The 139,564-nt window shown below is 39.0% G+C and overlaps 7 protein-coding genes across 15 annotated transcripts; 3 read left to right on the forward strand and 4 right to left on the reverse strand.

Moving 5' to 3' along the window:
- Positions 1-10,822: 10,822 nt before the first annotated feature.
- On the reverse strand, positions 10,823-13,445 carry LOC116737264 (uncharacterized). The gene is made up of 6 exons (XM_032590310.1): positions 13,184-13,445; positions 12,962-13,056; positions 12,507-12,633; positions 11,991-12,108; positions 11,244-11,320; positions 10,823-11,067 (listed from the first exon to the last, which is right to left on the reverse strand). The coding sequence occupies exons 1-6, from the start codon at positions 13,262-13,264 to the stop codon at positions 10,957-10,959; spliced, it is 609 nt and encodes a 202-aa protein (XP_032446201.1). The 5' UTR covers positions 13,265-13,445; the 3' UTR covers positions 10,823-10,956.
- A 6,980-nt stretch (positions 13,446-20,425) lies between these two features.
- pax3b (paired box 3b) lies at positions 20,426-49,353 on the reverse strand. 6 transcript variants are annotated; one of them, XM_032545813.1, is made up of 9 exons: positions 48,871-49,353; positions 48,221-48,456; positions 48,016-48,073; positions 47,481-47,624; positions 32,461-32,660; positions 31,742-31,907; positions 30,646-30,860; positions 27,846-28,130; positions 20,426-23,715 (listed from the first exon to the last, which is right to left on the reverse strand). In XM_032545813.1, exons 1-9 carry the CDS (start codon positions 48,953-48,955, stop codon positions 23,698-23,700), a joined length of 1,407 nt encoding a protein of 468 aa, XP_032401704.1. In that variant the 5' UTR covers positions 48,956-49,353; the 3' UTR covers positions 20,426-23,697. The 6 variants fall into 6 exon arrangements, with proteins under 6 accessions (XP_032401704.1, XP_032401699.1, XP_032401701.1 ...); XM_032545808.1 differs by having other exon boundaries at positions 27,851-28,130; positions 47,944-48,073; XM_032545810.1 differs by having other exon boundaries at positions 47,944-48,073.
- Positions 49,354-54,629: 5,276 nt separating this feature from the next.
- rnf228 (ring finger protein 228) lies at positions 54,630-60,564 on the reverse strand. The gene has a single exon (XM_032590503.1). The coding sequence runs from the start codon at positions 59,026-59,028 to the stop codon at positions 58,258-58,260; it is 771 nt and encodes a 256-aa protein (XP_032446394.1). The 5' UTR covers positions 59,029-60,564; the 3' UTR covers positions 54,630-58,257.
- A 462-nt stretch (positions 60,565-61,026) lies between these two features.
- Positions 61,027-73,745, forward strand: sgpp2 (sphingosine-1-phosphate phosphatase 2). Of its 3 annotated transcripts, none has more exons than XM_032590499.1 (5): positions 61,027-61,985; positions 63,844-64,005; positions 68,044-68,223; positions 72,144-72,233; positions 72,967-73,745. In XM_032590499.1, the coding sequence occupies exons 1-5, from the start codon at positions 61,779-61,781 to the stop codon at positions 73,510-73,512; spliced, it is 1,185 nt and encodes a 394-aa protein (XP_032446390.1). In that variant the 5' UTR covers positions 61,027-61,778; the 3' UTR covers positions 73,513-73,745. The 3 variants fall into 3 exon arrangements, with proteins under 3 accessions (XP_032446390.1, XP_032446392.1, XP_032446393.1); XM_032590501.1 differs by having other exon boundaries at positions 61,667-61,985; positions 63,844-63,867; XM_032590502.1 differs by having other exon boundaries at positions 61,667-61,985; positions 63,844-63,867; positions 68,065-68,223.
- Positions 73,746-74,663: 918 nt separating this feature from the next.
- On the reverse strand, positions 74,664-87,578 carry farsb (phenylalanyl-tRNA synthetase subunit beta). The gene is made up of 18 exons (XM_032590498.1): positions 87,445-87,578; positions 86,977-87,032; positions 86,600-86,754; positions 86,355-86,427; positions 86,141-86,256; positions 85,148-85,298; positions 84,947-85,055; positions 84,770-84,840; positions 84,618-84,679; positions 83,651-83,702; positions 83,496-83,557; positions 83,029-83,236; positions 82,859-82,939; positions 82,674-82,766; positions 81,686-81,803; positions 81,357-81,509; positions 75,945-76,092; positions 74,664-75,601 (listed from the first exon to the last, which is right to left on the reverse strand). The coding sequence occupies exons 1-18, from the start codon at positions 87,500-87,502 to the stop codon at positions 74,824-74,826; spliced, it is 2,544 nt and encodes an 847-aa protein (XP_032446389.1). The 5' UTR covers positions 87,503-87,578; the 3' UTR covers positions 74,664-74,823.
- A 936-nt stretch (positions 87,579-88,514) lies between these two features.
- On the forward strand, positions 88,515-118,317 carry acsl3a (acyl-CoA synthetase long chain family member 3a). 2 transcript variants are annotated; one of them, XM_032546013.1, is made up of 15 exons: positions 88,519-88,750; positions 95,074-95,586; positions 98,957-99,134; positions 102,799-102,908; positions 103,332-103,470; positions 105,338-105,488; positions 106,896-107,019; positions 108,016-108,087; positions 112,007-112,146; positions 112,250-112,422; positions 113,606-113,680; positions 114,075-114,266; positions 114,507-114,621; positions 115,390-115,547; positions 115,630-118,317. In XM_032546013.1, exons 2-15 carry the CDS (start codon positions 95,212-95,214, stop codon positions 115,785-115,787), a joined length of 2,160 nt encoding a protein of 719 aa, XP_032401904.1. In that variant the 5' UTR covers positions 88,519-88,750; positions 95,074-95,211; the 3' UTR covers positions 115,788-118,317. The 2 variants fall into 2 exon arrangements, with proteins under 2 accessions (XP_032401905.1, XP_032401904.1); XM_032546014.1 differs by lacking the exon at positions 115,390-115,547 and having other exon boundaries at positions 88,515-88,750; positions 114,507-114,543; positions 117,956-118,317.
- Positions 118,318-119,569: 1,252 nt separating this feature from the next.
- Positions 119,570-121,595, forward strand: kcne4 (potassium voltage-gated channel, Isk-related family, member 4). The gene is made up of 2 exons (XM_032590231.1): positions 119,570-119,690; positions 120,162-121,595. Exons 1-2 carry the CDS (start codon positions 119,585-119,587, stop codon positions 120,740-120,742), a joined length of 687 nt encoding a protein of 228 aa, XP_032446122.1. The 5' UTR covers positions 119,570-119,584; the 3' UTR covers positions 120,743-121,595.
- Positions 121,596-139,564: the final 17,969 nt, after the last annotated feature.

Raw genomic sequence — 139,564 nt, forward strand, 5'->3', positions numbered from 1 at the left:
ATTGTTGCACTGCTCCTTTATTCTCTAATCCTACTGAAATACAAGTGAGCCACTGCTGCGCATATGGCTCCCACCTGATGTGTTAACTGCATGTGAAGTGAGACCCCAACATGACACACATATGCTGCCGCCGCTTCCCTCGGAACGGCGCTCTACGAGCATATGGACGCAGGGGGATACAGGAGCTGAGGCAGGGAGATGTGAAACGTGAGCAGCAGGGACGAAGGCAGCCAGAGTGGGAGTGACACAACTGAAAATGACAACCCGTGGGGGTTAAACACACCGAGTAACATGGAGATGAGGAGAGAGATGATGAATATTTGAACTCGCGGAGAGGGCGGGGGCCCATCTCAGAAGTCCTTGTGATGAGCGATGCTGTAAAAATATTTACCTTAAACATAGCACTATGGGACGTGAGCAGCGGGGAGAAGAGGAGAGATGTGAAGTCTCTCCATCCTCCCCCAGTCGCTGCTTCCTTCATCCTCGCTTGCCTTTAGTTAAAGTGGGTCAGCGTTACACATCAGTAAAACACGCTGGAGGGGAGGGCTGCAGCTGAGACAGACAGATGGGGGGTGATGAGCGGAGCTGCAAGAGGGTGTAAAAGTAAAGGAATGCTTGCAAAGAAACAGTGATTTTGCAGGAGACTGTGAGAAGAAGCAGACAAGGAGGAATAAAGGGGTGCATGGATGCGCACAGTGGATGATTAATTTATCTTCGTGTTTCTGTGGACCACTTGCACACCGCGTTGTTCTGATGCGGGGCCCTTAGAGGCTCCGCATGATGGAGGAGCAGCCATTACTGCGCTTAAAGAGCTGAATCCCAACACTCCTCATCGTCCTCCTGTCTTCTTGTTTAAAACTTACAGTTCATGAAGGTCTGGCTAAAACTAGGAAATGATGAAGCCATGAATCTGAGGGAGAGGGAGGCTTTTAACGAGAGATGGATGAAGAGTTTAGAAGAGGGATTAGCTCAGCAGTGAGTCAGCCTGCTCCTGCTGATCCAGTCTTTCTGAACACGTTTATTCCACTTACTGAAAACCAAAGGCATCAGCCGACATGTCCTGCAGGTTAGGACGGATTATAACAGGCAGTTATAATGTAGAGTGACATTGTTCACACAACGCAAGGAATAGTGCACAAAAGCATTGTGAGGGACAACCAACCACAAAGCATAAAACAGAAAAGCAGCCAAGAGGCTGATGGTTACTCTGGAGGAGTTGTGGAGCTACAGCTCGGGTGGGAGGATTTGCTAACAGGACAATGATTAGTCATACACTCTGCAAATCTGGATGTTATGGAACAGTGACAAGAAGAAAACTATTATGAAGAAAAACCGGAATAAGTCATAATTCTCTTCCTCCATGTTCTTTCGCCGTGGAGGAAGAGGTTCTGGTCAGATAGAACCTCATTTTTTTTGTCTCCATGTGGAGCACTATGCCTTACACTGTAAGGTTTACAGAAAAGGCTTTCCCATCCTTCACGGTCAAGGAGAGAGTGCCACAACTTTCTGCTGGCACCCTCCTCCATGGACAACAACTTTGGAATTTTCATCCTGGAGTTTATTTAACAATCCTTGTGGGTATTTTGTTGATAACTCCTCACCACATCTGATAATCGTTCTTCAAGAGTATTCATCTCACTTGCGGATACAAAAACAGAATAGTGGAAGTGGACCAGTTGAAGAGAAATATCAACATTGCTGTCATTTCCACATACAACAACAAGCTTCTGGTCAATCGCACAACACATCACAAAGAGATCTGTCTGATTGATATGGATCAATACATGTGTAAGTGTTAGAGTTGTTCAGTAAAAGTTTATACAGAAATGCAACTGGAATACTCGGCAAAGCCTAAAATTGTATAGTCCAAAAAGCTCTCCATTCAATCCTGCAGAGTTTGAGCCATTTTGTAGGAAATATTGGGTAAAACATTTCAGCGTCAAGGCTTAGGGTTATATTCCACTGGGTGTCTTTTGATAAACCGGCCAGGTCTCATTCAATTATAATTCACTCTTTGTGTTGGTTATCCATATTAGCTCTCTAGACAACACCCAGGCAGGGTTTTGAGATGCTGATTTTGCTTGGCAGGAAGAAATTCTGCATATTCAACCAACCAAGTTTTGGCTCTCTGTTTGTCACCAGTTCAGAAAAGTCTTCCATTTTCTGTCGAAGCATCTGCCAGGACAAATCAGCCATGTCTCAGGATGCTCAGATTTCTCTCACCTACGAGAACATCCCTCGCTTCATGCCATCCCAACCCTGCCAGGCTAGTAGATAAAAACTTACATTTTGCTCATATTTCTTTTTTAAAAACCTCAAAGCAAAAAGGTCTTTCTGCTTTGCAGTTCTCTGATGCAGTCCCTGACATCAGAGGGTTTGCAGACCAGCTGGGGCAGATGGCTGAACTCAGATTAATCAGGTGAAGGTGAGGCATTAGCAGTCTGGACACCCACCAGACAGAGGCAACGCACACATCTATGCATCGCAAAGCAGAAAGCAGGTGAGAGTCTATGCATACTTTAAGGAGGGAGATTGGGCAAAGCAAACCATCTTGGAATCTGAGTATGCAATATTCACAAAAATACAGACATCCACACACATCCATGACCATTGCGCATGTCAGTCTGGCAGCTCAGCATGTCAGGCTTGAAACAGCATAGGCTAGGCTCATATTTCCGTTGCAGCGCTGAGAGGCTGAGGATTTTTGCAACTTGGGGGCTGCGGCGTGGGGGAACAAATGGGTTAACGGGTTCATCGGCCCAGATCAACTCCATGTTAGTACTGCCATCTGGTGGACGTATTGGGGAAAAAACTGTGATGGATGATGAAGCAAGGTATTTTGTAGATACTTAGCGTGAGGAATATCCAGGGAATCAAAGTCTCTTTAGAAATAGAGATGCGTTAAAAATGTAATCAAATCAAAGCATGGGGGATTTCTTCAACCTCATAGATGATGATGATAGAATGGGATTGTGTTGTTGCAAAATGCATTTAAAACGTATCTGGAACAATTGATGATATCCTGGAGGTAAAGCATCATTTTTTCCTCTAATGGGAGAAAGCAGACGGAACAGAGGATGTCTGTTTATAGAAATGTTGATGCGGTGCCGACTGCGCTAATTTGTGTATGTTTTATTTGTTATTTACACTAGAGGGCGCTGTCACCACGGTGCAATTCAGCTGAGAAACGTACAACGTGGCTATTTATTTACTTTCATGAATTTATTACAATTATTTTTAATAAATGTATCTTTTTATATAATTTTTTTCCTTACCTTTTCTTGCAACACTTACAACAAATTTTAAAGTGTTACATTACCTTTCTTTCTGGGGAGAAGTCAACTAAAATTCCTCTTCTTAGACTCCATATTTTCTTATACATAAAAAAAATTACACCATTTATCCAGCAGAGGGCAGTGTTGAGTAGTCAAGTCAAGAATGTGCACACGGCACATTTCAGCAACAAGGCAATTCTAAGGGCTTTACATGAACGAAAAATCATAACAAAACCAACAAATAAAAAAAATAAAACAATTACATTATAGGGACACAATAAAGAAAAACAATAAAATGCTGTAATCCAGGGATTAATTAATCTAAGTTCCAATTATTGTTAATCAGAGGAAATGCTAAACAAATGAGTTTTTAGCTTTGATTTAAAAAAAAAAAAAATTATGATTCAGCAGCTTTTTAGTTTTTGAAAATTTGTTCCGGATTAGAGGAGCATAAAAACTGAATGATGCCTCTCCAGGTTTGTTTTTTACTCTGGGGTTGTAGGTAATTTGAGAGCTTAATGGTGTAACAACACATTCATGAGAAAAGTTTATTAACAATAAGAAATAATTCAATATATTCAACAGAGAAGCATGTCAAGCATGATTTTATCTTAGAATTCTTAGCAAATAAAATTGTTATAGCTGATATTGTTTGTCTTTTTTTATTTCAAATATAAATCAGGATCCTTTATTAGTCCCTGAGGAAAAATGAATAAAGCCATTTATTTAACTTATTTTGTGAAAATAGTGGATATGAACCCCCCAGAAAAAGCAAGACAAATTAAATGACACCAAATGCCTCATCAGAAGAGAGATGCTAAACTCTGCAATTATATTACTCCAGGCAGATTATAGTCATATTATAACTTATTTATGTAGGTTTAATCCATAAACCTACATAAATAAGTTAATTGAGGCTTAAAAGACTTAATTGGGGTTAGATCTAGGTTTTGAGACAGATTTTATGAATATTTGGAAAAACTGAGCATTAGTTAGGAACATGAATTTGTTTCCTTCTGCAAGAGTGTTGGAGGCCATCGAAACCAAACCTGCCACATTTAGATCGTCATTTATCTGAATCAGTTAGAAAATTGTTTTTGGTGTGTCTTCTATTGGAAGACATTATTGTTTCATCAAGGAACTGCCACTTCAACACTTCATGTGTTTTTAAAATCATTAAATAAAACTCATTTTAAATTGTGTTAAAACATAGAAAAAAAGGTAATTAAATAAAATTGCTGCCACCATAAATTCATGTATTTTTCGTCATTTCAAGCTCAAAATTGTATGAATTTTGAAATTCCTGCAATGCCCATTTAAGCTAAAGTCTATATGTAGATCGACATGTGTGTTAAAAAAAAAGTTTTTAACTTTTTATATTTTTATGTATATATTTTTATATTTTAATCTGGTACATGTATCAAGGCATTAATATATATGGGTTATGTTATGCCTTAGGATAACATAGACCACTAAGATTTAAAAATAAAAGCGTTGTAAGACTGCAGTTCATTCGTGTCAACCCTTTTCTGTTTTCTCAGCTCTCTGTTCTCTCTTGCATGGCCACTGGATCTCATTACACTCAAATTCTCAATAAAATCAATTAATCTGTGGACGCTGTCAAGATATTTCCAGCCTGCTGCTCAGCCCTGATAATATCTTGGTTTTGTGGCCACAACTGCCATCTGTCAAAATCACCAGCCGCATCAGTAAAACACAATGACTGAGCAATGAATTTGGCTGTTTGCTCGCATAATGATCAATTAAGAAAGCTAGATGCAACTCAATGTGTGTGTGCGTGTGCATGTGTGTGTGTGTTTCCTTGATTAAATGGAAGTAGGATGAATCCTAAACCTGTGCTGTTTGAAAGAGTTGATGCTGCATTGGCTGTTTATTCTCATTCCAACTAAACCACATAAAGGTGACTGGTTAAAAAAAGACCTACAAATATTTTTACTTATCAGTGATGTATAACTACAAGTCAGGTAAAGGAGCAAGGCTGATGGAACTCACTCCCACTAGAGAAAATGAGAGTTATTCTTACATTTTATATCTTATCTTATCTTATAATACATTGGTGCATGATGAAGATTAAGCTATTTGCAGATGATGCAATCGTTATTCTGGATAATTTTGCATTTTCCAGATGACAAAAAAGATTAATAACTAGTAAAATAATAAATAATCTTAAGAAAAGCTTTCATGAGTAAATCCTGGCTCTCAAAGTATCAAGAGAAGATGCAACAAAGTTATTTTTTTCTCACTCTTAAATCTGAAAAAAAAAAAATTCCAGTATTCACAACAATGTCATATAACATTTTTGAGCTATATTATTTTAAAAGCAGTTTCTGCCGATTTAATCTTTCCCTCTACACATTGAAACAATAGACTAAGCATCGTACAAAAGTAGCAGCTCTAAACATTTGCTAGGGGTTGTAACTTTGTTGAATTCTCATTGCTGTTGAAAACTGCAGTCAAAGAGTTTTCAGAGACAAATGAAATGTTTCAAATTCTAGAACTCCAGACATAAAAGTTTGGTTGTGAAAGGCGAAACGGAAATTCTACAACTTAAAAGATCGAACAGAGATCTTTAAAAACTGATCATAAGTCCATCTATAGTGCTTTATAGGAGCATTTTCAACTGAGCATAAAAGCTGAAAAATACAAAAATCCAGAGCATTTTGGTGAAACATGGAGCACAAAATCTAAATCTTATTAATTATTAAATCATTTTTAGTTTTCACACATATTATTTAGGCCTCGTATTTATTTCTGCTGCATTCCTTTTGGTTGTGTATCGTACACCTAATAAAAGTATTCGATAGGAGTCTTTTTGTATGCTTTTGCCTGTTTTTCTGTGCAAAACTTAAGAGCCCATTGTTTCCATCTTGTTTGTGTGTGTGTAGAGTTTCAGCCTAAGCTGGGTCAAGCCAGGGGCCCATCTGGCTCCTGTAAGAGCCTCCGCTTCACGGTACCTCATCCTGATTCATTGCTCGATGGACAGCTTCAGCTGCTATCCCACTTCCAGAGTTTTACATCCCATACTTGTCCAGAAAAACACTCGGCATACCTCCCAGCTCTCTCCGCTCTCCCACAGCTCGACGAACTCTGCAGAGACACAATATTTCTCTAAGTGGGCAAAATCCTAAAGAAAAAAAATGTTGGCCGCTGTTTACATCTGTCTCTGTCAATTTGTTCTCCATCTTGGGGTTTTCTCTTCCCTCCACCCCCTCTCCCCCTTTCTCTCAGGGATTACCAATTTACCCCTGCATGCTGTAAATACCCCTCTGTGACGTAGTGGCGCACACAACCACCTTCCCTCTGTGTGTTGTTTTGCCTTTCTCTCCTTCCTAATTCGCCCCGCATCTTCATTACTCATTTTCTATCCCTGTCTTTTCTGCTTTCACACTCATCACCGTGATGTTACCACAATCGCAGCGCTGCAATGTTATTCTCATGCTGCTGGCCAAGCCTCACAATGCTGGCTGTGTGGAGTTTGGGCGACTCCGTTGCACGATCTGGAGCCATGAGGCGCTCGTGAAGTTCAACATATCCACTCATTGGAGCGCTGCTGTCAGTCACACAGCAATGCCACAAAGCTCATGAAAAGACAAAAGGAAATAAGTTACATAAATTGTGAACAGATATCGACTGGATTCATTTTCTCTCTTGATGTGGTGGTGTAATCACTCAATGACCTGTAAACTTCATTACCTCTACTTGCTCCAGGAAGTGTTGGTTCTTCCATGAATCCCACCCAGGGTGCTAATGTCTTTTTACACACCACATATAAGCAAACACGCACACACACAATCACCCCCACACACCATCCCATAAGGAACGCCACTCCACAAACAACAGTCTCTTTTTTTATAACATCAAGAACTAAAACGGATTTGATCCGGGCAAAGCAAGTCTTGTGTTTTCCTAAAAGAAATGTACAGATGACACACAAAGGAATCATTATAAATGCTCTTTAAAAGATTAAGAGATCCAGTTTAAGTTTGACCCGGTTAGGTATTTTAAAGTTTTGAATTTGAGATAATAAAAACAAACAGTGGAATAATCGTTTATGGTATCTTCAAATCACACACCAACTTCATCATTTCCAGCATAATTTCCAAGCAATTGTTTTCAGCCATTTTGTCTCACAGTGCAAATGTTGGAAGCGGGGACCCTTTACTGATTGAACAACAAATAAAAATGTCATTTTGGTTCCAACTGACGAGCTTTTTTTATGCTAATGGACCCTCCAGGCACCATGCCACTCTGGACAGAGAGCCACATTATTTGTCCCCATTATAAAGGCAAAATACATTTTATGGAACATTATGATTTCTTGATTGGAACCAGTTAAACTCCTCCAAGATAATATTCTTTATATCAGTATCCTTTATCTTTTTTTTTTTGCAAGATTTTAAATCAATGTTTTTAAAGTAAAACCTGCGTTTGTGGCATCAAATCTTGTGTAACTTTAAAATGTAAGTCTTGTTTTTGTAGCTTCTTTTGCACTGTGAAAATCGGAAATTAAATCAAGCGCGCTTTTTTTGGAAACAAATTTAATTGATTTATCAGCCTTTCATTGGGTGAAGCGTTATGTCACAAGGTTGTGGTTGTTAATTATACATTTCTTCTCCACTGAACTGCTTTCTATTTCTGCTAATGAAACCTTCAAGTCAACTTTTAGATGAAGATTTATACATTTATATTGTAAAGATCGGATATCTTAGAAGAGTCACAGTGGTTGGAATAGCTGAAGTGTATCCACTCTACGAAACACACTCTGTATAAGAACTGTTGCAGTCCCGAATGTTGCTGCCAAGGAGCGCAACCATTGGAAAATTGTAACAGGAAAACCTTATCTATCTTGACAGCTGGAAAAGGTTAAGTGGCTCAGCATGAGACATACATGAGGCTGTGTTGCTGAACAAGTGGTTTGTGAATTTATTATTTGATGTCAAAGCAGTGATGTAGTAATATTACTTCTAATGGTTGTTATTTTGCTGTTAATAACAGGAGGCAAGTTATGTAACTTTTTTCTGTAAAGAAAATTTCTGAAGGGATAATTGATGGTGGAGGCAGCAAGTCTGTTGACTCTGGGGGGAAAATGCTGTACTATTGCTATTTTTTCACCCCCATTTTGTTGAGTATTTATTTTATTCCACTTTTATGATTTAAACGTTTCTATTACCCAATTGGCTTATCTGTGTAAGGTATGTATGTTTTACATAAATATTTTCTATTGAGCTGTTTTTGCTGCTGCCACAGCTGGTTTCATCATCAAAAGTGAACAAAATTTATGGTGATTTTTTTTCTAAAAAAAAAAAAAAAAAAAAAAAGCAGGGGAAATAATATAATTTCCAATGTTTGCTTAAGCTGAGTAAAAGTCTGAAATGAGAAAGTCCACATGAGCCGGGGCCGACAGATGCCTCCATGTTGGTCTAGATGACTGTCAGGAGGCATTAGACATGAATTCAAGGCCTGTTGAAACTTTTCAGTGCTGTAATTTCCAGGCCTGTAGGCAAAACTCTGTTTGCCTTGTGGCGTGTTATTGTTTTACGATAATAACACTGAAAGTTGGAGGATGTTGCATTAAAGAGGCTGGAGCTCTTGATGACGTTTCATCTGAGAGGGCCCAAAGCTGTTCGTTTCGGACCTGAAGCGCGACTCTGTGTTTGTGTCCATCGAGTCACGTGGCTCTTGCTTTGCTAACCAGAATCTTCTTGTCTTTATGAGCTGACTTCATTCCTCCAGCTCTTCCTCTCGATATGCGTCACCATCCCCAAATTGCCTCCTTCCTTTGCAGAGAAACACGTGCCAGTTGCATTTGAGCTTCCGCTGAGACAGTTACAAAACACTGTGCATATTGTCCACAAACCTCTTCTCCTGTTTTCTCAATGACTCACAGCATCATGTGAGGCCATAAAAAATGAATCAAGGCAGTCTTCCTTTCACAAAACAAGGAGAGGTCAATTATTGAGTATCAATATTCACTATGCCTATTGATACTTAACATTCACCAGCTGTTGGTGTTTCAGGAATAAGGTCAGAAAGTATTGGAGTGTGACAGCAAAACTTGGACCTGGACCAGTTACTTCCTGGCATAAATGTTGGATGACAACTTCAGTGTATCAAGGGCGGTATGTGTGAAAGAATCTGTGCTCCAGTTAAGGTTTGCGAACATAATGCATCATTTGTATAATGTGTCAACCCATTCTCACTCCCGACTCGTCATATATTGACGCTTTTGCAACCGCAGTGAAGTTAGTTTCAAGTTGGATATTCGATATTCGAGCTCCGCGGAGTAAGCGGCGTTTAGCTCAAGGTTGATCCGATTTATGAACGCTACTGTCGGCCAGCGGTTCTCCACCGCTCCCGGCCGCAGCGCCCGAAGGTTCACTTAGGGACTATCAACAAATTACCGAACCAAACATTCCTGTCAAAGAAATGTTAATAAATGCCTTGAATTGTAACCAACTAACTAATTGTCAGTGCTAATTCATGCTTTTACATGAGCCAAAATAGCATCTATAAAATTTTAAAGTCATATACAATATTTTCAATAATTTTAATATTAAATAATATAATGTTTTCTTCAATAGCTTCCAGGTCATTTGACCTATTGACTCAAAATCACTTTGAAATAATTATACTAGTCTCTTTAGATGAGGCACAGTCATTTGTTTTCCATTTTAAATCATTTTCCATTTTTTAGGAATTTTTTTCTTCAAAATTGAGTGTTTTTCTTCAATAGCTTCCAGGTCATGTGACCTATTGACTCAAAATCACTTTGAAATAATTATACTAGTCTCTTTAGATGAGGCACAGTCATTTGTTTTCCATTTTAAATCATTTTCAATTTTTAAAGAATTTATTTCATCAAAATTGAGAGTTTTTCTTCAATAGCTTCCAGGTCATGTGACCTATTGACTCAAAATCACTTTGAAATAATTCTAATAGTCTCTTTAGATGAGGCACAGTCATTTGTTTTCCATTTTAAATCATTTTCAATTTTTAATTAATTTATTTCATCAAAATTAAGTGTTTTTCTTCAATAGCTTCCAGGTCATGTGACCTATTGACTCAAAATCACTTTGAAATAATTCTAATAGTCTCTTTAGATGAGGCACAGTCATTTGTTTTCCATTTTTAGCCATTTTCCATTTTTTAGGAATTTTTTTCTTCAAAATTGAGGGTTTTTCTTCAATAGCTTCCAGGTCATGTGACCTATTGACTCAAAATCACTTTGGAATAATTCTAATAGTCTCTTTAGATGAGGCACAGTCATTTGTTTTCCATTTTAAATCATTTTCAATTTTTAATTAATTTTTTTCATCAAAATTGAGAGTTTTTCTTCAATAGCTTCCAGGTCATGTGACCTATTGACTCAAAATCACTTTGGAATAATTATACTAGTCCCTATAGATGAGGCACAGACATTTATTTATGTTTTATGTTTTTATTTTATAATTTTTAGGAATCTTTTCCTTAAAGTTTAAGATTGTTGCTCAATAGCTTTCAGATAACGTCATAAAATTACTTATCAATTTGAAATGATTCCAGTACACTTTATACATCACACATAGCATCAATGCCACACAAACATATTACATTTTCATTTTCCACAGATATTTTCAAAACGTATTTCGAACAATAATGAACACAGTTTCTAGTTTTCAGATTAACTACACAATACACATTTCCAACTGCCTGTTTTTTTCTTTTGAAATTCTGTGCTCTTCATATTTATGCACAGGGCATGGTACCATCGGTCACAGTTGTCACACTGGATCTGTTCACAAATACAAGAAAATATACATGTTTAGCAGTATTGAACTTACTCATCTCCTGTCACACAGTTTGGTGTTTAATTGCTTGTCATTTATTATATAAAACATTTCATGGCTCCCAAGAGTCATTTCCTGTGTCTAATTCTGAATTTTACATTGAGAACTCTTGATTTCTCACCCAGTCTGTCATTCCAGGGCCAGACCCCGGGGCTTTGTATGCAGCGCACATCGCACACCAACAGTGGTCATCAAATACTGTAATCAAGAAGAATATACAGCATATTCAAACAAGATAGATTGATAGATCGATATATATATATATATAACAAAATAGCTAATTATTTCAGAAAATTAATTTAAAATTATTAATACTTGGAGATTATATAAAATACATTTGTAAACTAAAGTAAATTTTCTAAATTATCAATGTTGCATATCGTTTAGATATCTTTGTCTGTTTGGATTGGCACTGTTGGTGGTTTATATTTTGTGAAATGGAATTTGCATTTTGTAATTTTTTTTTTTTTTTTATTGACCTCACGGGCTGCAGGAGCTAATGAGGGCAGACTCTATATAAGTTGAAAGAGTCATTGAAACAGTGAATTAATTGAACTGTCAAGATGTGCTTGTCACAAAGAAATCAAAACTTAGTGTTCCCCAGCGAAAGCAGCGAGGTCTGTTTAGTTTTGTTATCTTTATTGGTTAAGTTCATGTTTTGTATTACAATGTTTGTATATGTTTTAGTTTTCACATTTATTGAGGTTATTGTGGTGACTTTGATGATGGTGGTTGATCTTAATCAAATAAAATAAAAAACCTTAAATTCACCAGTCAAGACTGGTTCAGTAATGTAAGAGCTGGGGAGATTCTGCAATATATATGTGTGTATGTTTATGTATTGTAAGTCGAAATGCACATGGTATACCTGATGCATCAAGGATTTGAAGAGCGAGAGTTCTTCTTTCACTTTTCATTGCCTTTTTTGTTGTGTCAAAATCTACATCTGGCATCAGAGGGAAGGCTTCCATCAGTGCTTTTGCCATCTAAAGAAAAAAAAAGTTTTTAAAGACTTTTTTTATGGCATTATAATGCATCAGACTTAAAACATTCATGTGGACATATATAGTGTACCCACATATACTAAAACAGGTATGTTTGTTAGTACAGATACCTGTAGTGAAACATCTAAATGTTTCAACATTTAGAAGATGATGAAAGAACTGTAATTACAAATACTGTGTGGCATGTTGCACTGACCCCAGTTATGGGCTACTGTTGGGGGAGTCTGTATTCCTCCAAGTGAATACACACTCTTTCCACAATTCCGAAAGCCCATTTTAACTAACCAGAGAGACTGTATTTGATGATAGACAACTTTTCTCTATAATAATTACACAGTATCCACACTTGTATAACAAAAAACATGAACTCATTAATTTACTTTGACTACAATAACTCCACAGCTGCTTCCGTCTTGTTGAATAGGGTGGCGCATTGTCCCCCCTTTCCATTGGATCCCAACCCAGTCTGTTTTTCCATGGCATGTCCTTCTCATTTTGAAGTATTCTCTGGATAACAAACAAAATGATTTGTGTAAGAGCAATTGTATTCTGTAATTCCACTCATAAGACAACTCACGCTTTCCTCTTATCAGTTTCTGTTAACAACAACAATGTTAAGTTTATTGAAATTAATATTTACATAAACATTTAAATTAATAGAAATATTTTTTACATAATATATTTTGAAAAAATGTTATGGATAATATATTTCAATAATATATTCAGAAATCTGAATGTCACATACATTCAGATTTTTAACTCAATCTCTATGTGGTCACTTTGCAAATTTATTAATTTTTAATACATTTTAAAAATTTATTAGAGCTTTATTTACTGTATTCTTTTAGCTGCCTTTTGGGAGTCCACAAGCTCAGATGATACTTGTGCAGGATCTATTAGGAATACAGTTCTGGCTTCTGCATTGATGTACTAAAACAGATCAACAAAGTAAAGGGGCATAACAAAGAAAAATTTCATTAAAACTAATGTGAATATGTCATGCTCTATCCAAACCATAAAATGAAAAAATATTGATTATAGACAAAAAATCACAAACCAGCAACTTCCAGTGATTGTTGTTCACAAGGACAAATGACAGAACTGCTTCATAGTTGTCAAAGTTTACCTGAAATGGCATTAAAAATGTTCAAAAATTAAATGTTAACATAAAGACAAACTTTAAGCACATGTCTCGCAATTAATCTTTTCCCACATGTCAGTATTTACTTTTACTGACAATTTTGCTTTTCAATGAGAAGGTGTTTTAAAATTTATAATTAATTTAGATCGCAAACAAATGTCTGTGCCTCATCTAAAGAGACTATTAGAATTATTTCAAAGTGATTTTGACTCAATAGGTCACATGACCTGGAAGCTATTGAATAAAAACCCTCAATTTTGAAGAAAAAAATTCCTAAAAAATGGAAAATGGCTAAAAATGGAAAACAAATGACTGTGCCTCATCTATACAGACTGGTAGAACAAGTTCAAAGTGATTTTGAATCAATAGGTCACATGACCTTGAAGCTATTGAAGAAAAACCCTCAATTTTGAAGAAAAAAATTCCTAAAAAATGGAAAATGATTTAAAATGGAAAACAAATGTCTGTGCCTCAATTAAAGGGACTATTAGAATTATTTCAAAGTGATTTTGAGTCAATAGGTCACATGACCTGGAAGCTATTGAATAAAAACCCTCAATTTTGATGAAAAAAATTAATTAAAAATTGAAAATGATTTAAAATGGAAAACAAATGTCTGTGCCTCAATTAAAGGGACTATTAGAATTATTCCAAAGTGATTTTGAGTCAATAGGTCACATGACCTGGAAGCTATTGAAGAAAAACACTCAATTTTGATGAAATAAATTAATTAAAAATTGAAAATGATTTAAAATGGAAAACAAATGACTGTGCCTCATCTAAAGAGACTATTAGAATTATTCCAAAGTGATTTTGAGTCAATAGGTCACATGACCTGGAAGCTATTGAATAAAAACCCTCAATTTTGAAGAAAAAAATTCCTAAAAAATGGAAAATGGCTAAAAATGGAAAACAAATGACTGTGCCTCATCTATACAGACTGGTAGAACAATTTCAAAGTGATTTTGACTCAATAGGTCACATGACCTGGAAGCTATTGAAGAAAAACACTCAATTTTGAAGAAAAAAATTCCTAAAAAATGGAAAATGGCTAAAAATGGAAAACAAATGTCTGTGCCTCAATTAAAGGGACTATTAGAATTATTTCAAAGTGATTTTGAGTCAATAGGTCACATGACCTGGAAGCTATTGAAGAAAAACACTCAATTTTGATGAAAAAAATTAATTAAAAATTGAAAATGATTTAAAATGGAAAACAAATGACTGTGCCTCATCTAAAGAGACTAGTATAATTATTCCAAAGTGATTTTGAGTCAATAGGTCACATGACCTGGAAGCTATTGAAGAACACATTATATTTCTTTGACAGGAATGTTAGGTTCAGTAATTTGTTGATAGTCCCTAAGTGAACCTTCGGGCGCTGCGGCCGGGAGCGGTGGAGAACCGCTGGCCGAGAGTAGCGTTCCGAAATCGGATCAACTTTCAGCTAAACGTCGGTTACTCCGCGGAGCTCGGGCCGGGAGCGGTGGAGAACCGCTGGCCGACAGTAGCGTTCATAAATCGGATCAACCTTGAGCTAAACGCCGCTTACTCCGCGGAGCTCGAATATCGAATATCCAACTTGAAACTAACTTCACTGCGGTGCTTTACCGGGTTCCCTCACCGTCACATGTTGACGCGTCGGGTACCCCCTTCGCGTCAATAATTGACGCGAGGGGGTGAACCCTAAGCCTAACCGTAACCCTAACCAGATCGTCGGTTTTGGACGCTTATTGAGCGGTACGGCGTTCAATGAGAGAACCCTTCTCGTCAATTATTGACGCAAAGGGGGGTAACCGACGCGCCAACATGTGACGCTGAGGGAAGCTTCCCAAATCGTCACTATATGACGAGTCGGGAGTGAGAATGTGTTGCAACGTGTAGGAAAACATGCCTGATATCTTATACCTGGCAGCTTAGTGCACCAGGTTCCTATGCCATGTTAAATGAGGAACATTATCATCGTTCAAGTCTGGATAAGCATTGAATATTGAGCATGGAAAATGTTTGACTTGTCAGACTTTATATACAGTATATATACTGTCTATATATATATATAGGCCTATACATCCACTGTGTGACTTAAATCTGGGGAATGAATTTGGAGAGAAAATAAAGGAAAAAAGTCAAAAAGAGGAAGAAGTCCTTTGAGGTTTAGCAGGTTGTAAATCCAGAAACCAGCCATAAACAAGCTGATATGGAACCACTTTACTTTTGGACTGGGTCGTAAATGAGAGAATCTGCAGGTTCATCAGGTCCAGATTGGATTCAAGCGCGTTATTTAGCAAACTGCATGGTTGCTTCTGTAATGCCGGTGGCACAGATGTGTCGCATAACACATTGAGCGTTTTATGAAAAAAAGAATAAAGAATAAATAGTGGATTTGTTGTTGTTTTTTGTCTCATGCAGAAAAGGAGACTGGCCCAGTCTGAATTAATTTCCTCTGTGTGATGTTGTTTGGTGACCTGTTGAAAATGCCAAAAAAAAAAAAAAGTGTGTGATCGCTTTTCATCAGAAGAGTCAGAAAGTTAAACAAGGACTTTTACAGCTGCAGGTCATCGTGGGCACTCAAAGGCACAGTGTAAAAGTGCAAATAATTCCACTCTCTCAGCTTTGGTCATCCCTGTAAAAAAGCTATCTTAGTTTTTCTTTTGACATATTTCATGCTGAAGCTTTGCTAAAGCCCAGAGGGAAAACACCAGCACTAAATATTTTATGAATTCCTGGTAAAAAGGGATAATGAGACTTTCTCCTCGAATCTAATCAGAACTGTGAAGCTAAGTGGTGCTTTGAGATAATCATATAAAGGATGGAGGTTAAAACACTAATTTCTATCTTCCATGCAAGTCAGTGAACTTTTAGTGAAAATCTGTAGTGGAGAAATAGTTTTAGTACTTTTAGTATTTCTAAAGTAGGAAGAGATCATAAGTAGATCATGAAATTTGACATTATTCTGGTAGAATAGAATAGAATAGAATAGAATAGAATAGAATAGAAACAGCAGCAACAGATGTAAAGGTTCATACCAGAAGCTGCCAGTTTAAAAGGATTCACTAGTTTCAATATGAAACCAATGAATAAAACTGAATTGTTTCTTTTAAGCCATAAACATCAGACTTTTAAAGAGTTGGTACAAACATTACTGTTGTTAGTGTTAAGCATTTCCATAAATGGAGGGCCGGTGCTCCTATTCAGCAGTCATTGGATGAGAGGAGGGTTACACTGTGGTCAGCTTTCACTTTCTGATGTTTCAGTTCTGATTTTAGTTGAAACAACCTGATTTAACGCCAGCATCCTCACAGTATCAATTATTTTTTTCATCTTTATGTTTAATGAAATGACGAGTTTCAACAAAAGAGAGAGCTACACAAACATGTGATGACGTAACCTACCAGCTGATATTCCTGCTCCTCACTATGAACTAAGTCAATTTCTCTAAAGTTCTCCAGATAATGATGGGTGAATTTCAGCTACAGCAACCTCTGCTGTACTCATTTTATTGCAGTTAGCTGCGATTCTTCTGGATTGCTGCTGTTAGTTTTCTTCATTTCTGATAGTTTTTGGCCAAAGCTTGACTTCCTGACTAATTTCCAGCCCGTTCTTCCATCTACTAGGGAAAGAAAGCATTAGATGGCACAGGGTTTTGTTGTAAAATATGAGAAGAAAACTCATCCTTTTCTACCTTTATTCAGTGAGGGGCAAAACGTCTACGTTTCTAAAAGTAATTATTCATAATTTCCCCATTCCTAAACTTATTATCACTTATTGTGCAATTCTCTTTCTTTCTACTCCTTTGACAATGCTTTTACAAAATTACAAAAACTACAAAACATCTTTGACCAGTTACAGAAAATACAAGTTAGAAACATTCAATATTTTTGGCTGGTACATTTGTATGTGAGGAGTTTGGACAACAGATGTTGAGATTTTCTACTGATGCATAAAATGAAATCAGATGATAACATGGATACCAGTACTCAGCCTCTGCTCAAGCATCTCTTTCTCTGCCTGATCCCCTCTCCTCCTCCTCCTCATCCTCCTCCTCCTGCCCTGTCCTCTGTCAATCTGTTTTTCTGTCTGGAGGTCCAGAGGTTAAGTTGTCCCCAGCATGTGTTAGTGCTCAGGTCAACAGCAGCCGGGACCTGCGATGACAGAGTGTGTGAATGCAGGGGGGCTGTCAGGGGTTAAGTGTGTGTACAGGGGTAAAGCTGGAGGACGTGTCCCTGTACTTCCTTCCACCTGGTGCAGACGCAGAACAGGAATGAGGATTCAACGGGGTTGAGGAGAACAATTAAATAAAGACAGGAAGAGGTGCGTTAAGCTAATGTTCATTTAGATATAACAAAACCAGAAAATGAAGATAAATTGATTCTGAATGTTTTTAATTCATCTTAATCATATTGCTACTTTAAGAGGAGGGTGCATGATGCTGATTTTCCCATGTAAATTTGAGAGGTGCTATCAGATGTTTACTGTGCCCAGGAAGGAGACCAGAACATCTGGGCTAAATCCACACAAGCAGAGAGAGAAACCGTCCAAGCAGCAGCTGGTCAGAAACGTATGGAGAAACCTGGGCCATCAGAACCAGTCCTCACACACATCCAACATGGTGGGAATGACAGAGGCAGCTGCTAGCCTCATTTGGAGGTCATGTCGGATCACAACACTGAGAGAAAAACAAATTCCTTAACCCGGGGGCCTGTCTGCTGCGATGTGAAACATTGGATCACTTGGTGCGACGTGGCTGTGAGAGCTTCACTGACTATCTGGCTGGCTGAGAACAAAAGCTAGAGTGTGTTAGGCTTTTCATATCAAATATTTTGCTTCTCTGATTTCTGCAGAGGGTTCTACAGATTCAAATCTGTCTTCTTGTTGTAGCAACACTATGAGTGCAATAACAAAGTGTCAAAAAAACTGATCTAAATATTTTGAATATTGGTGGAACTCGATTTAAATTTTTAATCAAGTGGATTGCATCGTCAGTAATTCAATTGCAACTTAATTGAAAACCGTAGATCTACAAAGTAAGCAACATTTTCAATTCAAAAACCCCTTATGCAGCTAAATTATTAGATATACAGGCACATGAACATGAGAACAAAGATGTTTATTGTTGAGATGGTATTCTAGTCTTGAAGGGCTTTACTAATAGGCTAACTCCTTTTACTACATAACAGTGGTCTTTTCCAGCGTCTCATCAGTTTTTTCAAGTAAAAATGAACCCCAAGAAGGCCCAGAGAAGTTTGTCACGTTTCTGTTACACAAATGTAAACGTGGAGTTTGCTAAACTGCTGGGCTCTTAACTGGAACTGTCTTCTTTGGTCAGATAAAAATAAGATTAAGCTTTAAGCAACAAATGCTCCTGTTGAGTTTGGTTTCAACCAAAGGACTTTTGGAAAATCGCTGTTGAGCGTGGTGGAGGAGCCACGGGAAGACAGAGAGAGTGTGTGTGAGCGCTTTCAAATACCTGGTGATTTCAAATATTCCAGGAAAATGAAAATGTATTTTCCTCTGGGTCTTTCAACAGGATAATGACCCAAAACACCATGCCAACACTCTTCCCCTGGCCATAGAAAAGCTGCTGGGTGAGCTGAAGAGAGGAGAGGAAAAAGGCAGGACTCAGGATCTACAGAGATTGTCTGCAGATCCCTCTGTATGCCTTAATACCAAAACAAAAGTGCAGAAGGGGTACCAACAAGTGTGCCTGCAGCAAAACAAGGATTATTTTCTCAACCTGGGTATGTTTCCTAACTGAATGAAATGAACTCAAACAAAAATATTTATTTTTCAGCATTTTTTTTCAATCTGAGATTATGGCACTGGAATACAATGAACTGAGAAGATATTTACACATAGTTAGAAGGGGTGCCAACACATCCGTCTGTTTGTTTATGCCTCAGACATACTGAACTCAGACTGTGATAAATCAGTCAAGCAAACAGTAAATAGCTCATAGAGTTTGCCAACTACAATTTTTTTTTTCTTTTTGGAATTTCCTAAAAAAAAAATAAAAATACACACAAATGTATGAAACAGCCGTTGGGACAGAGCATGTGTTGTTTCACAATATTGATATTAAGATCTAATGAAAGGGGAAATTTAGTTTGTTTGATTTGGATTTCTGTCTAAAATATTTATCATTATGTGGCGGTTTGAGACGTCATTAAAATACGTCTCAAACCGCCCGGGGGTGCATTAATGAAATAATGGGCTTCTCAGTGCAGGAAAGTGTTCATTAATTAAAATAATGTCTCAATTTAGGAACCCAACAGGTGTGATTTGTCTTCATCTTTAATGGTATGGACTGATTAAGAAAGCAAACAGTGTGTGTGTGTGCGTGGCCGTGTGTGTGTCTACTGGGAGATCTGAGCATTGCTGCTTGTGCTTTTCCAGTGTGGGTGTGTGTGTGTGTGGGGGTGTGTGCGTGCGTGTGTGTCTCAAGTGTTCTCACATTAGCTGAATTACTCAGGCTCAGCAAACAGAGCTGACAAGACTATGAGTGATCCTCGGCGTTGTTATTGACTCAGACTTTATTTATAGAGTGTGTGGTCCTGCTGCACAAGCTGCGCGCGGCGGCGCCGCCCCTCCGAGGCCGGCCGGCCGGCGAGCAGACGCGATTAATCAGAAGAATGTTATAATTAGGCTCAACACCCTTGGGCTGCATGAACACATGGGCTCACAGAAACAACACTATAAGTGAATAGAAAGTATGAATGCATGTGGAGCACAAACACACACAGAGGGGGCCTTGTGGATGTGAGCACGGTGCATGGGGTTTTTGGGGGTTTCGGAGGGTGCTGGCGGTTTGTACAATATGCTTTAAGGCTCGCTCTCTGCATCGAGAGGCTGCTAAACAAAAGTTAGTTTGTTACAGTAAGTATGGGGAGAGGAGTATTAATAAACACCATTGCAGATGTCTGCATCCGTGAGAAAGCCTGCTGTGTCTAGTGGCAACTCTAATGTCTGCTGATCCCAGGCCTATTTCGGTTTGAAAGCTTCACATGAGCCGCCTTCAAAAGTACACATTTATTTCTGAGTGCACTTTCATTCGTCCTTACAGGGGAATCTCATTCGCTCGCCTTTCTTCTTCCTCTGCTGCAGCAGGAAACGAAAATAGCACAAAGAGTCCATTTAGCAAAAAAAGATCAAAACATCAGCTATTTTCAGGGGTTTTCTTTTATTATAAATAGAAATTATAATGCGCTTGTACACATGACATGACGTCACATCGCTTTGTCAAGTAATACAAAAAATATATATCATGGGAATGAAAGGGCTGTGTCAGTCTGTGCAGACCGAAGGACAAAAACAAAAGCTCTTCTGGAAGTTTTATAGGTGAAGTACTTTTGAAGCCGCCACTTTGTTGGACAGCGGTGAACAGTTTTCCATAACACTGCTGTCACACACCACATAATAACAACAGATATGTACAGCTCTGCTCAAAAATGTGCACCCACTTATCAGGACATGAATACCATTTTAGTTTGGGGTTTTTTCATGATGCAGCCCAATCGTTCTTTTTCAGGGAAGGGATATTTCTCTAAATGACACCAAGATACAGAGAAACCAAACACTTTTTATACCCACCAACATACTCCCCTCTTACATGAGGTTGAATATTTGGCCACTCTTCTTAATTTTATAGCACAATCAAGTCACTATGCTACCTTCAGTTGTTATGAAAATGGAGTATAGAAATTTGACTTTGTGTTATAACTGAATCTGACGCCTTAAAATGGGCCTCCGTCTCTTTAAGATACTCCAACTCTTTCCGATACTGCTTTCAGTACGTCATCACTGCAATTCTTCTCTATGATGTTGTTCACAACCAGTCTTAGCTCAGCAGATGTGCCGTTACACCAGGTGTTTGCTAATTGCTGCTGCCGCTAGTCTGAAGGAGTGGGAGAGATTTTGTGTGAGAGGTGTTTAGACTTTCCCAAATGGCTGCCATGGGAGAATCAATGATTTGTTAAAAATGCATAACAGAATCAAAGCAATTTTTTTGGGAGGTATGTTGATTTTACATAAGAGACCCCCCTTATATTCAAACACTCAATGAAAGTTGGACACATGAAATTAAACAAACATTCCATTGGCTTCTGAATAAAGGCAGCAAATACTAGGCTTGTGTGATGGTGCCGCCCTAAGCCTAGAGAAAGTATGAACTACGCTGAAAAGCCGAGTCTGCGCCAATTTAAATGACCATTATCATTAGGGGAGTGGTCAAGTTCCCAGTCTGTGTTGTAGCTGGAAGTAGAGGATATTTCTCTGGTTTCTCTGCAACCTGTTGTGGGACTATGACCAAATATTAGGTTGGATGTACAACTGGGGCCTTGATGTATATTTTTGACCCAGTTTGGACTGAAGAAAATTTGCAATAAATTCAAAGTAGTGCACCCAGTTCTTGTGAACAGTTCAGTTTCCCAAAATGAATCAGACATTCATATCCACAACAAGTGCATACGTAAAGCTACAGTAGGCAACTTTACTAAAAATATATTTACTTATACTTATTTTGTTAAAACTGTCATTATGTATCGATAGTAAAATATGAGTTAAGACAATCTGAGAAAAATATTGATCTAATCTGCATCCTCGATGTGGTCCGACTGCCATCTGAAAATAATACACCGCTCGGTAAGAAACAACCAATCAGAGTCAGGTGAAGGATCTTAGCGCTGTCAATCATGCTCTTCTATGCACTGCTCACACCCTCCCTCTTGCTCTCTGCTAGGCTACAGCTCCTTCTCCACAGTGGGGCCTGCCATGTATACACAGGCTAGTTAGCATGGCCTCCAATGACGGCAAATAAACATAATGTTAGATTGTTTTGCCGCCAGTAGTGCAGCTGCATACACTAGCATGATTGACATTATTAAGATCCTCCTCTTGGCTCTAACTGGTTGTTTCTGACCAAGATGTGTATTTCTGCAGATGGCAGTCGAACCACAGGGAGGAGGCAGAGGAGCTTCATTTTTTCCCACAGATCATCTGTCTCATAGTCATGACAAAATGACTGTTTTAACAAATGCATGAAGAATACCTTTTTATAAAAGTTATATACTGCAGCTTTAAGACCAGGACTTTATGCATCAGAAATCGAATCAGCATTTATTTCCTTTGCAAACTGCAAGAAAACAAATAAGTCAGAAGCAACACAAAGTGATAAACTGAAGAATTTTGGCTTTGTGTTTCTTCCATTTTACCCCTTAGTCCTTTTTGAAACGTTGCCCTTCAGTGTTAGAAGTGTTGCCTATTTGTTTTGGACCCAAAAGCTTTTAAGGCACACATGTTCAAAATTTGATCCAAGGTATGAATCCAAAGTGTTTCTTAAGACTCCCAGACATGTATCTTATGCATGTATTTGTCTTCAAACAGCTTTTAATGGGAGGGTGGTCTCTAAGATATGTGATATTGCACTTTTGGTCAGCTGGGCAAACGGCTGCCTTCAGTCTTTAACTCTTTCTGTTTCTCAAATGTCCCTCAGTCGTGACTTGTGACCCGTTTGCTTTCTCTGAGCAAGACGGGACCTTTAAAGGTTTTCTTTTACGCTGTGATCGATCTTGCTTGTCCCCTCCACCCCTCCCTACTCTTCTTTAAAGCTACTTCTTTTGCTGCCCTCCACTGCCAGCTCTCTCATCTGTCACTCTCGCCTAAGTCACCCTTTGACCTCCTCTGAGTTGCTCTGAAAAACTACAAAAGGCCGGGACTTTCGCCTTGGCGTCCAAAAACATCAGCAAGACAGAGGGACGAATGGAAGCGGAGACAGGGAGAGACGGGGGACTTGAGGGGGCAGGGGGGACGCTTGACCGAACTCTGCCTGTTGTACAGCTGGAGTGTACATTAGGGCGTCTGATACTGTAGAAGAAGAAAAAAATCCCCAGATTCATTAGCTTGTGTTTGTTTTCATTCTCTCTGGAATTTCTCTCCATGTGTGGGGTGTGGACATCTCAAATGAGTGAATGTAACAAAAATCAACTGAGCCCCTTCCTTTTCCTGCTACGACTGGGAGGGATTGATTTGAAGATGATATGTGGAATTTTACAAGTGATGATGCAACGTTCAGGTATGTAAACAGTTCCCATTAAGGTAGGCTGCCATACCGAGTCGGGTTTGGGGTCTTTCCAAAGATGCCACAAGCAGAGACACTTTGTGATCTTTGCTAATGTCAGTGGAAAGTGCCTCTCTGCGGCAGATGCAGGAATGTCTACTATCAGTGTGCAGTCTTTGCTCTAATATTTTATCTTATGATCCCTTCTTTTACGTTTTTAAAATAGTCTGTCGCTCCACAGAGAAGATCCTGCAGCAGGGAATGTGTCCTAATAAACGAAAGCAGTTTTTGGTCCAAACGTTAAGGCTTTTCAGTCGCTGTACACAGACACCCGTGGACGTGTCCCTCTGTGAAGGGGCTGATCAGGTGATCTCAGGCCTCAAATAAGGAAGGGCACCTGTGAAAGAGAATGGAGAAAGCAAGTGTTAAAGTATTCCCTGTGCAAAGGAAATATTAGGCGGAAAGATGATAAAAGAGATATATGGCTGCCATAAATTCTGGGCATGTGTTTTAGTTCCGCTGACATGTGGCTGTTGTTAGCATAGCATCTGACAAATGTGATTTGGAGAGGAAGGTCAGAGCAGGGTGATGGAAGAGTTGTGAGGAAGAGGGAAAAATAGACAGCACAGCACCTTACATAAAGTATTCACACCCATGTTTTGCTAAATTACAACCTGAAGCTTCAATGTATTTTATTTGGGTTTTATGTGACACACCAACACAAAGCAGTTCAAAAAGTGGAGCTAAAACAACACAAAGGACTAAATACAAACACAAGCCTCACTTTTCAGTTCTATATTTGTACAAATTTTTGGAAACCATGTAACCTTTTTCTTCCACTTCATAAATTTGAGCTGTTTTTGCCTATCATAAAATTTGTGTTTAGAATTAAAGTTTGTGGTTATAATTAAAGCATCAACTATGAGGAACTTCAAGCGGTGTGAATACTTTTTCAGAGCACTGTGGAACTGATGAAGTTTGGGTTCGTTTTATGTGGAATAGACGAGTTAAATATTAAATTTAATGCATCATCATTTATTAATCCTGACGCATGTATTTAAATTCTACTAGTAGAATACAGTAATTAGGTTATTCAGTAAAGGCTGTACATTTATGTATTCTACGTCAAGCAATAGTGACGTCCAATAGTACCAGACCTCAGATACATGACTGGAACGTCATTGATTTAATCTGTATTCCAATTGTTCATTATTTTTCCATATTATGCAATAGAATGCTATGTTTTCTCTGATGTTTCCATCTTGTAAAGCACTTTGAAGTTTGTATAGCTGAAATGTGCTCTACAAACTAGCTATACAAACTAGCTAAAAAGGCTCCTGCTGTGCCTTTTCAGGAGAAGTGAACTGTTTCTCTACAAAACATTGGAAATGATGGTGGGAAGATTTTTATAAATCTAAAAAGCTGCAAAATGTTTACAGTTTTTTATGTTGTTCAATTATACTTCACCATTTTGAGAAGATAACTGGTGTAAGTCATTATCTTATGAGGATCATGTTAGCCCACTGATGAATATGACTAAATGTTTTTTGGAAATGCTGATCTGTACATTCAGAATATTTGATACTATGTTCAATTCTACAGTTTGTATGAATGCATAGAAAACCGTCTGCTAATTTGTTCAGGTCCAGGTTTTGTTTTAATAACTTTATTAGAACAGAAAGCCGACTGATTTATTTAAAGTAATAAAATATACATAAACCTCATGAGTTGTAGAAGAAATGTCTCAAATGATTGGTGCGAAAATCTTGTTTGATAATTTGGGTAATTGCTTTATGAAAATTGCACAACTTCACAAATTAAGCATAGACAAAATATCTAATGGCTGCCCTAACAGGAAGGTAACCTTTGCAAAAGACTCACTGTAGAGGAAAAAAAAGACATCTCCTTGGCAACAGTGACATTGCCTGACTAAAAACAAACAAGTGTTTCATGGATTGCCGCTGTGTTTTCCATGAGGCAGCCCAGTGAGAGCTCAGTTATGGTCCAGTTTCTGATGGAGTATTGGAACCTGGAGAGGCGCTGCTTCCCCAGCTGACCTCAGTCCGACCACCTGTTTCCAATAGTCGACCTGCCAGAGGCTGTTAGGATCTGTCCACCCCCAGAAAAGACCTTTTCCTACGCAGCTCCAAGAGCCGCGCACCAGCTATCCAGTCGCACTGATTAATCACATCAAGATGGACCGCTCAGCCATGCAACGCTGCGGAGAAGTGTGCGAGTGTGTGTGCTGTCCTTTATGCACACACGGCCACACTCTCATTCTCTTTCTTCTGTCCACATTAAGATATCTGACCGAGATATTTCATTAGACATTTGCTGCTCTCGGATATTAAGTTAGTTATTCATTTGATACCTGCAGCCACATGGAGGCAGGCGGAGGCGAGCTCCCCACTCTCTTTGAAGGTCCCGGTTTTGTTGAGGTTGCTATGGGGTCAGTGGATGAACCTGATTGGCCAACCCCCTGCGGACCACAATTGGAAACGCCGGCCGTTGTAATCATGCTGTGACGGAGAGTGACGTTGTCCTCCGAAGTTAGACGGAGGCTTGTTTGAAGTTGATTTGAGTCCTTTAGCATGTGAGTAATGTGATGTGAGGGAGCCTCTGGCTGCAGGGATTCTCTGGGGGAAAATGCTCTAAGGGGGGCCAGCAGACAGAGCTGCAGCCTCGCTTCACCCTGATGGGAGCTGACTCTGCCGTGTAACCGAGCGTGGAGCTCACTAACAGCGCCGGGACGTTTACAGCTTATATTGAATCAGCTCTGCACAATTAACTCCAACACTTGAGAGCACATGACAGGGTGGAGGAAGAGGGACAGGCAACGCGGTGGACGCAGACGATAGAACTGAGGCACATGATCACACTTTCCCCCGGCTGGTTTGCTTCAAATATTTTATTTTCAAGATCTGCAGATTTCAGCAGAAAGCTGGACCACAGTGTCATAAAAAACAGAAAAAATTGGCTCAATATTGATGTTGTTACATAATCTCTGAGGACTGAGAAAAGTACTTTGTTGATTTATGTTGGTGGAAGCACAATTATTAATTAATCAGAACTACAATCTGACTTCAAGACATCAAAATGCACCATTCACTGCGGTCACTGGTCTACAAAAAAATAAATCTGATTAAAAATGAAACAGCAGATCTTATTATGGCACTGCATACATTTTGTCTTTGGCTCTGCTTTCTCCATGTAAATTTAAATAAAATTAGGCTACAATTTATATACAGATTCAACATGACTGGAAAGAACTAAACGCAGCAGTCGTTTCAACCTAATTTAATTTAGCTGTTAAATTAGCATTTTTACTTGAAATAAATGTACGGGTTTGGCATACAATTTTACTCAGCATTGTTTTACTTTAATATTTCTAAAAGTTACATTTTAGTTTTTTTGTAGGAAAAAAAGAAGAAATAATCTAATCATCAAACCAAGAGTGATTGAAACGGTTCAGGTTGAAGAAGCCGTGATTTCCTCCAATAAACTAGGCTACAGGAGGAAAATGAAAATTCTGCTTTTATCAGTTTACAATTTGCAGATTCACCATGGAACAAAGCGATTCAGGCATTGGGCTAAACAAAGAACTCAACATGTTTAATTTTTACTTTTAACTCACTTTTGAAGGAATTAAGCTTCTTTTTCTCATCAGAAAGAATTTAAGGTTTGCAGAGTTTTCTGTTCCTCCTCAAAGGAACATCAGTTAACGTCTGCCACTGAAACTGATATCTTACAAATGTGTCCTGATATTTAGTTTTTATAGACTTCCTTTACGTTCATGCTTAGTTTGATTTGGAACAACTAAAGGGATGATTCGGAAGAATATTGTTTTTAACGTTATTTGAGCAACATAAAAATGCATTAATCCTGAAAATTTTAAGGCATTTATTTTAAGAAAGAAGCAGTCCTGTAGCAGTCCTTACATTGCATTATGAAAGATGGATTTGTGATTGTTTTATGTATTTCCACAAACTTATAAGGAACAAGAACTGCATGATATCAGGGAATCTTGTAATTGTGAATTTATTGCTGAATATTGCAATGGAGAAACTGATTATAATTAGCCCACATTTTCTTGACACATATTGTTATTGAAATAACAAATGCTAACTTTAAAATTGCATAGCACTGTATGAAAATATAAGTTTTTAATACAACCAAATTAGTCAATTAATATTCATTATATACTAATGATTCACCTAAATAGTAAATAAATAATTTCTCGTTATTTTTAAATCCATGTTTCATTTTTCTTCTGCTTCACAAGAATCAATTACTTTGTGTTAGTTTATCACATAAATTTCCAATAAAATACGTCACAATTCAGGATTCTTACATCCATACTTTAACGAGAAATTTGCTCGCATCTTTTTACCTCCTTGATTTTTTAATTTTTTTTACACATCAATGAATGTACAAGAAAATCTTCTTATATGTTGATTATGTATTTATTTGAATTTGCCAATGCAGATGTCCAGGTATGTAGAGTTAAAAAAGGGGACGTTTATTGACCTTACTTTGCCCGTACTGGCTGTACTGGTAGGACGCGACGTGGTCCACTGTGTAGCCTGGTGAGCTGTAGGATGGGGTGCAGTAAGACTGGGAGCTGGGCAGGGAGGGCAGTGCTGACATGGAGGGAACACTGGAGAGACCCTCCAGACCCTTGATGTGGTCCATGCGTTGGCTGCAGCTGGCGGCCATGCCACTGGGGGGCTCCAGGCCGCCTGTCAGGGGGGAGATGGCGTAGTCGCTTTGGGGCTGGTGTGGCACGCCGCCTGGGTTCAGCAAACCCATCACCTGATTTTCAGAGAAAACAATATTATGAGATGTAAAAAAAACCAACTTTTTTTTTGCTGGTTTTGATGGTTCTGATACACTTAATATATTTATTTGTAAATATACAAGCACAGAAGTGAGTGTATGTATCACAAGCACTTGGATACACAAAGGAAACCCCCCGCCGAGGACATCAAAAGACTCCCAGTGAGTCAGTTCCAGACAGAGATCGCACCAGAGAGGAGGAATTAAACAATTTGTCTCTGATCCATGGCTCCACTTATTCTAACATTCCTTTTTGACGCTGCTCCAAAAAGCCGTGGCACAAGATAGAGACTTATCTCTGAGAGAGATACGCTAGGAGAGATAAGACAAAAGCAAAGATCTGTGTGAGCTGGGCTTTGTTAACCAAAGAATAGATTTGCAGTTTGGAGAAATCCTTTAGCTCTTGACCTGGTCTTTATTAGCGAGCAGATAATCAAATTTAAGGAAACAGTCTTGGCCCGCAAAGGACGGAAAATAGCCGTGGGTCAAAGCATTACAGCTGCTTCAAAACAGACCTGAAAAACCACCAATGACCCAGTGTCACTTATCAAATCTACCTGTACTTCATTAAGGCGCTCTGTGTACCATTATTAAGGAAGTGAGACCAACTCTGTCTTATTTAAAGCTGAATCTTCTACCTTCAAATGTAAAATATCCCACCTTTTTCTAGCAAAGCAAAGGCCTCCAGGCTGACCTAATGAGAAGCAGGTACGCTGCTCTTTGCGTCCTCTCAGCCCCTCTAAGTGACATATTATTCAACATCCACACACACACATGGTCCTGCTTAAATCATTTCCCTAGTAGGGGAGGTGAGTGGAGCAGTCCATGTTGATTTTGAGAGCAGAGTTGTGTTTCCTCCCATGCCTGCTAACATTTTCCTTAAAAATTACCAAAATTTTGAGGGGTTTGTTTAAGCAAAAAAGCCAGCAGGAAAAACTGCTACTTAAAATGATGGGTGCTTGTATGCTGCCTCTCGTTTTATCTCTCTCTAGCTAACCCCTTACCCATCATGCCTCTCTACCTGTGAGCCTCTCTCTTTCTCTCCCAACATTCAGGGTGTTTCGTTTTGGAACGATGCCGTTGCCAGCGGCCTAAATCGACACAGCTTAGCAGGGAAGAATGTTGGTATGGAGGGGGGAAAATATCTGAGACAGGATATTCCTTCTTTGCTGTATGAAACATATACAAATAAATTAGAACTTTCTGCTTTCACGAGGAAAAATGCTGAGGCAAAAATTCTAAGAATGCCATCAGGAGAACTTTCCCTTGAGGCTGCAGAAAATGTTCAGCTGTTTGTCCATTCACAACATGGCCTTCAAGCTCTTACAGTGCCTTGAATGTTTTATACTTACGGTTGTCAGATTACACACCGCAACATCATGCTCTGATGTATTTTCTTGAGATTTTGTGTCATTAATACCAACAAAACAGTATTTAATTGTGAAGTGGGAGGAAAATGATGCATAGTGTGTTGTGCATTTAGAGTATTTTTTTTGCCTCCTACAGCTCCTTTGTAGAATTGTCTTTGCTCATGTTTTCACTGCTTCCAAAAGTTTTTCCTTTAAAGCACTGAAAATGCTGAAAAAGCATTACTGAACAAGCAGAAGTACATGGAAACAAATGACTTTTTAAACTAATCTATTCATGAATGATTGGTTTTATTTGTAAAACATTTGAAAGCCTTGTTTTGATACCTCTTAACAATTATGCACTACCTTTTTGTGATCGAAAAACCAGCAAAAAATGTTGAAGCTTGTGGGAAAATGTAAAAAAGATCAACAGATGTAGATACTTTTCCAATGAAGAGGAGAATGTTTTAGAAGTATGCAGGAACACTCGCATAATCAAATCTTTGAACAAAGTTTGCTTGGCTTGTTGGCATGCTAGAAAGAAAAAAAACAGTTGCTGAAAAGTAGTCTCAGTCGTGGCGCTCAACCATGTCGTGTAATATTTGTGTTAGAGATGTTGCGAAACCCTTAACTGATCCTGTGAATGTTATGGAGATGATCAATTATCCCCAGAATGTGGATGTTTGTCCCTGTAACTATGCCAATCTGCATGAGTGTGTCGCTGTCCTCAAACTCTGTGGAGTCAGACCGCGCCGAACTGAAATCTCATTTTCTGCCTGTTAGGGTCCCAACCTCTCTGCCTCCTCTGCTGCACCCGTTGTCTAGGTGCCGAGACCTTGGGACTTCATGCCTGGATAATTGACTGTAATTGTCTTTTCACTTCTCATTTGTCACACAGTGATTTGTCCTCTGTCCTATAAGAGTCATCGCACTTTTCTCCTCCACAGGGGAAGTGCTAATCAGTCAGTGAGTTCAGGACTTATTCTGCTAACTTGTTGTGTGACACAATCACAAGTCTGGAAAAACACCCAACATAATTCTATGTGCTTCCAACCTCAGATTATACTTTAAAACTGTTGAGCATGACATTTTTCGTTTTATGACATGAAGCAGCTCATACATATTTGTACCTGGTGTCTCACCTGTGGAGAGAGGCCGTTTCCTAATGCGGAGTTCATGGGATTTGTCGGCCCTCCTGGGCTCACAAAGCTGTCCGAGTAGCCTGAGAAGGAGTGACGTCCGGAGGCGAGGCAGTAAGCAGAGCCGCCGTCTGCCTGCACTCCGCCAGCGGAGGCCTGATGGCCGGAGGAAGGAGGCAGGGGCTGGGGACGGTGCACCGTGCTGGGAGGCTCCGACACTACAATCAGAGATTAACTGTAAGGATTTTGGAAAAACATGCACTTTCTTGTCTATCTTGCCAATTAAAACAGTGCAGATAAAAAATATATAACATAGCTTCTAAATTAAATAAAGATGCAATGACGCTGCAGCAGCTCTTCAGAATAGTTTTCAGTTGTCCAGACTGCCACAGGATCTGCGAGATTAGTCAGGTGTCTACAGGGAGCCTAAAGGATATTAAAAAGGAAAAGTTTTCCCCAGCTGCAGTCTGGTCACTGTGCTGGCATCCCATAACACCACACAGCAGACATATCAGAGGCTACGTGAACAAAACAGGCAAATTCAACCCAAATACGCTTTTTTTGTCCGACTTTGAACGGCAATCTGAACAGCCCAATTCTGATCTTTTCACACACAAAAAAAATCTGATTTCAGCCACTTCCATATGTTGTACTAAATTGAATACGTATATAGTTCTCAAGGCGTCTGCAGTCTCAACGGTCATGTCATATTTTATCCGACTTTTATGTTATTGATATGAGACATGAATCATAATTCTGCTCCAGAAGAAGCCAGATGCAGCGAATCTGGAAGTTAACACTGGCTGAAAATTATAATAATGAAAATTTGAAACTTATTAAAGAACTCTGTCACTCAAGTAAATCACATCACAAACAGACATCTCAACATAAGTTTGCAGTCAATACTAGGCCTGCCAAGATAACAAATTTTACTGGATGAGAAATTGTTCCTGACATTCTTGCAATAAACGATAATATTGTTTTGAGACCATTTTCAAATGTGTTGGTTTATCAGAATCACAAATTATGAAAAAATTAAAGAAGTGTGAAACTTTCCACAAAAATCAAAAGCCAGTGATTGTTAACAGTTGTCTCGTACCCTGTGCTATAGATGATGGGGAGTAGGTGCTGTCAGAGAGCTGGTACGGTGGGATGCTGGACATGGCTGTGGGGGGGAATCCACCCGGGATCAGGTGGTTGAATGCCATCAGCTGATTGGCTCCAGCTTGCTTCCTCCACCTCGCTCGCCTGTTGCTGAACCACACCTGGAAAGGACGGGCAGTTATTTCACTTATATTTGAGTTTTATTTGCTGTTGAGTGTGTAATGCTTTCATACTTCTCAGAGAGTGAGAAGCTGAAAGAGAAAGTGTTAGACTGTGTGAGAGAGAAAGTGTGTATCATGGCTGGCTGCACTGACTGACATGCTGAGCCCATATGGGTGTAGCTCCTGCTGGGCCTGTTTATGTTTCCCATATGGAGCCTGTGGAGGAGAATTTTCTGGACCCTAGATCATAAATAGGAAGGTCCAGATTGGGCCCCTGAGACATCAGGACCAGAACCTGACTGTGATTTAATGTGATGGAGCACATAGAGCCCAGCAGGTTGTCCTTAAACGCTGACAGAGTAAATAAAGCCACATTGCTTATGTCTGAATGTGTGTGATAGCGATGCCTGCCATCAACAAGTGTGTGTTGGTGTTAAAAGCTGGAGATATGTTTGCAATCTTTCGGTTTATACTAGAATTATTCATATAAATTTAATTACTTCTGAGTTTAGATGTGTCTTATTGTCCCAGAAATAGTTAGAAAAGTTCGTACCTGTACCCTGGCTTCAGTGAGCTTGGCCCTCTGAGCCAGCTCCTCCCTGGTGTAGATGTCTGGGTAGTGGGTTCTCTCGAAGGCCCTCTCCAGCTCCTCCAGCTGCTCGGCTGTGAAGGTGGTCCGACTGCGCCGCTGTTTCCTCTTCAGTGGCAGATCGGGCTCCGACTCCACGTCGGAGCCTTCGTCTGAGTGACTTGCTGTTCAGGAGAGAGGAAAACGGATTATTTCTCAAATATCAGATGTTTAATGAGCAGAAGGTGACTGCTTCTGAACTGGTACCACATTTAGTGCTCCTCACTTTAAAAGAAAAAAAATGAGTTTAAAATTTCAGTGTGCATTTACTCTGTCCCTTTTGGTAGTTGGGAGTTAAAACTAATCTAATCCAATAAAAAATAAATTTGTTCTGTGTTACACACATGCCCAAACACCTAATAAAAATACTGTATATTCCCACCTTAATCCCATTGACCTAAATAATGTCAGCACAACAGGTGGATTAAAAACCTTACAGAAAGACAAATTATTTTGATCCTGTAGCTATACAGGAATAAAATTGTGACTTCAATATTTAGGGGTTTATGATCTAAAGCACACAGACTAAATCCAATTTGCATCTCATATTAAAGATAATCTGTCCAAATCTTACAGGTTTGTAGATTTCTCGTCATTTAATATTGAGGCAACAGTTTTCACTTACTATAATTTAATAATTCAGGTATGAAGTTCGGATTAGGATGAAATCTACCCTCTGATTAATGACTACACTGCAAAAACACAAAATATTTTTTACGTATTTTTGGTCTAGTTTCTAATGCAAATATATTAGCACACTTGAAATTGGATAAAACTAATGTACAAGTAACTTTTCAGAAAGATATAGGCTCTTGTTTTAAAGAAATAATTCCTTAATATTGATGCAAAAGTAATGGTTCTACTGGCAGATTATTTGACGTAAGTAACATATCTTATATTCTATGTCCTATGTTAATCTTGTCTTATTTCAAGTGCACTAAGATATAGGCACCAGAAACTAGACAAAAATTAAGATTTAGTGTTTTGGAAGTGTACATTTACACTGTATGTTACTAGGGTTAAGTTAAAGCATGGCCTCTAACCCATTGTAAGATTCACGCACTGGGTATGTATTGTGCGTCTTATTTCAGTATCTCTAGTACTTTGATCAGCCTTGGTTGCTGGTTTAAAGTGCTTTACATATAAAGTGTTGTGTTATGAGATGGATGGATAACAAAGCACACAGATGGACCACAGGACTGGAATTTTAGAGATATTTCTCCATAATTATGATCATTTCATCTCTACAAGAAATTTTCTATCCAGACTTTTCCAGATTGTGTAAGACCGCTGCTACATTTTTTTTTTACCAAAACAAAAACTTTATACCAATTTTAAAATAAAAGATTGTCACTGAACAAAACTTCTAATTTATGGTTGATAAAAAAAAATTATCAGATGCAATATAACTTGAGGCTTGGTGATGTAATGTGCCTTAGCAGCTTTTGTGTTTTATTTCTTTTCATTTCTGACTCAGATCTGTGTTAACACTATTGTGAGATCTTCTCTGTAATCCAGCAGTTTGGTTTTTAACTACTTCAAACACTCCATTGGCTTCCTTCTCAGCTCACCGTGGCCAAAGTGCCCACTTTTTGTGCTACACTTAATTAATTCCCCCTCAGCACAGGGGAAGTTTTGTGTGCAACACTGTATTAGTTCCCCCCTTGGAAGCAACAATAAAATACAAGAGAATCCAAATAGCTCGGGGCCCCTCATGTGAAACTGATCCTCTCTTCCCCTTTGGCGATTTTCTCCTCACAACACCAAAAGCTGTGGGAGTCAACTTAACTTGTATTAGGAGCAAATTGGTAAAGAAACTTTCAAGCATGAGCGGCCAATACGTAAAATATTTTTGAGGTGGGAGGGGGGACAAAATTGAGACATTGGCTTAAGCCTCCTGCAGGATGTTTTTGTTGTGGTTTTAGCTGCGTTATGCTCCCTGAACATGTCGGCATTTTAACAGGAAGGACAAATGAGCAGAGTCTCCAACAGGTGCAAAGAAAAGACAATTTGAAATCACCGCAGCGGTTTATGGTTTCGTCTCTACGCTATCAGCTGTTTCTGGATCTGTTTCAGATGTGGTCATCACAGAGCGCCTGTAAAACCTCTGATGTGTGGGGGGCCAAATTTTTCCTCGACTTCTGAATGACTAGGCTTTGTGCTTTAGATGGTGAGGAAGGAATTCGGGGTGTGGAGTTTTGGACAGGACGACCGAAAAACAAGAGATGAGGCCTTTTGTAGGCTCCCCCTCCAGTGCCTGCATAGAGGAAGGTCGCAAGGAATGTCCACCCTGTCCTACTCCTCCTCCTCCCCCAATCCCACCCCAGCATGCACGTTCCTCAGCATTTCACAGGGATTTGGGCCTTGGGAAAGCCGAGGCAGCCCAGGAAAATCCTTAATCGCTTTGGAATTACCCATTCGGTTATGACAGCTACCGGGGTTTCTAGAACTTTTCAAAAGAAGCGACAGAGTGGCACCTCTCAAGTCTTGGGAGACTAGCAGTGATAAAGTGCTTTAGGGAGAACCAAAGCGGGCTCATTAGTTTCATTTCACTTGACTTTGGATTGCTGCATCATGTGATGTCAAGAGGCAGCATTTATACAAGAGGCTGAGCTGAAAGGAAAACAATCTGTGGCAGGAAGCCGAGCACCAGACACAACAAATACTGCAAAACGAACAGAAAAGGAATCGGAGCAGTATCGCATTCACCGGACAAACACTTTATGTGCTTTGGCGCACAACCCTCCTTAAACAAGCACCACCTTCTCCTCTCTTATTCTCCCCCCTCCTTGTCACCCTGTCTTTGTCCCCCCCCAATCTCCCTCTTTTCCACCCATATTTCTCTCTCCGACTCTCGGGCTCTTTGTTGCTCCACAGAGCTGAGGTCTTTGCCGTCGATTTCCACGCTCCATCTGTGGAATCCGTCATGGCTCCCTCAGCCCTTCACAGTGGAGGCCTGTCACCTGCCCCATGGGGGAGCTTGGGAGGTGTTGGAGGGGGCTCGGGGGGAGAAACATAAAGAGGCTTCGCAAAGAGGGTTAGGGTGGGGTAGATGGGGGCATAGCCTGGGGCATTGAAACCCCTGCCTTACTGCCCCCCACCCCACCCAAAAGAGAAAATTCTCTGCTAGCAGAGGGAACTGTAAGAGCACCTGAGGGGGGGAGTTGTGGAGGAAGAGGGGGTTTTGTTATGGTTGTAAATGTACCCATGAGGATAGACTGTCAGGGCATCTGTGTTGGTTTTAGTTGAGCATTTAGACACTAAACAGGGAGAAGCTATACTTTGTGTATTTTCTTTAAAACTTCCAAATATTTATCTTTCAGTATTTAAAGAAAACATTGGAACATGTTAGCTTAAATGTGCATTAATACCCCTTGAGCCTTTCCTAATTGTTGTCACATTACACCAACTAACTCCCAAGCTTTTTATTGAAATTTTGCGATAATATTTATGTGAGAAAATTAAAGAGTGACATTTCTATTTAGCTCCATTCAGTTAATTTTTTTTAGGAGCAATTTTGGCTGCAATTGCTACTTTAACTCTTTAGGGTCACTAAGACAGAAAAAATTAGCTCTTAAACATTGCTCCAGAAATAAACATAAAATCAAATTAAAAAAATTTTTTGAATTTTTTCATGAGAACCAAAAACACTTAAGCCCACATATAACAAATAATTCTAAATTTTCAGAATTTTTAACACCCTAAATGCCAAACAAAATATGCATAAAATACTTTTTGCATCATAAAAGATAATGACAAATACATAAAATAACAGCAACTGCATTTGAATGGGAGTCAAAAACTACATAAAATACTGCACGGCCAAAGGTCGACATTACTTCAAATGGCCCACGAAATTAAGAAAAAACACCACGAACACACATCCTTCACAGAGTTTGTGCAATTTCAATAAACACAGTGAAAGTAAAACTAAAATGTAATTTGACAAACTCTAGTTTATAAAATAGCTGAAGCTCAGTAAGATTGGATTGAGAACATCCGTGAACACCTTCAAAGCAGTCTAGTCACTGATTTACAAATGGGATGGAATTAGATCTGGTAGTTGACTGATCCAGTCTGACACGTGGAAATGCATTTATAAATCTTTCCATTACAACTTTGGATGCATGACAGGAGCATGGAATTGGTTCTCTGCCCCAGTTTCAGGTCTTTTACAGCCACCAGCAGGATTTTTCCCCAGGATTGCTCTATATTTCCTCTATCTACTATATTCCCATCAACTCTGAACAGATTCTCCATTCCTACTGAAGGAGAGCATCAATACAGCATGATGCTGCCACCGTCATGCTTCACTGAAGGGACCATGTATTCAGTGTGATATGAATGATTGGCTTTAAACCACACATTGTGATGAATATTATGATTAGCTATAAAGGCCAACAAAATGCCGAAGCCACAACCAAAGATAGAATGGAAATTTATGCTAAAACAAAATTAACGCTAAAAAGGAGTGTGTGTTAAAACAGAATTTAAAATATATATATATATATACTGTTAAATATTGTTATAAGCTTTATGGAATTCATACTAAAACAGAGAATGTATGCTAAACCTCTATTTATGCTAAACGAATTTTGATAAAATGGAATTTATGCTAAAATGGAATTCATGTCAAACACAATTCCTGAAAAATTGAATTTATGCTAAACAGAGGTTATGACAAATGTTATTTTTATCAAAAGGAATTGATATTAAAATGGAATTTCTGCTAAAAAGGAGCTTATGCAAAAACGGTAGTTATGATAAACTTGCAAGCATGATTTCTGCAAACCTTCTGTTGTGGCTTTAGTTCTTGTCATGCGGCTTTTACATTTTGTTGACTCTTTTAGGCCATTGTGAATTACAAACAGCACATTTTAAATTATAATTTGTAAAATAATTGTGACTTCGCAATTATTCATCACTTGATGTTAGTTTATCACTATGAAAAGTTTGGTTGTACCTTAAGAAAACCATATGAATTCCTTAAAGTACAGCAAATGTTAAAGCTGGTTGTGACAAGGAAGCAACCTAATCAACCCAAAAGCTTGAAGTTCTCTACAACTTGCTTAAACGGGTAAAAGACACAAGGAGTGCAATACTCCACATCTATTACGCAACACGGCATGCAACAGTTTTCCCCTCATCCTGCATGCACTTTAGGGCTATGATAATCATGTCAGCCCTGAGGCGTCTACTATCAATTAAGTCTCTCCCTTTTGAACACATCTTTACCCTTATTGATAATGGAGTGTGATGTTGAATCAGCAGCAGTACATTAGCCTGCTTACTCCAACATGGAGGGGATGAAGTTTAGCTAAAGATATAGTGGTGAAAGCTTTTCTAACTTCTGGTTTCACAGAGGCCTGTATGCCATCATCGTCTCACTATCCCTGAGATCTGACTGTATCACTTTGGCACCGCCACATAGCCACGGCCAATCAAATTATCCACTCTATAGTTTATATCACTTCCTGCATGTATATACACCCTAAATCTTAAAATGCTGTATTTACACAGCTATATATATATATTTCTTCTCCAGGAAAGAGCATATGATCCTCTTGTCAGTTCATCCAAATATGAGAAAATATGGGCCTTAAAAGAGTCAAATGATCTGAGTACGAAAGGGCCTGGAGAGACGGCCCGGGTGAGCTGCGGAGCATTAAGCTGCAAATAAAAAAGGAGCGGTGGAAGGGAGGTTGCTGTTGGGGGTTGGAGGAGAAAAGAAAACTGTTTAATTTAACCAAACTGAGGACCTGAGAGGCACACAGCACGAGGGGCTCTGAGCCAAAACAACCTCTCCTGAGCCAAGGAAGCCCAAAATGGCTCCCACCATGCTACCCCATCCCGAAGGAGAGGAAAACAAGGAGAAGTAAGAGGCGAGGATTTAGCTGCAACAGTCTATTGGAAAGACTTTCAGCATTGACAAATTTCTGAGAGGCAGAGTGGGGGGGTCGAACGGGGACACAAAGGCTTAAATATGTCCACTGAGACACGGGACAGTACAGACCGAGCATAAATGCATGTGTGCGTGATTGTGGGGCCGCTGGGAATTGGCCGACCATATGCGTGTTATTTACACCACAGTTTGGACGTACGGCTAACTCATCAGAGGCAAAGGTTGGAGGTGGTGGTGGTGGGTGGGGGGGTATCTTGGTTAATAGTGAGGGTAAATCAAGCTTCTGACACATCTCCCCCTTCTCTCCACCTACTCCTCTCAAAAAACACAGAAAACAAAAGGCAGAGGAGACAAACGCAGCATTTATTTGGGCGGAGACGACCATGCTGCCTCCATTCAGGAGCTGTGGGACTAAGTGACTGGTCGACTGCATTAAACAGTACATAGAAGTCAAGGCAGGCAGATGCTGGCCTGGATAATGGCTTTGCTGACAGCTTACGGACCCATCTGTGACGCTTTCTGCTGGGTTAAGAAAAACATGGTGCGTGTGGGTCTACATGAATTGTTGTGTGTGAGTGGGTGTGTGGGAGGAGGAGTGGTGGGATGGTAAACTCACTTGACTTGCTAAGAAGTTGCTACATTGACAGCTGCGCTGAAAATGAGGGAATATGTGTCCTGCATGGAAGATGAATATGCAGAAAACAGTTTTCATAACTTCGAGGCATTTTCACGCACGTATCTCACTTTACAACCAGAAACCTCTGAGTATTTTGTTAAGATTTTATGTGACAGACCAATACAGAAGATAACTGTGAAGTAGAAGAAAACCAACTAATGATTTTCTAAATGTTTCAGATAAATCAGAAAAGTGTGACATGCATTTGTATTTCACTCCCTTTAGTTTGATACTTCCAAACAAACTTCTGTCCCATCAACTGTGTTCATAATAACAGTCCACCTATGTGTGAATTCACCTTATAAATATAAATGCAGCTGTGCTGTGAAGGCCTCAAAAGCTTAGTAGAGAACATTAGTGAACAAACAACAGCATAAAGGATATAAAAATCCTTTCTCTCCTCCAGGTCAGAGAGGAAGTGATGGGGAAGTTGAAATCAGGGCTATGTTGTAAAACCATATCCCAAGCTTTGAACAGAGAGGGCTCTGTTCAATCTACCCATCTGAAAATGAAAGTAGGACGGCACAACAACAAATCGACCAAGATCAAATACCTTGCCTGGTGAAAAACAAACAGTGCACATCAACTTGAACCAGGGCTGCACCTAATGTCATGTGAAAGCTTCATGTTGAGGGGCTGGGATGTTGGATGGATGAATACAACTATGGCCACACTTTTCAGATTTTCCTCTGTAAAAATGATCAAAAGTAATGAATAATTTCCATCTTTTTCAGAGTTATGCACTACTTTGTGTTGATTTAAAATTAAAAAAAATGTTTGTGGTTGTTATGTGAAAAAATTTGGAAAAGTTCATGTAGTACAAATGCTTGGAAAATGCGCTGCACATGTCCTCACACACACAAAGGCAAACTCTCATCAATCAAAGCCTTGTTATGCTCAGAGTCATAACATGACGACAGTCTTAAAGAGTCTGCTGCTGTTAGCGGGGACTTCAGGGCGCGTGCTTGAGGATGTTGAAGGGTATGAGGAGGTGGTTACCTGTCATTTGTAGCTAAATGTGTTTCTAACCCTGTTTCCTGTGCAGCGCTGGGGGAGAGTGACCTTACCGGGACCCAATGACCCCAAAGACTTCTTCTGTCTAAACTACAAAAAAAAACCATCCCAGCAGCAGACAGAGGGGGACATGTCACAAATCCAGTTTGCTATCACTGCCATTTTTATTTGTTGACAGATATAAAGGATGTTTGACTTTTTCTCCCTTTATTCCAGAGCCTATAGGCGATCTTTTTTATGCAGCAGAGTTATCTCCCACAGGCATTTGCTTGAACAGCAACATACTTAAAACAGAGCAATGTGCTGCAAAGTGGTGCGTTCATTTCATGTGGGTGAGGGGAATTCTGATTTTCCTATTTTTTTCTACCTCAGGTCTCAGATGGTAAATATTACCAAGGAACTCCTGGTTTGGCAACAAATGTTGGAACAAGAAAGTTCCTGTAATCAAGTTTCAGAGAGTGGTGAAACTCTAGATTCAACTGATTTAATTCTTCTTCACAGTATTTTGTACCTAGGTTTATAAACAAATAATGGCATAAATATGACTGTTTGAGAGTACACCTATGGGTTATCGGAGAAGATATTCCCACATGGGATGACTACTACATAAACATGCTTTTTAACCACCGTTCTCCCACACCCTCAGAAGGCTTTAGGCTAATTAGTTAACAAAGCTCTGAAAGAAAGTCAGGCTTCATCAGTCAGATGATTGACAGCTGCCTGTCCCCCCATCAGCTACGTGGATGCTGCGTTTACTGCCCCCTCGTTGGCCTCTGCCATCTCTTGACACTCAACCCTGACCCCGGTAAGCTCACTTGCACGTATGCACACGTTAGAAACAATTGAGCTCACAAACAAGCAAACGGATACATGCAAGAGAGATTCTGCCTTACTTTTTCAGAAACACACACTCACCCAGATTTAAAAACAACCTCTCTCCCCCATCCACCCCCCCAACTGAACTGTTGGGCCTATGGTGCATACTTGCAGCAGATAAAGAGGGGCCTTATTCGAAAGCCAGCCATTCTACTTGACCTTCGCCGAGCCTTTTCACTCTTTCACTCCCTTCAAACCATCTTTGGGGCGCGCTCGCCGCTCAATGTGGCTCAGTCCGTCGCGGGTGAAGACTGGGGGCACTACTGCAAATTTATTTGGGAGGGGGTGCCCCCAAATACTCCCTCAAACACGCACATGCGCCTAAACACACGCAACCTCTCTGGGCCCCGCCCTTTCAGAAAATCGTCCTGACTTCAAAGTTGGTGTGCATTCATTAATTGCCCTTTGAATTGATATCAGAAGGTCACAATAAGAGTGTGAAAGCAAAAAGAGGCTTTAATGAAGCATAGAGCAGCCATTCATTTGCAGATAACTATGTTTTCATGCTTGGATAGTCATCATGCAAGGCCTTATTAGAAGAGAGGGAGGGGTGCAGAGGGCTAGGGAGACGGAGAGAGCCCCAGGGTAGAGGAGAGTGATTTGGTGCTCGCCACTTGGCCCCTGTGCCCCCCTTGCCCTTGTGCCCAGGGACTCTCTGAGTGACACATTCATCCGCTCCTTGGACAGACAGAGCCCTCTTCACAACACATTTGGCGGAGTCCAGTAATAGCCAATAGCTATTATAGGACTCATCAAGATCTTCTTTTTTCCTGTCTTTGTCAAATTTTGTTGGGACAAAAACAGCAACACTAAAAATACCAGGGCCATCAGTTTTAATATAAGTTAATTTGCTGACAGCTGTCCCAATTACACAAATGATTGGTCTGAAAAGTGCTTCGAAATGTCAAATAAACTTTCTGTGTAACATTGGACTCTTGTCTGAAACCCAAACATATCTGTTTCAAAAAAAGCTTCACGGTAAAAAAGCTAAAAGCAGAAAACTGCAAACATGTTTTCAGACTGACAAATTCCACATTAAACAGTTTAAAAAGTTTTTTTTTTTTCTTATTCCAAACTTGGAATGCAGTTCCACTGACCTACAGCGTTTGATGCAGAACAAATGTTCAAAAACTAAAGGATTATTATATGTTCAGAACTCCAGAATAGCTGCATATGTTTGTCATTTCAAACCCGGTGGCATGACAATGTAATATGTATACCATTATCATATTTTTCTATTTCCAAAAACCTCCACTGTGCACATTTTTCTTTCCAATTTGTAACATTAAATTATCATATTTCTATACCCTAAAACTTTTTTGATGATATGAAAGATAACGTGTAGAAGGGAACTGATTTTTGTGGCTGTGTAGAGAAATGACTAATGCCGTGATTCCCCTCCTCCACCTGTTGCTGAGTATTGCTGTTTAAATAGCTGCAGACAGGTTGCTTCATTTTTTCTTGCTTAAAGGGAAGGCAAATTCATATAGATTCGTACAAATATTGTAGGTTGCAAAAAGTGATGCGGAAACTAAAGAGAGCCATCCATCAGTATTAACAAGAAAGAATTATTTTAAAACTGCAGAGAGGATAGCCTAAAAGCTGATATGAAGTTAGACTTGTGTTACAGTATAAAGACCAGAAAATATATATGTAGTAATAAGTACTTGAAAAGTACAACACCGTTTTTTTATTCTAAAGTTTCTGTATCAGAATCAAAGTAAAATGTTATAGTTAGCCTTATAATCACTGTAATGCTCTGCTTGGTATTTTACTATTGCAACAGCAGTAAAAATGTATTGCTTTACTATTTTAAATTAAATCAATTAAATCAGTGTGTTTTAAATCATTGTGTAAAAAACTGCTATACCCTATGCAGTTGGAAATTTAGATTTTGACTTAGTTGTTTGCTGTATAACGGCTACAAATTAGTCTACAAATGCATCCATTATACTGTATATGTTCTTGGGTGGCTGGGTTTATGATTCTTAATGTTTTCTATATAGATCATTTCTGTGTCAAAAGCTATGGAAAAAATGCTCCCAGAAAACAACCATTCATTAGCAATATCATCAATCAAAATTGAGGTTTAAATGTCTCCTGTAAACTTTTTCATCACTAAAATAAATCTCCTCACTTAGCTCTAAACCTAATCTTTGCCTCCTTGTCTGCTCCTTCCTCCTCTAGTTCTGAAGGTTCTTCATATTATTTCATCTCCTCTGCTGTGGCACCAATGTGGGCTGTGCCCCCTCGTACCATTTGCAGCTCAAGGTCCCACACCCCAAGTGGCAGAGGAACCTAAGTTTCTCATTCAGTTGCATTATTTACACAAACAAAGTCCCGCTCTGTTTCTGTGACAAAGCTGGCTAAATCTTTATAGCTCTTTCATGCATTGTCTGTGCACGGTTCCCTTTTGTCCCTGAGCTACTGGCCTGGGGTTGTGGACACAATGAGGCCGGCAGAATGGAGGCAGATTGAAGGAATGTGCCTCAATAAACCTAATTATGACATGATGACTGCGCTCACCATGGTAGGGGTTTTTCAAAGATCCTGGGCTTATTCAATTAGCCCTTTCCAGGATCCTCTTTCACCAAAATAAAGTTATCCCTTTGACTGTTTGCATTGCAGAGTGGAATGTGTGGACATGTGTGTGCATACAAACGGCCGGGGTAAATGTAAGTGTATTGGCCCTCGACAAGGCTCCTCTGTATTATCGGGCTAATTTCACCTAAGTAAGTTCGGACTCTCAAAGATACACTGTGAATATGTAAGGCAGGAGGAGGGTGGAGAAGGGTGGAGGCGGGTACACCATGTCTGTTTTAATCATTAACTTTGTCTTCAGGGTTAATTACCATGATGTTAACAGTTTGCCAGGGCCCTAAAAATGGGCCTGGAGGGCCAAAACTGTTGTCAAATAAATCTAAAAATGAAGCGGGGTATATAGCTTTTTGAGAACTAAAGTCTTCCTGTTTAACGCTTAAAGAATTTGTAAGATGTTACTGTCAAATACATTTATATTATTTAAGTTTAAAAGCAAACTTTGTATTATTTAGATATTTTTTTACTTAACATAAAAAAATTATTTGTAAAAAAGTATTGTTTCTAATAAAAAAAAAATCAACAAGTGACTTTCAGACCATGATGTTTACACATTCTGATGACTATTTAGGCCACTGTGTATCTCTTTAATTATGTACAGCTGGTATTTCCATTGCCTAAAGGAGAGAATATGGTAGTTATCATCTGAGAAGATAATAGGCTCCTTGTTCCAAAGTAAACAGTTTGAGCTCTCGATGTAAAATCAGTCCCAGTGAAACAAAACATATGCATAATTAACCCGCAAATTGACAATACACGCCCTAATAAGGTTCCTTTACAAACTAGATTGACTTTGCTTTGTGCGCCGTGGAGGATGCAGCGCAAATATAACCCGAGCTGTGCGCCGCAGGCTCCGAGAGACACACGGAGAGCGAAAGAAACAGAGGGAGAGGGGCGGTGTCGCTCTCCAGATGAAAGTGCGATGAAATAAAAGAGTCGATTTAATCTGCTTGAAGAGATTTAGGAGAGCAAGTGGGGGTAGAGGGGAAAAGGAGCGGCTGGGAGGAGAGGGGAGGGCAAGCGGCTGAGTTTTCGGAGCTGTGCGCATGCAGCGCAGAGGACGGGCTGCCCGGGGCCCCCATTGTCAAGCTGTGCTACGGGCCAGACTGGGGTTCTCCCCGGGAGAACATTGGTCCCTATTCACCGAAAACACTCGGTAATGCCCCCACCCCCCTCGGTCATTAAAACGAGACATGGCACAATATCGACATCATTTAGAGGACATTATTAATGTTTGAGAGGCCAAGGCCAGGGCACCATCAAAGGATCAATGATAGCTCACGAGTTACATCAGGCTGGAGAAGTTCTCTTTGTTTTGTGGACCAGTTGAGAATGGTTAACTCTGCAATTATAGTGTTTATTAAAAGCCACGAGGGCAATAATGACTTTTTTCTTCTGCAATTACTTTATTTTATCGAATTTTATTGGTGTCTCACAATGAATTATATACACTCTAAATAAGTTCGTGTTGGCTGGCGAAACAGCCTTCTTGTTAAAGCTTTGTGGCCAATTTCACCAGCTGGGATTTTCATGCGCGCCACTGTTTTAGGGGGTGAGCGCGCATCTTCGGGCTGTAGGTGGCTTTCACAAGTCTGAATTGCCTAACTGAATGGCAGAGGGCTTCTTAAGGCGATCCCTAAAAGAAAACATTTTGTAGATGAAAATAGCCGGTGAACGGGTCCTCCGAGCCGTGCCGGGGCAGCCGGAGCGCTTCCTGAATAATTCATCCTTCATTGCGGCCTCATAATGTCTTGCGTCGGGTTTTTTCTCTCCCTCTTTCTGTGAAACTCTCCTTTTCCTTTCTATTCCTCTGGCTGAATATTAAGCAGGTCGCCTTCTTCTCCTTCTACTTTAGCGGCGGCCAAAGCTGTTTCCAAGCTGGCCTTTTGTCCGCGCGCAGCCCAAGCGTGAGCCTCAAATGGACTCGCGAGCCTTTGTCTCCCAAGTTCATCCGCGAGCGTCCCGTTGTGCGCGCGAGGCGTGTCTTTGTGAGGAGATGGAGACCGTTGAACAAATGTTTGATCAACTCATCTGGGGGACATTTTGTCTCTTCGAACCAAGGACCTTTATCTCTCCTCCCCTACTGACGCAGGAGCAAGCGGCAGCAAATGCTGACATTTGGCGCCTTAAACATATTTGACCAACAGATCAATATTTTGGGAACAATATAGTCTTCACTTTGTTGCTGACAGGGGGATCTGCTTGCACCATAAGCTTATTAAGCTACGTGTTAAAAGTTTGTTTTCTAAGCTACTAGTCATACACTTAAAAATCAGAGTGTTACAGTTAAACCAACAAAATTGTGGACAATTTGCATGTATTTTATTTGAGAATGATGTACATCAATATTTCAGAATGGAAAAAAGAGGAAATGTGATTCTTAGCAAAAACTAGTAAACGTTTGACAAATTCTAATTATCAAGGTAATTGTGTTAATTTATCTTGTTGAAAACAGACAGAATGAATATTTGATGTGAAACTGACAATTTCACCAAGTTGTGAAACTGTCAGTGAAATAGGGCTAAACTATTTAAACGTATTCTAAAATGTAAACTTTAAAGCTAGGAAGCACGATATGCTAGCAAGCTTGACATTAGCACTGCGGCTTACTAAACTGACAGATTCATATAAATATAAAAGCCTTACTGTTCTATACACAACATTTGATAAATTACATTTAACTTGAGTGAAATTCAAAAGATTTAAGTAGGACCTGTTATCAAAATAACGACGTTAATACTGGTGAAAACTAAATAATTATTTAACAAAACATTTATAAACTAATATTTAAATTGTGTCATAATCTTGCTTAAATTTCCCAGAGCTGATTTTTTTCCCCCAGCTGGATATAAACCAAATTAAATTATTTTAAGCTAGCAAACTCTGACAGACTCATTACCCTAACAGTTTTTCCCTCTGTCAGTCACAGCAAGGTGTACATGTTAAAAGATGTATGTTTGTAGAACTGTAATATAATATGGAAATTACAGAATGCCACCATGCAACACAAATTTCCACTCTAGTGGTGCAAGCCAAGCATAAAAAAAACAACGTTTTTGACATTCAAAAACAATCTAATTTGCCCTAATGCAGCAAAGTTTGATGAAATGAGTGAAAAATGTCAAACTATCCCACAAATCTGGAATAACTATACTTGTATTCAGCAAAAGGTTCAATCTGCAATTTCTGATGGTTTTCTCTGGCATTTTACTTGTTAATTTTTTACTCCTCATAAAAACTTACTACTTAGAGTCACTAGCATTAGCAAATATTTTCTTTCATGAAAACAGTTCTGCCTTTAAAACTTTTTCCACTGCTTGTAACAGTTTGCAGCCCTAATAAAAATTGATCTGGTCTTCAATATGGATTTCAAACTATATAAGCACAGCAATAAAGAGCAGTGTGATTAGTTTTAATAATGAATGAAGAAATTAAATGGTTGATGGGTTTATAATGCCACACTAAAACATTACAGAATATATGCTGAAAGGCTATACGGACTTACTGTAAAGGCCATTCATTTACTGCTTTTAAACCACTGCTCAACACACTCACACAGACAATCACACACATGCATTCTCCTCCTTCCCGCACAGAGCCATCGCCTGCTGTTTGATTTACGGTATAGGGCCTCATGGGAAAAGCATTAGTGAAGAGAAATGATCGATAAAGAATTCCTCACAAAGGTTGACCCATACTCTTTACCAACATCCAGCAACTTTAAGCCACAGCTAGTGAAATATTACTAGTCAAATATTCTTCTTCAAACTGCTTTGCTAAATGTGGTGAAATTTCACAGAAGCCTCTCCAATAATTAAATTGCAAAACAAACGTGAACATTTCGCCAAGCCAAAATATACACTCAAGAAGTAAACTCACATCTGTCTCCCAAGATGCCTTCAATGCTGTGTTTGGCTCTCCGTTCACTGTCCTCCAGCTCCTTCTTCTCGATCTCGTCTTCCTCTTCTTCTTCCTCACCTTTCCCCCCAAACTTAGTCCTCATGATGCGACTGATGGAGCTCACTGCAAAAGTGGAGGTTTCAAACAAATTCATGATGTCACCATGAAAATAAAGATTAGGTGAAAATATATGTAAAAGTTAAGAATTGTGCTGACAATTGGATTTACACTGATGAAAAATTATCTAAAATGTGCATATATTTATGTAAAAACGATCCTTTCAATACTTTACAGTTTTATTTGTATTATTATTTTTTGAAACAAACAAATTTAAAAAAGTAAAATAAAAACAGGTACTTAAATTATGAAAAAAAAATAGGCTACATAACTTTAAAAATTCTGCCAAAAATTACGTGAAATTCTTCTCTTTTTCCCTTTTTACCTGAAGGAACGTTGTTGCGGTCACATATCCCATCCTTCAGTAATTTATCCCGAATCTCCCAGCTAAACATACCCGGGTTTTCCCGCTTGTATTCCTCTATTCTCCTCTCGACGTCCGGCGTTGTTCCCTGCTTTAAACACAAGAGTTGTTTTATTTGCTGACCAAACAAGTAAGCCGTTTTACAAAATCAACAGGTTATTATGACGCATCAACACGTAAGTGAATGCATAAGTTTTACTTTGATGGACTGGACGTAAGAAAATATGAATGAAATTACCTTGGGTTTGCTGCCTCCGATGGCTCCGGGTCTGATCGAGCCCGTCTCCTGGTACCTGCACAGAATTTTGGACACGCAGCCGTGGGAGACCCGGAGCTGTCGGGAGATGACGCACGGCCTGATCCCGTGGTGGGCCATCTCCACGATCTTGTGTCGGATGTGGTTGGGCAGAGGTCTGCCGTTGATGAAAACCCCTCCGAGCTGGTTGACTCGGCCTTGACCCAGCGGGGTAGACACTGTAAATTTAAATATTAAAAATATGAGGGGAACTTCTCAGGATAGAGCCCGGTCTCTTCGGGATCTCTAATAAAAAGCTATTTATTTTGGAATAGGAAACTACTTGTGGCACTTGGAGTAATAGATGTTTCATCAGTCTGTAAAAATGTAGCTTATCTAAAATCTCAGCAAAGCAAACTGTAAAACAAGGTGGACAGAACTGGCACGAAGTTTCCACAGTTATACCAATCTGAAAAAGTGTTTTTAAGAAATAAAGAATCGACTTAACCGACACGTTTTAGTTCACTTAAGTCCTTCTTTTAGTCTTTATATAACCATTTAGGCACAGAGTCCATGACTGACTTTTCAATAGAAAGTTTTTAAAAGTCTATTTTTTTCCGACGTCACTAAATCGACATTTTGACGTGCTTTACCTTCCAGTGGGAAGCCGCTGCGGGGGTAGTTCTGAGCCAGCGTGGGTCGCATCATCCTGGGTACTGACCCCGCCAACGCAGTCATACCTCCACCACCCCCACCGTCTGCACCGACCTCCTCTTTTCCCGGGGAGGGCTCTCTCCTGCGGCGAACAGCAGCAGGAGTCGGTCGGTAAATGGAAAAATCTCCGTCCTTGTGAGAAGTTAGCACCGGCTAGCCTCGGTAGGGCTTAGCTGAGCTCCGGGCTACAGCTAAGCACCGGAGTATCCCGGGACAGCAACAGCCCCCGAAGGAGTCAAAAACTGACGTCAAAAAGATGAAATTTGGTTTTAAGGGACTTGAAGGGCTTGTGTTTTTCAGCTTAACGGGTTCTGTTTTTAAAGACCACGGCAACCAGGGCGTCGTTTCTATGGCGAGGATGTTGTTGTTGTTTGTTGACACCGGTTCGAAGTGAGAGTGGGCAATCAAAAGTAGTGGAGGTTCTCCCCTGCTTGTCCAGCGCTCACGGTTGTGATTGGCTGAGAGACTTACGAACGTTACGCAGGGGAATGCTAGGATTGGCTGAGGCATAAAACTTTTTTGTCCTATCAGAAACGCAGTCATAGTTGCGCTGGACAGGACAGGGGCGGCAATTCACAGAGCGCAGATCTGTACATAAAGTTCACTTTTCAGGGCACTGGGATACTAGAAAAAAAGATATTAGGCTTGTGCTGTGTAAAATGCTACAGCACAAGAGATGATAAATCAATTAAATGTTTGTTTAAATAACTAAAATAATGTCTCAAGTGTCGTGGAGTATTTTTTTTACTCAGTTTAGATGTTGTGAATTGATCTTTTTTTATGTAATTGCTTTATGGTGAAAAGCAATAATCATTAAAAACAATTTTTTTTGTTGATTTACAAAGAATGGTAGAATACATGTCTTCTTTTGTGAATTTTGTCTCTAACTCTCCGATACTACACATATGGGTCATGTATGGAATTTCTACCAACTAAAAATTGGAACAGATCAACGTTTTAAAGTCCAACAAAATTAATGATTTAGTCCCAGACTTAACATTTAGACCAATAATTACTGCTCCAAATTATTTATATACATTAACATGAGCGCAAATTGCAATATTTTCCTCATTGAACACCACGTCGCTTTGTGAACTGATTTATGAAGGCAAAAAAGGAGAAAACAACAGAAATCAATTAGAATTCCATGCCGCCAATCTGTGCGTAATATCATCTCCGAAGTGTTTACGCGTGCTATTGCCCGCGACCTCTAATTTGTTTCCTCCCCGTGGCCTCACATATATGACACAAATGGCGACAAAGAGCGTGCACTTCAAGGAATTTATTGTGGTTCTTCAGAGTGCAGCACCAACCAGCGAGGAACAGTCTGATGGGGGCCATGCGCCTCAGCAGGGTATGACGCCAGGGCGGCCGTAAAGCCTGTCTGGCGCAGTGCCACTTTGGAAAGGAGGATTTATTTTTACGCCCTTACAACTTGCCCCCGAAAGATGTCTAATAATCAATATCGTCACAAACAAAGAAGTTGTCTTGCGTTTGCTGGGGTCACGGGTCACAGCATCCCGTATCTTTCGCGGGATCTGACTGATGCAGTGGAGTGCTCTCCTACATGCTATGAACTGGCACAAAGGCTTGCTTTAATTCACAAAAAGGCAACTTTATGAACAGCAATAAAAAATAAATAAATAAAGTAAGGTTCAAGCTTACTTACCAACAAGCTTATTAACCAACATTTGAAAAATGTTTGTTTTGACAGAGCCTGACTGAGCCGGTCCAAAGCTGTCTGGGAAATTAATCAGAATTTTATTTCAGCGCCCGTCAGTAACTCCGCACCGTATTGTATTTTATTCGATTCATGTTCGGATTTTCCTACATAATTTAGTTTATAACCAAAAAAGTAACATCAGCCACACAATTCATATATATAGCCCAGAGCCAGGACTTTAAAAGTTGCATGTTATCAAGGTAGTATGTGACATTATAAATAAATACGAAAATAAATGAAATAAGCAATATTCCAAATCAATGAAACATGCGTTCACTGAGACTGAGGCGATTGCCCCCCGGACCCTTTCGATGAAGCCACCGATGTGTTGAGACGTCTGCACCCTGTAGAAAACTGGAGATTAAATGCATCTATTACCCCTTTCAGTGCCATCATCTTATACACTGAAGCATATCTTAAACAATCGATGACAAGTTTTGACTTTTGCATTATTGCCACTGACTTGTTCAGTGGCAATCTTCCCTGAATAGTCATAGTTATGCACATTGTGTCGTGAGTTCCTGCAAAACCCGAACACCTGATCGAGTCTCTCCGCTCACCTGTGGAGAGTCTACAAAGGCCTCTGTCATTCACCTTCATTTACCTAGAGGAGGTAGTGTCCCCCAGACTCAGTGGGTTTCAGTCAACACAGCCCCGGTTTGTTGGATCTGGGTAGAGAGCAACTTTTAACATGTTATGTTCGCTGTCAAAAACCTGCGCGGATAATGGAAGGTGACTTAAAACTATATAGGACTAGGCGCTCTTCATCTGCTAAACGGAATCTCATCGCGTTTTATTTTCACGGGTGGAGTGCTTTATCGTGTGCGCTTGTTTTTAATTTCACATTTTGTTTGATAATGTTACGGTGCTTGAGCGTCATTTCACTTTAACCTTTTGAACGAACGATAAACGCAACATTTAAAAGCTAAATGGTAAGAATGGTTTATAAAAAAAAAATCAAAGAGAAATTTTCTAAATTATCTTAATATTACAAAAAGAGGGAACCGTGACTGTGTAGGCTGACGAATGTGGCTATCTGAGAGGGATTTGACTGAAACTAGATATTGTACGAACTGAAAAACACGCACATGCAAAGGGGGCAAATAGAAAACAGAGATAGAGGCTTGATGCTCTTTTAAAAAACGACACTGAATCTCCGTGTCCAATCCATTACCGGGGGACGAAACTCAAAGTCAGAAATCTCTGCTGATGAGAAATAAATGAGTTGCATCACATGCTCCGCGGAGGAGGACATTCAAAGAATGCTGATTGAATAAATCAATTTCTTTTACACATGCTAATAATAATTCACAAAAAAGGCAGGAAGCGGACGTCGTAAAACTGCAACTTCTCAAAGTTTACCTAAAAATATTTTTTCTCTCTCTCTTAGAGGTCGATATTTGTGGTCTTCTAATTTTTTAGCCTGTTAATACTGACCATAATGCGTTTACTTTTTTAAGAGTAAGAAACGAACATGGGTGTATATCAAAGGAGAACACCAGATATTGGTCTAAAAACTACACTATAACAAAGTTAGAGGTGGAGGATGTAGGAGTATAAGGAAACAAGTTAATTTCAATTTCATATAGGGATTACATGTTGAGACTTGCAAGTGAATGTGAACAGTAGGTAAGCTAGTAAATATATTATTTCATATATTTTCTAGTACTGACGTAGATACGACTTTCAGTTCAACTCATGTAACGAGCATATAAAAACTTTGCCAATGTAACAATTTCACTACTTATTATTATTGTAACGTTATGCTTTTTTAAGTCTGAATCCTAGAAAAATGTACTTTGCTGCTTTAGTCACATCTGCTTCAGCACGTTTTAGTATTTGGATCATGAGAACCCCATTATGAAAAAATAGGATTGGTTCTTTGATCTTATTATTATTATTATTATTATTAATAAAAGAAATCTATCAAATAGTTTTATATTTTGAGACCAAGACAGATAAGTAGAATGCAATTTAATTCTAATTTAATTTTAAAATAATTAAGACATTTTAAAAAACTGCAAGGAGAAACAATTAGCATTCTTTTCACATCCCAATTACATTTTACTGTGACTGTAGAAGGCGCTGTTTCAACCATACAGATCAGGTTTGTTGTCCCATTTACTTTTGACAAAAGAAAACAAATGAACAAGAAAATATTAAATAAACACATAAGTAAAATATTGAGTTGGAAGAGAATAAATATTTGCTTTTTAAAATGTATCATAGTTGATATACTTACTACTCGTGGGAGGTGTCAGAATAGTTGGAGATGGACACACTTAATTTGCTTCTGGAGGTGATTATATATTTTTATTAAACACATTTTTTTTTTTAAAGTTTTGTTGACTATTCTGCAGGAAAGCTAATTTCATATGTTTGAATGAATTTTAGCTAGCTATCTATGTTTTTAGATAGATAGGAAGATGTAATTAACATGATAGATAGATAGATAGATAGATAGATAGATAGATAGATAGATAGATAGATAGATAGATAGATAGATAGATAGATAGATAGATAGATAGATAGATAGATAGATAGATAGATAGATAGATAGATAGATAGATAGATAGATAGATAGATAGATAGATGGATGGATGGATGGATGGATGGATGGATGGATGGATGGATGGATGGATGGATGGATGGATGGATGGATGGATGGATGGATGGATGGATGGATGGATGGATGGATGGATGGATGGATGGATGGATGGACAGAAGTTAATGGTTTTACATGCCAGAGGTTCAAAATGACAGAATAAAAACTTGGGGGACTCCACAGGAAAAAAGGCAATGCTTTAAACCCTACATTTCCAACATGTGTATTAAGCATAAATAATCACTGACATTTTATTGAGAATTACTTTTAATAATTTAACACTGTCCTAGAGTTCATTCATTTGGTTTACCTCACAGACTTTCACATGGTTCCTTTCATTTATCTTTTTACAGATAGTTTGTAACCTACGCAGTAAAACAGTGGTTCTCAAACTTTTTAGAGCAAGTATTACGTCATCGTCTGATATGTTTTTCAAAGTATGACCATGTTGTCAAGAAATTCCATTTGTTCTAAATTCACCGTAGTTGGCTTCATTTTCTTCAGAGAGTTCTCGAAAGATCTTCCAAAACACTCCCTTCTATTTGTATCTTTTTGTAGCAAAGATTGATGTGCTTGAACAACTCATCTTTTATTTTTTTGAACATCAAGTCCAAATAATTATTAACTTGCTTGCTATTTATTTTCTTAATAGCCTTCAACAACATTTTATTTTGCGTATCTCAAAAATGGCCGCCTTACTTGCACCACAGTTTGAGAACCTGATCACACACTATTTTCTTGCAAACATACCTGGATACAACAGCCCCCACTTCCAGTAAATACAGACTTGTTTATACACGGTTGATATATCATGAATGTGGCATCTTTAATAAATGCGTCATGCTGGTTTTGGAACTTTTCGGTTAAGCCCGTGATGTGACGCATGCATGCATCCGCAGTTAGCTGCTGAATAGTCCACCCAGGCTTTTATCTGTCCTGCTCATGAAAAGCTTGTTTTATTTCAGCCAACAGGGAGGCCTTGTATGAACAAGTATGACTAATCTAAGAGATATTAATGGAAAATTAGCATTTAGCTCACTCTGAAAAAAAATCTGTTTGCACTTCATCAAGCTTGTACCACCAGAAGTTTACTCTGCATGAAAAATGCAACCACCCTGTTCCAGCCTGACACTAGAAAGGGATTTTACTTTTTTTTGGTTTTTTTGTTTACTAGCATGTAACATCCTTAGTCATCCAGTAGGGGGCACATTTGATGCACAGCAGGGAGCTTAATGTGTCAAGTTGGATCATACTCAGTTTATTGTGAACCACATTATGTAAGAGCTAACATGAGAGAAAAAACTGCCTAAGTAGCAGGCCTCTCCAACAGCTGTTGTTTTCATTCTGTGGAGAGACAAATGAAACCAATGTGACTGGTATGCATGTTTCCTTTATTACTGAAATGTGTTTATGCATGTAAATCAGCACATAAAGAACATTTCTCTGTGCAAATACAATTGGAACTTGAACGACATCCACAGACTCTCATAAAAACTGACAACGTTTTCTAGGTCCTCAGAAATAAATACATTATGCTTACATTGGTCAAAGGTTTTTACCCCATTACTTGTGTAAAATAAGAGGGTGAAAGTGCATCGTACTTGTTGGGGAAAGGTCGAGCAGGCTGATTGAAGCAATAGGATTGGCAGGGCTCTAGCTCAATAACCATCAATAACCATGGGAAACTGGCTTTGCTGGTTCCCCCCTCCACTGCAGCCAGGAATACTTTCAAACAGAAAGGCTCAGAGAAAAACATGTTAGTCTCACAATTTCTCAGTTTTACATTAAAACAGTTCATGTTGACATTTTGTTTTAGATTATGAAGCATCAGAATTGTACAATCACAAAAATAACACCCTCCCGTTTAGCCCACTTCCATCACACTACACTGTCTGATCCTGATTCTGTTGTATTCCATGGCGACTCAAAGTGTATTCCAGCATGCAAACATTTAAGGTGGAAATATTTTCATTTCACCAGCTGCAGGGTGTTTTTATAGTTACCTACCAGCTTTCAACATCCATAATCCTACTGCATTTATCTAAACTCAGCCACATTCACTATAAAAATGTTTTGGTAAGGTATTACCTATTACATTTTATATAATATGTAGTTATAGTTCAATCAAGGAAATTAGTTTGTAAATGTAATGGACGATAATAGCAAAATGCTAACATTATCTACTTTATTTTGGTAGCAAAGCCTACATAATCATTTTAAACTCAATTTTACTAAATATTTTGATTAAGCTAACTCTTCTTCTTCATCTGGTTCAGTATATAGAATATACCTATCTGGAAGGGTGTTACAAATTGTGTTGTCAATTAAATGTTAAAAACTGCAATAAGACTGGTGTTGGAGCAAGAATTAAATATTGCATCCAGCTAAACTAGGTCAGCCACAGTGCTAATGCTAAAGCTAAGTAGCTAGCATGATGAACTTAGTCTTGAGGCAGTCTTTGCCAATGAGTGACACAATGAGGTGTGGTTGTAAATGAAAGCCACAGCATTTACAATGTTTTCAAGTGTTTGATTACATTTAAAATGTATGACTACTTCAATAACATTTTATGCCTGAATCTTATATTAATGTGTTAAAATTATATTAATGTGAACATGTGTTCACATTAATATATGAATGGAAATGACTGATTTCATGTAAAGGGTCTTTGAATGTCCTGCTAAAATAAGTCTGATGCCATTTCATAATCCAATTTATTTGTTTGTAAGCTTCTTTTTAAAATTGGAGAACAAAAAAGGGGGGCAAAATGATGTAACTGGTTAGAACGCAACTCATTTAGTGGATCGACTACATTTTCTATCTACGTGACGTCTGCTCAGAAATATTCATTTAGATTTACACAAATCAAGTTCAATTTTACCAGTTTTTAAAAAAAAATCATTGCAGGTAACTGCTCCTCATTTAGCTGAATGATAAAGCTAAAGTTTCTAATCCTGAGGTTACGACGCAAATTAGAGAAAAGCTTTATATATCACCTTGAGAGAACGGATTCAAAATGTTTATTACCATTTTATGCCTAAAAAAAGTATAGTTATTTGTGGTTTCTTATTAGCGAGGTGGACAAACCAGAAGAGCAAAACAATCTAAGCAATTAGTTACAATTAATCAAATTTAACTGTAGATTTTAGAACATGTTTGGAAGTTGTTTTTTTGGCAGTAGAACTTAAATGATTTCTATTCAGAAATACTCTACTACACAAATTGTTTACAAATTGTTCAATTAATTTTAAGAGCCAATTTTAACAGTGTAGGTGATTAGGCTCCCTTAATACAGATCTTTGATAATATGATCTGTGTTATGGATAAATATTTATAACACAAACCATCAATTTTTTTAAAGTCAAGAGCTTTTTTTATTTAAGCTACTATGACTACGCTGATGATAAAGTCCAACTTGTAAGCTGAGCTTTCTAACCTTGAGGCAGGCATTGTCAACAAAAGGCTGGTCTTAGCTTGGGTGGTCAAGGGAAAGGACGACCTACCAGTTAAACAAGTTTATCTTAAAAATGAGTTAAAATTTTGCTAATATAATTCAATAAAATAAATTCAAAAATTGTATTTTGTTTGATAATTTGGGGATATAAAAAATCTTCTAGCTAGCCCAGACATAAGGGTCAGGTCGGAGAATCTCTTTGTTTTCAGACAAATTCAAAGAAATGAATTCTAACATTTAAAGCCGCAATTTAACAAATTGAAGAGTTTTTTGTAACCACAAAAATTAAACCTGTTGAATCAAAAGTTATCAGTTGTATTCTAACAGTCTGTTGTTTGAGTATAGCTAATTGGGTTCCAGACCTAATGGGGAGTGAACCAATTCAAAACCGGCTCACTGCACCTGTAAAGGTGACACAATTCTTAATTATGGCTTTGGAGAAAAAGAAGAGAGGTGAACTTGGAAGCAGCTGAAGTGGGAATCTTGACTGCACCTGCCCAACATTTCTCTCCTCGGAAGCAGCATGTAAAAGCTTTTACATTATCCTAACATACAAAAGGGTGCTATACGTTGGAAAACCCTGTCTTTAACTTCCAGAGTGTGAGTAACAGATGAGAGCAGATGAGGGAATCCCCATTTACACCCGAGCTTAGACGCTGTCTGATTCTGATAGCAGTGAAGTTTAACTTCATTTAGAAACACGGTGAGGCACAAAAGTCAGGAGACAACCTGTCTCTTTCATTATAAAGTAAAGAAAGGAATAGAATGACCTCACATGCACTAAAGTAGCAAAACACGGGTTCAAAATCACAAGTTGTCTCTTCGTTTTCCTTTGCTTGGAAGAAGTGGGCAGTAAAAACAGTACCATCCTGCAAGATAAAGGTAAAGCACAAAGGAAGGTATCTTAAAAAAAAAAGGCTGATCACGTCAAACATCCTGCAGCAGTTGTCCATACCTCTGACCTATTTACATGATTCCGTTGTGGATGCAGCTTAGCTGAGATCCGATTTAAAGATTCACCACATAAACACACAGTAAGCATCCATCAAAACCAAACCCTTTCAATCAAAACCCCAAAAGTGAGCATATCTGTACAATAACACTGGTGGGTGTTTCTGAGATGTGACTGAATCACTGTGGACAGTTATCATACAGTGAGTGGCATAGTGGGGGTAAATGCATATTATATAGCTAGACAGTGACGGGAAGGGTACCAAACCCAAATCTAAGTACTTCATGTTTTTTTTATCAAACCAAATACACCCCAAAAATCTCATCAAAGTAAGAAGTTCACGCAGCAACACGTCCAGTCAGCTACCACCTCAAAGTCCAGTGCATAAGCTTAGGAAAAATGATTATCAAGGATCAAGTTGGCCTATATTGCTCCAAACAACATGAAGGCCTTTGGGTGTTTGCTATACTGATAAAAGGCCATTTCCCCTAAAAAAAGTAAAGGGAGCAAGAAAAAAAAAATTGTTGCCTCCTATGTACATGGTCTCACAAACACACACACACAGCTCTGGTACATCAGAGCCAGCAGTCAATCAGGCGTTCCTCCTGGAGTTACTGGTAGCGGACGCGCGGCCTGTCTCATGGTCAGGTCTGTATTTGAGCCAGCAGATGAGCCACGTGACGACCACAGAGAACATGGCCAGGATACTGGCGACCGACAAACAGATGGGTCCGGCCGGAGAAGGGGGGATGCTGTGGCTGTGCACAAAAATCAGGCCCATGAACAGCAGCACCAGCATGGACAGGAACGAGAAAATCACGCACACGCAGCCGGTGGTCAGCGCCACCCTCTTGCAGCTCTGACAGCTGTCGTAGCGCACCGAGTCCTGAGAGAGGGTAGTGGCCGTGGACACCGTGGTGGAAGCGGTCGCCTGGCTGGCGCCGGACGCGCCCGACGCCTCCTCACGGCGGAGGGCGACCAGAGCCGGGTGCAGAGGCGGAGGGTACGGCGGCAGGGCGTCCTGCGGCAAGGGGTCCGAGTCGATGTAGAGCGGGAAATCCTCCGTCACCTTGGTGTTGTTGGGCAGGTTCTGGATCCGGTAGTCCGGGACAGGCGTCCGGTGGCGACACACTGGGCAGCTGATGCGCCATGGCCGCTCCTCCCGGAGGTGAAGCGTGTTCAGGCACTCCTCGCAGAACGTGTGCAAACACTCCAAGATCTTCGGAGCCCGCCGGTCAAGGTCGAAGTAATTGTAACAGATTTTACACTCGTACTCCTCATAGGGGAACGCCGGGGAGGCCTCACCGGGGGGCTCCGCTCCGTTTGATGGCAAGTCTACCTCTGCCATGTCATCTCTCGCCATTCACGTTCTCCGGTGAAAACAAAGGGAGCTGGCGGACAGATGCTGATGACGGTGCACGTCTCTCCTGCTCTCTCCCTCCCCTCCACTGCTTTCATTGAAACGCCATCGTCGCGCGTTTCATTAATCCCCGCTGCTCGATCCAAACGGCCGGGATCCCAGTTAGAGACGGTGATTAAACGGCTCTCGAGAGGGGGAAGATGATGTAATGGCGGTGACTCCTGCGGAGCGCGGGGCGCATCATCCACTGGGTCCCAGCAGCATCCCTCAGTCCCGAGTGCGTGTTGTTGTTCTCAGAGCTCCAGCAGCCAGATTACGTAGACGCTGCGTACAGTGGGATGCGCTCATTTGGGGGTGGGGGGAGCCACTTCATTGTTTCCTGGAACAAAGAGCGTCAAAACTCACCCGACTGTATGGCAGCAGAACGTCAGCTTCGTCCAGCTGTTTCTCCGACACCTTCTCACTTTGACAGTCAGCGTGCCTCTGTTTACTGTGTTGACGAAGCGCAAACACCAACTGAAAATGAAAATGAACAATTAATCAAATTGTTTATTCCGTTAGAATAATTTCCTCTCAAATTAAATGGTAATTCATATGACTGAATATGTAAACATCCTAGTCTTTTAAGCCATGAAACCTAAATATTATATGCGTTACATGGCAAAAAAAACCCCTTTAATCTTTTCATATTTTGTCCCAGGACAGAAATTTCAAAAGAGGCAAGAAGCACATTATTGAGAAGTACTGTACATGGATATATTTATACATCATTTTCAAAGTATTTTTTTCTTGCAGTGTAAATCTGAAAAGTGTGGTGTGAATTTGTATGCATTTTACTGCAATTTGCAATAAACTTTATATGATAGCTTCCTTCACGGTCAAGCTGGGTCTTCATAGGTGACTGGCAAACATGAGCGACTGGGTAAACTAGGTTTTATTTAAAGGTATCAGACTGAAAGGGTTTGAATAAATATGTACCATTTTCAGATTTACATTTGCAACAAAAAAAGGAAAATAGATGATCATTTTCTCTGTACTTCCTTATCTCCCCTTTATTTAGTCTGTCTCATAAAATCCCTATAACACACACAGAAGTTTGTGGTTGTAGACTGAAGGTGTGAAAAAGTGCAAGGGTACAAACACTTTTTCAAAGTACCATGGCTTACAACAACACCTCTGGGGGTTAACAGATGCTGGAGCAAAGGACAGCTGCAGCCAGTTGAATTCTGATCTGTTTAGGGACAGAAGAAATACAGCCGAGCAAATCTAAAAGGACAAATGGATGATCACTCGAAGGAACACTGCAGCCATTTTAGAAGCTAGAGAAGCTGATTATTCTACAGAAACTGAGTTTGTGGTCTGATCCGATTAAACTGTCCTCCAAAATAATATCGAGTCATAACTTATGTTGTGGTACGCAGCTGTGCGTGACATGTGCACACCCAGCTGTTCGTGCTGACGTTTATTCTTGGGGACAGAGAGGACGTGTTATAAATAGTTATTAGTGTCTGATATGAGGCTTCACACTCTGAGGTTAAAGTTCTTTGCTGATATAAAGCCTGAAAAGGGTAGGAGTAGTTCTGCTGCTGTTAAAACAATGAAATAATGAATAATGAAACAAAGATGCTTTCCTTTAGTATCTGCAACATTCTATTGTGATAGCACATGCATAAAAACAAACAAAAAACTTTACAAAGTGTAACATTTAATGCTGACAGTACTTCAGCTGAATAACAGCCTAAAGTACAAACCTGTTCTGGTGATTCTGTTTTTCTGATGCTTTGATTTTGGGTGGGTTTGTATTTATTGGAGAAGGCTAAGAGGCACATGGTGACGTTGGAAGAGTTGCTCAGATCCACTGCATCTGTCCTAAGGACAACTGTGAGTTATACATGCAATAAATCTGTCCTTTTCTGGACGTGTGGCACGAAGGTAGCAATGCTGAAAGTAAGCCAAAGGAAGTTCCATTAAAGTTTAAGCCAGATAAATTTGAGTGCTCTCTATAAATGTAGAATTCAAACCTTTTGGCTAACACTGTCTGTGTTGGAAAAATACTTCTCATCACTTTGAGCACTTTATACTGTCTGTGAAACATGGTGGTGGGAGCATCATGCAGTTGGGAAGGTTTAATTCTGCAGGCAGCTGGATAAGAGCATGGGAAAAGAAAAAACAGAGGCAGAGAAAGACGTGAGACTGGGGTGAAGTTTCAGCTTCCAACAACACTAAACAGGACAGGGAAGTTAGTTATGGATGGATGGGAAATAAAATAAAATAAAAAATAAAACAAACTTGAGACTGGGTTGACAGAACACATTCCTGCATTACAACCCAAAACAAACAATCACAGCTACAATGGGGGAGCTTAAGAGTAAAGCATCTTTATGTTATATAGTAGAATAGTCAGAGTTCAGACCTAAATCCAATTAAGAATTTGCAGCAAAACTATCAGTCATTGGCGTATGTTTACGAATTCCCACGAATCCCTGCAGCAATATTAGGCTATAAATACTTTCCACTTGCTATATATACAGTTTATGACATCACCTGAACCAGCCTGGTATAAAGGTCACATAATCACCACTACCTACTCACAGCTACTGGTTGATCCCTGTTGTGGCCCCGCCCCCGCTGAGCTCACCTGTGACACAGCAGCCGCACCTACCCGGGATGTTCGCTCTCATTCTCCGTGATCTCCTCTACGTAAGGTAGATTACCCGCATCGCTCACCGACACTTCCTGCCTTCTCACCTGACATGCAGGAGCTGATGGCCTACCTCCAGGATCCGGAGCTTGTGGCCCGGTTCCAGAGAAGATGCGGGCTGTACCTAGTCGAAGGGTCGAATCCGGGCCCCGGCAGGAGCCGATCTGCGAACGGAGCCCCTATCGCCCAGGAGAAACCACGTGGGCAGCTGCAGGGAAGCTGGGACCGGCAGGACAGCAACTCAAACTATGAATACAAGGTCATTAGATGTCTCTGCTAATATGTGTTTCATTAGAAAAGAAGAGAACTTGAGTTTGTTTACACGTAGATCCTGCATCAGGTACATTAGGATAAAAAAAAAGAATAAACCAACCGGAGAGCACATGCTTAAACAAAGAGTCAGGTTTTGCAAGCCAAAGTTTGACTGGCTTTTCTTGTTTGTCAGGTGTTTGCTCCTCCTGCGCAGCAAGGCAAGTTGTGTACGGGATGTTTATACTTTTTACTTTCATATAAAAGGCTATATGGTCTATATTAGATGTATTAAGCAAACATTTAGAATTGAGTCAATAGAACTCAAGTATTAGGTGTATAGATTTTACTTGGGCAGATTTTCTGAGGATTTCTGAGTAGACACTTAAGTAGAATGAGTTAATGAGATTTTAAAACTGTACTTACTAAGCAACACCAATTATGGTTCCAATAATGTTCAGATGAACTGAATGAAAATAAGAAAACACAAATTTGATGATAGTTGTGTTTTTTTAATCGATACTCTGTTGGGCAATCCACACAACCAATTATAATAACCATTAATGTGATACAAATTGAAGTCATTTGAATGAATTGTTGAATTAAATACCATAGTAAATTAATTTCTGTGGTGTATGTACAAAATGAGGAAAAAGGAAAAGGGTGTAGCCACCAGACCGTGGGCTGGTTGCACAATTGGATTAATGGATCTAATCTTATTCCAATGATTCCTCTGCTGGCTTTAGCTGCAGAGTTCTATTATGTTTTATGTCAGTCTGTGTAGGCAGGGCCAAGTTTGAGTTTCTCCTGGTGTAACAAATATTGTACACATTTACAAAATCACTGTATTAACATTATTATTTAAAACAATATATTTCTTATGCGGCTAAGCATATAGCACATTGTTATACTGGTACATAATGGTGTGTAAAACTTGCATAAAATGTGATTTTGATTGGGCTACATAGACCCAATCAAAATGACATAGCTTCTCTGCCGTACTCGTAGAAGTGTTATAACAGGTGACTTTTCTGTTCGGAAAACACAGCTGATGATTGTCCTTTATTTTCAAAACAGAAATATTCCTTCCGCCCAAAATTGTCTTTCTTTTGAGAGAAAAGTATGGTAATTGTCTCTCAACCAGCTGACTGGCAGTGCACAGCAAGGAGAATTTGTGTATAGGGCAGAATTTGGAGATTGAAGTTGTGTAAGAATTACATACAGGAAAATAGCCGTTTTTATTAGGCAATTTTTCTTGGAGTCAGATCATGTAGCATTGTTGCAACTATTGAGTGCTGGTTTTGGTTGATAAATCTGGTACATTTTTGCTTTTCTTTAACAGACACACCAACATAATAGACATTGACAGCCAGATTAAATAATAATAATAAAAAAACAGTTTTCAAAAGGTAACATCGCACATTTGTCAAAACACATCTTAATGATCCCCAAGAGTACTGGAAAAATATTCTGATACATTTGGCATAAAACTAATGCAGAAGTTCAGTAAAAAAAGAACATCAACAGTCAAACATGGTGGTAGCAATGTGATGATCTGGGAGCAGGAAGTCTCCCTTTGAAAGAAACAAAAGGAAGGTTTTGAAAAGTCAAATTCTGGAGTGAAATCTAATTCCATAATTCTTCCAAAGAGATGGTAACAAATTAAATCATCATTTTAAAACTCTGGAAGGTTACTTGGGTTATCTTTGTTAAAATGTTTTTATCAATCTAAAGCATTAAACTGGGATCAAAACAGTAAAATTTCCTTCTTCACAGAAACATTATGAACTGGAAGTCAGTGATTTCTAAACCTCAACTACCTAATAGTGGTAACAACCCAAACCTAAAGGTGTGTTTCCTCTGTGTAGGACTGCAAAAAGCCTCAGTATGAGGTAAGAAACCGGCTCCTCCACTTCCTCTTCCTGTTCTCGGCTGCTCTAGGTCATGAAGTGTTTTACATCACCTGCTTGCCCTGCATACACTGGAATCTGGACCCATTCCTCTGCCGCCGCCTTGTCAACATGTGGACCGTAAGTTTCAGCCAAAGAGAGATCACCTCTGGCCGTGTGTATCTGTGAGATAACCTTAGCAGGCACAAACACAAACCATCAGGATGATGTTCTCCTCCTTTACAATGCTGCCTTTCTACTCGTGTTGCTCTGTCTCCTTCTCTTCACCTTTAAACCTCCTTTCATCGTTTGACCTCCTTCCAGTGACCTGTCTCTGACACCACCAAGGCCATATATCCCCAGGCCAGTAGGCAGGGACACAAGGGCCAGCTAGCCCAGGGCCCCTGACATAGCAAGACGACACATATGAGGACACATCAGTGCCAAAAGACCGCTTGGCTCTCTCTTTTAGATGTTTATTGAGACAGTGTCCTGCCCTGTATGACAGGAGACCTTGGAAACATGTCAAATGAAACCTTCATGACATTTTCAGTGACACACAGGCAGTCATACTGCCTCACTCCCTCAATGTGTGTGATGGGCAGCGTGTTTTTGTGCCCTTCATGTCCCTGCCTCAAGCGTTTGGTGGGTGCCCTGTGTCTGAACCCCTTGTTTGGCCCCCCAGGAGGAAGAGAGACCATTCTTCTGGTGCACCACGGCCCCGTGTGAACTCCATTTCAAACACACATAAACTCCAACACACATATATACTTGCAATCTCTCTGTCGCCTGCTAAACACACTCATTGCCCTCCCTCTAGTTAGGCATTACCAGCCTCACTCTGTAGAACGTTTTATTGGCCTCATCAGCGTTTGAGCTTTCTCTCTCTGGACCAGCCATTTGCTCTGTCTGCCCTGGGGGCTCATCACCCTGCACCTCTCACTCGCTACAGCGCCTTGCCATTGTGATGTTGGAGTTATCTAAGGTTAAAGCTGAGCTACAGACACAAACACACACACACACACACATTTCACTACTGTCCTTTAATGTTCTTTCTTGGTTTTCATCACAGGTCGACTTTGGTTGACTTAGAAAACAGTAGTCATGAGAAACTATATAGTCAAGAATTGCATTGTAGTTTTGCAATACTTTAGCATAATGCAATGGAAATCATGCAAATACTCTGCCAGAGGGAATATTTCAAAGTATGCTTGCAGGTAGTGACACTAGAGGCCAGATATATTAAGAAAAGCTAACATTAATCCAGGATTTTGGTGTATTTAAAAAAAAAAACAGTTCTAAGCAAATCTGAGGGATTTTATAAATATGATTTCTAGGTAGTGTATTTATTTATACAGTGGCCCAGAAGGGCCAACAAAAATAAAAAGCCACAACGGTCAGAAGTTATGGTAAAACACAAGTTATAATAAACTTGCTGGCATAACTTTGATTTTACCATAACAGTCAGAAAATGTCGGAAAACTTCGCTGTATTTCCTGCAGCACTCCAGGTAAAATTTTCTTTAAGCAGATTGTCTTTTGCTCCTGTTTCTACTTTTATGTTTTTTCTTTGTGCTTTGCAGTGCTGTCTTTTTCTTTCTATATCACAATGACTTGGTCGGACTTTTAAGAGACAAACTCAGAACTTTGAGAAAGAAAGCGTGTTTTCTGGAGTAAAATCCAGTTTCACCATGGATTCTGGAGTAATCCATAGTGTTTTGCTTTTCGTACCAATTGTTAAAAGAAATGCACTTATTGCTTTCCAAATGTCAAGGATTATTGGAGAAATGCACAAAAGCAACTGAGAAAAACCGTAGTCATGTCTCATGTCACTGTGGAAGAAAAAAACACCCATCACACATAGCGTGTCTCCAGCCTTACAAATAATGACCTGTTCACCCCCCCACCGTCTCAAAATATACACACCCGCCAGTCCTATCCAAACGCGGAAAGATCAAAGTCTGAATCTGCTCTCGGCTCGATCAATATACTTATTCACAAAGTCAGACAGTCTTTAACTCTTCCCTTAATGTGCGGAGTCTGTCTGTGGGGTCAGGCCTTTTGATGTGAATGTCACAGAGCCATCAATGAGGCAGCTCAATGTGATGTTTGTGTAGAAGATAAGGGTGTCGCATCATGCTCTTACTCGAGCTGGCCGCCAGATTCAGTGTGTGAGGACAGAGACATACTGTCGTATGGATTATCGTATGAATACACAGTGGCAATGTGTGTGCTGAATGGGCTTGCCATTGTCCGTCCCTTGTTTATTGTCTGTTTTCTGTTAGGAGTTGTGCATGTAAAGTACAGATGAATATGGTAATAGGACATTTTATATTCAGAAATGACCCAAGGGCAACAAAAAATGGAAAACAGCATCTGTACATAACAAGGCTGCAGTGAATAAAAGTGCAACATAATTTTTTTCCCCTTTAGTTTCAGTTAGATTGTCAGTGTTGTGATTTTACTGCAAATTTATGGTCATTGCAGTTCCTTCAAAGATTTGTAGGTGTTAGCTAGAGTGTCATAAGTTTAGACTGGTGTTGTAACAACAACTGTCACCATCAAATTTGAGGGTAAAGTCATTTTGAATCTTTATTGTTGCCACACACTGCTTACACATACCACTACACAGTAACAGACTGGAAGGAGAGAGGAAAAGCATATTACTTTTTCATTTCATACATGAAAACAAATGGAGAAGACACTCAGTCTCAGAAATGTTTTTACTTTTGTTTACATTTTGGGCTTTAATCTGAGCAATTTTACATGGTAAATGGTAAATTATCCTGCATTTGCTACCTGCTTAATAAGGTAGCACCTTATTAAGTCAGAGGACTCCAACGCGCTTTATGCTGTCCATGACAGAGTTTCCTTCCTGAAACTCCTCTTCATAAGATCCAACACAGGCAATTTTGTTTAGCAGTTTATGGAAACTGTAAAACTCAGACTCTGATTTTCCATTGTTAGTTTTTGTGATCATTTATTTTTTAGCTGACTTGGGCTATATCATAACTGTAAACTCCAATGGTCAAAATGTTATCCCCTCTACTGTCTTCAATTTCTAGCACTGACCCTGCATGACAAGATTTTTTATAGCTATAAAAGAAGGAGATTGGTTTGTGAAAAAAATAAATCTGGCTGCAGTCCCATCTAGTATTTATGTGAGGAGTCAAGCTGAAGTGTGCTATTTTTCAGGTTTCGTTTCCTATCATCATCGCTTACCCTCAGTAATGCCCTTGTGGCTAAAACAGAACGAATCTCTGCAGCCTGCCTTCCTCCTGTTCGGTGTCTGCCTCAAGTCCTAAAAAGCTCATTGTGTCTCCACATGAGCAGAAACAGTGGATCAGTCGAGGTACTTTAATGTCTCCTTTGCCATGGTAACAAAATCTCACTGATTGCTGTGTCAAATGGGATTGTAATAACAACCTCTCTGTTCTTCTCCTTAAACACATACATTACTATCCTGCTCCCTCTGTACTCGCTGCCTTCCTGCTCCTCAATAAGACAGCCATTCATTAAATATACAAGGCCTGGCTTTAAATAAACCTGGAGCCAGAGCGGGCCTGCCTATCCAGTGGCATATTCTCATGAAAGAGAATATGCAGCAGATTTGGCTGGGCGCAGATGCAGAGACGTACACCCACATCCACCCACACGTGAATTCACCTTGCTCTGGTCTTTTGTCAGATGAAGAGCATAGTCTCACCCAAAGATGCTCAAAACGGTGTGTCAGCAAAGTCTCCTGTCTTCAACTCTGTTTCTTATAATAGATTTAGTTACTGCACATTTGCAGCATCGGCACTTTATACTGTGTGGGATCTGCACTTTTGTGCAGCTTAATCCTTGAGTCGGGATGTTGATTAGATATTTATGAGAACTGGAGGTTAGTTTCAAAGCAAATGGTCATCAGGATTTTTACTTTTTCAAAAATCTTTCTTCCTTCATTTCCGCTTTCTGCTTCTTTTTACTCCTTTATGGCCACTAGCCAGAAAGGTTAATTGTCAAAGAAATATGGAGGTATAAGTAACTAAAATGTGCAAGTTATTGGTTGGTAACAAGTATCATAATATACCTTATAATATACCAACATCTTTTGGGTGTTGAAAGCTTCAATGGACGTGAACTGCTGCCATTAAGCATTAATAAAAACACCTTAAAAATATATATATCTCTGCTCCAGTTGGTGATGTACGTTGGCCAGGTGATGAAGGACCTACTGAAGCTTCCTCGCCCGCCCTCACCGCCTGTGGTCAAGCTTGAGACGCGCGTGGACGCGGAGTACGGACTGCCGTCCACCCACGCGATGGCCGCCACTGCCATCTCCTTCACACTTTTACTGAGTGCTCCCTCCAGAGTACAGGTGAGCGTACGTGTTTGTCTGCAGTGAAACATCATTGATTAGTACTTTGGTTTGGGCTTCGTTCATATGTCAAAAATCCACATTACGTCCACAGGTTAATTGGATAACAAATATAGTGGATATAATAGAGTGCGACTGCACACTATTGACAGCCAGATTAAATAATAAAATAAAAGCAATTTATGTCTTTTTATAGTTGATTTTACTTTTCGTTGAAATACAAACTAATTCATATTAAAGTTGCCAGAAAGACTTTATTATAAAATATGATCAAGCTCACTTTCAAAATAGCAAATTCTATCCAACATCTGTTGTCAAAGTGGAGTCTGTCTCACAGAGTGCTATCCAGCTGCAGTCGGCATGTGACTTTTATAGCTGCAATAGGCTTTTATTTTGAAGTAAGAAAGGAAACAGTTCTCAAGCTGTGCAGTTGTGGTAATGGGGTGACAAACACCTGGAGACAAACGGTTTGAAGAAGTCTATTGCACCGTTACAATGTGTTGTAAAAACATTGGTTCAGGAGGAGGATGGCTGCAAATTCAGTGACTCTATGCTGTCGGCTGGGTTTTCTTAGAAAACATTTCACCATCAGGGTAATAAACTGAACTTGATTGAACTGTTTTATTACTATGACTGAATTGAAATGAACATAATTGACTTTGGATGAGTCTGTATGACTAAGAAGTGCCTATTACGAGCATCTTCTCTACGTCACTGTTAATAAAAAGCAGTCAAAGTGTTAAAGTGTTTCTAAAACCACACAATTCAGAATGGCTTTATCAGCTTCCATTAGAGTCTTTCACAGCTCCTTTGAGAAGTTCACATACACTCATTATGTGCATTAGTCTTTCATTTTGGGCTTTTAAGAACTTATTTGAATTGTTGTTTTGAAACCCAATTCAAAACAACATGTGTTCAATGTGTTGTAAAAACAAAAACAATGGGTGCACAAGTTACATTAATCTTGGATCTATTTCAGTTGCACTGACTTAAATGTTTGCAGACACGGCACCAACATTTAGTTAAGAGTCTCTCAGTAAGCTGCACTTTGATCGCACACATTTAGTAGCCATCATCACTGTTATAACCTAAGAGCAGGCAGATTGTAAAACAAAGGATCCATCCTCCTCAGAGCTCAAGCAGGCACCACACACAGTTTGTGCCTGCTGGGATTTATTTAAAATGGTTTTGTTGACATGAGATTTCACAACAAAAGAGGAGCTAGGTAAAGCTTCAGAGTGAAGGTAGTACTGAAAGTAGCAAACAGAAGGCGCCTATCTTAATATTAACCTAAATGTACCTATTAAAAAATTATTAAACCAAACGAAGAAAAACACAACAACTCCCTAACTAAAATAGTCAGGAGAAAGATAATTTTTGCATAACTGGCAGTTCATTTCTGCAAATTGTTCAACAAAAACAGATACTACTGGATGGTGGGGCTTGTTAGGATGAGAGTATGGATGACAGAAACTCTGCTGAAGTATCTTTTGTATGCGTTGTCTCCAGTTAGGCCACCGATCCATTGTCTCTGGTCTTCAGGATCTGCTGGTCACCAAAAGGCATCTGCTTGCTCAAATTTGGATAATACATCACAGCAACTTATGACACCAGCTGTATCAAGCAGGTCTCTGGCATTAATCTGCTGAATATTTGACCACATTTCATAGAATAAGTTTTTAAACGCCATTTGGTTGCATGACTCAAAACCCACTTTTTTCTAGGCATAGTCCCCAGGTTTTGTTTATATATTTACAGTAAGGGTTTTGGGAAAGCCTTTCTGGGGCTTTTTCATTTATAAGACAAGTTTTGGTGAATGTGTGGAAGCATCGTCCACATATAAGATCTAATTTTTTCAAAATGTATTAATCTGTGGATTTGAAGTGAAGCCTTATGATTATATCAACTATGCACAATGCAACATTACACAGACAGAAAAACAGCCCACAGCATAATACTACCACCACCATGTACTTAGTTTGAAGATCTCGCATCAATTCCTAAAAATTTATTTCCTACCATTATGGCCTGACGGGTCAATCTTTGTATGACAATGTTATGTTTCTCATTGTGAACAACCACTTTTTACACAAGTAAAAGTAAAAATGTGGTTTTCCAAGAAATTACTTGGAAAAGTATTTGGTAAAAAGGCAACTCAAGTACTGAGTAACTAATCATAAGATCTAGTTTTATATTTTAGCATAATGTCATCAAACAAATCATTTTCTGAAGTTATGTTTAAGTTTTGACATCTTATAGACCAAAATAGAAAGAATTACAACAAATAAATGCAAAATTACACACTGAAGCAGAAGAAACACTTTTTAAAAATCCTCTTTTATCAATATTAAAATGCACATAACTAACATGACGTTATTACTTACAGTAGGTAATGCGTATACAGGATAATGTACTTACAGTGACAATTTATAGTGTTTAATGTATCTTATAAAACTCCAAATGCCACAACATGCTCAGCAGCTAGAAAACAACATTAGAACAAAAAAGGTGGTATAAAAACAAGACTCAAGTGTGTGACTCTGTCTCATATATTTTTGGTTAAAATATGGTTGTTCTTTCTTCACTGAAGTTGCACAGAGTATTCTGAAATTTTACTCAACTAAGAGTAGCAATAGTTCATAAAAACATTCCTCAAGTCAAAGCAGTTGAGTAAATGTAACTAGTTACAAAGTTGCATACATTGCAAACTGTATTTAAATCAGCTTAATTTATATAAGGTCCTTACTTTAAATGTTTGTCGTGTCATTACCATTATTATGGCTGCCACTGAATCACCTTCTATAATCAACGAGGCAGGGAATAGTGTTAAATCAGCATCCTTCCAGACTTGCATTACTTTGAGCCACGGGGTAACAGATTGAAATGAAGGGAGTGGTCCTGCTGTCCATCACATGCTGTCCTGCCTGCTGGACAATAGGCCGTGAAAGGCAGGAGCAGCCGTCACCATCAGTCACATATCAGCCACACCCATTGAGCTGCTGCTTCATCCTCTGATAGACTGCAATGAGTCAATGACTGTCAGACCACTTCTCCGCCTCCCTCCTCTTCACTCTTCCTCTTTTTATCTCTCCATCTCAACTGCCAAGTCAATAAAACACTCAAGGAGCCAATCATTAGCTGTCTTAATCAAGCTCTGTATTGTCGTGAAGACCAGGACAAACCAGAAATCGCCTTAGCCGGAAGGTTTTAAGCGGGCTGTGGAGCTGTCAGACTGATTTGTGGTCGCATCATTTCCACTTGATCTCTGCTCAGAGGGTCAGAGAAATTGGACCAACAACTGAGACACCAAAGTACAGTAGAGCGCTTAACTGTGCCCTAAAATTCCTCCAGGAATCCCCTGACAGAGAAGAGCACGCACAGATATAGATGAGAAGCAGGCTGGTGCTCAAGTCCTCGGGGCAACTCAGCCTTTTCCCGAAGCAGGTCGGAGGTCACGACAGTCAATCACAGACTGACTCCCGAACCCCCCGCCCCTCCTGTCCCTGGCATCCTTTGTGGCCATTCAGAAATAAAACCCCTCCCTCTTTATGAACTACCACTGAATAGGCTTCCAGCTGCAAAGGACAGGAAAAGACTAAAAAAAGGCGCGGAGGTGGATGAATACAGGAGGCTTCTCTTCTCACTGTTATTTAAATGGGAATGGGGGATAAAAGCTGCCACCATAGGTAAAAGTGTGTGTGTGGGGGGGAGTCTAGGGAGCAGGAAGAGAGAAACACTAGCAAGATAAAGGAGCAGTGAGGTGTTGTCAGGCAGGCTGACGCAGAGAGGAGTTACATGGGAATATGCAAAGATTTGATGAAAACATGAATATCTGGGGGAAAGTGTGTCATTTTTCCTTAGAATTAACTTGTGATTGTGTCAAAGTGATGCTTGGTGGTAAATGTGTGTTTCTGTGTCAGTTCTGCTTCCAGACAGGCCTGCTGATCGCTGCGACGCTCTCGTCTCTGGTGTCTCTGAGCCGACTCTACACTGGCATGCACTCAGTTCTGGTGAGCCAGTCACCACACACACACGCGCCCGCACACCCCCATACACACCCCCACACACACACACCCCCATACACACACACACACACACACTATGTCTTTCTATCTTCACAGGAACTTAGTATTGACTTCCATTCATTTTTTATTTTTTTCTATAGTCTAACATATAGGCTATAGAAATATAAACATGCAGGATTTTAGCTATGTTACTGATTTAGCAGAAATATCCTTAACCAACTGGTCTTATTAGGTTGTGCTTTATTGGGGTACATATTTCTTTCAACAAAAAGGAAAAATCAACAATCCACAGGGAAATATTCATATAATGGAGGATCTTTAAAAATGACAAATTTAATTCAGCAAAGTCTGTTCAATATTTGGAAGCCTGTCTAACACCGACTGAACAGCTTTGTTCACTTCCTCCGCTGCCATTGCTAAAACTACAACCATCATTTGCTTTATTACAAAAGCCTGGATCATTAATGATGCATCTTTTTTACTCTTTCTTGTCTTTACAAACAATGCAACTCAGCTGCCAACTGGTGAATGTCAGAAGGTGGCGTCGATGCAAAACCTTTGATTTGGACAATAATTATGCTAATAGCCACAAATAATAACATAGTCTCATACATCTCAGATTTGCAGAAATTGCTTGATTTTAGTTATTAAGAATCAAACCTAATGACACTACATCATCTGACATGCTGACTAAATGCTGCCATTGCTGTGCTTTCAGGATGTGGTTTGTGGCATTTTGATCACTGCCGTCCTGATTCTGCTCACCTACCCTTTCTGGGAATCCTTCGACAGCTTCCAGCTGACCAGCCCACTGTCCCCCATCATTGCTCTGTCACTGCTGCTCTTCCTGAGCTACACATACCCAGAGCTGGACCATTACACCACCACACGAGGAGACACCACCACCATTCTCGGCGCGTGCGCTGGTTGCTCAGTGGGATACTGGGCCAACGTGCAGCTGGGTGACACTTTTGAGCCCCGGGGGCCGTTACCTGTTCCTCTACCCACAGTAACGGCGCTGTCTGTGGCCAGAGGGGCTGGACGCAGCCTGGTGGGAGTTGTTGCCCTGGTGGGAACTCGGCAGATAGTGAAGAAACTGAGTTTGGACGCGTTATATTCTTGGTACAATGCTCCGAAAACAGATAAAAATGCCAGGAGGAGGAAGGAAATAGAAGTACCATCCAAGTTTGTCACATACACAGCTGTTGGACTGGTTAACTCTATATTGGTCAACAGAGTCTTTGCTCTGATTGGACTTCTATGATCATCTGCCATCCAGTAAGACTGATCTGTAATTACCTAAACAATGAACTTTATATTTATCTTACCGTACATTATTGAGCTTTTATAAACTGAAAAAGAAGTGAATGTGTGACTCCCCAGTGGAAATGATTTATATAAGACTGCATACAAGACATGTCGCTGATGTAAAGCTTAGCTGTAAATAAAAAAAAGTTTGTCCACACACAAATAAAGCTTTCATGGTTCTAAATTTGATTGTTTGAATCAATGGCTAGAGAGTGCAGTTATTTATGTTTCAAACTGAACTGTAGCAACCTTACTTTACTTTATAGCCTTGAACTTTCTCACATTTTGCCAGACAACCTCAAACTTCAATGTGTATAATTAGGTAACGAACAGGTATGTTGAAATTAAACAAGAAAGTTATGCTACGGAGGTGAAAAGAAGATCTATGCAGGTAAAACCTGTTGACAGGACAAGGTTGCCAGTCCATCACAGGAGAACAGAAAAAACATGTGTGTATACATACCAGCACCTATGAGCAATTTATAAAGACCAACTAACTAAACAGTTATGTTTTTGAGAATATCAATTTAAAGAAAAAGTTTGATTAAATCATTTATATCCCTCTTTGTAATTAATGCAACACTTTTTATTTGCTGGGAGGCCTCCTTTCTACAGATTCTCCATCAGTTTGAAATCGGGAGTCAAGCTTGGCCACCATCACATCAAAACTTCCAGTAAAAAGAAACATATCAGAAAAACTTAACACTAACCGATATTAATCATTCAGAGATCACTGTATGCACTTTGTGTTGGTCTATCACATAAAAGCCCCCCAGAACACTAAAATTTGTGTTTGAAATGTGAAAAAGTTCAATGGGTATGAATACTGTAGTCTGCTTTCCCACTCAGACTCTCCATCTGCTGATTGGTTTAGACCATCTGTTGCTTCACCGCATGGTAAGTGATAAGATTTGCTTCAGTCGAGTTAGAAGGAATGCCGGCACACCTGTCAGACTTCATTTTCAAGATGGATTGCCTTCTGCGCAGGTTACTTTAATTTAACGCTTCGCTGACTGCAAGTTTCCCTTGGAGAAGCCAATAAGACATCAACAGATTCAGTGAAAATGCAGAATTAGGCCGTATGAAAAGATGCACTCAGAAGAGAGCTCAGCCAAACATCAGAATGCTTTTATTTGACGTTTCAAAGCAATGGATCAATTATTGAGTCTTTGATGCACCTGAGTTTCTATGGAAAGTTACCACACCGACTACAGCCGGGACCAGGTTACATTAAGCAATATCATTCAGTCGATTAATTCTGTCCGATTCAGATCTTATTGAAGGCAGCCACATCCACAGATTGAACGTATTCCTCGAAAGCAGTGATGGCTTCCTCCAGCAGATCCGTGCCCACTTTATCGTCCTCCACTACGCACCCTATCTGCAGCTTCTTGATCCCGTAGCCCACTGGCACCAGCTTGGACTGCCCCCACAGCAGGCCCTCCATAGTGACGCTACGGACGCACTCTTCCATCTTGGCCATGTCCGTCTCGTCATCCCACGGCTTAACATCAAGGAGGATGGAGGACTTGGCGACAAGCGCCGGCTTCTTAGACTTCTTGGCGGCATACTCGGACAGGCGCTGCTCTCGGATCCGAGCTGCCTCTGCGCTCTCTTCGTCGTCATCGGAACCGAAAAGGTTCATGTCATCTTCGCTTGTGTTGTTTGGGGAGGCAGGCGAAGTGGGTGGGAGAACAAACTGACTCCTGGCTGACGGGAGCCGCGCTCTCTCCGTCTGGAAGGACTTGATGTGGCAGTACCAGCGCCGGAGGTGGCAGAAAGCCTGCGAGGGCGGAGAAGGGATGGCATCGAACACTGCGGCGTCAGCTTGGGACACCGTGAAACCCTCTATGTAGCTTCTGTCTGTCAGGAAATCATTAAGCGCCTTGAGGCCTGCCCGTGAGCTCAAATCGCCAAACACCGTTTTAGTTGAAGGCAGGCGAGATGGCAGAGTTGGCTGGGATTGGCTGGGAGCTGGAAACGGGTGCTTGAAGGTTTCCTGCATGGGAACGTCATGTGTGAGGAGGATTTCAGCAGTGTGGCCACTGAAAGAATCAAAGCAACACATAATAAGTCACTGAGTTTATTCACCATGCACCAATGATTGCGTGAGAAGCCAAAATTAAGGGCATGCATGCATGCATGCAAAACCCACACACAGACTCACAAACACAAAGAAGTCTTGTTAATTTTTAATTAATGAAAACAGTCGTGTTATTTAAAACCCACTGGATCAACACTACAAAGCTGTACACTCTGGTTGGTTCATGCACCAATTACATAGACGACCAAAATCACATCCCATAAACACAAAACCACATAAACTACATATCTGGTTGATTTAGCAACTCATGAATATTTGGTAGACGTTTAAGAAGGTGAAATCACAGGAAAGGTTCGAGGTCCATCTCCAAAGCAGAGCAGGGCATGGTCAGATCGAAGCGGCTTATGACGTCGGGGTGAAGGACTCCGAGACGCCCTACACTCGTCCCACGGGCAAAGATCTCAGCACAGCGACCCGGGAAGAAGGTGGAATCTGAAAGAAACGTTTTTAAAAAATGTAAACTTGGAAAAACATATCAGAAAAAGACCAAAAGTTTTTACAGGTGTATTTTAACAACTCCTTTTTGTATAAAAGCAGCTCAAAGAAATCCAGCTCAATGGGAGAAATTTCAGACGGAGCACTGAAGAGAGATGAGAATCGTGAAAGAAGGCAGTGTTCCAGTAGCTCATTGTCTGCTGGCTTCATCTTGTCCAAGAATAGCCTTGAGGCGTGCTAGGGATTATTGTCCTGGTGGAACAGCAAAATATCTCCAAGTTTCAACGATAAGGTTAAGATTTAAGGTAAATTTTAGAAACATAGGTTTTGGCCACCACTGGATCAAAAGCATGACTTTCAGTCGCTAAGAGATTATTCTTGACACTGTGGCCAAACAACTCCATCTTTATCATAAAACCTCTCTCTATAAAGGTTGAATATTCAGAACAATACACAATTTAGAGTTTCAACATTGAGCTTCTGTCATGGCCTCAACGTCAGCCCAATTGAAAAATGTGTGGAATTATTTCTGAAAAAATAATGCAACTCGCTATGGGATATTTCACTAAATGTTAGTGGGACTGGATGCATATATGTGTGATTTTGACCCTTTTTGAATAAGAGAAAATCCAAAATAAATTTCACTCATCCTTGTTTTTAAGAATGACTGAAACATGGTTATTATGTATATTTATCTAATCCACCATAAGTGGTCTCTATTATCTGCCAGTTTTTACTGCTGCCATTTGTCTCTCTTAGATGATTTTCCCTTTGAAAAACGAGGATTTCTTCCACATCACAGATGTGTGAGTAAATCACAGAGTGTGGGTGAAACTGTTCGGTTCAGGCTTAATGATCATCATTTGTTCGCCCACGTTCATCATCAACTCTCAGCTCTTCCGGACCCCAAAACGAGGCACGACTTCCTGTGTGCCACAAAACTCCCAGATAAAAATCGGCGTACTCCATAAGTCCTCATAGACTCCAGTCATATTCAAACCTGAATGCTCAATTTTTTCGCAAACAGACTTGTCAAGAGATGACAGAAAGCAGTGGTTACTACAGTAACCCCCCCCCCCTTTTCCACACGTACATAAATGTGGCATGCTCCCATAATGCCTTGCTTCTTCCCACGCTGTCTTGCTAATGGGTTCCAGAGCCCACAGCCTGGACATTCTCTCATCACCGTGGGGGAATAATAAGAGTACCAGAGCGAGAGAGGATGACACAACGGCAGGGTAATTCTACCTCTCACTTTAGCCCCATGTCCATTAGCAGGACTACATCAGTGGGGTTGCTTGCGTTGGCAAGCACGTCATTAGCTTGCACCATAAATGGGAAGCCATGGCAACTATATAAATAGCACCGGGTATATCCTAAATAACTTAGCAGTCAATGAAAATCCTCCACTGGAGCCTGGCAACATTCCACACACTTCTCCATCTTTCAGGAGCAGAAACGGCAAGCGGATCGATTATTTCCCAGCTGATGATGCTGTTGGATTTGAGACTATTAAACAAAAATCCTATTTTCACTTTAGAACAACTCTAGCATCATTCCTGCAAACAGGCAACTTCAGGTTAGAAATAATAGACAATTAACTCGAGTATTTGCTATGACTTGAAGTAAAACAGGAGGAACGTTTTATAGAAAGACCTAAAACAGTTTTTTAGTAGCACTTAATGCAGACGTAAAAAGTCAGTCCTTGTTCCTTGTTAGAAAAAATAAGGGAGCTTGAAAGTCTTTCTGCCATAATTTGCTTTCACTCAAAAATATCAATAAAAAAAAAATAGAGAAATGGACACAATATATGATGTAATTTGCCTCTGGATGTTTCTATGCTTGTTCAGACTTTCTGGTTCAAGTCTTATTTAAGAAAGAAACTTTGAGTCAGTGTGTAAGTTTCCATAAAAGTTGGCAAAAATCCCATGCGGTGTACCCCAAGGTTCCAGCTTGGGGCCCCTGCTATTTAACAAATAAGACAAATTACCATAGTTATGCAGATGATGCACAGCTCTACATTATATTATCACCAGGCAGCTAAACCAATCCAATAATTGAACAGATACTTAGAACAAATCAATGCGTGGGTGTGCCATAACTTTCTCCAGCTGAACAGAAATAAGTACCAACAGTGGTACCTGTACCACAACTTGAGAAACACTGATATGAAGAATACCATATCTTAGGCTTGAATGAGCATGACGGATATGTTCAACAATTGTTTCTTTTGGTGAGACTAACCATTTTTATTTTCTCTTAAAATTTTAAATTCTATTTGAGTTCGAATATAAACCTTCTATGTTCTGGATACATTTCAAATAATGGAACTCATCCATTTTTTGAATCAAGAGTATTCATTGAGCCACATTTTAATCACACAAACTGTGACAACAGCAAATCGATATCTGAACAAAAAAAAACTTGCTCCAGGTCAAAGTCCCTGCCTTGACAAATGGACCGGGTCTTTGCATTGGACACAGTTGTTAGGTGAAACATGGGCATCTGTCTCCTAAGCGATTCTGTCTGACTGTGGATCCCTCGGCTCGTCACGTCATCCCCTTTCTCCAGGTTTGGAAACGGAAGCTAACCTGACACGGACTCCCCTGGAGGGGTCCTGCCTCGCCCTTTGGATGGACATATCGTGAAGATGCCTGAAAGATTATCTGGGGTCATGACCTTGTAATGGGGCTAAGGACACGCTGGCATATGTGGGGAGGCGCTAAAGGTGCAGAGTGCGTGTGGAAAAGTGAGAAAGAAAATTGTGTGCTGCGTTTCTGTCCCACTGCTGAGCACTGCAATGGCTGACGTGACTCCCATGCCCGATCTCCACACTGCAGGCGGTGCACACTCCTCCAGGCTTACGTCGCACTGTCACACTCTTTGGTCTCCTCTCATATTCTCCTCCACCTTCCCTAACTGCCTGCCCTCTATCCTCTCATCGCTCATCCAGTGATACTCAAGCGCATTGATTTGCAGTCTGAATGGGCGGTCTGAGACCGGAAGGATCTCCGACAGGGCGACCTTGGAGGCAGGCAAGGCAAGGGATGAAGAGAGTAAAAGGTAGGTAGAGATGGAGAAAAGGAGATGAGTGAGAAATCCAACACTGCGATGGATTTCACCATCGCAGTGCAAACAGAAGCTAAGACAAACACAAACCTTTCTGATTGCTAATTTCACAGGGGTGGAAGACAAAAATCAGTCCGACTCATTCTTCTGCTTTTTAAGTTAACATTCTTCCTCAGATATTATTGTTCCACCTCCACATTGATAACATTCATCCTCTGCAGTGCATAACTGTGGCCAGGGGTTTGAAAAATCTTGTGGTTCTGAGTTTCTTACTTCATCTCTCATCATGACAGACAACCTTTTGAAGGTCATTCTGACAGATTTCATCACAAAAGGAGAAGGTTGCATTTTGGCCCACAACCTCATAAACATTGAAGCTCATGTGACAAGTTCGAGTAAATGATAGCACAAACAAAGTCCAGTGTTGTTTCAGTTTATTTGACAAACTGTGATCCAACTGCTGTATTGGATGGACAAAATGAGACCCGTTTTTGCAAAATGATGTGAAAACATGTAACGCAGCCAGAAGCAACATTTTTTATTCTAACTCGAGTTCCTTGATACTGAAAAGCTGCTAACTTTCTTAAAATATCATAATTATTTTTGTTTTGCTATGTTTTGTTCTAACCACAGCACTTACACAGTACTGATTTATTCACAGGGTTCCAATCAACAGAGTAGAATCTTATTCATGAAGGACAATTGATCCTCAGGCTGCAACAAAATTCCACAGGTCTTTTTTTGAGTCGGAATACTCCAGTTAATGAATCGATTACTCAATTAGTTGACGATTAGTTCAATCGTTAATCATTTAATTAACGATTAATAGTAATAATCATTTCAGCCCTGATAACATGTACTCAGAACAATCTCAAAGAGGGTGGCGTCAATATTGCATCCTTTTCCAGAATCAAATTTCCAAAGTTTAGAATAATTTTGATCACTCCAATTATAATAAAGTACAAATGTTCCCAGTCCTCAGACTTTAAATATGGAACCTACATCCAAAATACTGGTCAGAGAACTGACGGAAGGAAGAACTGATGAAAAAATAGACATATCTAATTCCAATGTTTAACATGTTCCAACATGATAAACATGAAACATGCAAGTCTGAAAGAATAATCACTTTTTGTTTTTTTATCCCACATCAATCCTAGTCTGGGAAATATTTTCTCAGACTCCTTAAAAGTACCTTGTATTTAACATGTGTAATAACCATGTCACGTTCCTAATTTTGTTGCCTTGGATTAACGTGTTAAATCATTAATCGGTTCAGACAAAAATATTTTCAGCCTGAGTGATGCTATGTATCTCTCAGAGCAAGCTGAGGTCAGAAAGTGACGGTGTGTAAAGAGCTGTGGAGGCTCCTTCCTGAATGGGTTGAGCTTCCATCTGACCATCCACCATTATTCTCCACTCATCTGAGCTGGAGTCCTGAAAGCAACGGGTCCAATTGGGAAACTCAGGGATCCCCCTCTGGAGAAATACTTTCCAAGTCTTCCAGAGAGTGTATACAGGGAACTCACTTTTATCCAGGATCTTAATTCTTCAATCCTGAGCCATATCTTGTGACCACATGGGGTTGGAACTAGAAGTGCTTCCCTCTTTGTGCTGGCATTGATTTTAAATGACTGGATGTAGATCCTCTGCCCATCTTTGTTCCTTAAACACAGAGCTTTTCATAAACGCTCTTCTGTTATCTAAATGACTATATCCGGCTCATGACATCACTTGGTCAAAATAACATTACTAGCCCCGTGTTGCTACTTTTTTAAAAATGTAATTGAAAAGACATAACAGGAAGCATCTTAAAATCAAACTGAATGAGTCATTAGGACTTTTGTTTGTAATTTATGTAGCCATCCAGATTTTAGGCTGCATTTACAAAGTAGACATGCTCACTAAACTACTTCCTCTTGCACCTCAAACCCCATCAGATTTCACCTACGCTAAGCTCCACAATTTACCATGGAAACAGAAAGATCAACAATTCTCTCCTAACAACCAATGCTGTTTAGGGATTTACATAATCCCAACGAAATCTGCCTTATATCACATTTCTGATCATTAAATTAAAAATCTAAAAAAATCCCCCCATAAAACTGTGTTTTTCTGTTTTAATGGACTCTGAGCCAACAGAGCACACTCCTTATTGGATGTCCAGTCCTAGTTGAGTCCAGATTGCTTACCGTCTGCAGCCTGGATGTGGTATCCCTCTCCACGAGCTGCTTTCATCTCCAGCAGCTGCATGGTTCGGTCCAGCAGGCCGTGGATCACCTCAAAGCCTGGAGTCTTGTTGTAATAAATGGCACAGAAACGCCGACTGTTCCTTGCCCCAACATCTGGATGAATGAAACAATGCTTAAATTCGTTGACAGTGTGTATTTGTGCACCTAAAAAGCATTCTAGCAAAATAAAATGTCCGCTAAAGAAATAAATATCTGATTTTACTCAGGCAACAGCAACCCCCAAATGGGCAATGTGTCATACGTCATTTCATGCTCAAGCATATTCACACCTTTGCTCTCATCCTTCAGCACCACATCAGATATCTCAAATAGTTTGAGAGGAAGGGGCATCTTCTTGTTGGCAGCTATCGTTTTCAGCAGGCCAGGAAGTAAAGTGGTGCGTGCCACCTGGTGGAGGAAGAAAAAAAAAACATCGGAAAAGTCGAAAGCATGGCGGCAGTTTATTAAAGAGGAAAAGGGCACCACCCAGTGGAAGAATAACAGTACAAGTCAGATCGACATGGTTCATTCCGTTACAAGATAGGATGAAGGGAAGAGATTCACTGCAAAAAACCTTTTACTCTTTATATTTGGCTCATGTAGTCAACCGTTACTGTACAGCTGGGTGCACAATTATAGGAGGAGATCTCTGGGCTGACCTGAACTACACTGGATGAACTTGAGAACGCCTAGAGATGACCCAGAATGAGCAGAAAGTGTCACCATAGTGATGACAGCTGTATCAAATTCTCAAAAAAATTTGTTTTAATAAAATTTTATGCCGAGGAAAATGATTTCAGAATTGACATTTTAAACTTTATGTAGCATCTCCAACTAGCAATTAATTTTATAAATAGTTTTCACATTTTTAAATAGCTTTAAATGCGCTTCCTCGTACATTGCTTTGAACACCGTTACAGCATGTTCACATAAAAACATTTTCAGAATTAATTTTAAATTGTACGGTAATCAGAAAACTATTTTATGTTTCCGGTCAAGTACAGTTTAAGTTTTAAAAAAAAAGGACAAATATTGATGCATCTCCAGTCAAATGGTAAAATCTGTACAGCACTCATCTTAAAGTTACATAGAAAACAGTTTTGAGAGACTTAACATTACAGTAGAGGACAGGTGGTAGAAAGCAAGATAATTCTCATAGATGCATTTTTATTCGATAAGTAATCTGCTTCATCCTTTATCCCAGAGCGAGTCTGTGCTCAGTGAGAAACTCAAAGTTTGTATGTAATTATTCTGTGTTTCTGTCAAACTGTATCTCACCTGGAACTCTGCAGTCTTGGGGTTGGAAATGTGAATAGCTCGGGTCTCAGAGATCTTTTTTCCAAGCTTGTCTGCTATATCTTCTTGAGAACACTACAAACAGTGAAATAATGACCATTTTTAGGTTTACAGAAACAAAAAAATCAAGGTAAGGTTTATATTAATGTAATTTTATCATTTTTCACCAGAGCAAAGGTGAAAGCCTCTGTGAATCCAGCAGCTGCCAGGTCTTGTCTCAGCAGCTCTGTCAGTTTATTGAGAGGAAACTGCAAACAAACAAAACAAGTCTCACAAGATGTAACATTCTCTGGTGCTTCTAAAGACGAGTTGTTTATAGGAAACCAAAGCATGGCACCTGGGTGGCTATGGTGTAGGTGCTTGGCGTCGTGCGGGTGATTTTGTTAAACCCGTAGGCGATGGCGGCGTCCTCCATGATGTCACAGGCGTGGATGACGTCTGGACGGGTGGGGGGGATCTCCACCTCAATCTCATCACCGACGCCGGTGGGTTGGGAGAGGAGGCACATCCGGGTCAGGAGCTGAGCAATTCTCTCCGTTGATTCCCTGATGGGAGCAGGAATGAAGGAAAAATATCAGCATTTGTTTAAAAATAAAAAAAAAACTTATTTGTGTTTGTTGAAAACAATTGGTGCAGTACAATAATTATTGATAAAACATTGAAGGAGTACCTACACTTATTCTTTACCAAATCAACATCTGAGAAGATTCAATATTTACTTGAAAACTTTGAAACTGCATAAATGCTGGTTTGAATGCATGTAACTTGCATATTTTAACACATTGAGTGATCCAAATAAGTTACCTAATGCCAACTTTTTTGTTGATGAACTCGCCAGACAGCTTCTCCTTCCTGTAAGCCAGTTCCTGCAACACAAACCAGGAAACAGCAAAAACTTTGAAACCATGTCAGTAAAGTGATTATTGTTCAAAAGAAGAAAATAGAAGTAGAAACAGTACAGGGTATATGCAGGTCTTTCCATCTGGGTACACCACTTCAGCCTGCTCCACCCTGCAGAGGAGAAAAAATGTAAGAGAAATTGAACAATTTTCAATGAATTAATGAGTCTTTGTTGTGAAGCCAGTGAGTGTGAGCTTAGCAAAACAAAGCAAGCATAAACAAAGTCCTCCAACTAAGTCATCCAACTGCTTAAATCTGGAGAATATTTAAGATTGCACTAAGAGGTCATTAAAAGATCAATGTTAATAAATAACTTTCTGGCAGCTGAATTTCGTTATGTTTCAGTAGAGCTGAACCAACTAATTGGATTAATTATGATGAAAAAGGCCATTTGCTGCGATATATGTACCATATAATTGAATTATTTTTATTTGAATCTTTAATGTAGTTCTCATATTGTTAAAATGAAAAAAAGTAGAATTACTAACTTTTTAATCTGATCAATTATCAGAGAAAATTATCAATTGAACAATCAGTTACTAAAATAATTGTTAGTTGCAGCCCTATTTTTCAGCTATCTCTAAATAACAGATTTTGCAACAACTTTATAAAATGTACACAGCCTTGGAGAAGTATTCATATAAATTCAACTACAACTGAATCTGTGGAAAGTCTTAAAAGCTGCTGTTCAAAGATGCTCTTCATCCAGTGTGACTGAGCTCAAACTATTTAGGAAAACAGAAAGGACAGCAATTCTATGGATGGTTGTAAGTATCAAGCTAAATACAAATACACACTTTTTAGATTTTTAAATATTCAAAGAAATTTTTATATTCAACTTTTTTCATTTCACTTCCTCAATATCTTCTACTTTGTGCTGATCTATCACAGCAAATCCTAGTAACATATTTGTGGTTTTCATGCAGCAATACGTCCAAAGGTTTGAGGGGTGTGAATTATTCGGCAAAAACTAGAAGTGAGAACCTATTTTAGCAATCAGAGGTGGCTGAAGGAACGGAGACTTACGTGAAAGGCTGAGCACAATACTCGCTGAACATGGTCACGATCATGTCCAACACGATCTTTCCCTGCAGGAAAGAACATGGCGAGGGTTGAGCCCGTTTCTAATGGCAACAGTAAGAGGTGATGAGTTTGTATTTGTCTTGTCTAGGTATTACCTTAGTAAGATCGGTTGCTGTGCACTCGATAAAGACGTTCTTCGTCTTTAAACTGATTTTTGAATGGTCCCCTGGAACCAAAGCAAACTTTCTAACTCAGTATTGTCTAAACTGTACAGTAGTTATGTTCATTTTCAAGTTTAAGTGACTACAAAAAAATAAAATAAAAAATCTCACCGTTGATTATAGGAGGCATTGACAGTACAATGCCGTTGCTGTCATAGATGACTGGATACACAGGCTTGTCTTCAATAATAGGGAGATAATGTTTCAAGTGACTGTCTGTCTGTGTGAACAACATGATTACGATTGGGTTAGCTGTTAGCATAATGAGCTGCTCTGAGAACCAAAATCCAGATATCTAAATCAGCTGTTTACCTTGTAGAGGCTCATGAGCTGAGTAGCCGTGTACTCTTTGGTCTGGTTTAGCGGTCTGAAGCAGATGTCTCCGGGAGCTTTGGCTGTGTAGGTGAACGGACCTGAGATGGTGTCCAGGTCATGGGTGCCAATGGCAACCAGGCTCCTCTTTCTGGATAAACACAGTTAATACTTGACTCAGTTAGAATAAATGAAAAGGATATATGTTTTTTTCTGTCTCTGAAAATCAGTTTTATTGGTTATTGTCTTGAAAAAGCCTAACTCGTTGCTCTACGTCAGCACTTTGAATTCATCTGTGGAGTCCGGTTCATTAAGCCATTATGTTGAATGCTTTCCTCATTACTAATATGAAATGACAATTTCTCTACATTAAAATAAAATAAAAACATGGAGAACAAAAACAATCATTCAAAACCGTGACTGTGATCTCAGTGCTTCCATGTTAGGGGTGGGCATTTATTGTATCATTTATCAGTTATCGTAATAAATTTCTTATAATTTTGAATTAGCTGTGTCACAATAAATTCTAATTAATGATGTAAAAAAAAAAGGTCACTATTGTCAGGTCTGTTACTTTTACTATTTCTTCCATAATTTGTTCAACTAAAGTATGAATAAAGAAAAATACATTTGCGAATGTGCGAGCAGTTTGGTGATACAAATCACACTTCTTTGTGACTAATGTCCTAAAGAAGCATAGTGCAAATGCATATATTTTTCAAAAACTGTGTCTGTGGGGCTATGATTGCTGTGCCATGGAGTCAGAGCTGGAGAGTTACCTAAACAAAAAGTAATAACTACTTCTTGTTACCATTTTTACTGTTATGATAATAGTACTATAAGATATTGTGATAATTCCTATTGCAGGTGTTCCCGCCTAAGCTTAGCGCTGGCCAACAGTATACGTTGTGAGTGAATCAGCTCAGAAAAACACTACAGAAGTGATAGAAACCTTCACCTAGTGCTCAGACTTCATTATTCTTCTGCACTGACCTGCAGATGTTCTGATGTAGCTTCTCCTGCAGCTCAATGAAACTGTCATAGCGCTCCTGAGTGAAAGTGATGTTCCTCAACACTGCTGCCACAGCATGGGGTCGCACTGCTGCTGTCTGGAAAAAAACACATTAAAAACACTTTATTCTCTACAAAAATTAAAATTAGTTGCAAAGGGAACTTCAGACAGCAAAACAAATCTCTTCTCACACACCTCTTTAGTGATGATCAACCTCTGAGGCTCCCCACTGTCTGGACTCAAGCGTCTGTATCGAGGCGCCTCGAGCCTGAAACAATGTTTTATTTGTATCAAAAGTAAAACAATTCAAGAAACAAAAAATGCATTTAACAACAATAATTGTTTGTATTCAAGTCCGAAATTCTTCATTTCTTTCCCCCAACAAACCATTTGATTATACTGGATAAGATTCCCATTAAATGAAGTAGGTTGTGACTCACTTATTCTTGAAGACCTGTAGACCACGGACAAGCCCCTCCAGACACAGCAGGTCGTAGCGGTTAGCTGGCACGTCGATCTTATACAGAATAACATCGGATGCGTCTGAAGCTTTAGAGTCGCCCTGCTCCTTGCTGATTATCTCCCTTTCTGAGGTCTAGGATAGAAACAGAGCAATGATGGTTTATAATTTTCTTCTTTACTCCTGTCTACAAATCATCTGTAACTTTATATTTTACTATTTGTTGAAAGAAAATTCTAGATTCCTTGTATTTGCCTGTAAGCAGTTGAACAATTCATGCCAGTAAAGCTACAGTGTTTTTGTTTATCAAATATAAACAAGCATTTTGGGTTTATGTAACCAAAATAAATCACTTACAATTTCATCCAACTCCAGCCCAAACTCAAAGCATAACTCGTCAAACTCCTCATCAGCTACAACAAGAGAAAAATTGTCAGTAATAATGTATATGCAGTTCATCAGCCATCTGATGATGTGTCTGCAGCTAGAAGAGAGGAAATGATGCAACCATACAGACATAAGCTGAAGAGATGTGACGCGTTTTACTTTATTAAACTAACACAAACACTAGCAAAAATTAACTCATGTTTAAATAAACATAAATCTACCCTCAAGTAGTAGCATGTTTTTCATAAGCTAAAAAAGTTATGGAAAAAACTGGATGGTTAGCTAAAATTAGCTGTTAGCACTCAATCAATGAGCTGACAGGCAGCAAGTTCAGCTTTTGCTATTATGCTTTCTTGCTTCTTTCAAAGTCTAAAAAGCCCATAGAATCAAAGACAGACAATTTATCAGTTAATTATAAAAGCAAATGACAAAACTTACTGTATGTTCTGCCCAAAGCTTTAAAGAGAAAGTCTCTTTTAACTCCGACAGTCGGCATGTTTAGCTGCTAATCCTAGCCAGCTCAGAGGTGAAAGGACCCTACTAGTCGAATATAGCTGTCTGCTGCAGTGCCTGATTCAAAATCGGATCGCAAGCTATTTGAGTCCATACCGCCATCTACTGTACACATGACTGTGTAATATATCCTTATCGTCCACCCACTCAGTTTATTTATTTTTTGTCATGAAAATAAACACGTAATTCTTTCCTAAATATATAATTGTTGTCTTTATTTTCTTCAGTTCTCAATATTTATTTTATTCTCTTTCAGGTGTAAACTAGCAGGTCAACAATTTATAGTACTTTTGATTCACCTTTTCTTTTCCCAAAAGGAATTAAATTCAAAATTCTGAAAGGAGAAGAAGGAAAAACGACGACAATAAATAGTACTTTATACTTAAGCACAATAATGGAGAAATTGAGAACTGCTTTGATTTGATGGATGGATGGATGGATGGATGGATGGATGGATGGATGGATGGATGGATGGATGGATACCATTGTAAAACAAGAAACAATTACGTCTGGAAATAAAATACATTTTTCCATTCTTATGCCAGTATAAAATATTTTAATCAGATGGTTTTCCAGGCTGTATAAGAAACCTGAACTGATACGTTTGTCAACATAACTGGTGTTGATTCATATTCTGAAGTTTCCAGGCAAGCAGGAATAGAGTCCAAAGTTCATTTATTCCTCGGGCAGGCTCTGTCAACGACAAAAAGCATTAAAAGATAAAATAACCTTTATGTATCTACTTGTTTATACTTGTTTATCTTAAATACCCTAAAACTATCTAAACGAGCTGTCAGTGTGCTGCTGTAGCCTCTCTCATACACCACATTTGTGGATGATTATTTTAAAAAGCCGCATGTTATGCGTGCGCGTGACTGTCGTGTGCATGGCCTTGTCTTTCTTGTGACCGCCAGTAACCCGTGTAGTCACCTCGAGACCTCCTTCTATCTATCGCTGGTCGGTCTCTAGCACGCGCCACCTTCACGAGTCCAATCACAACGCAGAGAAACCCCCACCCCTTCCCTTTCTCCTTCTTCCATCCCCACGCGACCTACCGTCCACACGCGCGTTCCATATACAACAACGCGAACGCGCGTGGGCACTCTCGGAGCTCACTGGGCGCGCAGCATCCACAGACCGACGCAAAGATCCGGTGGGTTAACGGTTTCAGGCTGCGAAGAAAGCCTGGGCACAGTCGGAGAAACTGACCGCTGGTTGGAAACCTGCACCGGTGAGTTTCCTCTTAATGTTTGTCGACTTGTGGGATGCTACGTCAAGTTACTAATAAATGACAGAAACCTACTAAAGTAACGCATGTTATACTTTTTAAAAATATTAATACACATGTCTTTGTTTGAGCTCATGTGCTTCAATCGCTTTTAATGTAACAAACTGAGAATGTTAATTGAATATTAGAGAGAGCGACACACTTCAAAACGGGTTAGGCGGCCTTATTAATAATTGATGACAGCAAAACACAGATGAAGTCCTTCAACTTACGTCGTTATGTGTCAAATGCGATTTTTTTTCTCGTTTCCAACTATGTCGATGTACTAAACAGGATAGACACCGTCAGCATTATTTGTGCGGTTTTGTTTTTCAACTCCCAACTCGCTGTTTATTTTTATACTCATAAAACCGGAAGTTGTGAGTAAAAGTATGTGCATGACGCTTCTCCGTGCATTTGGATGTTGTTCCAGCTGGAACATCTGAGGCCCGCTGCTGAGACCACTGTGGTAATTAGATCAAAATTACACTGCATGCGTTTGGCCTCTCTGAAGTGTTAAACCACAACTTTTGGAAAACGTAAAAGCACAAGTTCATATTTCTTTAGGTGTGAACCTTTGCAGAGTTTCTGATTTTGATAAAATAGGAATAATTTATATTGGAGATATTTTTTTCTTGCCCCTAATATATCTGCATGTGTTTGCAAGACAGTGTCCCAGTCTGATGAAAATCACTGCCAAATCAGGAGGTGTAAAGTGCAAAAGAATAACACGACATTTCATTCGTGTTGCATGGTCTGTGTTAAAGTTGTGATTAGACCTGAGCAGGAATGGGATTCACATGTCATAACTTTAAGTTAAAAAAATAAATCACAGGATCACAGTTTACACTCACAAAAATAAAACAAAACAAGACACAAGTATTTAATTTATAAACTAAATATTTTAAATGCTAACTAAATATTTAGTTTGAAATTGGGACATTTATAAATGAATGAAGAACATGAAAAACTTTGAAAAATACCCCCCACCCCCATTTTTTCTCTTACAAGAGTGTAAATAACTCAGATTACTGGTGTTAATTTTTTGCTGGGTAATTTTAAAAGAGAACCCTGTCCCCCATAACTAACCAATGTCTTATTAGGTTTGTATCCTACTTAACTTTCTCATCATGTTTCAGACATCTCATTATCTGTTTTCTTGAAAAAACAAATATTTTGTGCCAACATGACACCTTTATGTATGTTTCACAACTCAAGAAATACAGTTGGTCGACAGTGAACTTGCATCTCACTCCTCTTGATGATGTTTTAATGTGGAGAAATAACTAAAGTGCTAAAGTTAGCATTTTTACACTGTGTTTTGCTATAATTTATTGATAGTTTGGCTTGTAACATATTTTAATATGATTCCAGTTGATCATGTGTGCTTCAGATAGAAAAATATGTTTTCCTCTGCTACATAAACTTAACTCTTTGCTTTGAACATACACATTTTAAGTTGTTGTTTTGGCTGACATTTTTGCAGTCCTGAACATAAACAGCAGTTTCATAGCCAAAATAGGTTACTTTTAAAAGAACCCCAATAACTTGGTTGCACAAAATGTGAGTTGGAAGTGCAATTTAAAAAAATCACAAACAACTGATTTGAGAGTTTAGTTCTGGAGTTGTCTTTTAGAAGTGTATTGATTGGAACTTTGAGCCAATTCTCGCATCTCTCTGGAATATTTCAAATTTTTATAAGCACATCTGCTTTAACAAATCCAAACTGTCCCCAAAAACACTGACTGTGAGTTCAAACCACTAACTGCTTGACAATTTATGCACTCTCCTGGGCTAGAAGTGCTTGGAGTCGGTTTGTTCTAAGATAGTTTGATGTGAATATAAATCACACAGGCAAACTCTTTCTCCTTACAAGGTAGATTTCTCTGAAGTGCCTCTGAAAAAAGACATGCCTGTTCTGATATAACATTATAAAACACATCTGACGTTAATATTTTAAAAGTGGAAGCATTTTTTATTTATTCGCCTACGTCTTTTAAATATGAATACCCATCTAACCTGGTTTTATAACATGTCCAGATCAGGTTCTGAAACCTTAGGAAAGCTTGCAGCAAAGGAAAGTTTGTGACCTGCATGTCTGCCAACAGTTTGTGTCAACAAAACATGTGCTTACAAAAGTAGAGTAAAGCTGCGGTCCAATTCACATAATCTAAACAATTAAAATGAAATCCCAACAAACTCAGTTAAGTTGTTTTGCAAGCTTTTGGTTATGTCATTACTTCAAAGGAGGAAATCTGTCCTGCAACACCAATGCTCCATGCCTACACATACAAACTAACCCCACATAATGTCCTCTTTCTCTTCACACACCTACATAGAAGCTCAAACACAGTCTGTGTCACTGCGTCGTCCTCTCTCCAAGGGCTATGTCAAAGTTTCTGCGAGACATCCGCCTGCCCAGCTCAGCTGAGAGGGTGTCAGCACCATGACGTCTGCACACAAAAGACCTCATTCAGTCGATCTCTCAAGGAAGCAATGATTCCCTCTCCCACACACACACGCACACACCCACACAAACACACACACGCCTGCCTGCTCACCCCACCACTACGTAGAACATAACACAATATTATTCAGTTAATCCAGAGAAAGGAGGCTCACTGCAAAGCTCCTGTTAGTTACATAAAACCAGCCATTGAGCAACTACAAGGCACAAATGAATGGTGGAAATTTTCAACCATGTTTAGGTGGGTTTTTTTGTTTTTGTTTTTTTTACTAAATAGTGCTGCACTCATGTATTATAATCTATAGGATCTGTAGTACAAAATGAAATTTCCTCTTTGCAGTTTAATTCTGTCAATATTTCAGAATGTTAAATTCATTTAAAATTAAAGATAACCACAGTAAACATAAAATTACATTTTTAAATGATCATTTGATCTATTTAAGTGTGAAAAGTTACCTAACCCACTGAAAGTAATTGCTCCCAAAATATAATAACTGGTTGAGCAGCAATATCTTTCATCAAGCAAGTCTGTTACATCACTGTGGAGGAACTTTGATCCACTCCTCCTTATAGAATTGTTATTTACGTTACACTGGAGGGTTTTTTTGAGCTTTAATGTACTGTAATTCAGAGTTTGATTATTCTACTCTAAAACCTCTGTTTTTTCCCTTAAAGTTGAAGGTGAAAATAGTAAAATATAACAATAAATTGCTGTTCAATGTTTACTTTCCTTTTCAGCATACTGCTAAAAAGAGTGTAGTGTAAGATGTTTCTGAACTTGGTAATTTCAGCTAATACATGATCTAGAAATAACGTACATCTCCTCTGCTGCTCTAAGAGGAAGTCCTTTTTGTGATCAGGGTTGTGTTAGATTTTGGATATAAGAGTATTTTTAAAGTAGTCACAAAAGCTGTAGAACTGCTTTGAGTGAGTTCCTGTAACCTGCTAAAATGAAATTAAAAGGTAACTTCCAAAGCATTTTCAAACAGTAATAAGGAAACTGCATAACATACAATAAAACACAAAGCTTAATAAATAATTTTTCTCTCAATAATATAAAGCTGAAATATCAGGTCTGCTCTGCAGGGCAGCTGTACACCCTGGTTGTCACATTCATTATGTGATTTTTCCTTGGTTTGCTGAAATAAACAGGAATTTGATTAGGAGACCTGTCAAATCTACATGCCTAATTAAAAATAATCAACAAATAATTAATAATAATAATAATAATTAATTCACAGAGGCATGTTGCAATTATTGCAGGTGGTTTACCACTAGTCTTATTGAAACAAATTTATTGTATTTAAACATTGACAGCAAACATTCTAAAATAATTATTATTGCAAATACTTTATCATTTGTTTATTCAAAAAGTTTTTAACTCTTATGAGACAAGGTATTAAATAAGGAGCCAGTTTGTAGAAGACATATTTATTCTGTTTTGCTTTGATTTAGTCAGGTGAGTTTTTATGGTATAAAATAAATGCTGGTTGCACATTAAGCTATCCTTCAGTTTCAAGAGGTTCATTTTTACAGCAGGTGTTTAGCAGTTCTGTTTGTGGTTTTCAGGGAAGTGAAAAAAGTTTGTCTGTCAATTCTGCTTAGCTTTTCTGTGTTGTCTCATATTAACGTCCTTTCTGCGTTAACAAATGCTTTCTGAACAAAATAAACTGAGCACTGACGAGGTAATGTTGTAAATTATGTGCCCCTGAGATTCGGTAGGCACATGCTTGCTTCAAGAACCTGAACTGTAAAAACGCAATATGGCTCACTGAAAACCATCTAGTTGCAAAATAATGGAAATCTGGGAAAGCAATGATAAAATCGTTGTGTATCAATTTTAGAGACACTTGAAGGATGACTGTATGCAGAGGAGAGACACAGGCAGGATGTGTCAGTGAGCAGTTTTTTATGGAAAACAATGTGATGCTTCAGAGAAGCTAGATGAGCCGCTCCCTCATGAATAATGAATTACTGTTCTTAAAATGGACTACTTGGGGACTTTAAAGTGGTAATACTCTGTCATTTTTTGGAATTCATTGTTTGTTTTTTTTCTGAATTTTGCTGCATTACATCCAAAAAACATCAGTGTAGCCTATTGTGATTTAATGTGATGAAACAATAAAGAGTTGTGTTTAATGGTGAAATATAAAACAGGATGCAGCCTTAACTGTAGCATAAGGTGATTCTACAAAGCATTGACTCATGCAATCAAGAAACAAATGCAAAGCTTACTTTTCAGATTTGTATTTGTAACATTTTGAAAATCATACATAATTTTCCTTCCACTTCACAATTGTTCACCACTTTGTGTTGGTCTGTCATTTAAAATCCCAATGAAATTCATTAAATTTTAGGATTGCAGTATGACAAAATGTACCAACAGTTCAAGGTCCATTAATGCTTCTGCCAGGCAATGTATGTCAAAGGCCTTAAGATGTAAAGTTAACCGTTGTCTCTGTTCAGGACTATGGACAGTTCCCAAGGTCCTCCAGGGAGACAGGGTGTTTATGGGTCATAGTATAAAAATATAGTATATATATGTATATATTGTCAAAGAATCATATTGCATGCCTTTGTATTTAGCCCTCTTTAAATAAATAAATAAATAAATTTTTAAATAAAGAGCAAAAATTTGCTTTTAGAAGTGTTAAAGGGTAAAAAAATGGCCTTATATGGGAAGGCTCTGCATCTTCTACATATGCATTTACAAACCTGGTACAGTTTACATTTTACAACCTAAATACATCTCCTTACTGTTCTCAACCTTTTTGACTTCCTTACTCATCTATTTTGGGTTTGATGTCAGTGGTGAGTGAGACTGATAAGCAGCTGGTGTCCATCAGTGAAGGAATACTTCATGCAAATATTGCAGAGTATGTTTTTGTGCTGATTAATTAAATGGTACCTACAGATAAAGTCAAATAAAGCAAGACTCAAAACCAAAGATTGTGTTTTTTGTCCCCAGTGAGGATGAAGCTGAAGAAATGATAAAAACACCATAATCTCTGCTCAGTAACCTTGGTTGCAGACAGTGCATACATTAGAACAGATTGGCTGGTGCCACAGCCTCTGATAGAGCATTTACCAAGGCCGGGATAGAAGTGTGCAAATGGTCATCTCAACATATTGTAGCTGTAATGATGGCTTTTTTCTTACAATAAAAGGAGACTTTTCAAACTTTGCGAAAATTAATATATCTGTACTCTACAATCACTGCATGATGTAAACTGTCTGCATATTTATATGGCAAGTATCATATTATGCACATTTTTCAAAAATAAGCTGCATTTGAATAAAGACCTTGAACTGCAGGGTGAAACATGACCACAGAGCGAAACATGGGTTGAAGACCAAGAGATATTTGGAGACAGGCCTATTCATGGCTTTTATGAACTGAGATGAGAGTGACTACTCAAATGCTAGCGAGGTTTGGGTAATATAGTTGTAGGTACAGATACTATGGAAAACAACTAGAAATTAAGTACCATCAAACTTCATTTCCCAAGGCTGAAGGTACTTTCCTCAATCACTAGGACTCCAAACTCCAAAACAAAAAATCTCACTTTTACTTTCTTAAATATTCTGGCTTATTATTATTTTGGGTTAATTGACTGCCCTGTAGTTCTTCAGTGATTAAATTGATTGTTAAAACCACAATTTTCCTAATAATTGTGTGTACACGGTATAAATGATTGTCTTATGTCTTAGGATTTTGCCTATGTCAAGATTTTTTAAAACCTACTTAATAATGAAACCAGGTAGCCTTTTACAACTTGAGTTGTACATTAATATCATCATTGACGTTTTTTTTCCCCAGGTTGAGTGGACATTATCTTCCAGTAAAAGAATCTGAAACTCTAGAAGAAAAGTCAAAGTTAACAGCATAAAGCCAGAGAACTTCAACAGCAGGAATAGTGTCTTCCTCCTCATCTCGTCATCCCTCCTCCCCACCAAAATGAGGCTCAAAGAGGACCTGAATCCCATGCTGCTGCTACTCTTCCACCTCACGGTGTGGATCTACACCGCAATTACCTTCCTGCCTTCCTACCTCCTCAGCTGGGTCTCCAGATCCCATAGGAATTTTTACGGGTCAGAGGAGGAACGGGCCAAGAGACCAAAGGCTTGTTCAGTTCTAGGACGCTCAGAGGGACCCTACAGAGCAGTCAGTGCCACCAAAAGGCTCCTTTCATCGCTACACCCTGGAGTGGATACGCTGGATAAGATGTTTGAGTACGCAGCCATGAGGTTCCCGCAGAGAGACTGTCTTGGAACGAGGGAAGTGGTTACAGAGGAAGATGAGCGACAGAGCAACGGGAAAGTGTTCAAGAAGGTAATCTGATGGTGGTTGCAGCAGCAACTTCTTAAATTTGCAGTGTAATGGAAATAAGTGGAGGAATATGGAACAAAAAAAAACTTTTATTAAATTAAATGTAAAGATAGTTGAAACTGAGTTTTCTTTAACAACATATCTGTCTGGTAATCTTAGTAACATCTTAATTTAAAGTTGCAAATCTCAAAACTATAATGTACTGAGGAGTCATCTTTTTCTTTCATAATTACATTAATCAAAACCTTTTTGAGTTCTGTTTTTAAATCTGAATTAAACATTGAACTGTTTTTCTCTGTAAAATGCAAAAACTTGGTTAAGTTTTGGATTTTTAAACATTCAAATGTCTCATAAGTTTTCTCCACTTACCTTGAAGGTTTATTGCTCATTTTTATCTTCAGAAACTTCAGCAAAATGTCCCCAACTTTTAGCTGTGTCTCTGCTTCAACACACCTGAGTCAGATATTCAGGTTATTAGATTGACACTGGAGAACTTTAATGTATATTGAGGATGTTATTCATCCATATAATGAAAGAACTAAGGAAACATCTAAAAGTTGCAGGACACTGGCCTTTGAGGACTGGAGTTGAAGTCCCCCAATTAAGATTATGTTCCAGCAAAACACTGATACACTTTGAATCAGCCAGTGGCCCATCACTATGAGGAACCAGAAACAGACTAGCTCAGCTCCGACAGACACTTCAGATCAGGTTAGATCCAGCACTTAAGAAGACATGAACGACTTCAGACGGGGAGAGAAAATCAGAGTAACAGGAAAAAATAAGCAGAGGTGCAGCAAACTTCACACAAACTCAGGAAGTGTTTGACAGCTCAACATCCATCTTGTACAGACTGTCCTTCGGGTTTCATTAGAATCAATATCACAGCTAGTTACCCCTGACTTCATATAGGGCATCAGCTAATAATTAATAGAGCTGTAATTAACTTTAATTTAAATTTTGTATTGAACGAGTCCCAACTGCAGATTGGGATGGAAAACTCTCAGGTTATTCCAGCGTATGTAATACATAAAGTAGTACATTTACTTAGTATTGAGAAGGATGGCTGAAAACAGGCATGACAGGAAGAAAGTGTAAGTTGTTGATTACAAGGAAAGGTGTCAGGGAGAAACAGAGTTTAAATTGTTAAAAATACGTAGGTGAAATCTTCTCTTATGGATTTTAGTCAAATTATGAGATAAATAAACTCTAAAGAACTGTTTACATTGTGAGTTGAAAGGCACAGACTCCCTAAACAGACAGTATCTCTCGCACAATGTTTGTTTTTGTTTAATCTAGTGAAATGATCACAGCTCTTGCTGCTCTGCTATGTCAAACATGTTGTCGTTAATGTCGCTCATACTGAAATTTAAAATATTAAGAGAAATTAGTTAGGAGGCAAACTTATATTGTTTTTGTGTGCAGTGGAGTGAACACAAATCAGAGGTTTCCCAACTTTGACGTTCAGGGATTTGCCCCTGAATTCCAACACTAATCCCACCAGTCTGATCCTTTTAATCCATCTAATACTCACTTGGTTTTGCAAGTCTAAATGCCTTAGCTATTTATTCTTCAAGTATTGAATCCATCCAGCAAGTGTAAATCCTTTCTAATGAGTAGAAAGGATCAGGTTAGATCCAGGTTAGATGTCTGTGTCTGCACTAGCATTTATGTACCAATAGGAGTCAGTATAACCTCACTAAACGTGCAGGAATCTCTGGCGTTTGCTGTGAGCATTTAGTGTGGGTATTAAAGGTAATGTCCAGAGTAGGAGCATGGGGATGACAGAAGACAGAAAAGTAGTTATGCAAAAATAATAATAATTATTATTATTAATAATAATAATAATTATTATTATTATAATAACTCTATAATGTGAGTTTTGGAGGAAGAACATAACTCAGTGCACATTGTGTTGTGATAAAAAGAGTGAAAGTGTTTTGGCTTTAATTTTTCTGTTAATAGCACCTATTAAGTGAATGGCTTTTTCCAACTACTTACTTGCTGAAGCTTTCTTAAAGATCAAATTAAATAAAACTCAATCTTATGAAATTTCAGTTTATAGAAATCTGCAGAATCTAAAAGCTTTATTAAAAATACATTATTGATCTTTGGATCATTGATCTTTGTCAGTAAATTGCTTTCTGCAGTTTTCTAAAACCTTGCCAATCCCATTACTTTAAGTGAATCAAAGATATCTTTTAGACCTGCATATTAAATAAGAAAAAAGTATTTACACAAAAAAATAAAGCATTTTAAACAAAACCTCTTACATGCATTGTTGTTTCAGCTGCAACCTTGAGGTCGGTGTCATGCTGAAAGGTGACTATCTGACCCGGTTTTTAATTCTGTCAAGGTTAGGGATTTGGCTGCCCAGCTGCAAACTGGCTAGCTTTTTTACCCTGTTTAAATCTCCGCTCTGCAGGACGGACTATTAGAAGTATTCATCTTTCTTTTTAAAATTTATATTTATTAATATTCTTGGTGCATGGTAAGTATTAGCACATATTTCCAGTAGGAACACAGACGAACGTATAACCTTTTAATAACCATAAAATGATAATTTGAACATCAGAGAAAACAAAAAGAAGAAAAGGGAAAGGAAACAAGCAAAAAAACAAACAACCTCCTTTCCCATCCCACCCCCAGTTATACTTCCTACATAGTTCTCACTTTACATGCATTTATACACATACACAGTCATACCATTTTCAACACTCATAAGTGTATGTACATCAGTCAATATATTTATATTTTCAAAGAATTTGCACAGGACATAGCTACAGTATTTTGAACCTGGTCCGATAAGGCTCATATCACTGATTCACACTGATATCACTAGATTTAGCTGTGGTCAGCTGCATCTAGAGAAGGTAGAATATCTGTGAAGAGGCTCCATATTTTTTCCAAATGCTGCCTTTTTTCCTCTCACATAATTTAATATCTTTTCAGGCTTTCAGTAAGACACCGGCATACATTTTTTTTATTGCTGTACTTCTAAATAGGAGATATTGTTTTTTTGTTTTTTTTATAGAAGGTCACTTTAGGGCATATTGGCTCCCCCAGAATCTACTGTATATTTTTGGGTAATGTTCAATTTGAGTTCCAACAGCCCTTGAGATTATTTAAATGTTATATTTACAACATTCATCTATAACTGGGCGACTCTAAAGCATGTGTACAAGGTCACCATTAGCCACTTGACATTACAGGCATCTGGGGAGGAATTTGCTGTCAATTTTATGTAACCTGTAGGGGATATTTTATGTCTTATGCAATGTGTTAAATTTAATTTGCCTATGCTGTGTGGAGATTAACACAGTAGTAACTTTCCGTTACTTTCCATTATTGCTTCCATGTATGGTACCTGCAGGTAGTCCTTGGAGCGTACCGCTGGCTCTCCTATAAAGAGGCTCTGACAGCAGCGACTCAACTGGGCAACGGTTTAGCATCTTTGGGTCAGCGGCCGAAAACCAACATCGCCATCTTTTGTGAGACCCGAGCGGAGTGGCTGATAGCTGCCCAGGCCTGCTTTGCGTACAACTTCCCAGGTAAGTTCACTCTGAATGCTGAGATTTCAGTAAGCCATAAGGTCTGTATTTCTAAATCAAAAAATAGCAATGTTATCAGATGTTTTAGAGATAACTGTTTACCTTTATTGTAAATTAGCCTCATATTTAAGAATTGAAAGGAATAAAGAAAACTTACCTGGAAGATGTCATGTATGTGACTCCAGGCTTCAAGATTGAAAAATCTACTCACTGAAAGTTAAAAGGGAGAAATGTAAAGATTTATTCTACAGTCATATTCAAAATACCTTTTGAAAACAGCAACTTTAAACAAGTATTAAACATGCTTCTCATTAAGTCCTCATTTCTGTTTTTAAAAATAAACTTTTATTGGGCTTAAAAACACCCATTTATGTGTAATAAATCTATATAATATGTTTCACTTAGTGATAAAGTTCCTAATAATATTCTATTTTATTGAATTGCTCTTGTTTCTACAACAACTTTTTTCTAACACAATGATGAAATAGTTTATTCTCTAATGATCATAATGTGTCTTGTTCTTCTTTTTCCCCATAATGTTTAGACAGTCACATTTATTTATTTTTGTTTGGTTTTAGTTTTAAATGTTAAACAAGAAGAAAACTCTTTTCTGTGCATTTAAAAATGTAAAGACAACAAAACAAACTATGTCTAAAAAAGTAAAAAGGTGAATTTACTGTTTCTATTTTTTTCCCTTCCCTCTATTCTCATCAATTTAATGTGGTTCTTGTTTGTTCTTGAATTGGCTTTGGTTTTAATGAATTAAAATTAATCCAAACAAAACAATGAGCACCTGCCAATAGAGTTTAATTTTTACTCACATTGAGAATCCTTTTAACTAACAGCATTACAGCTACTTTTGTATTTCTCTTGTGTTGCTCTGTTAGACATTTTTTCACTTAGCAGCTTTCCAAAGACGCTGTACTTTCCAGTGTACAGCGTCTCAACTCTGTTGCATTTGTGTGGTTGTACATCTGCACATGTTATTGTTTCCACTGCAAAGAATATAACATCAGTGGCCCAGCTGAAACAGTAGGAGGTTAGTCTGTCCTTTCTGCTTCACTGTTACATAAATATCCTACTTTTCCTCCTTTGCGCACTCTCTCTCTCATATATTTCTTCCTCTAAGTAATTTTTTAAACACAGAGTCTCCAGAGTGTACAATGCTTCACAAAAGCACTCATACTCCTTGAACTTATCTGTTCACCCCGCAACCAAAAACCTAATTGTAATTTTGTGGATATTTTTTGTAATAGAGCAGGACAAAGTAGTTCATAATTGGGCAGCAGAAAAAAAAATAGTACATGGTTCTCAAAGACTTGCATCCTTTGTAAATATTTAGTAGAACTAACCTTTAGCATAAAAACAGATGAATAGGTATGTCCTGACCAGCTGATGGTGGTAAGTTAGCCCAATGGTACCGATTGTATAGCAGCCTGGCCCGGAGCAGCTGTGGCTACACTGTATAGATGCAAGATTCTATAAATGTCCAAACACAATAATTTCTTTAGTAACTGGAAATGGTTTGTTTTGTCAGGTTAAGTAGTCACTTAACATTAGGTTCCAGTTTTTTTTCGAAATAAGAAACCTTTTCACTCAGTGAATTTCCCCCTTTAGGGATGCTGGGCAGATTTATTCTTTAATATGTTCTGTATTAAAGAATAATGTGCCTTTTAGTTTATGTGTTCAGTTTAAGTGTGAGCGGCACTTCATTAAATTGTTTTGATTGTCCACAAAGTGACTTTCATTTTGTCCATGCACTGTGGTTTAGGCTCCATTAAACTGTCATGCTTCCTTTAAAATATGGTGTCCGTATGAGCAGAGAAAGCATCTTTGTAAAGGATCCTGCTCTCTTTGCAAACAAACGCAGGGACTGTGGAAAAAGCCAGAGGCAGTCTATAATACATGGCGAGGGGAACAGAGAGGAGTCAAGGGTTGGAAAGAGCAACAGTGGGGAGAAAACAGGACAAGGCAAGTGAGGGGTGATGGCGTCAGAACGGGGGTGAGAGGGCCTACGTGAGCATCTGATGTTGACAGAGGCACCACGGAGTCAGCCAAGGCCCCCAGTGAACTCAAACACTGGATGTGTGTGTGTGTGTGCATTCCACACATGTGTCAAATGGCTGACATACAGCCTGCAACACATGCACAGCTTAAAAAAAAAAAAAAGAAAATCAGTTTTGAATACTTGAGATCTTATTGAGCTATGATTTGCAGTGTGTGCTCCTCTGTTTCTTGCTGTTTGCTTCCTGCATTACAAGATTTTTCTAAGTGGTGTGTGGTTGTGAGCAACTGTGTTAATCTGGGGTCCATTTGAGTGTTTAGATCTCACGGCTGGAGGTGTCACGGCCTTTGTTCAGACACACATGCAAACATACACACAGGCGTAGTAACAGCGCAGGAAGCAGAAGACTCCATGACGTAAAAATGTGAAGTCAGAAAGTTCTGAGTCCCAAACTGCTGTGTGTCAGAGAAGGAACACGGGGTTAGAGAGTGTTACAGTGTGTCAGGCTGACTTCCCCTGTGTCTTCTGTTGATTCCTCCAATCACTTTCACTCCTTTGATTTCAATTTTGTGCTTTTTTCTCCTTCACCCCAGTTAGGGAAGAAGGAGAGCTATTCTATTCTTTATGTTCTTTATATTTCTGTCTTGTTCTAATATTATTGACAGACTTTACAAGCTGCTGCTGTCTCCTGTCTCTCACAGAGCCTGGGTTCCTCTCACCAACACTGTCATCCTTTGCAAGTTCTCTATAAATGATTTATAGCACCTTTTGAATTATGTTTTGTATTTGTTTATGTACCAAAACCATTAGTTTTCAGTAAAAAACCATAACAGGATTTTATATCCACTCATCTCAGATGGTCAATATATCCTTCCAAATCAGAAAAAAATTACTTCATGAAAGAAAAATATACTGTATGTTTAGGTGGATCCTAACAAGACTCCAAAAATGAATTGAATTGTTTGGTAAGGCAGAGGAGGCAGATATTTCAAAACAAGTTGACGCGCTCCAATCAAAAAAGTTTGGTACTTAAGCTGACTCAAACGATGATTTGATAAAGCTTTAGTAAAAAACTAAGCATACTTACATAAATAAGTTTTTCTATTCTTTCCCTTTCCCTTCTACAGATTGATTGGGTTTTCTTCTCATTTGTACAGCATAAATGTCACATAATATGGGTAAAAAATATTATTAATAAATATTATTTTTCGACTTCTCTTTATTTACATTACAAAAATAGGGGTATGCAGATTTTTGAGTTCCACTGTTAGGCGACTGCAGTCATGCAGGCACAGATTCCATTAGTCTGTCTTATGTGTGCTCTTAGTTAAGACACCAGCCCCCCTCACACACATACTAACACTGTTTTTTATCCTCAACAGATTGCTTATCAGTCAGTGGGAGCTTGTGGTCCTTCAGCTCAGTTGCTTGTGGATGGCAAGAGGTCAAATCCAATCCTCTGAGTTGTGTTGTTTCAGGGCACGTACATTGTGCATCGTCACACATCTTCCTGTCAAGGGTTTTATTTCCGTATTGGTCCACATGCACTTTCTGAAAGTCATGAAGATACATAAACTTCCTTCCCATGTTTAGCTGATATAGGTGTGCTTACTGTTTTTGTGGTCAGTTTAACTTTTTAGATGGTCATTTATGTTTCAGTGGTTACACTGTACTCCACCCTGGGAGGTCCAGCCATCGCTCATGGGCTGAATGAGGCTCAAGTCACCCACATTATAACCAGCAGAGAGCTCCTGGAAACCAGACTGAAGGTTAGCGCTTCAAGAGATGAGAACATTTTTATTAGATCTCATAACACAGAGGAATAAAGCTTCCATGACAGTGACGATGACTGATGTAGGGCTTCAGTTCGGGCTTAGCTGCAGAGACACCTTGTGACTCTGCATACACCATGCAGGACTACAGCATGGTGTATGTACTGCTGTTCCGATTTCGCTGTGTAACTCTGCAATGCAGGTTTGATATTTTCAAAAATTATAAATAGTGGCAATTATTCCATATCTGGATATGTTTCTAATCACAGATCCTTTTATCTTTGTCTAAATATTTGCTTCACTGCTTTGTGCAGAAATTGCTGTATTGAAGTAATGTTGGTGGTGATATGGAGCGTATCTCTGTGTCTTTATAGTTATGTTGTAGCATTTCTTTGTTCTTGCTTTGTATGTGTGTGTCAGGCGATCTTAGCTGAAGTTCCAAGGCTGCAACACATTATCGTAGTGGACAACACACCGACCACATGGCCCGGCTTTCCACGTGGCATCAGCATCTACAACATGGCCACTGTTCAGAAGCTGGGAGCCAGACCAGATAAAGGTACATTGTGTAATCGTGTACAGTGTTTATAAAAAGTACTCACCCTTATGGATGTTTTTCCCTTTTTATTGTTTCAACAAATCAATCACGATCAACAAAATGTATCATTTTTGACAAAAAAGACTTTAATGTCAAAGCAAAAATGGATTTCTGCACACTTTTCTGTGAATCTGCATGAATCGACTGAATTTTCCTACTGGCAGACAATAAAGGTAATTTCTATTCTATTCTATTATGATTCATTCTAAGGAACAACATGAAGCTGCTTCAAACTGTTAAACTTCATCCACCAAACTAGTAAAACGAGGGCCATTTGTCTTATGAAGATCTTGTTACTAAAAAGATGTCTTAACAAGTTTCCAGTGCGTGTTAAACAGTATGAAAACGTTTTCTCTTGTTTTCTCTACAAATATATAATGTTACCCATCTATAAACCTCTGTATATTCTACGTAATCCCTCTAATCTACTTTGCTTGGGTAACATTTTCAAAATATCTTGACAATTTACAGACGCGGTTGCTCATGTAACAAACGAAACATCATGGGGTTTCTTATGGGCATTGGGGTGCAAGTGAATTGGTAGAAGTCATGTAAGGTCATGTGAATGAGGAAGTCCTGACATCTGTGTCAGATTAAGTTTGATACCATATGTCCTGTACTAGCGGATGGATGTGAGACTCATTGCCTCCCCACCCTTCCCCTCACCCTGCTTGGCTTTTATTGAATCCCTTTGAATCAGCTGACCCACAACATGACCAGCTGCTACTGTCATGGACAGATAAAGGGAGAAAGAGGTAGGACTAGGAAGGGAGTTGAGGACACTGGGATCTGGGGGAGAGTCATGTTTACACTCAGCGCTGTTAACTTCACATGACATCAGATGTTGATGATGGGAGTAAGAAGAAAGATGGTTGTTGCCTTTTGATACTTCTTTTATGTTCATCCTCTGTTTGATTTTTTGACAACTTAGTTTCTTTCTTTGATTTACATTAAACTTTGCAGATAAGGAGACATGGAAAAAAAATGTTTCATGATATTACTTTAATAACATGAAAAAATTCAAGATCTATGTATATATTAATAATTACAATTGTAATATGTTATTTCCTAAATGTTTTTTGATGTTTTTGAATTGCATACATACATTTTTTCACTTAGAAAGTTTCCATTTATATAATATTTTAGTGCGCTAAAGCTGCAGCATGGAATAGATCGAGTTTTTTTTGTTCTTTTAAGATCTGTATATTTCTGCATGCACTTTTTGTAATAAGGTCTCCAGACAAGAAAACAGAAACAACTGGCTTTTACTCACAATTTAGTGAATGAGTATACTAATAATAATACATAATTTAACACCAAATGATTAGATCAGAAAAGAGAAATACTGTACTTCATACAGTAGCTGTGGACAGACTGTTGAGTGAAACTAATGTGACAAAGAAAATCATCACAGAGTAAAAAAAGGAGGAAAAGAAGGATAAGTGAGATGGCACTAAGTCTGCTCAGTCAGACAGCAGGATGATCAGTAAAATCTTTGAACACAATCTCTTGCATCCTTAAATGGAACAGGAGACTGCTGCTCACAAGGAGGAAGCCATTAATCAACTCCACTCAGAATCACTGGCAAGTTCTCTGGACTTGATTTTATCTCAAATGAGCAAGAAAGTACAAATACAGTTTGTTCCACAGTTAGACAAGCTCTGATTTGTGTGGAGAAAGACGGCTGTTTTTCTTGCTAAATGTGGCTATCTACCAGGTTTTAGTTGCTGGTTTGAATTAAAAATAATGATGTATATAATGTTTCACACATAATCACTGTTTCACAACACAAATCTGTCATGTTCTTGTGTCTTCACTGTCACTTCAGCAACATTTGAGCGTAAGCAGCCTCTGTCTTCAGACATTGCAGTCATCATGTACACCAGTGGTTCCACAGGCATTCCAAAGGGCGTCATGATCTCCCATAGCAACATCATCGCCAGCATTACAGGGATGGCAGAGAGGATACCCAACCTGAGGTACTAATACTATCATGATCTATTATCGCATATAATATAATTTATCAGATCAGGAATCAGGAATGCCCATTTACTGATTATCAATTCTGCAATATATCTAAATAATTCTGTTAAGTTGCTGCAATAGAAATTATTGGTAATTATTGAAAGTAAAATTTTCAATAATAAAACAAGTTCTTTTTCAAAACATCAAGATCGGCAATTGAACCGGCGATCTACTAACCACGTGGCAAACTCCACCATTGTCATATTGCAATTGCTTATTTCAAAGAGGTATGCTGGAGAAAAAAAACTGTTCAGCAACCAGAACTGTGTTACAGCTCTATTGTTTACAATAAAAGATAAACCAAGTCTTTTCTCCTGGGACAGATAGGAGTCCAGAGGAAATGTGCTCAGGAGGAAGTCTAGCATGAATGGAGGAACAATCTGGGTGAAAGGGAGTCAGACTGAAGTGGATGAAGATTAGAGAGTTTACATTCTCAATATCATAGACATTTTTGTTTGAAAATAAAATAAAAGTGCAGTGACAACTTCCTCCTGATTCAAATCATGTACAGCGCTTTGCAAAGGTGAACATACCCCGTGAACGTTTCCTCATTTTGTCACAACCACAAACATCAATGTACTTTATTAAAATTGTATGTGAAGAACAAACAGAAAGTACTGCATAGCTGTGAAGTAGATAGGAAATACATTGGTTCAACATTTTTGACAAATAAAAATCTGAGAGGGCACATAGTAAAAAAGTTAATTCACCAAATAAACAGCCAACAGGACAACAATTAGTAGTCAAGCATTAAAGAAAGGACAGCAGGAAGAAACATGGCGATGAAAAAAGTTATTAGAAACTCTTGCTTAAAGTTTGCAAGAAGTCAAAAAATTACTTTTTTTTGCTGTGCATGCGAAACACTGCGTGTGGTAATAAAATAACCCTGCACCTCACCTTGAAAATCGAAACAACCTGCTGAGTAACCTGCGCAGCAGCAGTTTCATGTTTCACCGCCGTGCCTTATAACTGCTTAAAAATAATTTAAAAAATACAACTGTGGATAAAACAGGTAAGGTCATGCCACCGTTTTGGGAGTACGGTATTTCAAATATTTAACACATACAAACTAATAAATAATTATCCATATCAACAGTATTAATAACATATTGACATATATGAAACGCTTATATCGTGATACGTTTTTCAGTCATATCGGTCAACCCTAGTTCATAGAAGAAAAAAGCTTTAAACAGATTCACTCTGCTAGATTTACCATTTCATTAGTAAGGTACAGCAGTATGCAAGAATTCACAATTAACTTTAAATATGTTTACTTTAAATGACTTAAAAGGTTTATGAAGTCAGTTTCTTTAATTAACATCACTTTCTAAAGGAGAACACTGTCTCTGTGTTTACAGTGAAGAGGACACCTACATCGGGTACCTCCCTCTTGCTCATGTGCTTGAGCTGTGTGCAGAGCTTGTCTGCATTTCTTATGGCTGCCGAATTGGCTATTCCTCACCTCAAACACTTGCTGACCAGGTAACACCGTCTATCACTAATGATGAAGTAACCTGCATCAGTCAATGATGGGAAATGTTCTTTTTTTAGCATTAAGCAAAATGCAGTTTGGGTAATTTGAGGTTGATATTACACTAGTTATTTCTTTGCTTTGTTTGATACTACTGTCATAAAATTAGATGTAGTCTGAACTTTTAAGACAACCTTCTGTGCAAAGCTAGATGTAACAGATTATAACGACCGTCTAATTATAATTAAAGCTATGAAAATCAACATTCTAGCTCATCAAAAGGGTCCTCATTAGAGTTTCTCCCGTGATGTGCTACATAAATGGATTGTGCATAATAGCTTAGATATGTGGATAAACCAAATGCAAATCATTTTATTTATTATTAATAGGCTTTAATTAGATAGACTTTAATGAGATGTGTTACTCTTCAAGCACTGCAGTGGTTTGCTGTTTGTTTCCATGACAGCACTCAACCTTTGCTTTAATAAAAAGCTGAAAGACTCACCTAAATATTCACAATAAATATTTGTTTTTATTCCTCTTGAGAGTTAAATGTTTTGCAGTTTGGTTTTTTTACCTTTAAGAAACAGTCAAATTTTAATTGAACTTGATTTCAGAGACATAGATGTTGACTTTTTTTAAATGGAGGAATATAATGTTGTTTTATTGAGCAACATTTTAGACAAAAAAAATTTGAAACACCCAAAATTGTTAGCGGTAGGTCTGGCCTTTTAAAGATCAGCAATCTGCCAGAAAATTGCAATCGGTGCACCCCCGATAAAATCTTCTATATAGCAATTTTTTTAGCATATTTATTCATGTAAATTAATGCATTTTGAAAATAAGAATACATAATAAGAAACATCTCTCTGATAAAAAAACAAAACACTGCTATTCAAAGAAAGTATCCATGGAGCTAAATGCTCACCTTGTTTTAGCTCAGACTCAGTAAATCTACTGTGATCAGTTCCTGTTGTAACATTTCTGGATTTGTTTTTTCCTCACAGTCAACCAAGATCAAGAAAGGAAGCAGGGGAGACACCAGTGTCCTAATGCCCACTCTGATGGCAGCTGTCCCGGTATGTCATGAGTTTGGCTCCATACATGGGCAGCCCTATGTTTTGCTGGAGCCCCCCTTCATTTACTCCTCCTGAAGTTATTGATTAAGTTTGGCTTCATGGACAAGAAGATCCAATTTCTCTCAGACTTTGTTCATTAACCCACAGAGGAATATTAGTGTCCAAAGCCCTGCAGGCCTGAATCTGCTGGGTCTATCTAAACATGACATAAATACTCTGAATGCTAATATAGTCAGTGATGCTCTGCTTTGGTACATTTTACTATTCAATTAATCAAATTTGATGCACTTCTTTCAGTATTTGAAGAATTGCACTAATTATGCTAGTAAACTGTTTTCACTGGCTTCAACAAATGCCATAAACTCCCATGTGCGGAGAGACTTGCAGTGATTAACAAAGCGGTTTTAAGATACCAGTTTTTGGTAAGATTTTTAAGATTCTTTTGGTGAAAAAAAAAGTTGATCATTGAACTGAACAAAATGTACGGAGACAGAAAGGAAAACAAGGAGAAGGAGCAGTGTTATGAAAACCTATATTTGACTGAGAGTGAAGAAGCAAATGAAATCAAAATTGATTTGGATATATTGTTTATTCCCTTCATTATTTATCCAGTTAACTAGTTTATATTAAGACTGAAACCAACTAAATCTCAAATAAATAAATGAGAAACACAAAATAAAATATATGTGTTGTGCTTGTCATGAAATATTTTTCACTTCAACACACAGGGTTTAACTCAGTCATTAGCTATCTTTTGAGGAGCTTAATGTCATGTTGGGAAATTATTTAAAACATCTACATGTATTGAAGCAGGAAACATAATAAACATGCAGCACAGTAGGACTGAAGACCTGGGTTGGGAACTTCAGTGCTTCAGTATATAGAGCATTCAGCACATACCCTAGATACAGCATGCAGGATGCTGGGGCAGCCAGCAGGGCAACACAGGCAACCTGAATCACAAATACACAAAACATATACACTCTAAAAACCTTAAAAAACAATATTATTTCAATTATGTAACATAAAAACGTTGTTAAAGGCTTGATGGAGAAACACTGTGGTGATGACGTCCTGAAGGCAAAGTGTCAGAAAGAGCAGGAGCTTCTTAAAGAGAAAGAAGCCAATTTCAAGGTGTCAGATTTCTTTTAAGTCGTATTTGATATTTCACTTACGGTAACATAGTTACCCAATTGTGCTATAAAATGGCACTATGTGCCTATGAAATACATAATACCCTCACATTTTTGTAGATTATAGATTTGAACTGCATGTTAAATGTTAAAGCTGCACTTTTCACTTTAACATTTTTACTTCTTTATTTGTTAGACTGTGGATACTTGTTTATGTTTCCTATGTCTCTCAATGAGCATGACTAGTTTGGTTAAGTCTTATAAAAGGTAATATACTAGTTAAGTTAGTCCTTTTGTTCTATAGACAGAAAGTTTATGTTATGATAAAGATCTACTGGGAACGCAATGTGGATTAAAAGCAAAACCTTCCAATGTTTTATATATAAAAGAATAAACGAGTGGAGCTGCTGTTAAATAACGCACATTTTTACTGATGGATGAAATACCAAACTGCATGAGGACTGGATAAAAATTGACCCTCATGTTGTTTGCTTGAATATCTCATCTTATCTTATCTTATTTAAAGCTGACCATATCAGGTCTTAGTGCTGAATCCATTTTGCTGTTGTACTGCACCACCCTCTCTCTCATGTCACGAGGACACATCCCACCAGCCCGCATATCCCAGCGGTGGTGGTGTAAAGGCCACAGGGTTCCAGTCTATGGAAGCGTTCACATCTGTAAACAGAACGTGAGAAAGCCCCATGTGGTTTTCCCCACGGCACGCACACACATCCAAACTGTTTGCTGTGATACGACAACTAGCCGCTTCATGGATCCTGCATCTACTTCCTCTCTCAACTCCTCAGCTGTACACACACATGTAAACAGCCACCAGGACCAGCTGCTTTTAATGCTTTTTATTGGTATCCTTTCCCCCAATTACTCTGTGAACTGCTTTTAGGGACACTCTACTGTTCCTTTACCATTTCATTAAAGGGTACTTTTTTGGACTTATCAAGCTATCTTCAGCTCCCTAAGTTATCCCGTTGGCTAAAAAACAAGTAGTAATTGTTTAAATAAACAGCTTTGTTTGTGTTTTTACCATCTTGAGATCATTACTGGTGTTTTTGGCACATTTTGTAAGTCACTGACCTTTGGGCTGGTAAAAAAAAAAGCATTCAAATAAATCAGTCTCAGCCATTGCTGCAAAATAATTTAGTATTTTTGAATGAAAGCAATGCTCTTTTAAACAATATAGAGTTATATTTAGAAAAATGCATCTTATATTTGTTAAACTAGTCCACTTGTGTCTCCATTTTCATGTCTACCATTAAGGGTTTACGAGGCTCAGTGGTTTTAAAGCAAAGCTTTAAATTATACAACTGGATGAATTTAGAGATGAAACAGTTAGAATCTTGTTTCCAAGTTCAGATCTTCTGTTTTAGTAATTCTTTTATCTGCCAATGTCTATATTATCTAAAGTACAGCATTACAATTTTAAACACATTATGCTTTGTCCTTTTAGATTCATCACTGAGCCATGTAATGTTGTTAATAGATTAAAGTAATCAAATAATTCAGAAAGCTTTAAGATTTTTTTTTGTTGCTAATTTTATTGTTTTTCTTCCTTCTTTAGTCTATCCACTGCTGTTGTAACTGGCTTTTAAGATCACAGATCAACACTGAGTGGGAGATGACTTATAAGACGTTCAGTGCATTAGAAACAACTTCTGTAATTTATTAAGAAACAGAAAATGTCAATAACCGTGATCCTGACAGGCATTAGCAGGAAGTGCACTGGGTTATTATTTAATTATTTACACATTTTTACATGTTGGAGAAGTGATGACAAACTATAGTATGAACTTTATCTATGTTATTTTCTAGTTGTACTCAAACATAATGACTCTTTTGAACAGTACTGCAAGTAGGATTTGCTAGCTGAGATGGTGTCCTGCAATTCTTACAGGAGTGCAGTGTTTATGTTATGAAAACTTGCTTATTTCAATTTGTTCTTTAAGTTTGTGCTGAAAGAGATGCTGTCTTAGACACATGTGCCTAGCAGATTGGGGGACCTTTCTGGCCATTGAAGCATGTGAGCTTGGTGTGTATAGACCCACGTCATGTGTACAGTAGATGTTCAAAGACCATACAGGGAACTGTCTAAGGAGGGCTGAAAGTTGTTGACGAAAGACATCGCAAGCATGGATTCACATGCAATCGTTCCTCATATTCAAAGTCCTGTTTATCTCCAAAAAAGCAGCAGAATTTCTCATTCCCTCTTGGAATGGAGAAAAGTGCACAAAGTGATCATCAAGTTTATGACTTAGGTTGAGATTAGTCGACACTTCAGTTCTCATGATTTTAATTTAACAATTCTCTCTTGAAACTTTGCTTTTTCTCTGTTTCTCGTGGTCATGTACTATTTCTAATCCACTGAGGGACCCAATTATTTTGCAAAAAAGCCCAGAGACAGAATAAGTATCTTAAAGCATTGTATATGGAGGAAATAAAAAGAAAGCACTCCTTGGCTTTCTTGTTTAAACAGAAATACTGCTGGTATGATGACACAAACTGTCTACACCTTAATTTTCTTCATTTTAGCTTGTAGCAGTGTAGCATAATTTATATCATGACCATATTTGAAGTATTACAATAAAGTCCTGCATAATCAAGGTAAGGAGGGAACAAAATGTTCTGTTGGCTGCTATTTGTGCATAAACAGGATGAAAACCTAGACTCAATATAAAACTGGACTTTTGGGTCTTGTTGCAATTTCTCCTTGTGCTGCTTTATGTTGTCTCTTTTATTTCTTTCCCCTCTTTGCTGTCTCGTAAATACAGGAGATTATGGATCGCATCTACAAGAATGTGATGACTAAGGTGGAGGAGATGAACAGTTTCCAGCGGACTCTCTTCATTTTAGCATATAACTACAAACTGGAACAGCTTTCAAAAGGATACAGCACACCACTGTGTGACAGGTGAGTAGCAGAGCTGTTGATTTCTAGTCCCGCTGAGTTGTTTGGAAGTGTAAGTTTAACACTAGCAGAAATCAATGAGCTCTTTACTTTCTGTTTTCAACAGGCTTGTGTTCAGGAAGGTTCGTTCTCTGCTTGGGGGTCGAACACGAGTCTTGTTATCAGGCGGAGCTCCACTTTCTGCTGCCACACAGCGCTTCATGAATGTGTGTTTATGTTGCCCAGTGGGTCAGGGATATGGCCTGACAGAGACCTGTGGAGCAGGGACGATATGCGAACGTAAGCTGAAATGACTTTCGGTGTCCAGACTGTTTATTCACACATTTACCTTATATTACTTTAGATCTGTTAAGCATTTGTTATGAAATAGAACAACAGAGAGGGCATATGAGGGTTTGTTCTTCCCTGATCTCAGAAGATATCCTCTACCCTCAAGCTAAATTATTCTCTTGGAGTTATGTAACAAAGCACAAATGTATAAAAACATTACATTTCTCTTCATAGGGCAAATTTCCGCACGGTGCTTTGTAATTAGCTTCATCAGTCCTCATCTTACTGTCAGTGAGTTCATGGTTTATTCTAGTAGATGACTGACAAAGGTTATATTCTCATATTACATACATTTTTCCTATATTGACCTTTGGAAAATGGGTTCTTATTCATTTAGACCAACTACAACTGATCACTCAGGGTGATTGGTGGGTTGATGTCTATAACCAGAGGCCAGTGAGGGGATCTTGAACAGGTGGGATAAGGACTTGCAACAATTTACTCACAAAGTTACACCAAATGATCAACAGTTCTGCAACATATTCTCCATTGGACTTTAACTACATCACTCTAGCAGAAGAAAATGCTGATTTAAAACATTTTCTTGCTGTTCATTACAGTTTCTCCTGTGCAGTTAGCGGTGCAACATTTTGCAGCTGTATTTTCTTCCTGTCACTATTTCATAAAAGCTAGATTCTTTTCAACAAATTCTCTAAACTGACAAGAGAAAACAAAAAACTGGCCTAGTATGATCTGGAGCTGCAGCGAAAGGGTTGATGTTTTCTCTCTTAGTTTTTTAGTTCTAAAATGTTCATCCTGTTTGGTATACGTGAAGGCATACACCCCCCTCAAAAATCCAGACATATCTCATAGGTTTGTATAAAGACAAAACAATCTCTCTTTAATTTCCATAACCAGTTATCCATCAGATCTGTACTCAAAGATGCAGCAGTGTTTTGGTTTTCAGCACATAAATTTCATCAGGCTTTCCCAGGAAGACTAAACCAACAAAGCAGCCCACTGCCACTCAAATTCACTGTGGTCATCTGAGTCCGGAAAGCACTACACTGTAACAGCTCCTGTGGGAGGAGGTTTCCATGGCAAGTGAGGTCGTGTTGCCATGGCAATAAATGCAGGACCTTGATGCTTGTGTGCTTTCTGATTATGTTTGTTTGCCTGTTGTCTATTCCAGACTGGGATTACAGCACTGGTAGAGTGGGAGGGCCGCTGGTTTGCTGTGAGATCAAGCTCAGAGACTGGGTGGAAGGTAAGTGGGACTGACAGACTGTCCTTATGATTCTTTATTGTGCATCCTGTCTTTTACGCAGATTGTATTATACTATCAGTCTCTCCAGCACTCCCTTCCAAATTTACAAGGCTGTTAGTCTTGTAGGAAAGCTCCCTGCAGTCTCTCCATAACCTTGTAAGGAAGCCACACCACATTTCTCTTCCCACTTTCGTCATTTCACGTCAGGGTTCATAACTTATTTTTATGGTGCTCTGCTAAATCTCGATGTGCATCCACTGGAGTTTACTGCTCTCTTCACTCACCAAACAAAATGAAAATTTAAAGCTGACATGATCTTCATCACTGTCATAGGAAATGTTCTGCAGCAAACAGTTCTGATGTCAAATCTGCTGACCTTTCACCTTGTCCTTAGGCGGTTACCGAAGTACTGACAAGCCTCATCCCAGGGGAGAGATTCTTGTTGGTGGACCTAATATCACCATGGGATATTACAACTGCGAGGCAAAAAAACAGGAGGACTTTTTTGTCGATGAAAACGGCCAGCGGTGGTTCTACACTGGGGACATTGGAGAGATTCATGAAGACGGATGTCTCGAGATTATCGGTGAGAAGTCATGCCTGACAGCTGGGGAGTGCGGCGAAGACGAGGAATTGATTAGACACTCCTTATAAAAGAAATGAACACATACTTCATCACTTTTAGTTAGAGGAGTGGTGGTAAAGCTTTTAACCAATCAGATTTTATTATTCTGCCAATGAATGAACAAATTATTTGTTAATTTGACACAACCCTCTCAGCTTCTTTGTGCACATGTTACAAGCTGCTCCCTGTGCTGCGTTCCAGATCGTAAGAAGGACCTGGTGAAGCTGCAGGCAGGAGAGTATGTCTCCCTGGGAAAGGTGGAGGCCGCGCTGAAAAACTGCCCTCTGGTTGACAACATTTGTGTTTATGCCAACAGGTTTGTGTTGATGAAACATTATAGTGCTAATAAAATTATTATTGTAATAAAATAATGAATTGATCAAAATATCACAGGTCATATATTACATGCCAGTTTTGATAAATTAGGTAATATATATTGAAAGTACATCTGTATTTTTTGGTGATCGTCATTGCAGGCAGTTTAGAGTCAGTCAGATTGGGTTTGACACAGGCTACCCATTAGAGTTAGGAGTGGACTTTAACTAGGCCGTTAAATGTTGTGATCCTTCGCCTTCATAATGCTATCTGTTGTCTAACAGTGACGAGGCCATCAGTGAACAACTGAATTTATACTAAAATAAAATCAAACATAGATGGACTTTTGATTTTGCCCTGGCATATCAGAGTAACCATAAAATGCGTTGAAGTTTGTAGTTTTGGGGTGACAAAATATAAAAAATCTAGAGGGTCTGAATAGTTTTGCAAAGCACAACAGAAACATCATGATTAGCTTTTCTTATTCTGTGCATATTTCTGTTGCTTCAGTGTTTATTCAGCTCTCTAACACAGTGTTTCCTTCAGATTTTGAAGTTTCAACAATCTGTTCACACTCACTTCAGGCATGTGTGGCTGCCAGCTCCTTATAAGGACACATATTCCACTGGAATAATGCACATGCATGCATATCTTTGTGGCTCCATCACCTTATTCGGCCCACTATACTGTTGCTGAGGGCCTTTTTCATTTGTTGTGTTTTTTTCCATCTCCCTTCAACACTGTTTCATGTGACACTTCTGCTTTGCAGTGATGAAACATACGTGATTGGCTTTGTGGTGCCCAATCAGAAGCAGCTGCTGGCTCTGGCTGGCCAGTACGGTATCCGGGGGTCATGGGAGGAGCTGTGCAACAGTAAGGCCATGGAGGAGCTGGTTCTTAAGGTCATCACTGAGGCTGCGCTGACAGGTGAGAGCAACCTGAAGACTACCTCCGATAAGGGCTGGACCTAACCGGGTTGCTAGCTAACATGATCTTCCTTTCAACATAGCCCAACTGGAGCGATTTGAGATTCCTCGCAAGATTCGTCTGAGCCCAGAGCCCTGGACGCCTGAGACGGGGTTGGTGACCGATGCGTTCAAGCTCAAGCGCAAGGAGTTGAAGACGCATTACAAAGACGATATTGAGAGAATGTATGGTGGAAAATGATAACTGGAAGCAGCAGATCACCAGTTGACTAAGCAGCTCTCTCCGCTACTTCTCACTCCTTCACCTGCAGCCACAGAATCATAATGTTTCTGAGCTCTCAATTACCTAATTGAACCATAGAAATAGCTTTATGATTGTGTTATGAGTCACGGGACAAGTGCTGATGAGGAAACCTGCAGATTCTGATTTTGGCAACTGATTTTTTTTAATTCCAAAAAAAAAACGTTTTTCAGTTAAATTTTTCTTCTTGCATATGAGAGGTATGAAACAGAGCAGGTGTTGAACTCTGATCTAAAAATATTCATGTCTGCTGCTTCATAAAATTGGTTTATTTTAATTATATTCTTTGTTTTAACTTAATAATTAAGCTTCCTCCAGTGTTGACTTTGTTTATCCTGCAGGTCAGGAGGCAGTTAACGTTTTTGTTCATTTTCCTTTTGTCTCCACGTTGTTTGGGTTTCTTGTCTTGGTTTATTTTGTCTCCCACCCACAGTCCGACTGTGGCTCCGCCTGATCGTGGGACAACAGAACTTTCTGACACAGAAAGCACAAGGTCATTTTAGGGCAAATGTGAGTAGGTTGGTAAAAAATCAGAAACGTTCTTCTTGTATAATGGTTGTATCTGACCTGAGCCTTTATTAGAAAACTTTCATAATTTAAAGAAACACAATACACATTTGTTTAATCTCCTGAGTTTTCTTACAGCGATAGAAAACAACTTTCGGGAATGTAAAGAAAATGCTTGCATAACAGACTAAATTAATGTTTAGTTGTCGCTGTATTTGAAAAATTGATCGCAACAGCAAAAAGTATTATTTCTGCCCAAGTAAGGCAGCTGATTTCAAACAGGATTATGAAAGAGTCAAGCTTTCCCAGTATGCGTGGAGAAGTGCTTGGAGTGTAAACACACTAGTAAAAGTAGAGCTTTTGACTTCCATGGTTTATTATGTTTCAAGCATTCCAACAGAATTTTGTCTTGTGTGGGTGAGAGACATTTGGATTCAGTGTCACCTAAAGTCACTCCTTACACCAGACTAAGACAAAAGTGAGATATTATAAATATAATAAACCAGAAGGCAGATTGTTTTTCTGGACTTGAAGAAAGCAGGAGCAATGCGCTCCTCATTACGACGGAGCAAGAAACTGTTTCGAAACAGCACAAGGCTTCTGTGATGCGATTGTGTTGTTTCTGTGCTTCCATGACAACATATCAGGGTCCTTTGTGAAGGAGTCTGGTGCAGGAGCGGTAGCTTATCCATGACGGTCAACTGTGAATTTGAGCATGAATGGCTATACCAATATCACCATATCTACATCAGGCTGACAGCACTCCAACTAGGTTATCATAACACTCTTTAGCGTCCCACCGCTGCTCTGACTGAAGCGAAAAGTATATCAACAAGCATTTTTAATGACTCCTCCTGCATTAAACACTGCAAAATTCCTAAATCTTACCAAGTATGTTTAGTCTGGTTTGTAGTGCAAACATCTGAGTACACTTGAAATAAGACAAAACTTGCTAACAAGTACATTTTCAAATTGTTTTTAATAAATACGGTCGTCAATATTGATTTTTTTATTTCAAGTGTACTAAAGTATTTGCACTAGAAACTAAACCAAAAATATTTGGTTAAATTTTGTGTTTTTGAAGTAAAATTCCCAGCTATGGAGAACCAAAACAAAAATTAGGCATGAAGGGTAGCTGCTATAAGGGACTAAGAGAAGTTGTGAGTTTTTCAACCTGTAGCACACAGGTGTCAAACTCCAGTCCTGGAGGGCCACTGCCCTGCAACTTTTAGATGTGACTTTGCTGCACCACACCTGAACAGAATAATTAGGTTATTAGCTGGAGCCTTCATTCCAGCATTTTGTACCTGTGGCACATCTAAAAACTGCAGGACAGTGGCCCCTGAGGACTAGAGTTTGACACCATTTGTGCTACAGTGCAGCACAAATGGAAAATGTAGACTGTGAGCAGCAGATAATAGGGTTCATAATACAGGTTTAAAATAGCCACGGTATTACTTATAAAAACCACTTCAAGGTTCATAGCCTTGCTGTGATCATGAGAAATGTGTACAGAAAACCAGGCAATTCTGCAACTGGAGATGTGATATCCATGTCAACAGTACTGTGGTAGTCAAGAAAGCAGCAGTGTAAACCCTGAGTAGGAAGAGCACACACCGTGTGTCATGCTTGCCTTCAGACTGAAGCTGTTTTCCAAATTTGTCAACATAGAGAGGATCGCACAGACCCAACTTCAGTGTTCCTCACAGATTGTCACATGTTGCCTTTTGGTGATTCTAAAACATGCCTTTGTTGTTTTGAGCTGATTCTTGAATCATACTTGATCACACGTAGAGATTTGTGGATACTTAGGTAGAGAAAGCAAATGGCTGCTATAGCACCTCCACTCCCTCTTTGTATGAGGCCTGCCTCATCACATGAGCACATCATATTATTTATTTGCCTTTTTGCCTTTGGAAAAATGAAATCAAGTGAATTAAATAAAGTTTGTGTTGAATCTAAATATGATTGAATGTCATTTTTGTGAATGATTGTATTAAATCAATTTTAAAAATGTTTTCTATGGAGCTCAACAGATGTGAAAGCGTAACTAATACAAGATTTTTGGACTACTGCACCTCATCACATTTGGAGAAAACACAAATATGTCATTCTAATTGTCAAACACAGTGAGCTGAAATATATTTTTACAAAAAAATGTTTGATACACAATTCTATGATAGAAATATAAGCAAGGGATCTGGTCATAAAGAATTTTTGCTAAGAACTGGTCTACAAGTTAATAAATCATAGGTTAGTCATTCACAAACTGAAATTATACTGTATATATGTGTTACTCTAATGATTGTCAGATATTTGTAAACCATGTTTTTGTTCAGTAAGCATGGAAAAAATATAGAAGAAATCTTTAAAAATCTCAGATCTCAAACCTAAGCAGACATAATCATTGTTGAAATACAGTTGAAGACATTTTGCGTGCACTGGACATTATTTTCTTGATAAACTTACATTAGAAACAGTTCAACTGATAAAAGTGTTCGTAGAATAAGACCCAACTGGTTCTCGAAAGTGTTAAAGAGCATTTGGTAATGGTAATTGCTTCATTAGCAATCACCTTCTGCGGTAGGTTTCTGCTGAGTTACATTTCAATTGAAATTTTACTTTTGTCAGTGATTTACTTTTACTTAAGCAAGATGTCAAATCTCCTGGTTTTTTAGGTTCTGTCATTGAGTTGCATGATTACTTTTTTGGAAACTGGGAGGTTCAGTGTCCAGATAAGTCAAGCTGGAGACACATTTAAAGACTGTAAACACAGCAAAATGAGTTCCTAGAAAGTAATGATTACTAGATCACTTTTCACTTTTTTAGTTGCAAAAATATTTTTACACATTTTTCTGGCTTAAAATTATGCATTACTGAGAGTTAGTCTATCAAAATAAACTATGTTGAACTTTTTCCTTGTAACAGAATGTGACAAGCTTCAGGGGTGTGAACACTTTTTAGGATCGGCTTCAAAGCACTTCCATTACTCTGTAAAAATATTTTTCCATTACAGCCCCTGTGGACTACTTTCTTCTGGACTCTGGAGATTTCTTCAGTAAGAATCTGATGCTTGTATGAGCTCAGTTTTATAAGAATCCCCAAGTGATGTGAATACTCTTAAAGTTGTGCTTTGATTTTTTTTTTTTTTTTTTTTTTAAACCCCTATGATTCCTTAGTGGGTCTGCTCAGGGTTCATCTTACAATCGGACCAGGCCATGTGATTCCTGATGACGCTAAAAGGACTTTGCATAAATAACTTCATGTGGGTCAGAGTTCTGTCCAAACCTCAGCGGGGACAGCAGAGTCTCACATCAGATACGGATCCGCAGCTCGGTGAGTTCATTTGTTGTTTTTCTTGTAACTTTTTTCAGTTTTTTTTCTCTACAGTTTGGATAAACTTTTTAAAACTTTTATAAATAGCTGAAAATCGATCTGGAGAAAAGAAAAAAGTGGAAACACTTCAAGTTAAATTAAATAGAATAAACATCCATATTTAATCAGGCTTAATTAACTGAATTTACATATGAAAAGATGCAACGATCATTTTAATTAAATTTTTTTTATTTGGATTTGATCAAACATGCATTTCAATTTGAGTTGCACAATCAATTCAAACAAAACAATTATATAAAGTCTGCCTGTATATATTTGCATACAATGCATACAAAACAGCCAATTGGAAGTTAATGTCCGTGCGTAAAACGCGCGTAAATGATGGTAATGGTGTCAAAAAAAATTTATAGATTAATAAACACTATTTATTTACTTTTGTCCATTCTGTGCATCTTCTTCTGTCTTTTATAGGCTTTCACCGCGAACTACTCAAAGAAATGGATCGCCTGGAAAACTCTACAGCAGCGTCAGAGCGCCTCTTCTCGTACGCCGTGAGTGCGGTGGAGTCCCAGGCCGCCAGAGAAGGCGACGGGAACGCATACCTCTACATACTGATAGTCATGTCTTTCTATGGAGTGTTCCTCTGCGGTATCATGCTGGGCTACTTTCGCTCCAAGAGGAAGGAGAAGAGGAGGATCAACATCTTCACGCGCCTGGTGCACGAGGAGGAGCAGAGGGAGTGGGGGGCTCTGCCCAAGAAGCCTAGCGTCCCCTTCCCGGCCACCGTCTCGGGGCTGCGGGCCATGCAGGTTTCCCTGCCGTTCTGCGGTAACCACGGCAACCACTCCGGAGCCCTCCGCCACGAGGGCTTTCTGCCGTCTCCGCTGGCTTGCGCGCTATGCGAGGAGCAGAGCAGCGTCAGCTCCCTGTGCTCCTCCGCAGATACGCGCCTGACCATAGAGGAGGAGGAGGCCGACAGCGGCGCGGCGGAGGAGCCGGAGGCGAACCTGAAGGCAGCACAAGCGGAGCACAGCGGAGACGATTCAGGCTGAACTTTAGATCCGAAAACTCAGATTCAACTGCAGGACAAAAGATGGAGAAAAGACGACATGAGGGAAAATCAAAATGGCCTCAAATGCGTTATTATTGGGACCCTAAAGAGGACAGTGGGCAGCTGTGAAGTCCTAATTTTGTTAGTGAAACTCAAATCATCATCCGTGCCATATGGGAGAGAAACGACGAGGGTCTAGATCACAGATCCACATTTTCTTTTTCTTTTTTTTCTTCTATTTTTGCATGTAAAACGTCAATTGCTGCTTTCAGCCTTATGACAAGTTCAGCACAACGCCACACCTTAACACACACAGGTCATATCAGCTGCAATTTTCCAACTCAGTCAAAAAGCAGAATAACATGCAATGGACAATATACCAGTTTTTTGTTAGATATTAAAGGCAGTTCTTTTTGACTAGTTAATATTTTAGTGTGTGAATGATGGGCTGTTTTTGCGGTGCCTCCCTCCTTGCTGTTAAAACCCCTCACCCCTCCCTGCTGCTGCCACCTCACTGGTTTGGGCTGATGACTCATCCTGCAGGAGGCTTGGATGGAAGACTGGTTTTGTGTTTTGTTCTTGAGCAGAACTTGACCTGTTCCGGCCGACACAGGTCTCAAGTACTGAAACATACCTGGAACCCACTTGAAAGTTCTGTCCGAAATGAAATGAGTCTGTTGTAGCTTCATGGTGGACAAATATCTGTTCACAAACAAGCACTAGATTAGGTTTACTTGATTAACGCAACGCACTGTAGGATATATAAATGTTTGTGTTTGTCACTTCTACAGTTTTAATTTAAAATGGAGACATTTGGAGTGTTCATGGAAACAATAAATGTGTTTGAAATGGAAGCAGTTTCTCTTTGTTCCTTTATTTGAATTTAACTTTGTTGCTTCACCAGTAGAGGGCAGTGTGGATAGGCATTTTGTAGTTGCTTAGAAATAGGCAAATGAATGGGAGACAAAATTAGAAATCTGCTTAATCATTAAAATAACCCAGGAATGTTCTGTTACTTAGTGGACTGACTCTATTCACAAATCAGATCGTCTCAAGTACTTCATCTTGTACTTGCCTTTTAGTTTATAAAAATAAACGAACCTTAGGAGATCTTGAACAGCATTTAGAAACTCATCAGTCTCTATTAGAACATGTTGATTTGATGCAAACCCAGCAGACCACAGCTGTGATTCACCAACACGTTTTCCTTTTCACTTCTAATCAGCTTCCATCCTGTCTGAAAAGAGACAGGTTGCCAACAGGCAGCTTCAGGATTCCTTTTATTGATGTTCAATCTTTTACATTTTTTCCCATCTGAAAGACTCAGCCCTGCCTCACACGCTTTTCTCTTTCTCGCTCTCTCTGTCATTCTCTAACACACACACACACATGTATACAAAAACATAGTCTATCAGCAGTGCTGCAGGCTCTCATTCCCACAAACCACTGAAACGACAGTTCGCCGCACCATCATCGATGACATTAATGGCTTCTGGGAACACATGCACAGACTTTGTGACGTACATGTATTGACAGCGTAGTAACCCCCACAATCCCAGCGGTGTCTGCAACAGCCTGTCTGGGAATTCACGAGGGTGTACGACTCGTGTCTTCACTCGTTTCAGTCACTTTACACCATAAAAATCTGTGTGACTTTAGTTAATGAGCTTCCAGGGCTTTGGCGTGAACAATGTTAATGGGCTTTACTTCAGCACTCCTCGCTTGTCCAACTTTGATAGAGCTCGGTTTCTTTGAGACACGAGAGAGCTGGACTAAATAGGAAATGCAACAGAAGGGTCTGAAGAAAGGAGGAAATTTGGCTTTGAAGCTGCTGAAGAAGAGGACACTCCCAGCTGGTGTTTATTTGCTGTTTGAGGTAATTCATTGAACTCGATACACACTTTGCCTATCAGAGTTAAGAATGGCTAAAATGGCTTGACCTTCAGTCCTCGCAACCAGACCAACAATGGAATAGTTTAAATCCTAGCATACGCATGTGTTAAAAATAGTCTAATCAAAGTCTAGACCTTAATCCAATTAAATATGTGCAAAGAATTGAAAATTGACCTTCAGACACATATAATCTGACTGAATTTTATTTGCAAAATGTTGCTCTCTGTTAGATGCTCAAGACTAGTAGAGACCTTTGGGACATCATGCAGCTGTAATCACAGTGAAATGTGATTCTGCAACACATTGAATCAGAGAGCTGAATGCAAAAGCATGTCACACTTTGCACATTTGCATTTGTAAAAACAGTTGACTGAAAAATTATACTGAAGTTAGTGGATGTAATGTGACAAAATGTGAAAACTTCCCATTTCGCCACCTTGTCTCTCAGTACAGAAACTCATGATGGCCATTTACTTTACATTCTGAACAGTCTGCCTCTGGACATCCAACTTGGATTTGGGAAGTGAGATCCGTTGTTACCTCAGAAATCTGAAATTCCCAGTTCCAAGTCATAAAATTCAGCAGGATCACTTCCTGGAACCGATGTGTAGATCCACCCATAACACTTGATTTTGCAGCACTTAAACTGTTGTCAAGGTTGCAGAAATACAGTAGGTTGTTTATTTGCACTTCTGACATTTTGTATATTGATAAATCAATACTAATTATACCTTTAACACCATAGAGAAAGACATTTATTTATGAAGAAACAGCTCTAGTGTTTGAATACATAAAATACTGAGAACATTAAATAGTTACCGGCTTCCAAGCAAGCCTGTGTATTTGGAATTAGATAAGAATGATTACTAAGATCAAGATGTGAATCCATCAGACTTTCTGCCATTCTCAGCTCTAAACTGACTGTTGAGGTAGAGATTTCCAGAATGCGCTATAACATTCTATCCTTTGTTCTGACTACAAGAAGAATTGAAAAACTTCTTGTAAGAAGTAAGAATTGAAAAACTGTTGCCCTGAGTGACCTGGGATGATACAGTCTTATTCTCTTCATGTCCTGTGTTTAAATGTTAAATGATAACGTAGCCATTGAGCACCAATACCAAGTACCTAAAATTTTCACTCGCACACCCCTGGAATTCAGTTCTGGTCTTCAAATGACTTCCAACCAACAGCTTGGCATGCAGACTGCTTCTATAAATAAGTTATAAAGAATAATTCCTGTGGTGAAATATCCTCTCAACTAAATATTCCACAGTCAGGTATGGAAAGGAGAACAACTCATCCACAAAGTATTAGGCCAATCACAGAAGGATGTCAGCAGACGCTGAGGCGTTTAAGGCTCTGAGTTTCTGCCAAGTTGTCAGCTTCTGATTAGTTTTGAACTGTGTTTAAAGAGCTCCGTAGGATGGCCGAGCTGGTGAATGCATGGGCTGCAGTGAAAGCATGCTGCTACAGGACTGTAGGGCAACTGAGAAATATTCTTTGGTTTGACCAATCATGGATGAATCTGGGTTTTGCAGTTACCAAGAGAATGACACTTGCCTGACTGCACTGTGTCATGTTTAAAGCTTGGTTGTGAGGGAATTGTATTGTGGGCCTGTGTGTTAGCTGCTGTAGCTCAAATGAAAACAAATCCTAATGCTTCAGCAGGCTAAGACATTTTGGACACGTTTTGGTCCAGACTATGCGAAAAGCGTTTGGGGATTGTCTTTTTCTGTTCCAACAAAACAACGTGCACAAAACAAGATAAAAACACAGCTAAGTTGGCTTAGTGTGGAGGAACTTGAATGTACAGCACAGAGTCCTGAACGCGACCCATACCGACCCATGTTTGTAAGTTATTAATGTTTTAAAGTTATTGAAGCAGTTGATTTAAATTTTGTGTTTAATTTAACTTTGTGTTTTAAGAAATACCTTAATGTCTTTTTAAGAATGTTTGTAAATTATTTTTACAATAACGTTGATGTGGACCCCTGCAAGAACAGTCTCTAATGGGCAGAGACTAATGGGGAGCCTTTAAAAAACAATGAACCTTGTGGGATTAGTCAGAGTAGAGAATGTGAACCAGACCTTTTATCCAACATCAGTGTCTGACCTCACAAATGTACCTGTACAAAAATGGTAAACAAGGTTTCCCCCAGAAAACTCGCTAAATTTTTAGCCCTAGTGCTGGTTGGGGCGATAGGGCAGTCATTAATCCAGCAGCTCATCTTCTTTTTGAGTTAAAAAATGTTTAAAGTTGACAGGACATTTGAAAATACCACTTGACAAGTATGTGTTATTAAAAGATTGGAAAAACACCAACTATAAAATCTTTAAAAATGCAAACATTTTGAAAAGACTAGAATAAGCATCGCATTGCATTGCTTATTTTGTAAACATAAGCAATGCTTAGCCTGGTGGGGGCACAGGTAAAGCCTGGTGGCCCGCCAGGCTTATAATACACTGGAAGAAACCCTGGTAAAAAAAAATTAATCTTATTCTTTGTGGAAAAGGATTATAAATTTTTTCTATCTATCTATCTATCTATCTATCTATCTATCTATCTATCTATCTATCTATCTATCTATCTATCTATCTATCTATCTATCTATCTATCTATCTATCTATCTATCTATCTATCTATCTATCTATCTATATAACATGTTAATTACATGTTTATTGCACAGAGTCCTTAAGGAAAACATCCTCTTTTCAACATGAAGGCTTATATAGGTCAACTGTTGCTTTGCTACCCACAGGGATTAAATAAATGGGAATGACTCTAACAAGACGAGCATCAGAGGAAGACGTTTTCTTCCAATCTACCAGACAAATTGACACAGATACAGGCTTGTTGACGCACTTTAAATCTAATCTCCTACACAACATAAACACCCAACCCTGAATAATTTACAAGCAAGAAGTACAGCAAATCACACTGAGAACCATTCATTTGTTATCAACGAGGAAGCTGAAGAGGATATACCGCTGTGTTGTTTGCGAAGAGCATGAAAAATGCTTTCGCGTCGCTTTGTTCTGTTCTGCTGTGAAATGGGAGCAGGGTAAGTGCAGATGTGTTGGAGCGGGGAGCGGAGTGAGGAGTAAATGCGATGCATGGAGCATCTCTTTCACCGTGGAGCAGGATGTTTGTCATTAATGTCCCCCTGTGGGAGTCAGTGGTGGGCTCTGTGTGCAGCCTCAGGGATAACACACACACACACACACGCACACACAAATGAATGTGGAAATGAGTCATGTCAAAAACCACCATCTATCTGCCTGTATTCATCCTCACACCCTCCTGTCTTCCCCTCTCCTATGTTTCATTTGACATCTTCATGTCACATGGGGTTTTAATAAGAGAGGAGTTCCAGCAATCTGTCTCTGTAATATTGATGATCCAATAAACATATAAGCAGCCACTGTGCCTTACAAAAGTGCTTGTGCTCCTTGATCTTTTTCACATTTGTCACTTTACAAGCGCAAATTCTAATGAGTTTTATTATTGGGATTTTGTGTGATAGATTAACACAAAGCAGAGTCTGATCAGGAGAAAAAGAACAAAGATTTCAAAAATCCTTTTCAAAAATGTTGATAAATAAAAATCTTAAAAGTGTGGCAAGCATCTGGATTTTTCTCTTTTTACTCTGACACCCATAAATGTAATCCAGGTGCAGTCAACTGCCTTTAAAATGTAGAGAACAGCATTCTTTATTAATCCAGTTGTTCTCACAAGACATTAGAGAACAAATGGTACCATAAAAAATCAAGAACACAGCAGACATGTCAAGGAGAAAGTTCCATCTGCAAACTTACTAAAACATGGCCATCCACCCAAAATGGCAGGTATGTTAAAGGCCTGTATGAAAAGGAGGTGGATATGTGGTCACGTGTCTCTGGTAAACAAGCTCGTATCGGTTCCGCTCCGCTGGCGGGCAAAAACAAGGAGGAGGCCGATGAATGCTTTACGAACTTTGTTCCTCTTTTGGCAGGATGAACAAGTACAACGTACTGGACAGCTAGCTTCCCTGAAACTAACACACTGAGCTCCTCACAACAACCGGACACTTTTCTCGCTCTTCTTCTTCCTCCTTCCACCACCTGCACGTTGCTCTCTACTGCCCCCTCGGGAAAGGCTGGGCCTGTAATAGCAGGTTATTGTTTTAGGGAGAGCAATCAGACAGGCAACCATGAAGCCCATGGTAACTCTGGAGGAGCTGCAGAGATCCACAGCTCAGGACGGAGAATCCTTGACTTGTCTGCAAGATAAATAGTTTTGCTCTAGACAAATCTAGAAACTCAAACTATGACAAGTAGTTTTTGTAGTTTGCCACAAGCCATGAAAGTGACACAACAAACATGTGGAAGGAGGCATTCAGTTCAGATGAAACCAAGTTCGACAATAAAGCCCCAAGAATTAGCACTTCACATCTCTGAAAAACAAGGTGGCTCTATGCATTGAGGTAATATTTTAGAAGGTCAACTCCTACAATGGTCTTTTCCAGCGACCTAACAGATCATTGTTCTAAGCAAAAAATAAACTCAGAGTGGGAGAAACATCATCCATCGCTCTTGATGGCTCTAAGCATAGAATTTCAGTGAACTGGTTTAGTTCAAAGCATTTTCATGTCTGAAAATCAGAGTAATAAAAATTTTACAAACAAGTAATTTCATTTCAATCACACATACATTCCAATTGAACCTAATCATCAAACAACACAATAAGCTTGGTTTATTATTTAAACAAAAAGTTTTCTGTCCAAGTAAACCCAGCAGATTGTATCAATTCACTGACTTGAAACAATCACTTTTCCTGGACAAGCATGCAATCGTTTGCATTGACTTTACATCAATCTGTCTTTCTGTGCAAGTATGTGATGACAGTGGAGAGGAAAACTCCTCTTTAACAGGAAGAAACCTCCAGCAGAACCTGGCTCAGTACAGGTACAAGTACATAAACAATGACCAACTGGGGATTTGAGAAGAGCATAAACAGAAAAGAAACAGAAGAACTGATTTAGAAGTTGTCATAAGGTGTGGTGGATGAGTGGTGAGGTAGAACGCCAGGAGACCCAGGTAAGAGAGATGGTTGTTTTAATAATAAATAATGTTCCAAACAGTCCACAAGATTCTGGCGGCACGGCTGAGTGCAAGCCGGGCTCACACCGGTAGCAACAGAATATACGCGTGGCAAATGAACCGGCAAACGGAAAGACGTAACAAGCGACGGGGACCCGACAAAACACAGAGACACAGGTGAGACTAAATACACAGGAGGTAATTAGGGAACGAGAAACACCTGGGAGTAATCAAAGGGAGACAGAAACTCAAAATAAACACACAGAAAAACATGGAACATGACAGAAGTACTTTGTATGGTGATGAAAAGTAAAATGTTAACAGCAGAAGAGGGATGTTTTGTAACTGCATATCTAATATTCTATTTTATAATAATCCAGACTCAAGAATCAAACAAGCAGAAAATGAGTTAGAGATACAATCAAACTCTGCTGAAGCTTAATACAAAAACACAACTTTCTTCTGTGTTCTGATATTGATTCAGACCTTTTTCAGCTTCATCTCAGAGACCATTAGTATCTGATCTCCAGCAGCTTCTCATTATATGTTGCTTGTATAAAGTGCCAGATTCCAATAATTATTTCTGTTGCAACCCCTGTGCTGTTATCACGAGGCTTTCTTCCAGCATTTCCTGTTATTCCACGGTTGTTACCAGTTGGGTGTCGGACACATCTTGTCAACAGTCAGTCAGTAAACACACTCACACAATCTGTCATCACCAACAATAGAAGCAGAAAATTGGCCCGATTGTTGGCTCTTCTTCCATCCCAACTAACATGTTTTTTTCAGTGTGGAAAGTTTTTTTTTCTTTTTCTTCTGCTCAAACACTCTGGAGTCAAGCCTTTACCTAATAAGTGTTACTATGGAAACGTAAGCCAAAAGCTAATTTGCATCTGTACAGCTTGTCTGGAAGAATCACTGCTAAAAGTAGAGGAAGAGATGAACCTTAGCTTTAAAACAACAAGTTGGAAAAGACAGAAACGAAGATGAATTCACAGTGACTGCGTTTAGAGACGAAGAACTGTGGCCGTTGCCAACTTGAACATTCAAGCCATTCAGTTAATTAATTTCACTAATGTTCACAGGAAACATAAAAATGCTCGTCATCCTCCTTACCCTCCAAAGGCTTTTCTTGAGAGAGGTTCAGATTTAGCTGCGTCATTACCAGAATGACTTGAGGAAGGCACCTCAACTATTTTTCTGATAAGATCTCTGGGTAAATAAATGGCATCTTGTCACATACAGTATATAAACCACCTAACCTGGTAGCATTAGAATCACAGCTACACAGCACAAAACTCTAACTTCACAACATAGGTTCAAAAACAGTCCAATGAATATTTCTTTTATGCTGATTTCCATACAAAGCTACGGCGTTTGATTTCAAAGGAACACATTTCAGCAACCAGGTCAGTTATGATGTAATGATGTGTTTCTTCTGATTATTAACTTTATTTTCAATTGTGTTTACTTTTTACTTGTTTCGTAAGAAAAACACAAAACAAAGAGGGCTCGGTACAGTGCTTCATGTTTATCGGCAATCTTAGTAAGCATGTGCAAAAACCTTGAAAACAAGTTATTCTTTTATTGAGGTGGCATACTTTTATTTGAATACATTTAATCAGTGCAGAAATGATGCATTATAAAAATAACTATGTTCCAAAAAAGAAAAAAAAACATCTGTGGCACATTAACCATGGATCAAACTCTGTCAAAACTCATTAGAGAAAAAGTACTGAAACATTAAACAGTTGGACAAGTGAATTTAAAAGTTTCAAAAAAATAACAATAGGTTCACCCTAAAATTTAAAAGCCGAATATTCTTAAATCTTTGTGAGTAGTTTATCTTATAGATTTGTGATTTCCGCCCATCATAATAAAGAATGAAACAGAAAGTGAAACAACCTCCCAGGATAGATGTTAGTGGAGGGCAGCAAAGTCTCTTAATTAGGCAGAACTTAAAATATTCATGTACTGGAGCTGCTGGGGCTGCAGCTTCCTCACATGTACAATAAAACCCACTTTTATACTTTTCTCTAAAGTGAGTAAGAAAACACATATCTGACTTTCTTTTTTTTTTTTTGCCACAGACCCTTTTAAAATAATGAGAACCTTTCTGAAATAATATCATCTCACCCACTCAACGAACTGGTCCTGTCAGAGGATTGTGACTTACAGGAGATATTACGAGTGTGTGGACATGGTGACACATGAGACGCCGGACCAGGCGTGGGGAGTTCAGGTCTGAAAAAGCTCGCCGCTTCACACCGTGAGTGACTCTTCATTTAGTCTGTGGGAGGTGTTGCATACTCCTGCCAGGTTGTGCCCAGATCTCCACCAGTCAACATCGTCGTGAGCGACTGTGAACTTGTAAAATGTCTCTTTATTTGTCTTGCTGGAACAAGACGGGCGTCACACACCGCGGCGAGACACACAAACACGGGCGGGAGAAAAACAGGACTGCTTAAACACACCTGTTCTGTGAATGGAGCTCTACAGGCTAATTGCTCTCAAATAGCTTGTCCCTATAGACGTGTCTCCATGGCAACCACACACCAAATCCCATTATTACATTTATGATAGCCGGACACGGTCGATGCTGCTGGTAAACACAACTGCTGTAAACAAGAAAGTGGTTCTCGTGCTGCAGTTTCAGACTGATCCTGTGGCTGTCTGGGGTGATGTGTCAAGAGTCTGAGTCACAATTTGAGCACACCAGTAGTACTATGTGTGCCAGTATGTGACACAGGAAACTTGCTTTCAACCCGTGAAGAGAAAGGAAGTCTTTTACTGTCCATATTTCTGTATTCCGAGATTCAAAAGTGCAGTTGAAAGCTGCATGTGTAATTACCAACCAATATTCCACAAAAGGCAGAAAAATATCATTTGAATCCCATGAAGGGTTGACTTGTCTGTATAGTCATTTTTTAAAGATCAGTTATCACAACTGAATCTTTTCAAATAACATCTGCTATCCAAACATTGATGTGCAAAATAAAGTTATCAGTGCCTTTTTTTTGGTAGACTGACTGAAGAAACATTCACATTTTGCACACATTCTGCATCAGATCAAAGTCATATTAGGACTTTTATCGATTTACTGGAATCATACTTTTTACAGGAAGATAAAACATACTTTTAAAGTCATTGCTTTAGAAACGTGGCGGTTTTATTGGTAATCAGAGGACATGACACTCCATTGCTGAACCTCCACGTGAACTGTTTTTAGTTTAACATACATGAAACTGCAGTTGTTAACTATCAAAAATATGCATAGTTTGTTAGATATTTGTTAAAACTGTCTCCATGTCATGACGGTAGAAAATGAGACAGATAATTAGAGAAAGAAAAAATCAAGCTTCTCTGGCTAATCCCTGTGATCTTACTGGCATCTGCAGAAATATACCGCTCCCTGTTAGAAACAACCAATCAGAGACAGGAGGAGGGTCTTAGCTCTGACAATTATGCTCATGTATGCACTGCTAACAACCTTCCCTTGTTAAGATTGCTTGTACAAGCAAGCTCAAGATTGCTTGAGCTTGCTGAATGCTCAAAAGAAATACATTGCTGGCTGGTGTATGTAACAACATGGGTAGTACCTAATTTTCTAGCCAACCATAGTTTCTCCCTATATGAGGTTCAGAGAACAAGTTGAGTAAGTGAGGAAAAGAAACTCTGTTTTTAAATTTAAAGACAGACACAGGATGAGTCAGAGAATTAGAGGCGCAGAAAAATCATCCATCTTCACATTTCTGACTCATCCCTAGGGAAAAGGTTCACGTCAATAAACTATCCATGCATTCAGTGACATTACTTTGGAAGGAATTATGCTGTTTTTTTTATTATTATTTGTTTATTTTGTTATTTAACTTGTTAAAATAAATGCCTAAGAATTAGAGGTGTTTTATTTCTCTTTTGCACTTCAGCAACATGTCAACCAGAACATAAGCTGCAAGGATGGTTATAAAGAATTAATTCATTGCCTGTATTATGGATCCTTGAGCTTTACCGCCATATTTGCTCAAATTCTTATCTTTAGTGATTATTTATTTATAGCTGTTGTGACATTGTTTCTGTAGAATATTAAGTGAGAGCTCATTGTATAAAATTCATGTTGTAATTCTGCAGCTTATATTCTTATTATGACAAACCATTCTGGTCAAATTTATCTGTTTTTTTAAATGATTACTTCTCCCCAATGTTTTTCCTTCACATGTTCTTTGAACTATTGAGTCTTTGAAGCCTTTTCTTTCAACTCTTCTAAAGAAGACACTGTTGTGTCATTCTGTGGCCCTCCCACTTCACACCTCAGTCTCATCTTAGTTGTCCAGAGGACCTCAGCTGAAGTTTCTATCAGCCATCTGCTAACCTACTTAATCACTGAGATGAGCATCAACACAACAGGGGGGCAGAGTCATACCAGGAATTCTTACAATTGTTCATATGGCACTAAAGAAATGCTATTAGTCAGATTTATTTTTCACATCATTTGATTATTTCATTTAGTTTGACACCTCTTCCAAAATGGTGTACTTTGATATAAAGAACAAAAGTAATACAGAGCTTGCAAACATGATATGCTGTGCCTCTAAAGCACATTAAGAGATAGTACTCTCTCTTTATTGTAAACAAACATCTTAATCTAAACGTAATGAGCAACTGAACAGAGATCCTCCTCTACCTTCTCTGTTCAGTAGGAGACAGCTGAGAGATATGGAGGACAGATTTATTTTAGCCTCCAGTTTCAATTCATTAAGAGTCCTGGTGGGACCAGGAAATATCTTCTTGTGTTGTCAACAGAGGTTAGTGTCCAATTTGTGGGTTTTAATCTTTACTGAATTCAGTGCTTACCTTTTTCAGACGTGCACAAATCGATGCAAGATTGACAAGGGGGGAAAAAGGATTTGTGAATTTAATTGTTTGTACAAATAAAATTTCTGGCATATACATTAGTTTTTGACTTCTTTTACTGTGACACCCACAATCAAAATCCTGTGTAACCAATTGCCTTCAGGAGTCTCCTAATTAGTAAACAGAGTTCATGTTTAATCTTAGGATGAGTTCAACTGTTGTATGATATTTTTTTTACAGAATGTCAGTGAACAAACAACAGACAAAGAAGCACAGCATCATCACAGACAGATCAGGGCTAGGTTTTTAAAACAATATCCATTCAAACTGACAGAATGAATTTAATGTCATTTCCTTAGATTAAGTATGTGCCTTGGTGTATTGTTTATTTATGTCTCCATTTTGGCATCTATCTTTTATGGGCACTAATTTCACACAACTCTAGGGACCTCTCAGCCTCTTTGTCATGCTGCATGGCCGTGTCGAATTCTCCCTGGTATTTACAGAAAAAGCTTATTTTGACTAATATGAAAGACAAGGCAAGTGCTTGACAGCTTTTATATAACACTTCACATGAAGGGGCGATAGTGGGATAAAACATAAAAGCAATAAAGACATTCTGCGTTTGACAGTCACGTTATGAGTTGTGGTACTTTTTCCACACCTGTCAGCTTTTGTGTGAGAAACCAACCCAGTTTATAACATCTTCGCCTTGTTCCATTCAGAACGTATTTTTCTCTAAACAGCTTCCTATACTTTGGGTTTATTTTAATTGTTCATTATTATTTTTTGATAATAATCAATAATTATTATCAAAATAATGATAATTTAATAACAATTATTATTATTCCAGGGGAAAGCTTGTGTTCAGTGGCAGGTCTCGTCTCTCTGATCGAGCCACAAACTCAAACCATCGATATCTTTCACTCAGGGTCTCAGATTTATGCAGTGTTTCATCTTTCATTTCCTTGTTTTGGTATTGAAGACTGATCCATTCAGTGGTGGTTAGGGCCACCACTCTAATTATCATTTTCCTTCTGCAGAGAGGAGCTGCTGTCCTTCTGCCAGATGAGCTATAATAGATTTTGTAAAGGTTCCAGTGTTTCCTGAAAAGGCTATTCATCATAATAAGCTTCTTTTTTGGTGGGCAAAATAAAGTTTGTGGTTCGGTTGAAGTAAAGGGGAATTGTAATATTCAGTTCTGGTCACTGTTTTAATCAGCTTAGCTTCTCCTGTGTAGTTTTAGACACTTTTAATGCAAGTAATTAAGTACAATAGAAGCTGTGCAGCTTGTGAATGCAACAAGGAAAGAAGTGATTAAGGAGCCAATGATTAAAGATATCACCTACTACCTTCCACTGTTCTGTTGCAAATAATGATCTATTGTATTGGGATCTTATGTGACTGACCAACACAAAGAAGTGCGTAATTAAGAAGTGGAAGGAAGTGAATATAGGCTTCAAAGATTTGTTAGAGGTTATCATTGAACAAAGAGCTTCATAAAGACCAGAGAGCACAATAGACAGATTTTAATTTTAAAGCAGAGTTTCATGTTATAAAGCAATATCACAAGCTTTGAATATTGCACTCTGCTCTGTTCAATGTGTTATCTGAAAATGGCCAAAGTACTGCTCAAATGGAAACTTATAAAGAGCATTAATCAAACAAAAACACACAAGAAGCAGCAGGTATCAAGAGGTCAGGTGGGAGAATCTGACAGGAGAACTGTAAGTTGGACACTCCACAAATCTGACCAGGAGCTCCACATTTCTGCAGACATCTGACTGTCTTGTGTTGTACTGCAGGACATGGTGACAGTTTTACGAAACATGCATAAAACATATTTTTGTAAAAGTTCCACCATAAAATAATCAGCTCAAGCCATATTTGGTCGAGGATTATGAAATTTGGTGCAGGTGTAACATCCCAAGACGTACAAAAGTGTTTCTTGGAGCCATGGTCCAAACCCAACAGGAAGTCGGCCATTTTGGATCAATCTGTTTGACACATTGTTGTTGAAAGACAGATGACACAGGAGAATTATTCACCCAAGACAATATAGGCCCATATTTCTGTGATGTTAAAAGCATACAGTAAACAAACGAAAGCTTGAGGAACAGGCCCAAAAAGATCACATATCCAGTGTGTGACCTCCGCAGGAAGTGGTGAAAAACTGAGAGGAAGCTGCAGGCACTATTTACTCAGCTGGTCCTGCAATGGCCCTGTTGTAAATTTTCTTGTGGTCTAATTCACACAGCTACATTATCATAACGTTCAAGTCTGCTAAGTCACTCTTAGCAATGGGTGGCGATAAGAGACTCAGATTAGAGACACACATTTAAAAAGCTAATGTTGCATCAAAGAGAAACGTCTCTAATGTATTTTTTAATTAGGGTTTTCATCCCACAGCTGGAGGAAAAAGCCTTATTGTTTTCTATTTTCCTCTCATAAACAAACTCACAATGACGCTCAACTTTGCATAATGTGCACAGGCATAAATGTAATTTCACATTATGCTCACAGGAACGCGCTTTCCACATTCGCTCACGCAAATCTGACCTATGAGTCATCCTGACTCTGCTTCCAGACGCCCCTCTTTGTCTCTCTCTGTGTTTCTAACCCACTGGATGTTACAGATGGATGCAGCAGACAGCCGCAGTCCTAATGCTCCTTCCTGTCTCTCACTGGGCACTTAGCAACCGCTCGGCTAACGGGGGGAGCTCAACCAGCAATTAAAGGACCAATTCGTCATCATGGACGAGGAGCAGGAGCAGATAAACCAAAACAAAGTGGTCTTCTGTCAATAATACCTCAGGCCTGGCGAGAAAGGGTGTGAAATAAGGTGTAAAAGTGTTTGCTTGGAGTGAAAACGACTCTTTGGTGCAAGTGACTGACGCCCTTGAAAAGTAGCTATTATTGTTAACTGTACTGTGAACAGAGCCTCAAGAAAGTATTCATTCCCCTCAGACTTTCCCATTTTGACACATCAGTGCTACAGTTTTTTATCAACTGTAGCACTGAAGAGCATTTAAGGACATCAGTTTTCTTCCTGCTAAATCAGAAATGGTTTGAGGTCAGGACTTTGGCTGGGCAACCATGTCATTGTAGCTCTGGCTGTATGTTCAGGGTTGTTTTCTCGCTGAAAGGTGAAGCTGTGGTCAATTCTCGAGTCTATTGAAGCTTCAAACAAGTTTTTATCCATGGCTTGTTCTTTATTTAACTCCATCTATCATCCCATCAACTCCAACCAGCTTCTCTTTGATGCTTTTAAAGAAAAGCATTCCCACAGCATCCTGCTGCCACTACCATATTTCTCAGAGTGGATGGTGTGTTCAGGTGATACGGAAGGTTAGGTTTTCGCTACACATCCCAATAAGTTGTGTTGACATTTGTAAAATATGAAAAAGCCAAAGGGAAAAGAAAATCTTTGGAAGATTCAATGAATCTAAGCAGGAGCTGGGTATACCTTGTAAATTACTTTTAATGTATAATCTGCCCATTTTGTGTGTTTTTCTCTTATGTTGCATTGCTTGATTTTATATTTTTGTACTCCTGTAAAGTGTCTTTAAGTAGTCATAAGTGCTATGCAAATAAAGTGCATTATTTATTTATTTTTTGGCTCACACGAACAGTCTATCATAAAGCCAAAAAACCATGTATCACACCTATAATTTAGAATCACCAGCTAAACTAAAACACATCTTTTTGGACTGTGGGGTAAAATCCATGCATCCACAGGAAGAACAAGGAAGCTCCACACAGATAAGCTTTTGGGTTGAAAATGATTCTTTTGTGCTTTTTGTTAACATTTTACTGGAGATCAAGAGAAGCAAAGACCTGCAACTCACACATGGTGTCTGTGAGGAAACTGTGATCTTCTTTGTGTTAATTGAGGGCAATGTAGAGACAAGATGTAAATATTAGGTGAAGGTAGCAGAGTCCTGTATCTGATATAACACACCTGTCAGATGGAAGGACAAACAGCAGCAGATATGCTAACTGGATATGACGTTTGACCTTATTAAATTGGATCTGTTTTTTTTTACTAGACAGGGAAAGTGAGGGAGGGCAGAGCTTAGATTTTACTGGAAATCAGCAGGTTGTTGAGGGCTAACTTCCAGCAAACAGTCACACAATCAAAGCACACTAATTATGGTGTCAATCATAGCCTAGCAACCCCTCAGGCCTGGTCAAGCCATGTTGCAGCATCCACTGTTTCATTGATAGTTTCACCAGAAAGTTGAAATTGTAAGTTTTTCCATCAGTATAGCCCTTCCTGTGGTTCAAGGATACCTCAATAAGGCACGAGCTTCTACATTTACATTTCTACTTTCAAGCAAAACCTTAACATTGGATGAGGAGCACATATATCTCACAATTGTACTCAGTGTCAGCCAAAATTATTAGTATCCCAGGAAATTAAGACAAAAAGCCTTAAAATAAATCAATTCCTTATTGTAGTACCAGAGCGTTGCATTGCACTTACTTGAAAAATCCAGTCATTAATTTGAGCATGTTCATGTTAAAAAATATCCCTTCAAAATAAATGTAACAGTAGCACTTTGCATTATACACATTACTTAAACAGATCAGAGTTTCTAAAGGTTTCTATTTGGTAATGCATGACTTCCTGTTTCTCTTCCCAAGACACTGGGAGCAATGTTAGCATGTACTGAGCAACCAACTCTTTAAAATAAAAGAAGACGAAGTTTAAATAAAAAAAAAACAATGAGGTGGACCCTGCTAATAACCTGAAAGGGAGCCTTTATTTGGTCTTTTATCACAACAATGACCAAAAACATATTGATATATAGTAATAGAGAAAGTTAAGACACAAAGTCAGTCAAAATATAAATGAGTTTGTGAAGATTCAACCCCATGTGAAACCTTATAAAGAATAATAATTACTGTCCTCTTCACAAAATGTGTCATGCTTTCAGTGGTTCTATCAAAAACATGGGATATTTTTATAGACATACTCCAATTAAAGGAGGATTTTTTTCAAAAATGTTTCAGAATAAGATTATGCAAATTTACTTGAAGCTTCTTTTTTTTTTTTTTTTTACAAATTTACAAGGCTGCCAGTGAATGTGGAGAGCTCTTGTCATTATGTGTTACTCTGGCATTCATTCTGTTTTGTGAAAGTGAGGCAAGGTTTCAGTCCCTGATTAGAAATTGCGAGACCTTAGTGCATATATGGAATAAGAACTTTAGCTGCACAGCTCAGGATGCAAGAATAACATGAAGTTTTACAGAACAAAATAACATGACAGTGATTTCATAATCATTTGGAGCTTTGGACCCCCTTAATTATTACAGAGTCTGTTATGAAATCCTGTTGCTGTTCTTGTCGCAAAAGGTGGAATCCAGTTTTAAAAGAAATGGGCCTCACTGGAGAAAAACTACTCTATTCCATCTGCCTTTCCTTTTTGTAAATGTTACAAAGTGAAACTTCACTGCTGGTTAGTTTTACAATCATCCAGAGCATTCCCAGATGTGTAACAACACAAAGCCTGTCTGAGAGGAGGAAACGAGCTCAAGTTTATTTTTGCGCATCGGAGAGAGTTAAATAAAAATACTTCCTTAAATGTCAAAAGGAAAGCTGATTCCTGACTCAAAGTTTTTTAAAGCCGTGACATAAGAAAATTGGATGCAAAAGAGCTGGGCTGCTTTCATAAGCAACAACTTGCTTATGAAACAAAATAAATGAATCCAGCAGCTCCACACTGTTATATTTAGGAAGCTGCTTATGCTTTAAGTTTAGCAGAGTATGAAGAAAAGCTAAGAAGAAACTGTCCTCCCTTTTATAATCCCTTCAGACAACTTCCTTTCATCACATTTTCCCAGCCTCCCTCTTTTTTATGAATCGCATTAGCTGCCTTAGGCAAGAAAAGCAGAGAGAGGAAAAGATGTAGAACACATTAAGGAGCAAAGATCATGCACCACTGTGCTATTACTGTGATAAAGCTGTGCTACTTTGTGATGTGAGTGGAACATTGGTTCAGAGGTGTAATTAAAAAGGTGTTTAATCATTTTTCCAACTTTTAATTTTCTGTTGTCTTTACACTTGTAACTCAAGATCATTAATTTAATTTCTGTCAAGAAATGTGTAAAAGACATTTTAAAAAGGGGCAAGAGGCACAAAGCAGCTAAGAGTGCAGCAGGTGATACTTTGAAAATGTTTCTGTGCAGATGGCAATGATGAACCATGACACAAGTAGTGTTAGCAAAGTCAGAAGCTTGAATTTGAGTCCATGTGTGCAGGTTATATGTTGATTTATCTGTTTATGAGGAAGAAGTCATGAGCTGTTAGAGGTAACCAGTGACTCCAGTGCGCGGCCTCCTGTACGGAGACGCCTCCACCGTTTGGCGCAACGTGAGCCATCCCGTCCTTCCAAACAGACTCCAGGACCTGTCATGGATGGTGGCTCATGGGATCCTGCCGGTCAGAGCCGTTATGCACTCCCGCGGCATGTCTGCAACGGCCATCTGCCCCCGACCCGGTTGTGGCGCGCCGGAGTCGGTGAGGCACCTGCTGTGGGGGTGCAGCGCTGCTGTGGACCTGTGGGCGAAAGCCGGCTCCTTGCAATTCCCACACTTGCCAGCAAGGGAGGTCCTCGAACCACAGCTAGTGCTGTACGGGGTGAGCCAGCTGAAAATAAAGAAAAAGGACTTCGCTGAGATGTGGCTCACCCTAGCCACCATCAAAGACGCCATTTGGACCTCCAGAAACTTGCTGGTGAGCAGGCGCAGGCAGATGCCCCCCGTGGCTGTGATCCGGATGGCGGCAGCAAAAAGAGCAACATCAAGGGCTGCAGGTGGCGCGCCAAGGACACAGCCACCAAGAAGAATCGCCTGCGCCTCCGTGGACGAAGGAGCCGGCGCTCCACGAACAGAGGTCCAAGCAGCGGCGGCCTGGCTCTCCGGGTGAGGCAGGAGGGAAGGAGCTTCAGGGCAGGTTTCCCCTCTGAGCACCAAGTGCTGTCTGGAAGGACGGGAC

Source organism: Xiphophorus hellerii, chromosome 18, assembly GCF_003331165.1.
Source record: "Xiphophorus hellerii strain 12219 chromosome 18, Xiphophorus_hellerii-4.1, whole genome shotgun sequence".
NCBI lineage: Eukaryota > Metazoa > Chordata > Actinopteri > Cyprinodontiformes > Poeciliidae > Xiphophorus > Xiphophorus hellerii.

Bases quoted from the DNA above. Each gene is read 5' to 3' on its own strand.
- farsb (XM_032590498.1), bottom strand. From the start codon at position 87,502: ATGCCGACTGTCGGAGTTAAAAGAGACTTTCTCTTTAAAGCTTTGGGC. The intron at 83,703-84,617 runs GTAAGTCTCCGT...TCTCCTCTGCAG, and splicing joins TATTGTGCTCAGCCTTTCAC to GGTGGAGCAGGCTGAAGTGG. The intron at 82,940-83,028 runs GTGCCATGCTTT...GTTTGTTTGCAG, and splicing joins CCTACACCATAGCCACCCAG to TTTCCTCTCAATAAACTGAC.
- kcne4 (XM_032590231.1), top strand. From the start codon at position 119,585: ATGACGCTAAAAGGACTTTGCATAAATAACTTCATGTGGGTCAGAGTT. The intron at 119,691-120,161 runs GTGAGTTCATTT...TGTCTTTTATAG, and splicing joins AGATACGGATCCGCAGCTCG to GCTTTCACCGCGAACTACTC.
- pax3b (XM_032545808.1), bottom strand. From the start codon at position 48,955: ATGACTGCGTTGGCGGGGTCAGTACCCAGGATGATGCGACCCACGCTG. The intron at 48,457-48,870 runs GTAAAGCACGTC...TTAAATTTACAG, and splicing joins CAGCGGCTTCCCACTGGAAG to TGTCTACCCCGCTGGGTCAA. The intron at 48,074-48,220 runs GTAATTTCATTC...TTGTGTTTAAAG, and splicing joins TCGGAGGCAGCAAACCCAAG to CAGGGAACAACGCCGGACGT.
- acsl3a (XM_032546013.1), top strand. From the start codon at position 95,212: ATGAGGCTCAAAGAGGACCTGAATCCCATGCTGCTGCTACTCTTCCAC. The intron at 95,587-98,956 runs GTAATCTGATGG...TGGTACCTGCAG, and splicing joins ACGGGAAAGTGTTCAAGAAG to GTAGTCCTTGGAGCGTACCG. The intron at 107,020-108,015 runs GTAACACCGTCT...TTTTCCTCACAG, and splicing joins CTCAAACACTTGCTGACCAG to TCAACCAAGATCAAGAAAGG.
- LOC116737264 (XM_032590310.1), bottom strand. From the start codon at position 13,264: ATGCCATTTCAGGTAAACTTTGACAACTATGAAGCAGTTCTGTCATTT. The intron at 12,109-12,506 runs GTAAATTAATGA...TTTTTTCTTTAG, and splicing joins GTGGAGTTATTGTAGTCAAA to ATGGCAAAAGCACTGATGGA. The intron at 11,321-11,990 runs GTATACCATGTG...TCTTGATTACAG, and splicing joins TCAAATCCTTGATGCATCAG to TATTTGATGACCACTGTTGG.
- rnf228 (XM_032590503.1), bottom strand. From the start codon at position 59,028: ATGGCGAGAGATGACATGGCAGAGGTAGACTTGCCATCAAACGGAGCG.
- sgpp2 (XM_032590499.1), top strand. From the start codon at position 61,779: ATGCAGGAGCTGATGGCCTACCTCCAGGATCCGGAGCTTGTGGCCCGG. The intron at 64,006-68,043 runs GTAAGTTTCAGC...TCTCTGCTCCAG, and splicing joins GCCTTGTCAACATGTGGACC to TTGGTGATGTACGTTGGCCA. The intron at 68,224-72,143 runs GTGAGCGTACGT...TTTCTGTGTCAG, and splicing joins GTGCTCCCTCCAGAGTACAG to TTCTGCTTCCAGACAGGCCT.